Below are 136,359 nucleotides of genomic sequence, written 5' to 3'. Positions count from 1 at the left end.
CTTCTGTCTCTCTCGCTTTCTCTCTCAGCTAAAGCACCTTTTAAAATAGCACACTCCATCTACAGCACAGCATAGTGCCCGCCTGCCCAGAACATTAGCATTTACATAACGTTACATAAGCGGCACCTCTTGAACTTTTACTTGTCCATCCCTCCTACCATTCAATCTATCCATTATCCTCAGACCCTCTCCCTCACTCTCGAGTTCCATTCTTCCCATTGTCATCTAACCACAATAACACTTTCCTCTTGTGCTTTCTCGTTGCCATGACTTACACAGCTTATCGTCCCTCATTAATTTATGGCGGAATCTTCCTATTATTCAAACATCAATTGACATCAGCTGATAAGTAAGAGCGAGGATGTCTGATGTGGCATAATATCAGTGTTTTTTGCTTTTCTTCTCAGTCAATCTGACCAGCTAGCGATGGCAGATATTCTGCTGCATGATTCACCCACTCAGCTACACCCACGCATGCAGCGTCCTAGCTGGCTACATTTCACACATACATACAGTACAATCAAGAACACAGACAGCATGCACTCCCACACACTCCCCTGTCAAACAATGCAGGACCACATATTTTATTTTAGCAAAATCTACAGAAAAGATAAATATGTTTAGTCTGAAATATGTTCACATCTGTATTCTCCAATGATAATAACGATGATGATACATAGATGTAGTGAGTGTCAGTTTGTTTGTGCTAAAATGCCAACTCCCTGTCATGCCAAACATGTTTGGCTTTGACAGTAACAGCAAATCAAATTGTATTGGTCGTGTACACATATTTTACAGATGTAATCGCAGGTGCAGTGAAATGCTTATGTTTGTAGCTCCAACAGTGCAGTATACACTATACAGTTGAAGTCAGAAGTTTACATACACGTAGGTTGGAGTCATTAAAACTCATTTTTCAACCACTCCACAAATATCTTGTTAACGAACTATAGTTTTGGCAAGTAGGTTTCTTTGTGCATGACACAAGTAATTTTTACAACAATTGTTACAGATAGATTATTTCACTTATAACACTGTATTACAATTCCAGTGGGTCAGAAGTTTACATACACTAAGTTGACTGTGCCTTTAAACAGCTTAGAAAATTCCCCAAAATTATTGAATGGCTTTAGAAGCTTCTGATAGGTTAATTGACATCATTTGAGTCAATTGGAGGTGTACCTGTTGATGTATTTCAAGGCCTACCTTCAAACTCAGTGCCTCTTTGCTTGACATCATGGGAAAATCAAAAGAAATTAGCCAAGACGTCCACAAGTCAACTTAGTGTATTGTAGACCTCCACAAGTCTGGTTCATCCTTGGGAGCAATTTCCAAATCCCTGAAGGTACCACGTTCATCTGTACAAACAATAGTACGCAAGTATAAACACCATGGGACCACGCAGCCGTCATACCGCTCAGGAAGGAGATGAGTTCTGTCTCCTAGAGATGAAAGTACTTTGGTGCGACAAGTGCAAATCAATCCCAGAACAACAGCAAAGGACGTTGTGAGAATGCTGGAGGAAACAGTTACAAAAGTGTCTTTATCCACAGTAAAACAAGTCCTATATCGACATGACCTTAAAGAGCACTCAGCAAGGAAGAAGCCACTGCTCCAAAACCGCCATAAAAAAGCCAGACTACGGTTTGCAAATGCACACGGGGACAAAGTTTGCACTTTTTGGAGAAATGTCCTCTGGTCTGCTGAAACAAAAATAGAACTGTTTGGCCATAATGACCATTTGTTATGTTTGGAGAAAGCCAAAGAACACCATCCCAACCGTGAACCATGGAGCTGGCAGCATCATGTTGTGGGGGTGCTTTGCTGCAGGAAGGACTGGTGCACTTCACAAAATAGATGGCATCATGAGGTAGGAAAATTATGTGGATATATTGAAGCAACATCTCAAGACATCAGGTTAAAGCTTGGTTGAAAATGGGTCTTCCAAATGGACAATGACCCCAAGCATACTTCCAAAGTTGTGGCAAAATGGCTTAAGGACAACAAAGTCAAGGTATTGGAGTGGCCATCACAAAGCCCTGACCTCAATCCTATAGATAATTTGTGGGCAGAACTGAAAAAGCATGTGCGACCGAGGAGGCCTACAAACCTGACTCAGTTACACCAGCTCTGTCAGGAGGAATGGGCCAAAATAAACCCAATTTATTGTGGGAAGCTTGTGGAAGGCTACCCAAAACGTTTGACCCAAGTTAAACAATATAAAGGAAATGCTACCAAATACTAATTGAGTGTATGTAAACTTCTGACCCACTGGGAATGTGATGAAAGAAATAAAAGCTGAATTAAATCATTCTCTCTACTATTATTCTGACATTTCACATTCTTAAAATAAAGTGGTGATCCTAACTGACCTAAGACATACAATTTTTTACTTGGATGAAAAGTACAGAATTGTGAAAAACTGAGTTTAAATGTATTTGGCTAAGGTGTATGTAAACTTCAGACTTCAACTGTTTATGAAAGTATGTGGACGCCACTTCAAATTAGAAGATTCGGCTATTTCAGCCACACCCGTTGCTGACAGTTGCATACAATCAAGCACACAGCCATGAAATCTCCATAGACAAACATTGGCATCAGAATGGCCTTACTGAAGAGCTCAGTGACTTTCAACAAGACACAGTCATAGGATATCACCTATCCAACAAGTCCGTTTGTCAAATTTCTGCCCTGCTAGAGTTGCCCTGGTCAACTGTAAGTGCTGTTATTGTGGAAAAGGCTGTTTTTCTTGGTTCGGGCTTGGCCCTTTAGTTCCAGTGAAGGGAAATCTTAACACTACAGCATACAATTACATTCTAGATGATTCTCTGCTTCCAACTATGTGGCAACAGTTTGGGGAAGGCCCTTTCTTGTTTCAGCATGACAATGCCCCCGTGCACAAAGCAAGGTCCATACAGAAATGGCTTGTCAAGATCGGTGTGCAAGAACTTGACTGGCCTGCACAGAGCCCTAACCTCAACCCCATCGAACACCTTTGGGATGAATTGGAACGCCGACTGCGGGCCAGGGATAATCGCCCAACATCAGTGCCCAACCTCACTTATGCTCTTGTGGCTGAATGGAAGCAAGTCCCCACAGCAATGTTCCAACATCTAGTGGAAAGCCTTCCCATAAGAGTGGAGGCTGTTATAGCAGCAAAGGGGCGACCAACTCGATATTAATGCCCATGAATGTTGAATGAGATGTTCAACGAGCATATTTCTGGCCATCTAGTAGTGTACCTAACAATACAAAACAATACACACAAATCCCCCCAAAAATGTAAAGAAAGAAACTTTGAAATATCAGAACGAGCAATGTCAAAGTTCAGAATATAAATATACTGTATATGTATATAATTGTGTGTATAGACAGTATGGCTAGTATATGAATAGGAAAAGTGTGTACAGCAGAAGTTATATACAGTAGGATGAGCCTTGACTTGAATACAGCATACAGACCGCTTGACTTTTTCCACATATTCTTATTCTAAAATAACATGTATTTTTTCCCTCAGCAATCTACACACAATACCACACAATGACAAAGCAAAAACAGAACAGAAATACCTTATTTACATAAGTATTCAGACTCTTTGTTATGAGAAACAAAATTGAGCTCAGGTGCATCCTGTTTCTGTTGATCATCCTTGAGATGTTTCCACAACTTGATCGCAGTCCACCTGTGGAAAATTCCATTGATTGGACATTTGGAAAGACACACACCTGTCTATATAAGGTCCCACAGTTGACAGTGCTTATCAGAGCAAAAACCAAGCCATGAGGTCGAAGGAATTGTCCGTAGAGCTCCAAGACAGGATTGTGTCACGGCACAGATCTGGGGAAGGGTACCAAAAAATGTCTGCAGCATTGAAGGTCCCTAATAACACAGTAGCCTCCATCAATCTTAAATGAAAGAAGTTTGGAACCACCAAGACTCTTCCATGAGCTGGCCGTCTGGCCAAATTGAGCAATCGGGGGAGAAGGGCCTTGGTCAGGGAGGTGACCAAAAACCCGATGTTCATTCTGACAGAGCTATAGAGTTTTTCTTTGGAGACAGGAGAACATTCCAGAAGGACAACCATATCTGCAGCACTCCACCAATCAGGCATTTAAAGTAGCGTGACCAGACGAAAGCCACTCCTCAGTAAAAGGACAGCCCGATTGGAGTTTGCCAAAAGACACTTAAAGACTCTCAGACCATGAGAAACAAGATTATATGGTCTAATGAAACCAAAATTGAACTCTTTGGCCTGAATGCCAAGCGTCACGTCTGGAGGAAACCTGGCACCATCCCTACAGTGAAGCATGTTGGTGGCAGCATCATGCTGAGGGAATCTTTTTCAGCGGCAGGGACTGGGAGACTAATCAGGATCGAGGGAAAGATGAATGGAGAAAATACAGAGAGATCCTTGATAAAAACCTGCTCCAGAGTGCTCAGGACCTCAGACTGGGGCTTAGGTTCACCTTCCAACAAGATGACGCTAAGCACACAGCCAAGACAACACAGGAGTGGCTTCGGGACAAGTCTCCTGAATGTCCTCGAGTGGCCCAGCCGGAGCCCGGACTTGAACCCGATCTAACATCTCTGGAAAGACCTGAAAATAGCTGTGCAGAAACTCTCCCCATCCAACCTGACAGAGCGTGAGAAGATCTGCAGAGAAGAATGTGAGAAACTTCCCAAATACAGGTGTGCCAAATTTGTAGCGTCATACCCAAGAAGACTCGAGGCTGTAACCGCTGTCAAAGGTGCTTCAACAAAGTATTAATATTAAGTAAAGGGTCTGAATACTTTATTTTTAATTTTTAATACATTTGCAAAAAACATGTTTTTGCTTTGTCAACAATGTAATCTATTTTAGAATAAGGCTGTAACGTAACAACATGTGGAAAAAGTCAAGGGGTCTGAATACTTCCCGAATGCACTGTATACATATGAAGTGGGTAAAACAGAATGTAAACATATCAAAGTGTTTAATGACTATGTACAGTGCCTTGCGAAAGTATTCGGCCCCCTTGAACTTTGCGTCCTTTTGCCACATTTCAGGCTTCAAACAAAGATATAAAACTGTATTATTTTGTGAAGAATCAACAACAAGTGGGACACAATCATGAAGTGGAATGACATTTATTGGATATTTCAAACTTTTTTAACAAATCAAAAACTGAAAAATTGGGCGTGCAAAATTATTCAGCCCCCTTAAGTTAATACTTTGTAGCGCCACCTTTTGCTGCGATTACAGCTGTAAGTCGCTTGGGGTATGTCTCTATCAGTTTTGCACATCGAGAGACTGACATTTTTTGCCCATTCCTCCTTGCAAAACAGCTCGAGCTAAGTGAGGTTGGATGGAGAGCATTTGTGAACAGCAGTTTTCAGTTCTTTCCACAGATTCTCGATTGGATTCAGGTCTGGACTTTGACTTGGCCATTCTAACACCTGGATATGTTTATTTTTGAACCATTCCATTGTAGATTTTGCTTTGTGTCTTGTTGGAAGACAAATTTCCGTCCCAGTCTCAGTTCTTTTGCTGCCACCACCATGTTTGACAGTGGGGATGGTGTGTTCAGCTGTGTTGCTTTTACGCCAAACATAACGTTTTGCATTGTTGCCAAAAAGTTCAATTTTGGTTTCATCTGACCAGAGCACCTTCTTCCACATGTTTGGTGTGTCTCCCAGGTGGCTTGTGGCAAACTTTAAACGACACTTTTTATGGATATCTTTAAGAAATGGCTTTCTTCTTGCCACTCTTCCATAAAGGCCAGATTTGTGCAATATACGACTGATTGTTGTCCTATGGACAGAGTCTCCCACCTCAGCTGTAGATCTCTGCAGTTCATCCAGAGTGATCATGGGCCTCTTGGCTGCATCTCTGATCAGTCTTCTCCTTGTATGAGCTGAAAGTTTAGAGGGACGGCCAGGTCTTGGTAGATTTGCAGTGGTCTGATACTCCTTCCATTTCAATATTAGCGCTTGCACAGTGCTCCTTGGGATGTTTAAAGCTTGGGAAATCTTTTTGTATCCAAATCTGGCTTTAAACGTATTCACAACAGTATCTCAGACCTGCCTGGTGTGTTCCTTGTTCTTCATGATGCTCTCTGCGCTTTTAACGGACCTCTGAGACTATCACAGTGCAGGTGCATTTATACGGAGACTTGATTACACACAGGTGGATTGTATTTATCATCATTAGTCATTTAGGTCAACATTGGATCATTCAGAGATCCTCACTGAACTTCTGGAGAGAGTTTGCTGCACTGAAAGTAAAGGGTCTGAATAATTTTGCACGCCCAATTTTTCAGTTTTTGATTTGTTAAAAAAGTTTGAAATATCCAATAAATGTCGTTCCACTTCATGATTGTGTCCCACTTGTTGTTGATTCTTCACAAAAAAATACAGTTTTATATCTTTATGTTTGAAGCCTGAAATGTGGCAAAAGGTCGCAAAGTTCAAGGGGGCCGAATACTTTCGCAAGGCACTGTACATAGGGCAGCAGGGTAGAGTACCGGGTGGTAGTAACAGTGACTAAGTTCAGGGCAGGGTACTGGGTGAAAGCGAGCTAGTGGTGACTGTTTCACAGTCTGATGGCCTGGCGATAGAAGCTGTTTATCGGTCTCTCTATCCAGGCTTTGAAGCACCTGTACGGTTTCCGCCTTCTAGATGGTAGTGGGGTGAACAGACCGTGGCTCGGGTGGCTGAGGTCCTTGATGATCTTCTAGATGGTAGCGGGGTGAACAGGACGTGGCTGAGGTCCTTGATGATCTTCTAGATGGTAGCGGGTGAACAGACCATTGCTCGGGTGGCTGAGGTCCTTGATGATCGTCTTGGCCTTCCTGTGACACCGGGCTCTGTAGATGTCCTGGAGGGTGGGCAAACTTGATGATTGAGTTGGAGATGTGCGTGGCCATGTAGTCATGGGTGAACAGGGAGAACAAAATAGGGCTGAGTGCGCACCCTTGTGGGGGCAATGGAGTTGGCAAGAGCACAAACAGATCTGGGACCAGGCTAATATATAATTAATATTCACAATATTAATCTTCAGCGGAATCAATAAATTATGCAATAACCTCGTCTGGTGTGTCTGAAGTACTCCGAAGAAACAATCTGCATGCCTCTGAGAGATCGTCATAGCATGAACCAGCCGCTAAAACAAAAGGTAGATGTCACCTGTGTCATTCAATGCTCCAGAGCTCAATATCAACTGTGACACTTACTTGGGTTAGGGTAAGAAGCAAAAATGTTTCTTTCTGCAAAAAAAAAAAAAACTGTGGCGCATATAGTGAGTGACACAGTAATGGTTTTGGGAGATTAGTCACCCAGACACACTGTGGTGATTATGAAAGACCACTGATGTACTACTAACCTGGGTACTAGTCTGTTTGTGCTATCATGCTCAGACACAAACACAACAGTTCGTCTGTCAGCCTCCTCAGATAATGTGTGTATTGATTCTCATGTGAAATATAGCTGACAATTTAGCTATCAATTACGACAGCCCCCCACCACACACACACCTACTGCCACCTCTCTGGCCTTGTTCACAATGATCTAATTAATTTGGACAGAAATAGACTGAGCCCTACATTTCTGCAAAAACAGTTCGGCCTTGGATGTACCTACGATGTAATACACAGAAGTCACAGTTTCTATTTTATAGGAAAATAAAATATATGAGACAGATGAAGAGCACAAGTAAAAATTGAAACAGACAAAATGCTGAAAATCTACTGTAAGGGGATGATGGCCAACCGTTACAGTAGTAAAATAAAAATGTTAGAAAAAAAATATTGTGGGGCTTACTTTTCCCAATAGACAAAATGCAGGTGACACAGAATCACCAAGTTAAAATATTTATTTTCACATTTATGCATTTCAACAAGTCCTCATAATTGCACACAAAAGCTTTACAATAGATCCCTCCATACGCATCACTTAGTATTATTTACCATCAAAAACTAAGCAAGGTAGGCTACTGTAGATCAATAGTTAATTTCATCAAGACATCTTCAGGATTTCATAGCTTTACAATGCTAAATTAGGTTCAGAGCACGTTATTATATACTTGGCAATGATCAAATATACCACATTCACTCATCATTTTCATACAACAACCAATCAACACTTTTCATGAATTAAATATATAAACAAATGTGTCGCTTAAATTCAGAACCTTTCATTCTAACAATCAGAACAAACAAATACTGTAGATGAAAATCCAACATAATTTCCATGTCAATCAACTTGATAAAGCATATATATATGTAACTTATTTGATGCAACAAAAAATACATGAAATAAAAGCTGTAGAAGGAGAATTCTTACATTTTGCTCATATGGTAATATAAATCGATGAATTAAGCTGTTATTACGGTAGCATTTACTGGGACTATCTTTACTGAAATTAAGCATGGATTCCATAGTATATGACAGAAATGGGTAATTGTGTTAAGCTAAAAACTCATTTGTAATTTAATCAAAACAAAGGCTGTCATAATCAATGTGAGATCAACAACTATGAGGCAGACTCCCTCTGGTTGTATCCCAAAATGGGGAATAGGGCGCCATTTGAGATGCAGACAGTGTCTCTCCTCTCACACCTCTGTGTGGGTTGAGGAGTGTGAAGAGGATGAAGAGGAAGATGAAGAGGATAACGTGTCTTTTTTACTCGTCTGACGAGTTGAACCTTCAGCGGCCCTGAACTGCCAGGTAACCTTCCTCGGTTGCTCGGTTACAGGGACTGGAACTTCCTCTGTCACTGGCTCGGTCACTGGCTTCACTTCCTCACAGAATAGATAAGACAACACCTCCTGCTCTAGCTCCTTCCACAAATCCCATGTTGGTTGTTTGATTGGTTTAGATTTAGCCTTAGGACCAGACTCGGACTCATCAGAATCCCAGTCACTGTCTCCAACCATGGAGCCGAGTACAAAGTCCACTCCAGACCCGCTGTCATCAGAGGAGTCAGACTCCTTGGAACTACCAAGGAACGAAGAGTGGCCTTCTGTTGCGAGCCGGTGACACTCAGGACCTGCTAGGTAAACAAAGCTATCTGTTGAGAGGAAGTCACTTTCCTCAATGTTGGGGCAGAGGTGTTTGGAGAGGGAGGTTGGGGGTGTAGACTCAGTCAGAGAAGGGAGAGAGGGGTGCTCCTTCTGTGCTGGTGAGACAGCAGGGGGCACAGACACAGCCAGGTATACAAAACTATCTGTAGTAACGAACGGATCCAGGTCACTGCTGTCCAGGCCTGATTTATTCTGTGGTATCTCATGTCTGGAGGGGGATAAGGGGAGTGGGGAGTCAATGCCAGAAAGTATTTGAACACTCTTGTTCCTCGGTTTCAATTCTGCCTGGTCAGGCCCTTCATTGCTGGTGGACTGCAACTCACCCATTTCGGTTTCTTTCATCAAAGGTGATTCTTCCTCAAACCCATGCCCCTCACAGTGAGAGGAGCTCTTTAAGAGTGATGGGTAGCACCACTGGAGCTCTGTGCTCTCCTCCCTCCCCCAGTCTTTAAATGCCACCTCGTCTTTATCCTGGTCCAAAGATGTGTTGCTCCCCAAGTCTGACTCAGTCAAGGGTCTGTCACTACCATCTGAGGCGTTGTCCTCCTGGCTGGTCTGACTGGGGTTCGACATGAAGACTCCACTTGAGTCTGACTCCAAGGTCAGGTTGGAATCAGGCGAACCATCTTCCTTGAGATTTTTTGTCGTCCCTGTTGAACACCCCATGGCAAGGAGTTCCAGGCTGGGTTGGGTACTGATCTGCTTAGGTTCAGAGACCCTTACAGAAACAACAGATGGCTCCGCTGTGAGCTGTGAAGCTTTCTTTCTCAGAGAATCTGTCAGACATTGTTGTGCCACAAGTTCACTCTCTACTTCCTTGGCCCTTCTCTCCAGCTCCAGGAGGGAGAGTTCAGAAGCAGCACTAGAGGGTGGGTGAGATCCTCCAAACCCAGAAGGGGGTTTGAGCAGAGGCCAGTGCCTCAGAGAGCCAGTGTAAGACTCTGTGTCCCCCCAGCCTTCATCCCACAGTGTGTTCACCATACCGAGCACTATGTCCCACTCCTCCACCTCCTCCCCCTCTGCACCACCACATCCTGCTCCACCCTCCTCCTCCTTGCTTTCTGGATCTCCCTCCTTCACACTTGACTCAGCACCATCACTGCTTTTACATTCTGGCTCCGCTCCTTCTTCCCCTTCCTTCTCTTGTTTCTGGAGAGGTTTTTTTGCAGAGTAGACCCTCCAATTTTCCAGGTTTTGCTCCTTCAAGGAGTAACCCACCCTACCTACCAATTTACCCTGGTGCTCAGAAAAAGGGGTGAGGCGAGGAAGATTTTTTCTCTCTATGGCACTAAGAACCACCAGGGAGGGCAGAGGGGGAAGAATAGGGAGGTTATGGAGTGCACCGCCTTGTCTAACAGTTCTCTTCCTTACAATCAGCCTGCGAGGCCAGGTGGATTCCATAGGCTGGGGGCTCACAGCACGAGCAGGAGCAGGTCCTGGGGAAATCTGATCGAGCATGAGGGGGGTAGTGTCACGGGTTGGCTCTGGGGAGAAGGGAGAATCATTGTCAATGGCTGAGTCCAGTGCCTTGGTCCTGGGCGTAAACCCAAAAACCCCAACATTCTCCTCTTGAGACATTGAGCCCACTGAGTGGGATACCTCCCTTTTTTTCTCAATCTCTACGCCATTCTCTTTCTTTCTTTCTCTTTCTCGATCTCTTTCTCCTATCCTTCTGAGATCCTCTTGAACACATTGGAGGGCCGTCACAGAGAGCTGGGAGAGAGGGGGTTTGGGAGGCGGGTGACGAGGCTGAGAGGGGGGTGATTCTTCGAAGATGAAGCTATGCTGCTGAAACGGCAGGGGTTTGGCTGGGGATAAGAACACAGGGGTGTGACAGCCTGAGGAGAGGGGTGACCCAGAGAAAGGTGAGATGAGAGGGGAGGTCATGCTGTGTTGTAGGTAGAGAGGATTTAAGAAATTCTTCTCCATTACATCACCAGATGAGAGTTCTAGATGCTCAAGATTCTTGGGGGGTGTCAGGACTTTCCAGGACTGCCGGCAGTTGTCCCCTCTCTTGCCGCTATCATGCTGGTGTTGTCTCTTGCCACTGGAAGAGGAAGTTCCCTCAGGGGCTGACATCAAGGAGACACTGGGGGACACTGACCTGCCCCCAAACCCCCCTGGGGACCGGCTGCTCTGGCCAGCTTCAACCAGCTTCAGCTGGTCAAATATCACCCTTTCATCCAGCCTTCTACCTACGGAAGGTATGGGAGTCGTGGATCGTGATCGTGCCTCGAATGTGATCATGTCCACGCAGGCACCTGCTCCCACCCCTAGGTTGCCATTGCTGGAGAAGTTGTTGTCCTGGCCTCCCCTGGAGGTTATTGTGTTCTGAGCAGAGCCATGGTCAATATGTTCATTGATACACATTGTGTCGTAGATGGAGCGCTGGGGGATGTAACCGTCCTCATTATAGCCATCTCCGTCTACACTCTTCTCCAGGCAGCAGGAGCTCTGCCTGCAACAACCCGGTCGACTAAGAGGCTTCCCCATAGTGTTTTTATTTTTATTTTCTTAATAGTCCAAAAAGAGATCGTAATTAAAATATACTAGATACACGAGTTGCAGGGAGACAACTTAAAAATGTCTAAGATGCACGTCAGCTCATTCCTTTTGGTCATGTAATAGTCAACTGTAAATGAGAAATATTCAGATTGAGGAGTGCCATCTGTAAAATCTGTCAACATAGTCTCCTCTCAATAATAACAGTAGAGCTTGGGAATTTATTTTTAGTCATACATACAGGAATATTAAAGAACAATTTTGCTCACTTCCTCTGACTGCAGCCAACAACACAAAAACAGAGGAATTTAATAGTTGCAGCTTCAAAAAATAACACGACTTCAACATCATGATGCCGGGTAACTCACTGCTCTCTCTGTGCTGGTCCATTCAGAACCCCCAAAGCATTTCTTATCGTCTATCTCTGCATTGGTTTCTCCTCATACTTGTCTCTGCTGTCATCAACTTCCATTGTGCCCATCAATAATGAAGTCAGATGTCAAACACTTGTTATTGCCATAGCAGCTGATCAGTACATCCCCTTTCTTGCTTTCGCTCCAAAATAAAGCATTTCTGAAATGAAGATATTCAGGTTTAGGAAACCATGTAAATCATCCTCGTCTGCTCACAGGCACTGATTATTTGACAAATATTTCAACACCAACGCAAACCGCCCCCCTCCTCTCTCTCACGCTCTCCATCTCTCACACACACACCCAATTACAGATTCCCCTCCCCCATGTTTCTAAGGCTGCTTCAGGGCTTAAGAGGTTTGGAGCTGTTAAAGACTAACTTTGCTTCTTCTTTCTTTCTCTCCGTCCCCTATTCTTTCCATTTAGGTTTGACCGCCATGGGCTTTGATTTCCTCTCCAGACAGAAATCAGCAGGGGAAAAACAGACGTTTCTAAAGAGGTGAAAAGGACAGTCACAGCTTTGCGATCTCCATCTTATGTGACACTGACAGAATGATATCCTTGAAATTTCATCACTTGAAACAAATCAGAAAACAAAACGCGTTGTTATACAACCAGTTTCAATGTGCTTGGCTGAGAGATGCAGGAGGATAAAAATTCAGCCTGCAGTTTGATCTTTTATCCATCTGCCTCCTCTCTCCCACACAAACTCTTCTTCGCGCAACACACTCAATCCCTCAGTACCACTTCTCTCAGTACAGTCCCCTTTCCTCCCACTCATGCCCTTTCGCACATGCAACGAGAACGTGGTCTGACTATCTTTTCTGTTTGTCCATCAATATATCATGTACTGTACTACATGACTCTGCACTGCTAAAGCAGGAGCATCACAACACAGATACATAACCCCACCTTGAACCATCAGTCAGTAAATCATACACTGAGGCAGATGAAAGCGACTCTTCAGCTCCACTCAGATTTGCATACAGGACCAGGTGCAATTTAACATATCATTATTCAAATCTAAATGCTGATGACTTTCACAGTGAAGGAACATTTTCAATCGGTTTCTGAGTTTTATTCTCAGAGTCAGAGGTTCTTTTAATCCCTTCAGAGAACAAACAGCAGAGCAGACAGAAATGTCCTTTGCATAATCATGTTGCTTATTCAAGTCCATAACAGAGGGATTCATACAAAAAAACATCTATGTACAATATTACATGATCACCTTGGTTTAGTTAGTAGAGTGGATGATCGAGACTATGGAATTAGTTGTGTGGGCCCTTAGAATAAAAGACAGATTAGTAGAAAGTAACAATAAAATGTTCAGCTATAGTAACAACTTAGAAAAACAAACGGACACTAATGTAACATTAACAGTATTTTTATGTTTTGTCAACAATGATTCCATTCATCCTCTAAAACTAGAATCTAGAAACAAAGACATTATGAAAGACTAAATGAAGTGTCAAAAAAGTATCTTATCGTAGTGTCTTTACATGATTGTGGATGTTTTTGCAACATGTCCATGGTTGGTCTGAAATGGCACCCTATCCCCTATTAAATGCACTACTTTTGACCAGAGCCCTATGGGCCCTGTTCAAAAGTAGTGCACTGCACTATATAGGGAATAGGGTGCCATTCCATGAGTCTGTTATATCCACTACGAGCTATCATCGTTGTCATCTGTGGAGGCTGATGAAGCTTCAGTAGAGTGATGATGCAGTGGAGGCTCATCCAGATGGACCTCCCGTACAGCCAGGATGCGTGTTAGCATGCTCTCCAGTGCAGCGCCTTCTAGTTGCTGGCCAGAGTACCACAGCGAGCTGTTGGAGAGGCATGAAAGCTCTGGCTGCAAGTAGAACAAGCCTGGCCTATTCTTCACAGACTCTGAGCTGGAGGAAAAAGAGGATTATATAATGAATCGATAGGCAGCCAATACAGAAATGTTATCCGTTTCTCTTTTTCAGACTGCAAAACATTGAGGCATTAAAATGTTGTCAATATCTAAAACAAGTCATATGTACAGTAACAGAGTGAAATATAGCAGGAATAAACATGTTTATGTAATCTCACCATTTGGAGATGTAGAACTCGTAGAGTCTGACCGGGCAACGTAGTGGGTTCTCAGTGTTCTCTGACATCTCCATGTCACCATCCTGTTCATCCAGCTTCCTCTTGGCAGGCAAAGCTAGCAGCTCTGGATACACTACACAAAGTGACACAAATCAACCTGCAACCTAGCGCATTATGGAGCTTGTGGAGGATGTTATTGCTTGGGATATGGCAATGCATTTCTTAATTGCTACTAATGGGATAAATAAAGTAGAATAAAATGTGATAGCCTTCAACACCATTGAGGTCGGAACTCACCGGCGGTGTCCTGACAAGGCCTAAACCTCAGGAAGGCGCTCTTGCCGTTCTTCGTGACCCTGGTACAGTGGGTGAAGTTGGCGAAGGACAAACGTCTGTGTTGGCTCTGGGTCTTGAACTGGAAGAGCTTGGTTCCAAAGAAGAGCAAGGTGTTGAGCAGCACGAAGGGGGAGTGGGCCCCCAGCTGCTTACAGTCCCACAGGTATTCCTCCTCCACACGGGAATGCAGGTAGCCTAGAGACCGACAGTGGAGGAAGGGTCAGAGGTATGGGTCATCATTTTTTATGCATTTCAAAATGTCCCAGCGATATTAAAGGGATACAACAGGCATATAAGAAGAAACGTAGTGATGGACCCTTTTTTCTTTTCAATTTTCGCCTAAAATTACATACCCAAATCTAACTGCCTGTAGCTCAGGCCCCGAAGCAAGGATAAGCATATTCTTGGTACCATTTGAAAGGAAAAACTTTGACGTTTGTGGAAATGTGAATTGAATGTAGGAGAACATAACATAATAGATCTGGTGGAAGAAAATACAAAAAACCAAAACAAAAAAAACATCAAAAACCACCATCTTTGAAATGCAACAGAAAGGTCCCAAATCTAGCCATCACTCTGGTTGGTATCTTGGTGTCCACAAGATAACAGCAGTGTATGTGCAAAGTTTCAGACGGATAACTTGAAGTATGAGCAAACTACATGACATTTAGTGTGAAGTCACCCAGGTACATTTGGGCAAATCGTGACGAGACATTTACATTACATTTTTCTGCAAGAATATTGTCAAATCTTGGACTTTGATTTAGCTTTTCTAGTATTAGTAGCCATATTACAAGTTCAACATTTTCATAACACTCCAAATTCTTGTAATTTTTGTACAAAAGGAAAAGGCTTGCTGTTGCACAAGGTTAGCAGCAACATTTTGCGACATACAGGGTTTCCGTAAAGCATTGGCTATCTAGCTAGCTTTGTTTGACTCCGATTGGTGCTTATTTGACAAAGTTACAGTCAATCAAGTGAAGACCGCCCACGTCATCGGCGCGACATGAAGGCGTCGGTTTCTGACCAAATCTGGTGTCCTATAGGATATACTACACTCCTAATGATATAGTGAAGTCTGGTTACGTTCTAGGATCTCTGAGGAATAAATACCAACGTGATTTGACTGGTTGAAACAACGTTTAGGGTTAGATTTTCAGATTCCTTTCTTTGCAAATTGAACGAGTGGAAATACAAAATCGATCGCGCATGATGTATGGACCCTTTTAGGATAGGAAAAAGGATTTTATCTAACAAAACCTCATGTTATCTCTGGGACCCTTTGGATGATAAATCAGAGCAAGATTTCAGAATGTAAGTACACATTTCACCTTCAGAGGTGAATTTATCAAACCTATTGTGGTGAAAAAAGTGTTTAGTTGTTAGGAGCTCTCCTCAAACAATAGCATGGCATTTTTTCGCAGTAATAGCTACTGTAAATTGGACAATGCAGTTATATTAACAAGAGTTTAAGCTTTCAGTCGATATAAGACACTTATATGTACCGACATTTGTTGTTTCTCTAAAAATCTGCGATGGCGCTGCATGATTTACAACTGCCCCGTTGATGGGACGCTTATTCCTAAATTTTAAAGGGATACGACAGGCATAGAAGAAGAAACTTATAGAAGACTAGAAATATTCTTACCGCTGGGCAGCAGGGTAGGTCTCCAGAAATGTAGCATCATAGTAATCTCCATGGTGAACTTGTGGTAGAGCACGTCAGTGAAGATATTCTCTATCCTTCCATTCTCAAATAGATACTGGTGAGCCAAATGAGAGATGGTGAGGGAGAGAGGCATTAGGCACTGTATATCACATTTGGCAGAGGGGCAAGTACAATTGATGTTGTTGCCCCTGGGGAAGTTGCTATAGGAAAAGTCCAGATAATATTGATTGTAATAGTCTGCAAACAGTGTTAGCTGCCATCACATCAGTATAACTGGGGCTTTAGACTGAACCGTATTTTAAGTATGGCCACTGACAGACAGAAAAGGTGGTACCACAGTGAATAACATAGTACGGAATAAGATAAACATGGAGGTTCAATACCTGCTGTATGCCCAGACAGAGGTAGAAGATGCTGTCAGCAGGGTAGGCCTGACCGTTGGGGCGACGGACCTCACTGATGAAGCGACAGAGGCCATAACTAAGCTCAGAGGAGTTACACTGCAACACGTCCTCCTTCAAAACCATGGATTTAGCTGCCGTAGGAGAGACAAGGGCACAGAAAACCAGATTAGAGAACCATGGATTTAGCTGCCGTAGGAGAGACAAGGGCACAGAAAACCAGATTAGAGAACCCTGGATTTAGCTGCCGTAGGAGAGACAAGGGCACAGAAAACCAGATTAGAGAACCATGGATTTAGCTGCCATAGCGAGAAAGATGGCCACTGAACACCAAATCAAATTTGATTTGTCACATACACATGGTTAGCAGATGTTAATGCGAGTGTAGCGAAATGCTTGTGCTTCTAGTTCCGACAATGCAGTAATAACCAACAAGTAATCTAGCTAACAATTCCAAAACTACTACCTTATAGACACAAGTGTAAGGGGATAAAGAATATGTACATAAAGATATATGAATGAGTGATGGTACAGAGCGGCATAGGCAAGATACAGTAGATGGTATTGAGTGCAGTATATACATATGAGATGAGTATGTAAACAAAGTGGCATAGTTAAAGTGGCTGGTGATACATGTATTACATAAAGATGCAGTAGATGATAGAGTACAGTATATACATATACATATGAGATGAATAATGTAGGGTATGTAAACATTATATTAGGTAGCATTGTTTAAAGTGGCTAGTGATATATTTTACATCATTTCCCATCAATTCCCATTATTAAAGTGGCTGGAGTTGAGTCAGTGTGTTGGCAGCAGCCACTCAATGTTAGTGGTGGCTGTTTAACAGTCTGATGGCCTTGAGATAGAAGCTGTTTTTCAGTCTCTCGGTCCCAGCTTTGATGCACCTGTACTGACCTCGCCTTCTGGATGATAGCGGGGTGAACGGGCAGTGGCTCGGGTGGTTGTTGTCCTTGATGATCTTTATGGCCTTCCTGTGACATCGGGTGGTGTAGGTATCCTGGAGGGCAGGTAGTTTGCCCCCGGTGATGCGTTGTGCAGACCTCACTACCCTCTGGAGAGCCTTACGGTTGTGGGCGGAGCAGTTGTCGTACCAGGCGGTGATACAGCCCGCCAGGATGCTCTCGATTGTGCATCTGTAGAAGTTTGTGAGTGCTTTTGGTGACAAGCCGAATTTCTTCAGCCTCCTGAGGTTGAAGAGGCGCTGCTGCGCCTTCTTCATGATGCTGTCTGTGTGGGTGGACCAATTCAGTTAGTCTGATGTGTACGCTGAGGAACTTAAAACTTACTACCCTCTCCACTACTGTTCCATCGATGTGGATAGGCGGGTGTTCCCTCTGCTGTTTCCTGAAGTCCACAATCATCTCCTTAGTTTTGTTGACGTTGAGTGTGAGGTTATTTTCCTGACACCACACTCCGAGGGCCCTCACCTCCTCCCTGTAGGCCGTCTCGTCGTTGTTGGTAATCAAGCTTACCACTGTTGTGTCGTCCGCAAACTTGATGATTGAGTTGGAGGCGTGCGTGGCCACGCAGTCGTGGGTGAACAGGGAGTACAGGAGAGGGCTCAGAACGCACCCTTGTGGGGCCCCAGTGTTGAGGATCAGCGGGGTGGAAATGTTGTTGCCTACCCTTACCACCTGGGGGCGGCCCCTCAGGAAGTCCAGTACCCAGTTGCACAGGGCGGGGTCGAGACCCAGGGTCTCGAGCTTGATGACGAGCTTGGAGGGCACTATGGTGTTAAATGCCGAGCTGTAGTCGATGAACAGCATTCTCACATAGGTATTCCTCTTGTCCAGATGGGTTAGGGCAGTGTGGTTGAGATTGCATCGTCTGTGGACCTATTTGGGCGGTGAGCAAATTGGAGTGGGTCTAGGGTGTCAGGTAGGGTGGAGGTGATATGGTCCTTGACTAGTCTCTCAAAGCACTTCATGATGACGGAAGTGAGTGCTACGGGGCGGTAGTCGTTTAGCTCAGTTACCTTAGCTTTCTTGGGAACAGGAACAATGGTGGCCCTCTTGAAGCATGTGGGAACAACAGACTGGGATAGGGATTGATTGAATATATCCGTAAACACACCAGCCTGCTGGTCTGCGCATGCTCTGAGGGCGCGGCTGGGATGCCGTCTGGGCCTGCAGCCTTGCGAGGGTTGACACGTTTAAATGTTTTCCTCACGTCGGCTGCAGTGAAGGAGAGTCCGCATGTTTTAGTTGCGGGCCGTGTCAGTAGCACTGTATTGTCCTCAAAGCAGGCAAAAAAGTTATTTAGTGGGCGCAAGACATCCTGGTCCGTGACGGGGCTGGTTTTCTTTTTGTAATCCGTGATTGACTGTAGACCCTGCCACATACCTCGTGTCTGAGCCGTTGAATTGAGATTCTACTTTGTCTCTATACTGACGCTTAGCTTGTTTGATTGCCTTGCGGAGGGAATAGTTACACTGTTTGTATTCGGTCATGTTTCCGGTCACCTTGCCCTGATTAAAAGCAGTGGTTCGGGCTTTCAGTTTCACGCGAATGCTGCCATCAATCCACGGTTTCTGGTTTGGGAATGTTTTAATCGTTGCTATGGGAACGACATCTTCAACACACGTTCTAATGAACTCGCTCACCGAATCAGCGTATTCGTCAGTGTTGTTGTCTGACGCAATACGAAACATATCCCAGACAACGTGATGGAAGCAGTCTTGGAGTGTGGAATCAGATTGGTCGGACCAGCGTTGAACAGACCTCAGCGCGGGAGCTTGTTTTAGTTTCTGTCTGTAGGCAGGGATCAACAAAATGGAGTCGTGGTCAGCTTTTCCGAAAGGAGGGCGGGGCAGGGCCTTATATGCGTTGCGGAAGTTAGAATAGCAGTGATCCAAGGTTTTTCCAGCCCTGGTTGCGCAATCGATATGCTGATAAAATTTAGGGAGTCTTGTTTTCAGATTAGCCTTGTTAAAATCCCCAGCTACAATGAATGCAGCCTCCGGATAAATGGATTCCAGTTTGCAAAGAGTCAAATAAAGTTTGTTCAGAGCCATCGATGTGTCTGCTTGGGGGGGGAATATATACGGCTGTGATTATAATCGAAGATAATTCCCTTGGTAGATAATGCGGTCGACATTTGATTGTGAGGAATTCTAAATCAGGTGAACAGAAGGACTTGAGTACCTGTATGTTGTTATGATCACACCACGTCACGTTAACCATAAAGCATACGCCCCCGCCCCTCTTCTTACCAGAAAGATGTTTGTTTCTGTCTGCGCGATGCGTGGAGAAACCAGCTGGCTGCACCGACTCCGATAGCGTCTCTCCAGTGAGCCATGTTTCCGTGAAGCAAAGAACGTTACAGTCTCTGATGTCCCTCTGGAATGCTACCCTTGCTCGGATTTCATCAACCTTGTTGTCAAGAGACTGGACATTGGCGAGAAGAATGCTAGGGAGTGGTGCACAATGTGCCCGACTCCGGAGTCTGACCAGAAGACCGCTCCGTTTCCCCCTTTTACGAAGTCGTTTTTTTGGGTTGCCGGCTGGGATCCATTCCGTTGTCCTGGGTGAAATGCAGAACACAGGATCCGCTTCACGAAAGTCATATTCTTGGTCGTACTGATGGTGAGTTGACGCTGCTCTTATGTTCAGTAGTTCTTCTCGACTGTATGTAATGAAACCTAAGATGACCTGGGGTACCAATGTAAGAAATAACACGTAAAAAAACAAAAAACTGCATAGTTTCCTAGGAACGCGAAGCGAGGCGGCCATCTCTGTCGGCACCGGAAGTAAGTAGAGGTACTGTACATGAATACTGCTAGCATATTTTAAACTCATCTGGGCATGGCATCTGAGATGTTGCAAGGCACTTTAATTAACAAATAAATTAAAATCAATCAATCTGACTCACAGGGATCTTTGGCAAATTCACAGTCAAACCGCTTGTTCCTCTGCAGGACCCAATTCTTCCAGGCTTTCACCCCATACTCGTGGTGGAGTTTTGATCTGGCAGGAGGGAGTGAAACAGTTTGCTCCACCATGTCCATAGTCCCACTTTGCTTACGACTCTGCAATAGAGAAAGGGAAAGGGAAAAAGGTTTGGACCAACAACGTAGTGGAAGGAGAAACAACTTGCTTTTACTGTATAATATCTCTGAAACCCTATTGCAGTCAATAGTAATAATGGTGCTGATATGACCTAACTAGTTATGTTACCTATAGCATTAGACCAGTAACCCCGCTATAAAATAAATAGGGTAGCGTTTGGGACGCAGACTACAGTATAGACATACCCGTTTTCTGGGAGGGAAGCCATCTTTGGGTCTCTTCTGTCTTGTGGCCTGTACAGTCAGCCTCTGTCCCTTCACTGCAGCACGATCAAACGACTCTGAAACAGCATTGAATACACAGTTACACAGGGGATACAAATGTGATCTGTGGGAATTAGCAAGTTCATCATTAACCACGTTCCCATCTACAGTTTCTATGCGAGTATCGTATAAAAATAAATCACGACAGCTGTGACGGAAACAGGAAGTGCCGGTGTAATTTTACAAATGCCGACAGATCATTTGTTCGTTCGACATGGTGGGATCTTTTTGCGTCTGTTAAATTAATTGGCGGGGAATGTTGGTAGAAACTCCATTATGCACAAATATTGATATAATAACCATCATATCGAAGTAAACTTGGAGTCACGCCATAATATGGTGTGGGGTCCTCCCACTACGACTCGGGAAACCATGCAGTTAGGCTACAGATGAAATAAGTTATGATGAACTTCACAGGGTGGTGAACGTACACGGTGATGAGCTTGACGCCACTTTCCAATAAATATTGAGGGTTTTATTCTGGTGACATGACGATCGATGCTTGACTGCAGTTTATTCATAATAATCTCATGTAGACTAGACAACCCGCACTGTATCTGAGAGATGTTGGCTAGAGAGCAGGTGCCAAGACCAGAGTAGACACATTTGCTATTTAACTCAACAATGTGACAAAACTATCGGTAGAGTTGAAAATGGGATGAGAAAAACTTTGGATTTTTATTCAGTACATGAAAACCTAAGCGAAAAATACATTTTGTGTGCACTACGTCATCATGCACTAATTGTTTCCACAACAAGTCAACTTGGTAGAAACATACAACTGGTAGGAAAATGTACATATTTCCTATGCGCAGTTTCTAGAATATTTGCATGAAAATCTGTCGCAAATTGGATGGAAACCTAGCTAGTGCAAATATAATTGATTCTTAACTGGATAAATAAAGGTTGAATAAATATTTTTCATCTAATAAAAAAAACTTTGGAACATAAATGTAGCTATGTTGTTATTCTCAGAGCCTTTCTTACCAGGGGGGTAGTCAGCCTCCAGGTCCAACATGCTGGGGGAGGCTGTTGTGCTGGGGGGTTCGACAGGACCCTCTGCCCCTCTCTGGGGGTTGGATGTAGACTCATCCTCTCCACCCCAGCTGTGGGGGGTGGACACAGCCTCAGACTCCAGGTCTCCACTGTAGGCGCTGCCTTGGTCTGTGGATAAACACCACACAGACAGACACCATGTTATCTAACCCTTCAGTAAGATCCTCCACCAGAGTCATTTTAATTTAAAAGGTTGCTTTTCCAACAGTGTTTATCTATTAATACGGGTTAGTCTAAATATTGAGATAAATGCAAGAGAGACCCGTTCAAGAAAGCAGCAGTCGGCTGATGTGCCAAGCAACAAAGTTAGACAGTAACGTTCCCATAAACACACTGCCGCAGCTCAGAGTACAAACTTTTCTCTTCACCTCCATGGGAGACAGGTTTGTCTTTCTCCTCGTCCTCCTGCTCGGCCATGGTTTGAGATGCGACACCGTCTTTCTTGTCCTTGAGCTCTGAACGGCTTAATGAGGGGGGTATTACCATGGGCACTGGCACCTGGACAGAGGGCACAGAGAACAGAACATGGTTTAACCAGCCAAGTTAACCAATCATTAAAAGAACACACAATGAACCATGGTGGGGGTATTAGTAGGGTCCTCAGAAGAATAACAATCCAAGACACGGGGCATGTGAGTGTTTAGGCCACCAGGGATGGGTACTTCCCTTTGAAAAGTGGAAAATAAAGTATCTATTAAAAGGCATATAAAGAGAAAGTGGATGTAGGCATGAGAAGAGGACGCAGAGCAAACGTACAGGCACGGGGATACCCATGGGCACAGGAGTGTACTGGGTGTACAGGTTCATGGGCACTGGGATGAAGACTGGCACAGGGACGGGCATCACAACCACCCGCACTTTCTCCCCGTTCTCTGTGTACGTGAACCCAGTCTCTGTGAACCCTACAACAACAACAACGAGAGAGGCTATTATTTAACCTTTAAATAAAGTCAGTTAAAAACAAATTCTTATTTACAATGACGGCCTACAATCAGAGATCCTTACTAACCCTTTAAACCAAGTGGTCGTACTATGAACATGTAGTGGAAGGTCTGATTTACAAATTCAGTGGAAGGGTGGGGCCATAGAAATATAATGAAGATATTATTAATACCTTTATGGACGAGACATCTTAAGTAGCTAGTTTGTTCCAAAAATATTAAAATAATTTAAAGAATCAAGATATAAAAATCGCAGAATAGGCATCAGCGACTAGGTTAGCATTTCTGATGTTTTGGATGTCGGTCTGTTGTTTTACCCATGGGTGCCATTGGTTTCTCTGCGGTTTGCATCGGAATCGGGCAGCTGGTTTCCTGGTCCAGCATGAGGGGTTTACAGATGATGGCCTTGTTCTTCATGATCCGACGGCGGGCTGAGATCCTCATGGCGTCCGTCTGGGTGCTGGCATCGCCAAGGCTCTTGCCGTGAGAGTTCGACGTCGGAAGAGCTCCTACAAGCAAAACAAAAAACAGTCTGAACTACAAAAGCTTATATTAATCGACCACTTCTTCACAAATGTCTTAACCATGCTCGGTGTTAGCCAGTGTTCTCAATGGGTGTACTAGCTACCAGTCAGGGCAGTGGCAGCCGTAGCATGGGGCTGGCCAGCAGGAGAGGTGGCCAACGAGACAACATCAGCAATGACAGGAGCTGGCTTGGAGAGGGAGAACAGAGGTTGGGACGGACCTACAGGGGGAGAAAGAAGGGAAGGAAAGAGGGGAGACATGTTGAGTAGTAGGCCCAAGGCAGCCATTAAACTGAGATGCAGCGATAGGTCATCCAACCAGGTAGTTGTTTTCAAGAGAAACGTGTATATAATTAAGTAGTACCCTGTGTAGTAGTGGTGCCGTTGCTAGTCCGAGGGTGCAGCTGGAAGGTCTGATAGCAGTACTGAATAACACACTCCAGGTTACAGAAGTGCCTAATTGCCCCAAAACACTTCAGTTGCTCTCTCATCTTCCCTTGACGTCTGCAGCACTCACACTTAGCCATCTGGGTAGGGGAAGGACAACAAACAGTTCAGCAATTCAAAGAGCTTCAGCCATTTGTGGACTACATAGATATGTCCCGGGAAGTGGTTGTAAGGTAATCAAATCAAGAGAGTGAGAGATCAGGGCATGTATTCATAAAGCGACTCAGAGTACGAGTCCTAATCTGGAATCAGGTCCCTGCAGTCTTATTCATTGTCGTCTTAAGGCAAAACTGATCCCAAATCAGTACTCCTACTCTGAGATGCTTGCTACATACAGAGGTCAACATGCATAAAAATTATTCTGGCTCTGACCTCATAGAAGAGAACAGTGTAGTTGGACATGCACGCGTCCCTGCAGAACTCTTGCATCCTTCCACCAAAGTGGTTGTGGATCATCTTGGGGCTGATGTCGGCACAATAGGCACACGTCCGCCATGGCCCCTTCATGTCGTGCTTGAAGAGCAGCTTACAGCCTGTTACAACACCCACACAGACAGGTTAATGTACAATATTATACTCAAAACAAATTATTACATCATTGTTATATTTATGGCATAAATTGTCAAAAAAGGACTAGGAGAAAGAGAGAAAGGGTCTTTGGTACTCACTCTCACTGCAGAAGGGCCGGTCGATGAGGTCATATCTGATGACTTCTTTGACCACCTTCTCCAGTTTGCAGTATTCACACCTCACTTTGATATTACTCCGTTTCTTAAACTCAACACAGCACAGTTTGCAACAGAACTGCATGGTGCGACCCTGAAGAAACACAACAAGCCCAGGAGGACAAAGAGCATTAGAGATAAAACTACAACCCCAATCGCAAAAGCATTATTAGACAACACTACAATACCTATCACAAAACGACCATTCCCATAACACTTCAAATGTAATAAACAAGGTACAGGATCAAGAGAGAGGTACTTACATTGTACTCATAGAGCTCAGGTTTCCAGCGGAACTGCTGAGGACACTGATGGCAGGAGAGTTTCACAGGTCCACTGGGGGCGGAGGTAAAGGAGGGGGCCATGGGCGGACCTGGTTGATGCTGCCCCACCCCGTAGGCCCAAGCCAAGCCTGTGGCGGCTCGATAGGGTAGAGGTGGAGCAGAGGTCTGAGTTGGGGCGTACGGGCGGCCAGTGGTGGGGACCCAGGATGGGGGGTAAGGATGGGAGTAGCCCTGGGGTGGTGCTGGAGGGGTCTGGAGGTACGGAGACACCATGGGAGGAGCAGTGGATGAGGAGCCGTTCATCTGGCCCAGTTGGGGGGGAAGCTGGCTGCCTTCGGCCTCCTACCACATTACATCAAAGGAGACACATTCAAAAACATGATGTATTCCGTACAATCCATTATACAATGGGGCAAGAAAGTATTGTCAGCCACCAATTGTGCAAGTTCTCCCACTTAAAATGAGAGGCCTGTAAATTTCATCATAGGTACACTTCAACTATGACAGACAAAATGAGAAGAAAAAAAATCCAGAAAAATCACATTGTAGGATTTTTAATGAATTTATTTGCAAATTATGGTGGAAAATAAACTTTTGTTATTGACCAAATACTTCTCAATACTTTGTTATATACCCTTTGTTGGCAATGACAGAGGTCAAACGTTTTCTGTAAGTCTACACAAGGTTTTCACACACTGTTGCTGGTATTTTGGCCCATTCCTCCATGCAGATCTCCTCTAGAGCAGTGATGTTTTGGGGCTGTTGCTGGGCAACACGGACTTTCAACTCCCTCCAAAGATTTTCTATGGGGTTGAGATCTGGAGACTGGCTAGGCCACTCCAGGACCTTGAAATGCTTCTTACAAAGCCACTCCTTCGTTGCCCGGGCGGTGTGTTTGGGATCATTGTCATGCTGAAAGACCCAGCCACGTTTCATCTTCAATGCCCTTGCTGATGGAAGGAGGTTTTCACTCAAAATCTCACGATGCATGGCCCCATTCATTCTTTCCTTTACACGGATAAGTCGTCCTGGTCCCTTTGCAGAAAAACAGCCCCAAAGCATGATGTTTCCACCCCCATGCTTCACAGTAGGTATGGTGTTCTTTGGATGCAACTCAGCATTCTTTGTCCTCCAAACACAACGAGTTGAGTTTTTACCAAAAAGTTATATTTTGGTTTCATCTGACCATATGACATTCTCCCAATCTTCTTCTGGATCATCCAAATGTTCTCTAGCAAACTTCAGATGGGCCTGGACATGTACTGGCTTAAGCAGGGGGACACGTCTGGCACTGCAGGATTTGAGTCCCTGACGGCGTAGTGTGTTACTGATGGTAGACTATGTTACTTTGGTCCCAGCTCTCTGCAGGTCATTCAATAGGTCCCCCCGTGTGGTTCTGGGATTTTTACTCACCGTTCTTGTGATCATTTTGACCCCGCGGGGTGAGATCTTGCGTGGAGCCCCAGATCGAGGGAGATTATCAGTGGTCTTGTATGTCTTCCATTTACTAATAATTGTTCCCACAGTTGATTTCTTCAAACCAAGCTGCGTACCTATTTCAGATTCAGTCTTCCCAGCCTGGTGCAGGTCTACAATTTTGTTTCTGGTGTCCTTTGACAGCTCTTTGGTCTTGGCCATAGTGGAATTTGGAGTGTGACTGTTTGAGGTTGTGGAGAGGTGTCTTTTATACTGATAAGTTCAAACAGGTGCCATTAATACAGGTAACGAGTGGAGGACAGAGGAGCCTCTTAAAGAAGAAGTTACAGGTCTGTGAGAGCCAGAAATCTTGCTTGTTTGTAGGTGACCAAATACTTATTTTCCACCATAATTTGCAAATAAATTCATTAAAAATTCTACAATGTGATTTTCTGGATTTTTTTTCTAATTTTGTCTGTCATAGTTGAAGTGTACCTATGATGAAAATTACAGGCCTCTCATCTTTTTAAGTGGGAGAACTTGCACAATTGGTGGCTGACTAAATACTATTTTGCCCCACTGTATATAGGCTGATTGGTATCTTTTCAATTTGACCTGTATTGTATGCACTGTGTTTTTTATGTTTGGTACAATTGTCAAATAAACCTGAACCTAAATGCATGCTGAAAAACACATAAAATCCCTCTCAAATCTACCTGACTGAGACTGAACCGTCTCTAATATGCACACACAGAAAGCACAGATCATATGTAACATAGTCTGTTTGATCCATTTAGACAATTAATCAACGAATACCCGGAAAGTCTTGACGCAGGTGTAAGAGCAGAAGTTGCGGATGCTGCCGTCTACCATGGCCAGGTGGTACTGAGAGACAGCCTTCACTTTGCAGTAGGTACAAGGGAATGCCGTTCCTGTGTGTGACAACTTTTTTTAATACCACTGCAAATAAAATGTAAAAACAATTATGGCAAAATATTGGTTGAAACACGAAATTGTTTGCTGGCTAGTGGAAAATAAATCCTGACCGAATCCACTGCAGGGTTTTTTCCACTCTCTGAGTAATAATTATTGGACTAAATGCATCCCAGAAAAAAATTATACCAGTCAAAAACATATTTCAGACTATTTCAGACAACATATGGCCTACAATATTCATAAATGAAAACACATTTATAGACTTCCGCTTATACAATGGTAAAGTCAATGCTACCTGACAGGTCGTTCTGCGGCCGGCTGTTATTGACACAGACGGAATTGCAGAAGAGGTCCACCTTGCCATCCGTATCAGTGCTCTCCACCATGTCAGACATGAGTCTCAGATCACGACAGTGACCGCACGGCATTACCTTGGTGGTCGTCTGCCATACAGGAACAATGGGAAAGAGTTGATAAGAAGAAGAGATTTGATGATGGCGGAGGTGGGACAGGGGGACTCAGTGAGACAAATGTGTATAATATCAATAATGTATTCATAGAGACTCATTGAGAGAAACCAGACTCAGAGGGGAGGCCCAACCTCTACTGAATATACCTTATAGAAGTTAAGAGTACATATGACCATCAAGGCCAGACATTTTTTTTAAAGTGGACTCCGGTTTCTATGGAGGACTGTCTGTGTGTACTACCTGACTGTGCATACTTACTCGTTTAAAAGTGCTAATGCAGGTTCGACTGCAGAACTTCATGGTGACACCCTCTACTCGGAGCGACCGGCAGTTCCTGTCAGTACTGGCGCAGTACTCGCCACAGCTCTCACACACATTTATGACCAGGTTGTGGGAGGAGCGAAAGCGCATGAAACACTCATCGCTACACAGTTTGTGCAAGGAGCCCTGGTGAGTCACTTCGTGCTGAATCTGAGATGGGGGGGGTTATCAAATCAGGCAGGATGGTCAAATCAAACATTTCCTCATGTAACCTCACCTGAGGTTGACTTAGAAATGAGAGTGAACTAGTCAAACCAGTGGTTGTCTGTTTTGTCCCTTACCATGTCGCTCTTCTTGCACATACTGCACGTCGGGGCGGTGGGCTCTTGGAAAGAAGGCATGGAAATAGTCCCTGGTTTCCTCTTGCGGTTGAACACAGAGAGGCAGAACTGACTACAGAAATCCTTCAGGTTATTGTCTGTAATCACACTGATTACATCCTTGGGGTCCTCGATCTCCCTGAAGAAATTAAAAGTTATAAACGAGTTAGACAGATTAAAGAGTTATAAACATCAATACAGCTATGAGCAACGGGGGAAGTTATTTGGTGCACCCCCACAGTAACTACGGGAATCAGATGATAGCAGAACGATTGAAAGTTGAAGTGAGTCAGTAGCCGAGTGACTCACTTTAGGCACTGGTAGCAGGTTCTCAGTTTGATGGGAGGCAGGGTGAACCCAGTGAGGCAGACAGTGGAGCAGAAGAGCTGGGTGGATCCTTTCCGTTGGAAGGCAGTCTGACCGCGCAGCAGGATCTTAGAGCAGCCCGAGCAGGACACACGCACTGCGTTGGCTGGGTTGGAGCCACTAGGGGGCTGGGGCTGGGGAGGGGGTTGCTGGGGCACTGGAGCCAGGCTCCTGAGGGTCATCGTTGGCCCCTGTTGAACTAGACTTCTTCCTGGTGCAAATATGGAGGTGGGGGTCTGGGGAGCAGCAGTGGGCGAGCCATACGCATTTCCTCCACCAACAGAAAAGACAGAACTGATCCTCAGCACCTCCTGTAACATACAACAAATAAGAACAAATAAGAACAAAGAATTGATGATAATAATAATATAGCAGCAATAATATAGCATAACAGAATCATCATATCCATATGTTGTAAAAGGGGACATTAAGGCAGGGCATGGGATCCTTTGCTGACCTCAGGAGCTGTGTTGTCCAGCTCCTCCTTGATACCCCGTGTTGAGGGTAGAAGGGCGCAGTCATATCCTTCATCTATGGGCTCATCCTTGATGTTCATGGGGGGAGAGATGGGTGGCCGTTCTCTGTCCCCTACCACTGGGTTCTGGAGCACACTCTCTGACCTCTGGAGGTCAGGGCAAAGGGATGAAATAGATGAATAAAGGTGACACAAAAAAAAAAAAATGTTCATAACAGCATTCCGCAAAAGGGAATTATCCTGAAATCTCTCGCGCTCTCCGCCAGTTCTTTCTTGCTGCCCCTCTCCACTTACACTACCGGTATACTAAGGTCATACACTATACAGACCTCTTGACGGCTGGATCCCCCAGCAATAGACCGATTCTGTCTTACTCCATCTGACAGAAATGGAGAAAATGCCATTTATTATAATCATCACAGCTCTAATAATGTGCATACCATGTGCATGGAGTGTGGAAATGTCCTAAATCATGTTCTTTATTGAAACTATAGTTATAACTAGCAGGGCAAGTTTGCTTGCAGTCTTACCCAAGCTGTTATCTGGTGAAGGGGACTGAGATAGGTTAGTTGAAAGATGGCTTTCTCCTTGCATTTGACTAGCCACCTCAGAAGCTGCCAAAAGAATGACTGTTGTTAAGCAATGAAAAAGAAGTAGGCCTAAGTTCAAGGAAAATGCCACACAAAAAAAACTATTTTTGTTATTTGTTTCATTGGTCCACTGTTGATACAGTTTGCATAAAACATTTTGGGAATGTATCAACAGTGGACTAATGAAACAAATACCACGTTTTTGAGTGGAATTGTCCTTTAAGTAGTAAGAAATGTAAGTAAGAAAAGTTATATTGGTGATGAGAAGTTAAAAATGCATGAGGAGTAACGTCACAGGCCAAGTCAGACTAGGCATCATGCTTTCATTCTAACCTGTTCTAATATTGGAAAGTGAGACTGCATCAAGGAATCTGTCAGTGGAATTTTTATCATCCTGAGTCTCTGCACGTCGTGTGTCAGGCGATCCAGCCGGCCGTCCGCCTGACTCTCTGTCAGACTCCACATCACCCAGTGCCACCTTGGGCAGGGCTATGTCCCACTCCTCCTCCTCATCTGCCCCAAACACAGGGACCCCATCCAGCTCATCCTCTGGCTGGCCCACCCCCAGACCAGCTAGGGAGAAGGTGGTACTGGTAGGATGAGAGATGTGAGGGAATACATTCCCTTCATCGTCACTGCTAAAATCATGGTCGACGTCAGGCCGTCCGACTGGTTCTGGTGCTCCAAAGACTGGTCCGGTTGAGATGCTGCTCCAAAGAGATCTTGTTGACAGGGGAGTGTGTTGTCGCTGGGACTCACCAGCCGTTGGGGCTGAGAGCTTCACCGCCTCATCAAAAGCCTTGGACAGCCGGAGTTCATGCTGTGGGAGGAGACAACTGGTTAAAAAGTGTGGTCTTGGGGCCTCCCGAGAGGCGCAGTGGTCTAAGGCAGCGCTAGCTGTGCCACTAGAGATCCTGGTTCGAGTCCAGGCTCTGTCGTTGCCGGCCGCGACCAGGAGACCCATGGGGCGGCGCACAATTGGCCCAGCATCGCCCGGTGTTAGGAGAGGGTTTGGCCGGCAGGGATGTTCTTGTCCCATCGCACAATAGCGACTCCAGTGGCGGGCCAGGCGCAATGCACACTCGCCAGGTATACTGTGTTTCCTCCGACACATTGGTGCGGCCGGCTTCCGGGTTAATGGGCGTTGTGTCAAGAAGCAGTGCAGCTTGGCTGGGTTGTGTTTCGGGGGACGCACGGCTCCCAACCTTCGCCTCTCCTGAGTCCGTACGGGAGTTGCAGCGATGGGACAAGACTAACTACCAATTGGATACCATGAAATTGGGGAGAAAAATAGGGTATAAAAAATAATAATAGTAATAAAAAAATGGTGGTCTTCTCTAGCCCAGTTGGTAGAGCATGGCACTTGCAACGCCAGGATAGCATATTCAATTCCTGGGACCACCCATAAGGGAAAAAATGATGCATGCATGGCATTCACTTTGGATAAAAGCTTCTGCTAAATACCATATATTCATGCAATATGGCCCAAGGGGGTGTGGTATATGGCCAATATACTACAGCTAATGGCTGGTCTTTATGCACGACTGTACGCAGAGCGCCTGGATTCAGCCCTTAGCCGTGGTATATTGGCCATCTACCACAACCCCTCAAGGTTCCTTATTGCTATTATACATTGGTTACCAACGTAATTATAACACTAAACAGAAATGTTTTGTCATACCTGTGGTATACGGTCTGGTATAGAAAGCTATGACATTATTCGTACTAGGGCACCAATAGAGGGGGAATCGTCTGGTTGGGATTTGAACCAGAAACCATATTTCATACAGAGCAAGCACACTCCTGCCTGTGCCATGAGGGCCCAGACCTCTGGACAGTGCTGTAGTAGCTACACAAACAGCCGCAATGGGCCTTGGTTGAACCAGCGACCCTGGCCTGCCATACCGTTTCGGACCTCATGACATAAGCCGTTACACTCACACAGGGATGCAAACTCATAATACTTTTGACAGAACTGTGATATATTATCTTCACTGGAACCCCTTATTGATATGAGGGTTGATTATTCTACGAACACTACTATCTAGCTAGCTTAAAATAGCTAACCTAGCTACATGGCTAGCTAGCTCTAACTACTGTAACGTTAAGCTACATAGTCATGCACTTGAGGAAAATCTAGCAAGATAGCCAGGAAGCTAGCTGCAACAAGGCTGAGCAGATACAGATGGGTCGCTAGTTAATAAGATAATAATGCCTTCATTATTTGCAAACATATTTTCACCTGAGATTTTTGTTTAGCCTCCTCTGACTCCGCCATGTTTTGGTCGCGCGCTGTTCTTCTCGGAAGGGGGGGTGGGTTTCTTTTGCAACTAACGTTAGCTAGCTAGACAACTAGCTAGGATGCACTGCACACAATGCTATTGTTAAAGACAGTGCAAAAGCGACTTCACGATGTGCATGAAAATATATGATTTGCAGAATGTGTATGAAATAATTGTCATTGACGGGGCATTCTCATTTGTGTTTAAGTAGCTGCAAGCTTTTCAATGGGAAATTGCATGCACATCGAACTATCCCTTTCTGCTGGTATGGCTGTACCGTAAAGTTCCATAGATAGGCGCATTCTCTGTCTGTATTCGTGGGTAATTTGATTCAGTAACGCAACACATTAGATGTAACAAAGCAGTATATACACATTGTACATATCTGAATTCGTTCTCTTTTCTATAGGTAGATAGCCAATGTTGACACCTCATTACGTTTTCCCAGTTAAGATCAATTCTAATCTCTCGCCCATATTTCGATTAGTTCGGTACCCTTCTAGTTTGAACGTTGCATATAGAAATGTACAGTAGATTGGCAAACCCAGTGGGTCTGGGTAGTGATGAACATTCCGAGTGTTTTTGGTGAGCCGGCTCATTTGGCTCCGTTGACGTAATAGAGACGGCTCATTTGGCTCCCAAATGGCTCTTCGTTCAAAATGCTTAAAAATCGACATAAAACCATGAACATTTTTCTAATATCTAGTGTAAAACCCAAAATAGAGGCTGCCATTGTCAGATTATGGAATAATTGTTGACCAGATTGACGTGCTCTCCTCAATGTTTATACTTTCTGCAGTGAGGATTCGCCCTCTTTAGAGAATGATTTTGTAATTTATTTGCAGAAAAACGTTTCAGCTCAAAAAGCCGTAGAAGCACTATGCAAATCAGGAAGACAAATGAGCGGCTTTTTCGCCGATGCGGTTCCCGATGTTCACCAAAAATATCCGTTCAAAAAGAGCCGTTCGTTCGCACTAGGGCCGGGGTTTATGCGTGTCAGTTGTACTATGTCGTTTATTTCTAGCTACATCGTTCAACGTTTCATACAGGTCAAATGACAAGGATCAAATAGTCAAGAAGAATCCGGAAAGGAGACTCGACATTGTCAAAGATTGTCTATTATATTGACAATATATTTGAGTTACTGCTCTAACAATGGAAAAACATGTAATCAAATATGGAAAGCAGGAGGGAGGAGGAAAGATCAGGTCTTGACCATTCTAGCCAATGAGATGGCAGATAGGGGCGTGACCAACAGGCCATAGAGATATATAGAGGACTCAACTTTGTATCTGTGCATTATACCGTCTGTGGCAGCATAGGCAGCGTCATTGTGGCTATTTCCATTTTAAAGTTGTACATTTTCTCCTTCTTCATCAGCTGATTGCCCCACCCAGTGACTACTTTAAAATGGGGAAGCCCCCAATGACCACGTCTATAGGATGGATTGGGGGTGGATATATGTTGGATTGGGGGTGGATTGAATCCCGGAGCTGACAAGGTACACATCTGTTGTTCTGCCCCTGATCAAGGCAGTTAACCCACTGTTCTCCGGGCACTGAAGACATGGATGTCGATTAAGGCAGTCTCCGCACCTCTGAGTCAGAGGTGTTGGGTTATGGGTTAAATGCGGAAGACACATTTCAGTTGAATACATTCAGTTGGAAAACTGACTAGGTATTCCCTCCCTTTCCATGCTAAAACAGGGTATATCCATGATGAGGACTCTGTCTATCTCTATCACAACAGGCACAACTCCGATATAAAGTCGTTTTTTGTAAAGTTGACGAAATTGCACGTGTCCCCTTATATCAGTACATTTGTAACAACCTAACCGTTACGAAATATATATTAGATCAAATAAGCCTCACAATTAGCAATAATATAATTGCAAACCAAACATGAAATTAAGGCCACCAAAAGTATAGAAGACATGATGAGGAATAAAGTTCCACATAGAAGTGTGTCTTCTTAGCAATTGTTTAATCCAATTGATCTTAAAAGTATTATTTAAGGTAGTAAAGTCCAGAAAATTCAGCCCACCATACTCATAAGTGTTCATTACAACAGTTTTTCTAATGTAATGGGTACGGTTTCTCCACAGAAAGTTGAAAAGCACTTGGTTTATCTCTTTGCTTATTTTACCGTCAAGATATAAAGATAGAGTGGCATATGTTAGTCTAGAGATACCTTCAGCCTTGGTTATTAGGATTCTTCCTTATAAAGATAAGTCCCTCTGTAGCCATTGATTTAACTTCTTTTGGGTTTATTTTTATATGAAGGTTAACATTTAGTAAGCCTCTAGACTTCTGATCCTTTGTAATGGTTATGCATAAATATGTAAGTTCTTCTTTCACTGGAAAATCATAATATGAGGGTGTCACACAATCGTTGACAGCCATGAGTTCACATTTATTAATGTTAAGACATTGACCAGATGCTTTGGAAAAGGATTCTATTACATTGATCGATATGGGAATCTGACTAGCGTCTTTCAGAAAAGTGTAGTATCGTCAGCCAGCTGGCTTATAATACTTTCTTTACTAGCTATGAAAATACCTTGTACAGGACTATTATTTAAATAATTTGTAAGAAATTAGGTGATTAATAAAAATAGATACGGTGAGATAGGACAACCTTGCCTAATTCCTCTCTTCAACTCAAATCTAGGTGAGGTGCCATGTTTGAGTTTGATAGAGCTGTTACAATTCGAATAGTCTTAATAGCCTTACAGAAAAATCCCCAAAGCCAAATTTATCAAAGGAGTGGAAGAGGAACTGATGTTCCACCGTGTCAAATGTTTATAAAAATCTAAAAATAATATGAAGCTATCCATGGTTATTAGGTCTGAGTAGTCAAGTATGTCTAATACTAGTCGGATATTGTTAGAAATATGTCTGTTCCTCATAAAGCCAGACTGGGTTTCATCAATGATTGCGTCCAGGACTTCTTTAATTATTTTTGCAAGTAGTAACATACAATCAGTAGTAGTCATTATTAAGAAGACGCGTTGGACGTCAGTTTTTGATGAGCAGCACCTCTTCTTTAGGTTTAGGTATCAATGTTATTAACCCCGACTCATTGTAAGAGGAAGAACATTGTTTTTAAAACTCTCTAAAAATACTTCAAGTAGGAAGGGAGCTACTTTTTAAGAAAATAACTTCTGCCGTAATTCCAACAATTTAATTAAAATATTTTAAACCTTTATTTAACTAGACACCTGGTGATTTATTGTTCTTTAGATGTTTGATAGACTCGATAATCTCTTCAACTATGATGGGTTCATCACACTGTTTAGATTCTATATCACTGATAGAGTGAACATTATTCAGTGAGTCAAAAAACATATCTGTCAATTCCTGAGAGAAGGTAGATCTATACAATTTCCTGTAAAAATTGCTACAGTAGTTAGTGATTCATTTTTTGTCATCTGTAATAACACCATCAATGTTTAAATTATGGATAGTGTTATTTGTAGAGTGACATTTGTGTTTTAAAGTGGCTTGGAAATACAATAATATTCAAAAGGAGGCAAATAATTAGTAGGAAGATCTTTTGTCATCATTTTGATGTTGCCAGATTGACTTTAGATGCAGTATACGTTACCTAGCTAAAATTGAGGGGAGGACACCGGACTTTAGCTAGATAACGTTAGCATTTCTAGCTATTTTTGATGAACTTTCTAGCTAATGACAACATTGCCATCTGTCTAAAGTAACTTTGACGACATGATAACGCTGGCAAAGTTGTTTCGTACTAAATATTTGACTACTTTAGCAATGTCATCGTATTTCCAGGCAATATAGTGTTATTTAGACGAAAAAGTAGTTAGCTTCTGACCAGAATGACTGGGTTTATCACCACTAGTATGGCGCCTCCGGTAGATAAAGCAAAGCAGTTCGACACATACAACAACACATGGAATAAGCAAACATACAATCAATAGTACAGTAGAAAAATCTATATACAGCATGTGCAAATGAGGTAGGAGAAGAGAGGTAAGGCAATAAATTGGCCATGGTGGCGAAGTAATTACAATATTGGAATTAAACACTGGAATGGTAGAATGTGCAGAAGATGAATGTGCAAGTAGAGATACTGGGGTGCAAAGGAGCAAGATAAATAAACAAATACAGTATGGGGATGAGGTAGATTGGATGGGATTTTTACAGATGAGCTATGTACAGGTGCAGTAATCTGTGAGCTGCTCTGACAGCTGGTGTTTAAAGCTAGTGAGTGAGGTAAGAGTCTCCAGCTTTAGTGATTTTTGCAGTTCGTTCCAGTCAACGGCAGTAGAGAACTGGAAGGAGAGGCGGCCAAAGGGAGAATTGGCTTTGGGGGTGACCAGTGAGATATACCTGCTGGAGCGCGTGCTACGGGTGGGTGCTGCTATGGTGACCAGTGAGCTGAGATAAGGCGGGGCTTTACCTAGCAAAGACTTGTAGATGACCTGGAGCCAGTGGGTTTGGCAACGAGTATGAAGCGATGGCCAGCCAACGAGAGCGTATAGGTCTCAGGGGTGGGTAGTATGTGGGGCTTTGGTGACAAAACGGATGGCACTGTGATAGACTGCATCCAATAAGTCACCTTGTCCTAGAGATTTACAGGGTTATTGCAAAGTCCCGCCAGGGTAAGCCTACACAAAACACAGACCTTATTTTAAGTGTTTCTCAAATCCGCTATTGGGGAAATTGAATGATGGAAAAAACGAGGCATTTCACTGTATTCATACTATGGTACCAAAGATTTTTATAACTAAACCAAGGTAGACCACATCCCGTCGTTTCAAATGGGAACAAATGAAGTCATAGTGGCAGAACAAGCAAGAAGGAGGACAGAGCCAAGCATGAGTTAGCGAGATCCTGTTTGCGCACTATAGCATACATTTGAATATTTCCGTTAGGGAACGCCTACTCTGTGAAGTTCCTACTCTGTAAAGTGCGCATGTGCAATAACTCAATTCGCCTTTGCACTCCTGCACAATGCACTTTTTAAAAACGTTAGTCAAGGATAAAGTCTATGTTAGTGTTCAAATACTGGAGAGTTGAGACCAAATCACGGACGCTGGACAGAGTGGATTTCAGTTGTAACAAAAGACAGTTTTAATGAGTCAGAGATATCTTGTCCCGCAGTTTTACGTGCACGGACCTAGTTCACATAACTCGGCAAGGAGCCAGGTGAAAAAGAGGCCTATACAATGGTTACATACATTTTTATACATAGAATAAAGTAGGTGGAGTCTTGTCGTTTCGGTCTTCTTGACTGGTCGGAGGGTTGGAGGCGGGCCTTGCTCTAGCCAGAGCGGGCCCCATTGGTGCACAGCAAAAGTTCTTTGCTCTTGGGACAGGCCAGTTAGAGGGAGATGAGATGTGTGTTTATATAAGGAAGAGGGGGTCAGTCTTATGGCTGGGTGTATGTGTTCTTACTACGGAATGTCTTTGTTTATATGAGCTATGTGTATGAATATTTATATAACATCTACAAAACTTAGTTCACTGTTCGTAACATAGTTTTGGGAACAGAAAACTGTATTAATATTAAAGGTTTCATCGATGAGAAAATTAGCAAAATCCATCTCGTTCCATCTTCTCACACTGCTGGACACTTGGCTTATTTGATTTATACAACCGGTGAAATATCGGTCTCATTGTTCTATCTGTGGAAAGAGAAATAGTGATGGTGTCTTTTTGTAGGCACTAACTCCTCCATTGTTCATTGGACAAACCCTATGAGGAAAATGTATGTCATTTTTGTAGGGGTTTTGGATAAACGTCGACAATGAGGTCTGTGGTAAACACAGGCTTAGGAGAGCTTATACATTTTGTTTTATGAGATAATCTTCATCAGCAAACTTAACTATTTGTGAATTTTGAAAAATATATGTAATAACTAGAAACAAATCAAATAAAGGCTTCATATTTCATAAAGTCATGTTAACTGAAATGTATTATCTCACAGAAGAAACCGTATAAGATCTAAGCCTGTGAAATGATCAGATCTTATTTTCTGCGTTTATTCCAAAACTGTATTCTTTCCCCATTCATTTTTTCCCATAGGGACGGCTGAATGAACCAGAGATCATTTTTTTCCTGATTTTATGACTACAAGCTGGCGAGTTCTTAGCTACTGCACATGCAGCAGCTACTCCTCCTGGGGTCCACATAAAACATACAGATATACTGAACAAAAATATAAACACAACATGTAACCATTTCAACAATTTTACTGAGTTACAATTCATAGAAGGAAATCATTCAACTGAAATAAATTCATTAGGGCCTAATCTATGGATTTCACATGACTGGGCAGGGGTGAAGCCATGGGTGGGCCTGGGAGGGCATATATATCCACTCATAGGTGAGCCAGGCCCACCCACTGGGGAGCCAGGACCAGCCAATAAGAATGAGTTTTTACACACAAAAGAGCTTTATTTCAGAACGAAATACTCCTCCGTTTCATTAGCTATCCAGGTGGCTGGTCTCAGACAATCCCACAGGTGAAGAATCCGGAAGTGGAGGTCCTGGACTGGCGTGGTTACACACGGTCTGCGGCTGTGTGGCCGGTTGGACGTACTACCAAATTCTCTAAAACGACATTAGAGTCGGCTTATGGTAGAGAAACAAACATGAAATTATCTAGCAACAGCTCTGATGGACATTCCTGCAGTCAACATGCCAATTGCACACTCCCTCAGACATCTGTGGCATTGTGTTGTGTGACAAAACTGCACATTTTATTGGCCTTTTATTGTCCCCAGCACAAGGTGAGAGTAGAGTATTACTTTATTAATCCCAGTTTGGGAATTGTTTTATCACAGCATGCAACATCAATGTCTTACAATGACAGAACATGCAACAATGACCAACACATGATAAAAATAAGAAAAATGTATAAATAAAATAACACATTAAGACAAAGGCACACGCACTAACCATAGTATCCATAAAATAATAGTCTTATTCAAGTGCTGTTTTCTATCCTTCTCTGGGGAAAATAGGCAACAACATTTTCCAATAGAATGACCTTATAACACAGTTAATTAATTAGACTCATTAAAAAGCCTCATGGCTGTGGGTAAAAATGACTGTCTAAACCTCTCTGTGTAACATCTGGGCAGGATGAACCTGCTACTGAAGCTGCTCCTGTGTTGCATTAGAGAGCTGTGGAGTGTGTGTGTGTGTGTGTGTGTGTGTGTGTGTGTGTGTGTGTGTGTGTGTGTGTGTCACTGTCCATGATTGTGTATGTTTTTACTTGCAGCCTTTTTATGAACATGTCCTGTATTGATTCCAGGCTGCAGCCAATTGTAACACTGGCTTTGTTAATGATTTTGTCAAGCTTGTTTGTCTTCCTTGGCTAAATGTCCTTTTCAGCACACAATGGCATAGGTCACTACACTCGCCACTACACTGCTATAGAACATACGAAGCATTTTGTCACATACACTAAAATATCTAAGCTTCCTTAAAAAGTACAGTCTGGATTGAGCTTTTTTGTAGAGAAGTATCCTTTCAGTTCAGTTTGTTGTCCACTATTACACCCAAGTTGTCACATCCGCTCCCACTACGCCCTCTTGTGTTCATCCGGTGTCGTCTTAACCTGCAGTTCTCTCCCTGTACACTCTCTCTCTCGCTCTTGGTGTGATTGTGTGGTTGGAGACAGTTGTGCTGGAGTCAGAGCAGATCGCTACCAGCTACAACCTGTTCCATAATCAAGACCTCTACAAATACTCATTCCTGCCACTTCCACTCTGCCAGATTGTAATCTCTGCTCATTACCGCTCTGTTGCTGGCTCCTGTACCACATCTCACCACCCAACCACCTTGCTCTGGACTTCACTCACCACCACTGCCTTGGATTCCCCTCCGGACCTGTTTACCCTGTTCAACTCAGTCAACTCCAACCTCACTCTACACTTCTGGGTTTTCTGCAATTTATCTGAGCTACCCCGGTTCTGCACTCCACATCTCTCTGTGTACAATAAACATTTTGGTTCATTCATCCCTGCTTCCGCATCTGAGTCCGCTCTTGGGTTCCCCTGTGTTTGCGCTGTGAAACACAAGTACTTAGAAGAGTCAATAGGGCCAATCTCTTCACAATTAATAGAAATGGGATTAATAACATCTTTGTGAAATGGTGTGAGGCCAATTACTTGGACCTGAATGTACTGAAGATCAAGGAGCTAGTGGTAGGAAAAACAAAGGACTCCGTCATATCCCTGTGATGAGCATTGTCTCCTCTCATGACACAGCTTACTATATATAGCAGAGTCATCAGAGAATTACTGTAAGTGGCTCAGTTCATTCTTGTGTGTGAAGTCATTTGTGTAAGCAGAAAATATCTGATATTGCCTGGTTCAGTCTTACGAACTGTGGTCTATTGGTCAGGTAGTTCACAATCCATTTGATTGTGTGTGGATTTAAGTGAATGCCCTTGTAATGATGCACCTGTGTAATGATCATGCTGTTTAATCAGCTTATTGATATGCCACACCTGCCAGGTGAATGAATTATCTTGGCAAGGTAGAAATACTCACTAATAGGGATGTAAACAAATTTGTGCACAATATTTTAGATAAATAAGCTTTCTGTGCGTATAGAACATTTATGGGATCTTTTAAGCTCATGAAACATGGGACCAACACTAAACATGATGCATTTATATTTTTGTTCAGTATACATGACAAAGTACCGAACGGTAAAATAAAAATAAGAGTTATATATAGGAAAAACACCAAGAGACAACAAAAGTACTATTTACACACTATTCATGGTTGATTTTGCAAATGTGGGCATGGTTGTTAAATGTTTTGAAAAATGAAACCTCCTGAGACTGCGTTTTATCTATCTGAACATTTTCTTCACTCTGTCTGGAAACAAGATCCCCAAATACCAGAGGGGAAATGTCATTATCACCACATCATAAAATGTGCTATTTTAGTTAAAAAGGAAATTACAGAAATTGTGCCTATGGTATTTTATATAACATTTCACATTAATTGTATTTTTTCCATGTTTGTTTTTTTACTATTTTGAAGTTTGAATTATATGTATTCATCGTTGTTATGTTTAAATGTCCATATATGCCTTGATGATACTCAGAAACATGTATTTACCAAATCAAAATCTTAATATTTTACATTACTTTAGAAATTATCTTAAGAACCAGTATATAAAGTTCAGATATGGGAAAAAATCATCAATATCGATTGTAATTTAATACACCTCTGCCTTTATGCCTGGGGCAGGCATAAACTATCATACACGGGTGGATTAAATTACAGGACCACCAGCACTCCGAATAGAAGTGTGTCACAAAACAAACAATATCTCACAATGATGGGGTGCAAATAACTGAACTAAATAGTGTGTGATAATGGCATACAGGTGTGTGAACAGGTGATCAGAATTCAGGTGATTGGAATCTGGAGAGTGAGTTGCAGTCAGTCGATCTATGTGTTTGAGAGTGTGAGCTGGAAAGTGAGCTGCGTTCAGGGGATCTACGTGTTTGAGAGTGTAAGTTGGAAGCAGACGTTACAGTAGCAGTCCTCATGAGAGCCAGTTTCATTGTAGCGCTTGATGATTTTTGCGACTGCACTTGAAGAAACTTTTAAATTTCTTGAAATGTTCTATATTGACTGACCTTCATGTCTTACGGTAATGATGGACTGTCGTTTCTCTTTGCTCATTTGAGCTGTTCTTGACATAATATGGACTTGGTATTTTACCAAATAGGGCTATCTTCTGTATACCCCCCCGTACCTTGTCACAACACAACTGACTGGCTCAAATGCATTAAGAAGGCAAGAAATTACACAAATTAAGAAGGCACACCTTGTCATGTCTGCTCTCCAGCATTATGCACTCCTGCCACCATCAGTACGCACACCTGCCTTTCCCCGTCACGCTCATCAGCGTATTATTGGACTCACCTGGACTCAATCACCAGTTTACATCCCTTATATTTGTCAGTTCCCCATCTCTGTTCCCCGCTGCTGCATTAATTGTAATTTGTCTTTGTTTACCCACGTGCTGAAGCTGTTCCTGTCTTGTTACCTGTCTGTTCCGCGATAAATGTTCAACTCCCCGTATCTGCTTCTCATCTCCAGTGTCAGTCGTTACAGAATGCAGCAGCCATCATACAAAGCATCGGGGAGTACTGACGTTCCGGTTGGTGGTGACTCGGGTCCAGGGCCGACACCGATGGAACCAGGGTGCCTAAGCCAACTCGTCGGGCTGTCACGCCCTAGGTCTCAGCCTGATCGTCAGGGTTTTACGCCCAGTAGGCTCACCAGGCTGCTATGCCTCTGCCAGATCATCGGGCTCCCACGCCTCAGTGGGATCTACAGGCTGTCACACATCAACCGGGTTGTCAGGCTCCCACACCCCTGCCAGTTTGTCGGGATTTTGCGCCCAGCCGGTTTGTCCAGCGCACGTGCCTCAGCCGGCCATCAGGCTCTCCCAGGTGGGACACCATGTGGCGCCCCTACGGGGGTACTGTCACGCCTGTCTTTGTTTACCCGTGTTCTGACGCTGTTCCTGTCCTGTTACCTGCTTCTCATCTCCAGCGTTGGTCGTTACACACTTGTTAGTTGAAATACATTCCAGGTGACTTACCTTATGGAGCTGGTTGAGATAATTCCAAGAGTGTGTAAAGCTGTCATGAAGGCAAGGAGTGGCTATTGGAAGAATCTCAAACATAAAATATATTTAGATTTGTTTAACACTTTTTTTGGTTACTACATGATTCCATATGTGTTATTTAATAGTTTTGATGCCCTCACTATTATTCTACAATGTAGATAATAGTACAAATAAAGAAAAACCCTTGAATGAGTAGGTGTCTAAAACCTTTGACATGTAGTGTATACATATTAATATTGCGCTGTTAAATTAGATCTTAGAATGTTGAGGCACTAGCCGCTTTGAATAGAGGGGCGTTGTGTACTCGGTGTGGAAGGCTACTTGGCGATATTACGCTCCGCTGGTTGTCTGAAAAGCTCTGCACAACATGGCCGTCATGGAGGTGCGGTCAGTGGGAGCCAGCCTCTTTGTCCTGGTTCAGCGGTGAAACTGGTTGCTGCGGTGCTGGGAGACTGCGTTGGCGGATACTTTCAATGTGCCATGTGTCCATGCAAGTCATTTGTTTATTGAAAAAAAATGCTCATGTTAAATCTACGATCACCCCAAGCATCACTGTGTCCCAATCTTCATATTACTTTCGCTTCCAACAACAAGCACGAGGAAACAGCGCAATAACCTCTCTTCCTGCGACGTGAATAGGTTATATTCGGTAGCCTACATTATGTTTTATTGTTATACACCAGATATGTGCGGTAAAATGTGTTGTTTTACATTGTCAGGCATAGTAGTACAGTGCCCCTGTAGCAAATTAGGGTTAAGTGCCTTGCAAAGGGCCTATCGACCGATTTTTCACATTGTCGGGTAGCGTTTTCGAACCAGCAGCCTTTCGGTTATTGGCCCAGCGGGTTATTTTCCTGTGTCTGGTCCGGACTGCATTCTCACCTGCAGGGAAACGCACCATGGTACAAATTGAATCTGACCGAGACCCCCCTTTTTGAGCGAACCACTGTGCGCTCCCGAGTGCGGACAGTGATCACACCAGCCCAAACTCATCGAACAAAGGGAGAAAACGCACCAGAGTTTGGAAAACAAACGCTCCAAACCAATTCGGTGTGAAAGCCCCCTAATGTGTAGGTCTACAGTACAAATACTCACATTTATCACCATGCATCTACCTCCTCTAAACCCTATCAAATATGTGCATTGCTCAGAGCAACATTAAGCAATTTATTGAATAGAAAAAGGCTACACATTTATAGCTGTCTTCTGTGAATGTGCCCCTAAGCCCAATATCACACACCCATCACCACATATTCTCATGTCGTCATCATATCGTCGTTGTGGTTTCCCCTCAGGTATTTTACATTACGTGATGACACTGCCATGACACGCTGTTTGGTCCAGTCTCTGTTGACCAGGGCAGGGTTCGACTGGGCAGGGTTCGACGAGCAAGACATGGCAAGCAGGTAAAGTAGACAGAGGTCTGTCTGCATTACAGTTTCAGTACTGTTCATACTATTAATACTATTCATCTATTAAGCATCTATAAATTATATTTAAAAACAATATTGCTTTTCACTGCAGGTTTGCAAAGTAATACAGCCATTCTGCAGGGCAGGGGTATGGGGCAGGTGTAATCCAGGTGTTGAGGAAGCTTGAATCTCCATACTTGAATGATCTTCCAGCCAGGACTGGCTCAGTTCAGCGGTCGTGGCTCATTTGGGAATGGTGGTGCAATGAAGTTAGCGGCTCAATAAGTATAGCTGTACTTCTGTATATCCTCTCTCTCTTTCTCTCCCTCGCTTTCTGCTCCCAGTACTCCAGGCTTGATGCGACGCTGACCCACTCTTGTTCTCTGTGTTACAATGGAGCAGTACTCCAGGCCCTCACGGTCCACCTGCACTTACAGGGGCTTTGGAACTGCCACATAAGTTTATTAACAAACTCATTTTATAGATGGAGGAGGTGGAAGGAGAAGATTCTGCTCACAGTGACGCCAGAGTGTAATTACTTTCTGTCACACCCTGATCTGTATCACCTGTCTTTGTGCTTGTCTCCACTCTCCTCCAGAAGTCGGGTCATCTTCCTCATTATCCCCAGTGTATTTATACCTGTGTCCTCTGTTTGTCTGTTTTCAGTTCGTCTTGTCAGGTCTTACCAGCGTGTTTTCCCATCTCCCTGCTTTCAAGTTCTGTTTCCTAGTTCCCCCAGTTCTGACCATTCTATCTGCCCTGACCAGGAGCCCCGCCCATTGTCTGAAGTCAGCGCAGCCTGCCCCGGGACGTCTTCCTGTGGGCTCGGAAGTTGCCCCGGACCTCTCTGCCATTCCCGCAGAGTACCAGGACCTCCGGGAGGTTTTCAGTAAGGCCCAGGTCACTTCACTTCCTCCGCACCGACACTATGATTTCGTGATCAACCTTCTCCCAGGAACCACACCACCCCGGGGACGACTGTACTCTCTGTTGGGTCCGGAGACCAAGGCCATGGAGACCTACATCGAGGACTGCCGGGTGTATCCATCCTTCTGCCTCCCACACTGGGGCAGTGTTCTTCTTTGTGGAGAAGAAGGACAAAACCCTACGCCCATGCATTGACTACCGGGAGCTCAATGACTTCACGGTGAAGAACCGCTATCCACTACCACTCATTGCCTCGGCCTTCGAGCCTCTCCAGGGGGCCACCGTTTTTTCCAAGTTAGATCTGTAGAACGCCTACCATCTGGTGCGGATATGGGAAGGGGACGAGTGGAAGACTGCCTTCAATGTGGCCATTACGAATACCTGGTCATGCCATTTGGATTCACCAATGCCCCTGCTGTGTTCCAGGCCCTGGTTAGAAACATTCTTTGCGACATGTTGAACTGGTTCATTTTCGTCTACCTCGATGACATCCTCGTTTTCTCCCACTCAGCCCAAGAACACATGCTCCACATCCGACAGGTCCTCAATCGCCTACTGGAACACCAGCTTTTTGTGAAAGCGGAGAGAAATGCTAATTCCATCGCTCCACCATCCCCTTCCTTGGTTACATCATCGCTGCAGGAATATACAGATGGATCCCAGGAAGGTGAGAGCGGTGGTGGATTGACCCCAGCCTACATCCAGAGTGCAGCTGCAATGTTTCCTGGGATTTGCCAACTTCTATCACCGCTTTATGCGGGGTTACAGCACCCTGGCTTCCCCCCTGTCTGCACTCACCTCTCCCAAGATTCCATTCACATGGTCCCCAGCTGCTGATTGGGCGTTCCGGGACCTCAAGCACTGTTTCACCACTGCTCCCATATTGGTTCATCCTGACCCGTTCAGTCAGTTTGTAGTGGAGGCTAATGCTTCGGAATGTCAGAGTGGGGGATGTCCTGTCCCAGCGTTCTGCCCTGGACCTCAAGTTACATCCCTGTGCCTTCTTCTCCCATCACCTCAATGCCACGGAGAGGAACTACGATGTGGGGAATCGTGAGCTTCTCGCGGTGAAGATGGCATTGGAGGAGTGGAGACACTGGTTGGATGGGGTTGGAACATCCGTTTATTGTGTGGACAGACCACAAGAACCTGGAGTATCTCTGCACCGCCAAGCGTCTCAATTCCAGCCAAGCTAGGTGGGACCTGCTTTTCACCTGGTTTAACGTCTCCCTCTCCTACCAACAAGGATCCAAGAATATCAAGCCAGATGCGCTGTCATGCCGCTATAGCCCCGTGGCTACCCCCTCAGACCCCGAGACCATCCTTTCCACCTTGTGTCTGGCGGAGGCACTCAGCTGGGGAATAGGGAAGCAGGTCCGTGAGGCGCAGTGTTCCCAACCGAACCCCGGGGGGGCCCAGATAACCGTATGTTTGTGCCTGATGCGGTCTGCCCCTCAGTCCTGGAGTGGGCCCACTCCTCCAGGCTTGCTTGCCACCCGGGCTCCCATCGGACCCTGACCTGTGCGGCAACGCTTTTGTAGGCCTACCATGGTCCTGGACATCTGATGATCATTAGCCCCTCTGCTGTTTGTCTTCTGTTGCACTGTTTGTCTTACATCCCACCTTTCATGTGTCTAGGATTAAACCTGTGTCTTACAGCCCTTTTGTCTCCTGTTTCCAGGCCCACCCCTCTCCCCTGTCTCATCGAAGGGCCAACCGACATACACAGTGAGGAGCCTCCTGAAGGTTCGACCGCGGGGTTGACTGGGGTGCCGGCATTGGAACTCAGCGATGAGTTCTGGGCCCAGGATGTCCCTAGCGGGGACCCAGCACCTCTCCTCCGGGCCATAACCCTCCCAGTCAACCAGGTACTGGAATCCCCTGCCCTGAGGTCGAACCTTCAGGAGGCGCCTCACCGTGTACGACAGTTGGCCGTCAATGATACTTACACAGATTTGTTACACAGACTTGTTCTAACAAACATCTTTCTTTTCTGTTTTGCATCCAGCCTCAACGAGCCAGAGTTCCCATTCTGTTGAGTCAAGGATGTGATGAAAGGAATAGCGTCAGTATTGAGGAGGTCATATCTGATCTAGATCAGTATTGACTCATGGAGTAAATACATACTATACTACATACTATATTATCACATTTCAGGTAAGACCCAAATGTAGACTGTGTTGAAGTAACAATGTTTATTACAGCAACAGGGGCAGGGGAATGACAGGTCAAGGCAGGCAGGGGTCGATAATCCATAGTAGGGGGGCAAAGGGCAAGGGTCAAGACCAGGAGGGTGGGAAAGAGCGACTAGGGAAAAGCAGGAGCTGAGACAAACCACTGGTTGATTTGACAAACAAGACGAACTGGCAACAGACAAACAGAAAACACAGGTATAAGTGTAATGGGGAAGATGAACGACACGTGGAGGGGGGTGGAGACAAGCACAAGGACAGGTGAAACAGATCAGGGCGTGACAATATTCAGTGGTGCCATTATCCCTCTGTCACAGTCGTCGTAAATACACTCAGACCAAATCGCAGCGTGGAATCGGTTCGACATATTTTATTGATAGTCAAACGCACAAAAAACAATAAAGAATAAACTATACGTGAAGCTCAAACAGTGCTCACAGGCAACTACACAGAAACAAGATCCCACAAAACCCCGTGGGGAAATGGCTGCCTAAATATGATCCCCAATCAGAGACAACACTAAACAGCTGCGTCTGATTGGGAACCATACCAGGCCAACAAAGAAATACACACTAGATTACCCACCCTAGCCACACCCCGACCTAACCAAAATGGAGAATAAAAGGCTCTCTATGGTCAGGGTGTGACACCCTCTAAGATTTTTGTTAACTCTAAAGATAGGCTTCTTTCTGTGTTTGAATTGCATTGCAGCCCTACACTCTGTCCCCACTGCCATGTTCTGTGTGCTGCACTGCCTGGAGCCCCGGGATTGTCTGACCAATCGCTACGTTGGCCTGGAGAGGACAATCTGGCCTTGGGGGGGAGGCACAGACACTATCGCCTGCATGCCAGGGGCCATTGCAGGGTCACGTTATGGAATTTATACTATCCCCAAATCTAGCAGAGGTGCTGTGAAGGGGCAGAGGATGCTGATATGAATACTTAGTACCTACAAACTCTGTACCACTAGGCACCGACTGAAGGAGACTCTGGAACTGACAGTCTGCCAAACACAGCAGCACACAGCCCCCTACTTACACAAAGGGACTTTGACCGAGATAAACATACAGTCATGACTGAAAATATTAGCACCCTAGATAAATTATTAGCAAAAAAGCCCTCTTCAATTGAAACCACAGGTTTTTAATGTGGTTCAAGTCTGGAGACTGAGATGGCCATTGCAAAATGGTCAATTAACCATTTCTTTGTGGATTTTGATGTGTACTTGGGGTTATTGTATTTCTGGAAGATCCACTAGTGGCCGAGTTTCAGCTTCCTTGCAGAGGCAACCAGGCTTTTGGCTAAAATTTCCTGGTACCGGGTTGACCTTAACAAGGGGCCCAGGACCAGTGGAAGTTAAATATCCCTATAAGATCCACCAGCATATTTTAAAGTAGGTATGGGGGTTCTTTTCTGTATATGCATCCTTCGTTCCACACCGAACCTACCACTGGTGTGCCTGGCCAAAGAGCTTTATTTTCATGTCATCTAACAAATGTAAATGCTTGGACTTTTCTAAATGGCAATGTCACTTGGATTGAAACCAGTGCCATGGTCAGGTGACATGAAAATAGAGCTCTTTGGCCTCGCACCAGTGGTGGGTTTATAATCGAAGGAAGGATGCGTATGCAGAAAAAAAACATACCTAGGATTTCAAGGATCTGGAAAGATTCTATATGGAGGAATGGTCTACAGTCCCTCCCAATATGTTCTCCAATCTCATAAAAAATCTAGAAGGGCTGTGTCGTTGTCCTCGGAAGGGGAAAACAGGGGTGCTAAAAATTTCGAGCCCTATCTTTTCGAGGGATTAAAAAAAAACTTGTTAAACAAAATCTTTCTCTGAGTAATTGTATTAGTATAAAGACATATCATTTCATTTTTTTTGCATGCAATATAGCTCAGTATTTGTTTCAGGTTCATTTTATACTGTCTTTTTTGCTCATCTTTATCAAGGGTACATTGATAGTGTCACGTAATACTTCCGCTCCTCCCCTCCGGCATTCGACGTCGCAGGTTTACTAATCACCCATCCAGGGAACCATCATTACGGCACCTGGCTTTCATCATTACGCGCACCTGCGCTTCATCATTAAGCACACCTGGCCTCCATTACCTCCCCTTATCTGGCACTCCCTTAGGTTCCTTCCCCAGGCAGCATTGTTTCTGTTGTTCATGTCTAGATGCTACTCCTGTGTTGTATCGTTATTTGTTATATTAAATTTACCACCTGTTTCTCGACTCCCATCGTCGACGTTACAGATAGCTATTTCATACATCCTCTTATTCCGTGGTCATCCTTTTGCCATCTGTTGAACAATTAACGTAAACTCACTCACTTTAGTACATCGTGCTGGTCTGTACAACCTGACCTTATTTTAGTGCCCAAAAAACACGATACTTCCAGATCAACTGTAATATCAATACCAATGTAAAGCACAATTTCTCCCCTTTCCAACAAAATCAATGACGAGACCTTCATGATGCCCATCTCTGCATGATTCAAGAAGACAATGAGCTCCGTCGGGTCTTTTTTTAAATGACGGGTGGGGGAACAGCTTTTTTCACTCGATCTGTCCAATTTATCAGCTTATCGCCTCTAAAATGTAAATAAAACATTATAAAGAGTTTATATAATGTGTCATTACATACCTATTTGAAGGTTTGTGTCGAATTTGAACTGGGTTTTTAGGGCGGTGCTAAAGTGATCTTCAGAAGTAAACAGCAGCTTTTGAGAGTCATGAAATCTTGCAGTGATGATGCAAAAAATGACTAGGTATCCCCCTTACCCTGTACCTTTCTTGTTTTTAAACGGTGAGAGCAGTGCTACACCTGGTGGAGAGAGGCAGTAAGACAGAATTAGTTGATTTATGCGCACTGTACATTACGCCATGACAGGTCACGATGTAACGTACAGCTTCTCCAATACTATAGAGCCATTACTATGTCAATCAACGCTTAAATAGAACCGTAGTTCACACCCCAGATTTTGATGTCAACAGTGTCGCTACAATCCCATTTGTTTTCTTTGCAGCCTCGTTTGAATGTCGCGGTTGCGCACATTTGTACGGAATGGGGTTAGCGTACCTTAGTCTGTCACGAAAAACCTAATTTCTGAATTTAACATGAGTAGTTCACACCCCAGATTTTGATGTCAACAGTGTCGCTACAATCCCATTTGTTTTCTTTGCAGCCTCGTTTGAATGTCGCGGTTGCGCACATTTGTACGGAATGGGGTTAGCGTACCTTAGTCTGTCACGAAAAACCTAATTTCTGAATTTAACATGAGTTACTATATGTCTTCTTTTTGATAGAGAAAATAATTGAATAAAAAAAAAAGTAAAGTAAAAAATTGTTTGATGTATTTGTGTGTTTGTTACTGACAATGTAAACCAACATCTGCGAAATACAAGCCGAGTACTTTCTTTGAGTTAAAGTACAGGAGAGATAATTAGATGTTCCTCTTCTGACACTCCTCAGCAGTCGGACTTTCAGAAATTGAATGTGACAGAACAGGAAGAACCTGCGCGGACAGGTGAGGTGAAGGCTTCCGACTCTCGAACGCAATGATCACGAACATGCCAGGGATGATTCTGGCTCAGTGGGAGTAACATTTTGTCCAGTACCCTGTATATTTCCAAGTGTATTATTTATTCCTTGTGTTATTTTTCTATTATAAAATGTTTCTCTCTCTCTGCATTGTTGGGAAGGGCCCGTAAATCAGAATTGAACTCTTACAGGCTGACCACACCGCTTGTGTCGCGTGCGCGAGCGTTGCAAAATACATTTAGAAATCGTGTAACACGGAACCCAAACCGTCTGCGCGCGTGCGCCATCGTGCATAAATCTATTTTGTCCCCCACACCAAACGCGATCACGACAGGCAGGTTAAAATATCAAACCAACTCTGAACCAATTATATTAATTTGGGGACAGGTCGAAAAGCATTATACATTTATGGAAATTTAGCTAGTTAGCTTGCACTTGCTAGCTAATTTGTCCTATTTAGCTAGCTTGCTGTTGCTAGCTAATTTGTCCTGGGATATAAACATTGAGTTGTTATTTTACCTGAAATGCACAAGGTCCTCTACTCCACCAATAAATCCACATATAAAACGGTCAACCGAATTGTTTCTAGTCATCTCTCTTCCTTCCAGGCTTTTTCTTCTCTTGACTTTATATTGCGATTGGCAATTTTCATAAATTAGGTGCATTAAAGCCACTGACCTCTTTCGTCTTTCAGTCACCCACGTGGGTATAACTATTGAGGAGATGGCACGTAGGTACCTGCTTCTATAAACCAATAAGGAGATGAGAGAGGCAGGACATGCACCGCGATCTGCGCCAGAATAGAACTGATTTCTATTTTACACACGTGAGCAGTGTGGGTGCAATAATTGAATAACATAGATTTCTACATTTATTTTGACCTGAGCTGTGTTCGAATACCCATACTATATACTGTTAGTTCATTTTAGTAAACAAACGGTATCCTTTCAGTTGAGCGTACTAGCGCTTCGCCTGTCTGCCGGAAGTTGATGCTGTTGTAATGCAACCTCTTGCTAGCTTGTTAGCATAACAAATTAATATCAAGACTTTGGGTGTGTTGCTAAATTCAATCGCACACTGGATGCTCTGGCTGAGGAGTAGGGTTGATCCAAGCGTTCTGACCTCCCAACTGCAGTCAAGCACCTAAGCTAACTTGCTAGCTACTTCCAGTCACAAATGAGAGAACACCTCACTCTGACCATTTTACTCGCCCTAGCAGAGCTGGTTAGGCAGTTTTCATGTTATCCAGAGTTTTGGTGACTGTAACTGTGCTGCTGTCAACAATTTAATTACGCTTTTCTGCTGACGTTTACTGACACTGGCCACATTCAACGTAGTAAATTCATCCCTTATTCTGCGCTCTGCCTCTGGCACAGTCAGACTGCTCTGAAATCGGAGTAGATAGCCAGAGCGAATTTACAAACGATTGACAGGGTTAGCCATAGTAGTATGGCGCCCCTGGAGCAAATTAGAGTTAAGTGCCTTGCAGTCGGATGCCAAGCAGTTGCCATACCAAGTGGTGATGCAGCCAAACAAGATGCTCTGCAGCTGTAGAACCTTTTGAGGATCTGAGGGCCAATGCAAATATTTTCAGCCTCTTGAGGTGGAAGAGGCGTTGTCGTGCCTTCTTTACGACTGTGCTGATGTGTGTGGAGCATGTTAATTCCTTAGTGATGTGGACACCGAGAGCTCGACCCACTCTGCTACATCCACGTCAATGTGGATGGGGGCATGCTCGGCCCTTCGTTTCTTGTAGTCCAGGATCAGCTCCTTTGTATTGCTGACATTGAGGGAAAGGTTGTTGTCATGGCATCACACTGCCAGGTCACTGACCTCATACCTATAGGCTGTCTCACCGTCGTCGGTGATCAGGCCTCCCACATCGTGTCGTCAGCAAACCTAATGAGGGTGTTGGAGTCATGCGTGGCCACGCAGTTGTGGGCCAAGTTTCAGGTGGCAAATTTATGGTCATTTGCACCAGTATGTAGGAGGGGGATTCCAACATGTGAGAAGAGGGCATGGGACAAAGGAGTGTGTAGTTTCAGTTTCATTTGTGGGGTTGGCCATATAGCTGGGGATCAGAAATGTCCTGTACGAGTGAGACAGTTTGAAGTTTCCAGGGATTCATGGGCCCATGTCAGGGCTGGACCGGTCATCAGAGGTAGCAGCAGACAGGTCCGGTGCTGCTGGAGGGTCCCCTAGTGCAGGGACAGGCAGGGAGTCAGAGGCACGCAGGGTCACTGGCGACAGCTCGTCAAGTAGCTCTAGCTGGTGTTGATCTGGTGGCGGTGAGGAATAGGGTCTGATCAGCAACATGTGGCGATGCTGGGGAAACCCTCAGGCAGCCAATGCCGACTCCAGCAGCATCGCCACGCGATAGCGAGCACCAGAAATGCACCATAAACCGGTGCTTGTAGCAGTTTAATTCCTATATCTGGCGGCTGGTCATCTGTCGCTGGGGATGGCTCCCTGAATAGGCCTCGTCTCGCCAGACTCTCAGTGCTTTCCTGAACAGAAACTCTTTTGGCACATCTTTCCGTTCTAACTCTGGAATTTGCTCTTTCCCTCACAAAACATACAATTCTTTCCACGTCATTGGCACTTCTTTTATATTGAAAACCCACTCAGCGTGACAGGTCCCGTTATTTCTTCTAAAGCCCGTGTGCAGTCCAGTCGCAATGAAGACGATTTACCTTGTAGAAGGTTATGTTTTGTCCCTGTTAGTCGTGCGGTTTACCACAAACACGGCATACATCAACATATTTTGATGGGTTTTAATCAGCGGTTTCACGGCCATCCTCACGCACTGTGGCACCTACAACACTAATCTAGTGAGTCCGCCCAAGCAAGGCATTTGATTGGTTTGACGTGTTGCGAGTCGTCACTGATTTACACCGGGTTCTTACCCCTTTTTAGCAGATTTTGTGCCATGGACTTCCCGTTTAGGAAAACCTGGTTCTCAATGAGGCTACTGATGAGCTAGCAAACTAGCTACTAGCTCTGGTCCAGCTTCAAATGACATCATTGACCCAGAGGTAGCTAGCTACATCCAGAGCCATATATTTCTAAATATATGGCTCTGCCTATACATCAATAGAACCAAAATGATAGCTAGTAAAAAGCCTTCCTATGTCAGCTGGTGAATAATTTGCTATGTTTTGTTGTATCTTTTATCTATCTTAATATAAAATACTAATCTACTATCCATTACCTGGTTGTTAATAAACTACCACTTCCCATATATTTGGCCACATCAGATGCATACTAGTAGGCAGGCACACTCTTTGGCCAAACATAAAAATGTATTTTCCCCAGTACAAGGATCTGAGATGACCACTCTTGGCAGAAAGTCTCAGTCTACAGTGACTGGAAGTGCAAGAAAAGTTTAAGACAATGTAGCTGACTGGCACAATCTGATTCTGAAATGGGACCGACTGAATGATGAAGGATCCACCATTGCAAATAAAATTGTCAATCTAGGGTTGACAATGTTTTGCGATGTCTTGCTTGACAATAAATGGAATTGGGAGGAAAGTCATGCTAATGTTAATTGGCAATCTTCCTCATCACTTAAAAAAAATCTGTTTACATAAAGAGATGGAAGTCATGAAGGAGGATCAGGACACATCTAATTCAGAGAATGCATTTGGAAACAGTAGTGAACTACAAGAGTTGCTAAGTGTCATGGACAAAATGGTGAATCCATAATTTGTGCCATGATTGAACAGTATCAAAGACTGTGGAACAATCAGCCAAATCTTGATTAAGAATTGTTCCACCTTTCCCTCTGGCAACACTAACAATTGTAGCCTGATTCCAGATCTGTTCGTACTATTTTGCCAACTTTGACCATTTTCTCTTTCCATTAGACACGTAATTGAATAAAAAAATTGATAAATTAGTTTAATCTGAGAAGGGGATCATCGACCTGGAGAAATTCCAATATGGAACAGGAAGACAAACTCCTTTGTTTCAGACCTGGCCTACATCACAGTTCGATGAGACTTTCCATCAGTTTAAGATGCCTTGTGCTTTGAAAATACATGTAGGACCCAGAATACACATAATTCTGGACTAAAAAACATTATGAATTGCTTTTTAGTTCAGGTGTAGGCTTAAGTTTTTTCTGGGAAACCGATCCTTGAGGTGTTTTTATTACGAATCATCTAGTGCCTTCAGAAAGTATTCATACCCCTTGACTTTAATCTATTTTGAATTCAGGCTGTAACACAACAAAATGTGGAATAAATCAAGGGGTATGAATACATTCTGAAGGCACTGTATGTTCCATGACAAGTAGGTTTTGTGAAATGTCACCATTTTTATTTCAGCTGAGGTCCCCTCCAAGCTCTACGAAGCCTACAAGCGTGACCGGACTCTGAAGCGGGCCATTCTTCAGGAACTAGCTCACACAACAACCTCTCAATGGTGCACCTCTCCTGCAGGCTGTATCAGCCGTACATAGACAACAGTGCAAGGCTACGGTTAGAGGGTCTTCTTTTAGAGACAGCGCATTGACGAATCTAACAAACATAAATTGGAACATTTTTTTCATATTGGAATGGGATTATATTCTGTGTATGGACTTGTAAGTACAGTAGCCATACAACTACTGTACGGATGTTACAAAGGAACTCACATGCACCGAATGAAGCACAGCAATGCTGCTGGTTTCAACTTTCCGTTAAATAAAATAATGATTTGTTCTCACATTCTTTATTAAGAGGAAAATGAGCTAAACTGTACAGTATATGAAATGGTTGTACTGCAACAATGAATCACAAATGAAACATGGAAATGAATAAAACCACAACTTTTACGATTTCTTTTAAAGTTTCCCCTCCATTGAATAAATGTCCCATGGTATTACAAACCTATTTTATGTTTGGAAAATGTTACACCCAAATATATAAAAAGTAATAAAATAGTGCAACTTTTTTTAAACTGCTTTTGATATTTATCTACATATAAACATATCACAAACAACTAAACACTTTTAAGGAAGGGCTAATAATTTGTCTAAATATGAAAACACCACATCGAAAATAATGTTTACAAATTCATAAAGAACACTTGGAATACAATAAAATCCACCAGAAGTAAGAAATCAATATGGGTGAAGTTGAGGGGGTTGAACATGGAGAAACAACAAATCACTGCTGTGTTTTCCCCTCAGCCTCAATACCAAGCAGGGCATGGACTGCTTCCAGAGGGACTCCTTCAGGGGCGCGGATGTGCATGGTGGTGCCGTCAGGCCCGTTGACGATGACGATGCGCTCAGAGGCCATGTCGCCCTCCTGGCCCTCTGCTAGGTGCATGGTGAGCCCCTCGGTCTGGATGTAGATCTCCTGGCCTTCCTGGGTCTCCTGAACCACTACCTGGCCTCCGCTGGAGACAGCCTGGGTCAGGCCACTCTCCTGGACCAGGGTACAGTTGGGCTGATGCGGCTGAGTGCTACTACTCCTGGGCTGCTGATCTACTGGGACTGGGTCTGTGGCCAAGGCCTTCTCTAACTCTTTCATCTGATCTGCTATGTCAGTGGTGCTCAGGACCTCAGTTGGTTCTGTACCAGACACACCCTGACAAGTCTCCATGGCCTCTCCTCCCGCTGAGTCAACGGTCTCTGTCATGCTGTTGGATAAGTGATCCTGGATCAGTTCCATGGGTGTTACGTTAGTCTCTGGGTTAGATGAGACAACCTGTGGTTTGACGATAGCAGTCTGAGTGGCTTGAGGGCCCATGTCACTGGTGCTCAGGACCTTGGTTGGTTCCGTACCAGACGCACCCTGACCTGTCTCCATGGTCTCCTCTCCTCCCGCTGAGTCAATTGACTCTGTCATGCTGTTGGATAAGTGATCCTGGATCAGTTCCATGGGTATTACATTTGTCTCTGGGTTAGATGAGACAACCTGTGGTTTGACGACAGCAGTCTGAGTGGCTTGAGGGCCCGCGGGGCTCTTGGTGGGCGCCTGAGTTTGTGGTGAATTGTCCTTCATGCTTGTTGATGCGGTGTTCTCTACTTTGGCCTCACTGGATTCTGAGAGTATACAGGGAAATGAAAGCAGAAAGAAAATGTGTGATCTTCCATGATTTCTTCCATGTTTTGGTTAGGACATATATCAAATATCTATCCACAGGTTGTTAGTTGGTAAAATATACAACATACCTATTTTGGAAGTCTCAACGCCGTTCTGATGAATTTGAACACCAACCCGGTTTTCCATTTTAAATCTCTTCGTTGGAGGTAACATTTTAGAATTCTGGGTAAAAAAATGTAAAAAGACTTTCATCAACTTAAGAATTACCTTTACATTTTTGCATCTCATAACAATTAATTACCATGAAAAAAATATATAATTCCATAACAGCAAGAGTAGAGTTAGTGTGCAGCCTAAATGAAATGGTGCTTACCTCCATGTAGCGGACATTCTTGGTTGCCATGTTGGTGACATTCTGCTGCGTTGGAGGGTTGAGGACTTTCAACCTGTTCACCTCATCGACGATGCCAAGAGATTTGGCAACCTAAGCAACAGGATGTACATTAATGAACAATTTTACTCTGTACATTTTGTTTCCGAGACAGAATCAATTTGTTCAATGCATTTGAATACATTTCAACTCCCAGTGTAGTGGTACTAATAATGAGATGTCTGTATAGTATTTTATGCATGGAAGTTCTTTATTTGTAATCTGGCTATGACGTTATTAATTCCCCCCAAATGTATAGTTTCATTGAATTTAATAATATAGCTGTACTTCTTACATCTACATTGTGGACCTCCAAGGCCGTGTGGACACCCTGCTGAGGGTTACTGATATAGTCCCGGGCCATCTTCTTCACCTGGCTGTGGAGCTGCTCAAACTCCCGGTAGACATCCGAAAACTGGGCTTTGGGTTGCCGCCCCTTCTCCACCTGACGGTTCATGGAATACAATTATTCAGTAAACCACAAACTACAACTGTGTCTTATTCGATATTTGCCTGTTGCTAAAAATGTATGATAAAGTGCATTCAAACATTGTGTAGCAAAAACAATGTATTGTGTAAATTGCTTTATTGGCGTGCAACTGTTTGTTCAGGTGGTTAGCGTGGTGACCTTACCTTCATCAAGAGGAACTCCCAGACAGTCATGACCTTAGCCAGGCGAGGGAGCACAGTCTCCATCAGTTCTTCATTATCACACTCGTGTGTCACCTAGCAAGGGAACAAGTGACATAAACAGTCAAACAACTTATGGTGTTCAGAGATTCATGTTATACTCACAACATTACTAAATACTCATGTGTTTTGCATTATAACAACTACATTTTGTTTGTATATTTAACACTTGTTTTTAACTTCATGTAGAAACATTCCTAGCAGCAACCGTTTGTTTAAAGTGTTCTGATTCCTAATTTGATGTACCTCTTTCAGCCGTGCTTTCCTTCTCTGGGCCTGCTGCTCCACACTGGCTACTCCCCCTCCTAGCTTTGGGGGTCGGCCCCGTCGCCCCCGTCTCACTGCTGGGTGTACTGCCACCATCGGCAGGCCTTTGGTAGGTGGTCTGCCCCGTCCTCTGGGCCTCCCTGGTCCCCGAGCCTGGACCACTACCTGGCCCACTGCCTGTCTGGTAGAAGCTGCTACTCCTTGGGCTGCCGTGGTATCCACCTGTGAAGGTACAATCCGTAAAAACATTATGGACTGGTTTCCCAGACACAGATTAAGCCTAGTCACGGGCTAAAAGCTAGTTCAATGGAGATTCTCCACTGTGCTTGATTTTGTTGTTGTCTTGGACCAGGTTTAATCTGTGTCCGGAAAAACAACACTATAACAGACAGACATCACCATAATATTAGCTTTCGGGTAAATGAGCTGCAGGTTGTCAACATTCCAATGGTATTCGTTTGTCAACATTTGATTATACACAAGGTAACTTTCTAGCGACTTACTTTTTGTTGAGTGGTTGAAGTTGCAGCAGCCATTTTCTCTGTGGCATCACTTTTCTCAGGACCTGATGTATTTTTAACACTGTAGGCATTACTCTCTTCAGTTGGCTTCTTATGTTCAGCCCCAGCGCCTGCTCTCTTACCAGGGCTGTCCGTTTTTGGGGTCCCTTCAGGAGGGGACTTCAGTTCACCGTGAGAGGGATTCAGCCTGTAGTGTCTGGACAGACCTCCGTGGCCTATGTAAGCTTTATCGCACGTTTCACATTGAAAGGCCTTCCGCTTGTGACTGTAACTCATAGATGCTGCTCCCTTTTTACTATCCCCGCCATCCTCATCTTCCTCCACACTGATCTCAGAGTAATCATCAGAATCTGACTGATGGCCCTCGGCCAAATCCTCTGTCTTGATGAACTTATAGTCCTTCACCTTGTACTTGGGCGGTCTGGACACCCTCCCGGAACGGGTTTTGATATTTGGTGCCTTCTTCACTCTGGCTTTGACCCTTTTAACTTTTTCCACTGTGGAGGCTGGGACAGAGACAGACGTGGTGGCAGCAGCGGTGGCAGGTTTAACTGCTGTGCCGTTGACCGGGGCCTTAACAGAAGGCTGCTGGGCTGGGGTCTGAACAGGTATGGGCAGTTTGTGCACAATGGGAACCAGGCTGCCAACCACAGGGGTTGAACTCTGCAGAAGCAGCTGAATGGGAGGGTCTCCAGGGTTCTGCTGTAGGAAGTACTGTTGCTGTCCAACCATGGGTGTGATGTGGATGATCTGGGGGCTGCTGCTCACACTGCCATTTGTAGACACTTTGACCTGCTGGCCTTGACTCGTCAAAGCCAAGTTCTTCTGTTGGGGGATTGAAATGGTAGCCTGCGTAGGTCCTTTCACCTCCTGCTTTCCAGAGGGCATCTGGACTTGGATTCTGATTGTTTCCTGCTGGTAAAATATAAACAATAACATCTGGATAGATTTCATAGCATCGGATTAAAGTGCTATGATCAAAAGTTATCTTTTCAAACACAGAATTAGACAATTGAGCATATTAAATATCAGTGAAAATCACATGTGCAATAAGTTAATAGAAAAAACTAATCCAAAAAGTAGTTACCTTTTTCGGGACCAGGCGCGTACCATTGTGGGACTGAAGTGCCACTTGTTTTGCAACCTTCTTCAGCTGCTGTGATGCATTCTGCATAGTGACCAGTGGATGTGGGCTTCCTACTGTAATCTCTGAAGCTGCAACAGTCGTGAACAAGCCAGTTGTGGGGTCCAAAGTGGTCACAACTTGCTCCGATTCCTTGGGTGTCTGGGCCATGGATTGCTGAGATTTGATCACTTGCTCTAGCACTTGTTGCAGCTCATTGGGAGCCAGTGCTGTACTTGGAATCGTATACTGTGTCTGTGATGAAGTAGTAGGGAGTGTTTTGATTACTTGATTTTGTTCAAACAGACGAACAGCCTCACTCTCTGTCACTGTGACAAGCTGCTGTTTGGCCAACTGCTCCACTAGCTGTTGCTGCTCCTCTGCAGTCAGACCTGATCCCTCAACAAAACTACCGTCTGGTTGCACATAAATAATGGTGGTTCCAGGTGCGAGAGCGTTTACAAAGTCAGCACTGACTGTAGAATACTCTGCACCATTTGCAATACCTGAAGTCTCAACAATAGACGTTATGTTTTGTTCAGGTTGTTGTTCATTTCCATCAGTTTGGCCGACAACCACTTGGGAGTCCTTTGCAACGAATGTCTCCTCTTTAGTGCAGCTTTGCAGGAAATCTGTCAAGCCCTGCGCTTCAATACATTTATCGCCGACTTGGTTCTGGTTTTCCAATTCTGTAGAGGTTTCATTTTCTGGCAATCCAGAAACACATTGAACTTGATATATTGTACCATGATCTGCCCCTGTTGTTGTACTTGACACATCGCTCTCATCCTCGTTGTCCGCCATTTTGACTGTTGTAGCTAGCAGGCTAGCTAGCTAGCTAGATATTCATGTGCAATCCCCGAAACAATCGATAGATTAGGTAACTTGAATTTCGATATTTTTTTACAACCCAATGAGTTAGTAATAAAAACGACAGAGGTTACTGCAATTGTAAAATATATATATATATATTTAGGATACTGTGAAACGATGCAATCATTAAACGCTACAGAAGGTAGCTAACGGCAAAGACAGACGTGAGCAGAGTGGCTGCTGGCTAGATTTTTTTTCTCCAGCGTGTGTCATTTCCGTAGCCGGTCATTTTCTTCTTCGGTGGGGTTTATCGGCAGTTGGCATCCAACGTTGTGGTGCATTACCGCCACCTACTGTAGTTGAGTGTGGGCCAGAGACTGACAAACTAAAGCCAACCCCGTTTCTCTTTAAAAAAGATAACAAAATATTTGAGGCTGTATCTAATGACGTTCTACTCAGTATGCTTTGAAATTAATTTCCTGTATCCCCTTCTCCCTCATACTGGATCTCAGCCTCTCTCTTTCCCTCTCATACTGCCCACACAGTATCAGTACATGCTCCACTGTTTCTGTTTCCTGACAATAATCACACTTTCCTGTCTGATGATTTCCTATCACATTTAAAGTATTATTCAACCGTCTGTGACCCACTCTTAGTCGTGTAAAAATAGCCTCTCTTCTGTCTCTTCCTGCCGTCCTCCTCTCCCCGACTTTCCTATGTACTTGGAATAGATGCCTGCCTTTAGTGTCTCTATTCCACTGCTGCTGCCATATCAAATCAAATCAGGTGAAAAAAAACAGGTGTAGACCTTACAGTGAAATGCTTATTTACAAGCCCTTAACCAACAATGCAGTTAAGAAAAATACGTTAAAAAAAGAAAGTACGATAATTAATTAAAAAATAATAATAATTAAAGAGCAGCAGTAAATAACAATAGCGGGGCTATATACAGGTGGTACCGGTACAGAGTCAATGTACATGTTAGAGTTATTCAAGTGACTATGCATAGATAATAACAGAGAGCAGCAGCAGCATAGAAGAGGTGGGTCAATGCAAATAGTCTGGGTATCCATTTGATTAGATGTTCAGCAGTCTTATGGCTTGGGGGTAGAAGCTGTTTAGAAGCCTCTTGGACCTAAACTTGGTGCTCCGGTACCGCTCGCCGTGCGGTAGCAGAGAGAACAGTCAGACTAGGGTGGCTGGAGTCTTTGACAATTTTTTGGGTCTTCCTCTGACACCGCCTGGTATAGAGGTCCTGGATGGCAAGAAGCTTGGCCCTGGTGATGTACTGCGCCGTACTCACTACCCTCTGTAGTGTCTTGCGGTCGGAGGCCAAGCAGTTGCCATACCAGGCAGTGATGCAACCCGTTAAGATACTCTCGATGGTGCAGTTGTTAAACCTTTTGAGGATCTGAGGTCCCATGCCAAATATTTTCAGTCTCTTGAGGGGGAATAGTTTTTGTTGTGCCCTCTTCACTTCACTGTCTTGGTGAGCTTGGACCATGTTAGTTTGTTGGTGATGTAGACACCAAGGAACTTGAAGCTCTCAACCTGCTCCACTACAGCCCCGTCAATGAGAATGGGGGCGTGCTCGGTCCTCCTTTTCCTATAGTCCACAATCATCTCCTGTGTCTTGATAGCGTTGAGGGAGTGGTTGTTGTCCTTGCACCACACGGTCAGGTCTCTGACCTCCTCCCTATAAGCTGTCTCATCGTTGTGTCATCAGCAAACTTTTTATTTTAACATTTTTTATTGAACCTTTATTAATGATGGTGTTGGAGTCGTGCCTGGCCGTGCAGTCATGAGTGAACGGGGAGTACAGGGAGGGGACTGAGCACATACTCCTGAGGGGCCCCTGTGTTGAGGATCAGCGTGGCGGATGTGTTGTTACCTACCCGTTCCACCTGGGGGCAGCCCATCAGGAAGTCCAGGATCCAGTTGCAGAGCGAGGTGTTTAGTCCCAGAGTCCTTAGCTTAGTGATGAGCTTTGAGGGCACTATGGTGTTGAACGCTGAGCTGTAGTCAATTAATATCATTCTCACATAGGTGTTCATTTTGTCCAGGTGGGAAAGGGCAGTGTGGAGTGCAATAGAGATTGCATTATCTGTAGATCTGTTGGGGCAATATGCAAATTGGGTGGTCTGCACCATCACTGTCCATATCAGGCTTTTTGCATTTGCCTTGCTCATTGAAACTACAACATCCACATCCCCACTACTAAGTGCTTGTTTAGCCAGTACATCAGCTGCCTAGTTCCCCCTCTACCCCCACATGGACTAGGACCCAAGTAAATCTTGTCTGAATACCCATCTGTCTAACCCTGCCATGGGTTTGTAGTACATCATACAGCAGGTCTTGTCTGCTACGTGAGCTAAAGACTGCAGACTCATCAACACTGCACATGAGTCAGAGCAAATAACTACATCCGGTCACTTTATTAGACCATCTATGGTCGTTCCACAAAGTTTATAAACTCAGAGGCTTAACATCGCAAGATTTTCTGGGAACGCATGTGAAACAGACCAAGCAGATCCGGCTGGGGTTTGGGGTTTTCAAAAGTCAATGAGAGAAGTGAAAAATTCTTCCTTAGTTGTTCATTTTCTCTAAATCTAAATGCACAAACTAGAATCGAGGCAATGTTATTACTCTAACCTCATAAAAGTGACAAACGGACATGTTGGAATTTTTGTCAAGAACAACTTTATATCGAAGGAGTGTGTGAGACCAGATGAAGTGATTCCGCGCATGCATTTAGCTAGCCAATGTCGCCATGACATTGTCTACAAGCGTTATCTGGAGAAGCAGGTTTAGCCCATCTTCATACTGTACTGTCTTTGGTTTTTCTGTATGGAGCGCCGTTTGGGTCTTTGCGTGTCAAAAAAGATACACGTAAAATAATACTATTTGACATGTTATATAAGCTTTTAATTTGACACGTCAAATAACATAATTCTATTATAGAAAATAACATTTGAATTAAAAACAGGTTCAGCCCCTGGTTCGACCGCTATCTTTCAGAGTTACTCCATCTCAAGAATTGCATATTCATACTCAGGTTGACTGGCTCTCATTCAGGAAAATTAGAAATAAGTGCACTTAGGCTATCCGGAAGGCCAAAGTTTGTTACTTTAAGGAGCAGTTCTCTCTGTGGGTCTAACCCCAAGAAGTTCTGGAAAATGGTTAAAGACCTGGAGAATAAACCCTCCTCCTCACAGCTGCCCATGTCCCTTAAAGTTGATGATGTGGTTGTTACTGACAAGAAGCATATGGCTGACCTCTTTAATCACCACTTCATTAAGTCAGGATTCCTATTTGACTCAGCCATGCCTTCTTGCCCGTCCAACATATCCTAATTTCCCTCCCCTTCTAATTCTACTATCCCCGATGCTTCTTCCTCTTTTTCCCCTGCCCGAAACCAAATTTCTCCCTGCAGGCAGTCACTGAGTCCGAGGTGCTAAAGGAGTTCCTGAAACTAGACCTCAAAAAGCCATCTGGGTCAGAAAATTTAGACCATTTCATCTTTAAGGTTGCTGCCCCTATCATCGCCAAGCCTATCTCCGACCTTTTTAACCTGTCTCTCCTTTCTGGGTAGTTTCCCCATTGCTTGGAAGGCATCCACAGTTTGTCCTTTATTAAAAGGGGGCGATCAAGCTGATCCTAATTGTTATAGGCCTAGTACTATTTGGCCTGTTTATCAAAAGTGTTGGAAAAACTTGTCAATAATCAACTGACTGGCTTTCTTGATGTCGATAGTATTCTCTCTGGTATGCAATCTGGTTTCCGCTCTGGTTATGGATGTGTCACTGCAACCTTAAAAGGTCCTCAATGACGTCACCATTGCCCTTGATTCTAAGCAATGTTGTGCTGCTATTTATATTGACTTGGCCAAAGCTTTTGATACGGTAGACCATTCCATTCTTGTGGGCCGGCTAAGGAGTATTGGTGTCTCTGAGGGGTCTTTGGCCTGGTTTGCTAACTACCTCTCTAAAAAAGTGCAGTGTATAAAGTCAGAAAATCTGCTGTCTCAGCCACTGCCTGTCACCAAGGAAGTACCCCAAGGATCAATCCTAGGCCCCCACGCTCTTCTCAATTTACATCAACAACATAGCTCAGGCAGTAGGAAGCTCTCTCATCCATTTAAATGCAGATGATACAGTCTTATACAGCTGGCCTCTCCCCGGATTGTGTTAAATGCTCTACAACAAAGCTTTCTTAGTGTCCAACTAGCTTTCTCTACCCTTAACCTCGTTCTGAACACCTCCAAAACAAAGGTAATGTGATTTGATAAGAAGAATGCCTTTCTCCCCACAGGTGTGATTACTACCTCTGAGGCATTAGAGCTTGAGGTAGTCACCTCATACAAGTACTTGAGAATATGGTTAAATGGAACACTGTTCTTCTCTCAGCACATATCAAAGCTGCAGGCTTAAGTTAAATCTAGACTTGGTTTCCTCTATCGTATTAACTCCTCTTTCACCTGAGCTGCCAAACTAACCCTGATTCAGATTACCACCCTACCCATGCAAGATTACGGAGACATAATTTATAGAGCGTCAGGTAAGGGTGCTCTCAACCGGCTAGATGATCTTTACCATTCGGCAATCTTATTTGTCACCGATGCTCCTTATAGGACACATCATTGCACTCTATACTCCTCTGTAAACTGGTCATCTCTGTATACCCGTCGCAAGACCCACTGGTTGATGCTTATTTATAAAACCCTCTTAGGCCTCACTCCCCCCTATCTGAGATATCTACTGCAGCCCTCATCCTCCACATACAACACCTGTTCTGCCCGTCACATTCTGTTAAAGGGCCCCAAAGAACACACATCCCTGGGTTGCTCGTCTTTTCAGTTCGCTGCAGCTAACGACTGGAACGAGCTGTAACAAACACTCAAACTGAACAGTTTCATCTCAATCTCTTCATTCAAAGACTTAATCATGGACACTCTTACTGATAGTTGTGGCTGCTTTGCGTGATGTATTGCTGTCTCTACCTTCTTGCCCTTTGTGCTGTTGTCTGTGCCCAATAAAGTTTGTACCATGTTTTGTGTTGCTACCATGTTTTTGTCATGTTGTGTTGCTACAATGCTGTGTTGTCATGTGTTGCTGCCTTGCTATGTTGTTGTCTTAGGTCTCTATTTATGTAATGTTGTGTTGTCTCGTCATGATGTGTGTTTAGTCCTATATTATATTTCATTTTTAATCCTAGCCCCCAACCTCGTAGGAGGCCTTTTGCCTTTTGGTAGACCGTCATTGTAAGTAAGAATTTGTTCTTAGCTGACTTGCCTTGTTAAATAAAGGTTTAAAAAAATCAACAACAAAAAATATAGAATGTTGTGTGTGCTGAATTTGCACGTGCAAGCCATTACGATCATTGTCAAAGCTGTAACATTAATAACAGTTGGTAATAAGGCATTATTTGTTCGACCAAATAGTAAAATGTCTGTGTGATCATTTGCAATTTGATCAGGATCAAAAATGTTTGCAAATATCTTTGATACAGATGTAATTAGCAACTTCTGGGGTAGCTAGCTATCTCTCCAGCTTGGTAACGTTACCTAGCTAGCACCAACGCAATCTGTCTGAAAACAATGACCAGAAGATACTGTCATTTTCAATATTCTTAACAATGATTTAGGTAGTATCTGCTAGGTATCCACTTGTTGTTCCCCTATTGAAATAACTATCTAGCCAAGCACTTCTCCGTGTTGCCCAAAACTACCGTTATAAGCAGCCAGCTAGTGTCATCTGGATAGTATGGCTTCACCGGACCGTTATGTGTTGTGAAGCTAACCACAATAAGGATTAGCCACAATAGTGGAATTTGCGTTTCGCCTTCAAAAGAAAAGTTAATCTTTGAAAGTGATGCAGAAAGTTAATTGGTGGAATCATGCCATATTTAGACTAGAATAATGTTAAACAAGGTTGGAGTGTTGGAATTTGGAGCTATGAACTGGGGTATCATTCTACTCGGTGACACCCACAGAACACAATTGTGAAGAGTTTATGCAAATATTAGCATCATATCTCTTATTGTGGGACTCTGACTGTGGGAAATCACCACCTCAGTCATTCTATTGTGTGTATTGACATTCATATTGCACTGTACAGCCTGACCTAAGGATTGGCTATCAATGCAATCAGTCTACTCAGTACCCAAGTGATTTTCCCCCAAAGTCCTCCTCAAGAGTTATCAGGCTCCAAAACATCCACATTATATTGTTTTTCCTCTGGAACAGTGTTCAATATACATAGTAGGTTGACTGGTACAATAAATGTGTCTCAATTCACAGTGGTTTCAGAGTCCTGCAATAAGAGCTACGAAGCTAATCTTCTCTGGGTGTCACTGAGTAGACTGATACCCAATGTCATTAATCCACATTCCATAAGGCTGTACAGTGAAATAAGTATGCCCCCAATGCAATTCTAAAGTCTAATACATCCAGTGGGATTTCAACAGATTTAACTAATTATTGTCTTTTGTTGGATTTATATAAGAACATTCCGACCTCGTTTAGCATGATCTATTCGATTATGGCATGATTCAACTTTTTGTATTAATTTGCATCACTTTCTGTTAGACTTTTATTTTAAAGGCGAACCGCAAATTCCACTAATGTAGCTAATCCTTATTGTGGCTAGCTTCGCATAGGTGGGTCCGACCACCATTTATAAAATAAGAACTGTTTTATAAATTAGGGATATTTTAGATGATGTCACCCAGCTAGATCGTTAGCTAGCTAACTATAGCTACTGAAACGGATTATATCGTTTTGCTGTGCTTTTGGGGAAGAACATTGTTTGCATCCATCAGCTAGCTAGCTTGTTCATGACCAGCTGTCCAGAGCTCGGGAAGTGTTCCTGCGGTCGTCTGGCAGCGGCAGGTGCGGGAAACAAAACTTGACCAGCATCATAGCATAAGTATCGGTGAATCGTGGTGACATGTGAAATACGAGTGACAGTGTAATCAATCTGTAATAACTACGTAAAAATGTATGAACATGTTAAATTATTATGCGACGTGTAGTCATATTCAGGTCCCGATTGGTCAACAAGCTTATTTGACGCGTCAAATAGTGTTATTTGATATGTATCTTTTTGACACGAAAAGACCCAAACGGCGTTCGATATTTCTGTGTATTTGTTTGCAAAATTCTACTCATAAGTGCATTTCATACATTGAAATATGCTCAGCAATGCTAGAGGTGTACTGTAGGCGTAGATTTCAATACCAACTTATTATGAGTTGACAGCTAAAAACCTGGGCAACCAGAGGAATTGACTCCAACCATAGAGCTAGATAGAAGGGTTGTTCTCAAAAGCCAGTTTTAGCATGGGCAGCGTCATTGAGGATTTTCACCATTTTGAAGTAGTCAACTGGGTGGGACATGGTTTAAGGAAGTGTCACATAATTTCATCCAGGTCACAAGGACGGATCACCAAATTAATTATACTCGTGAGGATACATTCCACAACTGCAAGTGGCAGTAAATCGCAAACACCGGCTTTATACCTGTACAAACAGGCAGTGTGCACCCTTAAAGTTATTTTGCCAACTCATAGAAGTAGTAGAAGAAGAAAATTGACTACTTCAAAATGGGAATCCCTAAAAACACGTCACTTCAATACAAGTGCCTTTTCGTTGCATGATAGGAGACAATGTTCATTAACCGTAACCGAATTCTCATAACCTGTTACAAAAAAGTCATAACTGTATAGAAGTGGTGTGTTTTTATGGAATCTCACGTAAAAATGGATATGGGCCACAATGGCGCTGCACATGATCTCACGGACGCCATAATGGGAAAGCTACAAATAATATGATCATTGTGAATAGTCAGATTAATATAATAGTTAGATTTAAACGTTGACATGCTTTGCAAGAAAAATTATTTCCTTAATAACCCTGTTTACATGGACACATCTGAAATCAGGCTACATGATGGGACTTTGATAAATGCTGAAAATCGTAAACCAAAATAAAGTTTCCAACATTCTGAGTTCGGACATATAACGCTGGTATGTGTTTTTTTTTCCTTCAAACGCTTACGTTCAGTTTTTCCGAACTCACTTCACTCGCGCAAAAGAAAGAAGCTCGCGCCGCTTGTGCTATAACATGCGAAGATACACCGCTATAACTGTGCAAATCCTAATAATTCGAAAAATTCGAAAGCAAGCATTTTCTTACTTCGATTTTTACCTTACGCCGATTAAAATAACGGAGTAAGGTGTTTCCATGACTACTGCCATAATCAGTTTAATATCGAATTATTAGCGTGCATGTAAATGTACAAGGCGATGTGTGTCTAACGTTAAGTCTATGGACCCAACATATCTTTGCTTCACGTATTCTATTGAAATTCAACAATTTCCCCTTGCACATACACATATGGATGCTGTTCACAGGCTGTGTCCATAAATACACAAATATTGGTAATAATAAAGATGCCTTTGACACAACAACAGAGAAAATAAACAATATTGATAAACCTGTCAATAAACGTCTCATCTGGCACAGCAGGCAGCAGTCATGCATGATTGTGTTTTCCCGCGAGACAAGGAAGTGGTGTGGTGGGGTTTGTTGACGTTCATACTCCATAGCTCGAGACGGAAACATCTGCATGATAAGAGATGTTCTCGAATAATAATTCATAGAAGTGTGCGACAGCAATGTCGTCAGCTCTCTCTTTTATACATGCTTTTAGCGTAACGTATTTGTCATCTATATGATAATAGGATATAAGGACACAATCAAATGTAAGTCTGTGTAAACAAGTCTTGTATTTTGTTTTTGTAGCTAGCTAACGTTAGCTAGGCTAGCTAACGTTAGCTAGCTAGCTTGTCATGTCTGAAACGTCAACATTACTGAAACTGCTGTTGGCCTGGTTGTGCCTTAGTCCAAAATCGTTAGCTACCCAGTATTTTCGGTTTCATACGATTTCATCTTGGACCTCCAAGTGATGTCACTATCTATTTACTATAGTTAGCTAGCTAGTTAGGGACACTATGGAGAGATATTTGGTAAGGTTAGTTTCAGTTGATGTGGAGTTAGCGCTAACTGTGTTTGTGCTAGTTAGAAGTAGAAGCAAGGTGTGAAAATTGGAGGATAACCATTGAGGATAACCCCACAGTAGCAACTAGCTAGGTACCTACCTTGCCTGGTCTCACACTGTATTTACCGTAGCCAAATATTCTATAATCATTGTATGCCATACATGTCGGCAGGTAGCCTAGTTTTTTCACATTTTATTTATTTCACCTTTATTTAACCAGGTAGGCCAGTTGAGAACAGGTTCTCATTTTACAACTGGGACCTGGCCAAGATGAAGCAAAGCAGTGCTCCAAAAAACAACAACACATTAGTTACACATGAGATAAACAAAAGTACAGTCAATAACACAATAGAAAAATCTATGTACGGTGTGTGCAAATGGAGTAAGAAGGTAAGGCAATAAATAGGCCATAGTAGTGAAGTAATTACAATTTAGCAAATTAACACTGAGCTGATAGATGTGCAGATGATGATGTGCAAGTAGAATACTGGTGTGCAAAAAAGTAAATCAAAACAATATGTGGATGAGGTAGGTTGTTGGATAGGCTATTTACAGATGGGCTATGTACAGCTGCAGGGATTGGTAAGATGCTCAGATAGTGGTTAGAGCGTTGGACTTGTAACCAAAAGGTTGCAAGATCGAATACCCGAGCTGACAAGGTAAAAATCTGTTGTTCTGCCCCTGAACACGGCAGTTAACCCACTGTTCCTAGGCCATCATTGAAAATTTGAATTTGTTCTTCACTGACTTGCTTAGTTAAATAAAGGTGAAAAAAAGTAATGTCTATCATTCATGTGTTCCCATGTTTATGATTGCCATGCCTTCTTTTCCTATTCCACAGAGAGCAGAACATTGCCTGTCCACCATGGCAGCCCAAACCCCTCCACAGAGCGCCTTAAGGGAGTTCTGTCCCCTGTACTACCTGCTCAATGCAATACCTGCCAAGGTTCAGAAAGGCTTCCGCTCTGTAGTGGTCTACCTGACTGCTCTGGACACCAACAGTGATTACATTGCTGTGGGGAGCAGTATTGGGATGCTCTATCTGTACTGCAGGCGGGTCTGCCAGATGAACAAGTACAACATAGAGGTGAGTATGCCACTGTTTCATGCATTGCTTATTTTATTAAATTATTTTGCACTTTTACCCTAAACCAAATTTGATAACAAACATCCAATTATTAGTGATTCTATGAACCACCTTTACCCCCCCTCCCCCCCAATAAGTAAGTTTGTCATTATGTTTAACTGTTAACATGTTACTGTATCTTCCCAGGGGAAATCCGAAGCTATCACAACAGTGAAGCTGCTCAGTTGTTTTGATGACTTGGTGGCAGTGGGCACAGCGTCTGGTCGGGTTGCTCTCTTTCAACTGGTGTCTCAACTTCCAGGCAGGAATAAACAGGTATGCCAACCAACCAATCAACTGATCTGTTGATACGAGTAAAGATAGTGTCATGTTTTGAGCTTTTTTGTTGTTGTTGTATTTTATTCCCTTTTAAAATGGAAAGGTGCAAGCTTAGCACATGCACTGCTCAAGCCTTTAGTGTGTGTGTCTGTGTGTATATCGGAGGGGTTCGAGAGGGGAAAAAAAGCACAAGACATATGTCCATCTCATATGGATTAAAGTATATCTTATCATATTATGTGCTAAGTAAATGTATCCCTTTGTGTAGCGAAACACTGAGGCCTCTCTCTTTTCTGTAGCTAAGGCGATTCGATGTGGTCGGTTTGCATAAAAGCACAGTCACTGCTTTGGCCTGGAGTGCCAATGGAATGAAGCTTTTCTCTGGTGATGACAAAGGAAAGGTTGTGTACTCCGCTGTGGACCTGGATCAGGTATAGCAGCTTTCATTCTTTCAGTTATGTGCTGTTTGTTTTCTAACCATCTTCTCTCACATATTTGTTGTACCCTTATACACTCAGGGTGTATGTAACCCAGTATTGTGGTTGGAGCTTTGACCTGTGTTGTATGCTCATATCCTTAGGGTGTGTGTAACCCAGTGCTGCTGTTTGAGGAGCCCTCAGCCATAGTCCAGCTGGAGTACAGTCAGAAAGTCCTGCTCATCTCCTCTCATCAGAGATCCTTGCTCTTCTACACTCAGGAGCAGGCCCTGCAGCAGCTGGGCACCAAGCCCAGGAAGAGGTAACCTACATGTTGTACTTATTCATTAAAAAGTACCACAACTTCTACATCAGTGACTTTTCAGCAACAAATCAAGTATGTCCCCTTCAGACAATTTATTGAGACATTTACATTTTCTCAGCTGAGCTTCTTCATATTTTTCTGATGTATTAAACCAGAGAGGAATAGACGGTGCAACAATCTAAGCTCTGAAGCTATGTGTATATCTTATATATGTCTCTTGCGTTATTCTTTTCCCCGAAGCAATGGGAAGTTTGGTGCGTGCTTCCAGCCAGGCCTGTGTAAGCAGAGTGGCCTGCTGGTCTATGCAGCGAGGCCTGGTCTTCGGTTGTGGCGGACGGACGTGCGAGGACTGGTGGAGGACACGCGGGTCCTGAAGCCTCTGTTCAACCAGCAGGTGCCCCAGTTTGAGCTGTTCCCCAGGCCAGCCCCCACAGGGGGTTATCGGCCCCAGGAGAGGCAGCTGGGCCTGGTGAGCTGCTTCCTCAGAGAGGGCTGGGTCCTCAGCTGGAACGAATACAGTGTCTACGTGTTGGACTGCCTCAACCAGGTAAAGATGTCCTCAGGCTGGAATGGATACTAAACTAATAATACATGTATTTTATTTAGCGCTTGTTACAATGTTTTGTTAGAGAGTAATGGCGAGAGGTGGTTAGAAGTGGATCAGTTGAGACTGCAAAGAATGTAGTAATTTAAGCCATCTTAAATTGGATTGCCTCAACCACAAGGTAATCCAGTGTGAATTGCATGTGTTACAAATCATATATTGATGGAGAATAATGAAAGATAGTCGGGTAAGTGAATCAGCTTAGAGAATACAGGTACCTGTAATTGAAGCCATCTTTGTGTCCTGTCAGAGTGTTTCTTCTTTCTAAAGGTCGGACACATCGCATTGAATGTGGATCTCCCGTTGACGTCTGACTGCTGACATTTTCGTGCGATTCTACATTTAAAATCGTTTTTCACTCGGTTCGCAAGTACTCTCGGCAGGCAAACGCTATTGGTGTGTTCGAGCCCTTACGGGAAGTCGATCTGTCAATGTTATTTTGTCTTTGACTTTCAAGGTGATCATCGGTGCACTGGAAAGCTGCGGGGACATTGTCTCTGTGTCATGCACTGAAAATGAGATCTTCATCTTGAAAGGAGATCGAGACATCGTTCGCATCTCCAATACTCCCGAGGGCCTAGCTTCCAACAGTAAGATGTCATATTGTATTTTGTTTGCTTGAATACATTGAAACCACTTTGGACTACAGTTCAAACCAACCAGACGGTGGAAAGAGAGACAATCACGATCTACAGATAACTTTCTTTAGTCCTTTAATTTCTTTAGTCCTTTAATTTCTTCTATCTCTATAGTCATTCCCTGAAAAGTCATTCCCTCTTAACCTTCTTCCCGTCCAGTTTCTGAGTTGTCCCTCCGTTTGACCTCTCCCCTGACCACTCCCACCATCCTGCTCCCGCCCACCGGCTCCGTGGAGACAGCCCAGCCTATCAGGACCATGGCCATCATCACAGAGCACGGGGAGAGGCTGGTGGATGAGGAGGTGGAAGAGGTAGAGGAAGTTCTAGAGCAGGACCAGCTGAGTGACAACCCCGAGGCGGGGGAGGCCGTAGCCCTGGTGGAGAGGCCTGAGGTGGGGGAGCGACTGAGCCACCAGAGAGGGGCCAGTGTAGGGGGCACCAGTGAGTCTCGTAGCCGCAGCAGCTCCATAACGTCCTGGGATAGCGTTCAGGGCATGATGCTCTCCACCCCAACCACCACGGAGCAGTCGGACCTCTCCTCCAGCCGCTACAGTGCCATCAACCAGGAGGACTTCCAGCAGGAGCTGGTGGTCAAGGCCATTAAAGTCAAGAAAAAGGCAAAGAGGAGGAGACAAGGTGAGTGGCAGTAGTAACCAATTTGGTAAGGCTCTGATTTTCAAAAGGGCCAAGAAAACTTTGAGGTCTAGTGTTCTCTGCTCTGGTTGATCACAAAATGTTCCAAAATGGCTCTAAGTAGCATTTTGATAGCTTTAAAAAAGTTAATTGCTTGTCTTATAATTGACCTTTTCCATATGAGTCTGGATTCAATACATTAATGTTGAAACTTAATTTCGGCTATGTTCTCTCTCTCTTTTTCTCTCTACAGAAAGTGGAAACCGCATCTGTGAGCAGCACAACAGCTGGTCCGAGAGCATTTGCAGTCAGGATGGAGGAGGGGGCAGCGACGGGGGGGCCAGCACCCCTATGAGTGAGCCCCCATCCGCCTCCGACCACACCAGTCTCATGTGCAGCAGTCTGGACCTACAGAGCAGGAGCAGCGGATCCCCAGACCAGGAGGGATCCGTCAGTGGAGGTTCCCCAGAACTAAATAACTCTGGAGCTCAGAGCCAGGGTGGTGGCCAGGGACAGGACCCTCAGACTCAACCCCCTGGGACTCGGCCTCCTTCCTGCCCCGCGTCCCTGCCTTTCCAGGACATGGAGTGTCAGTCCTACCCAGAGAACGGCCACGGCCCCTCGGCCACGAACAAACAGGGAGAGGCCCCTACCCCAGATGTAGACCTTCTACTGGAGTGCACCTTTGCCTACATGCAGACCTCAGAGGACCAGGACCCCACTGAGGAGCAGGAGGATGACTTCCTGAGCCCCCTCATTGGACCGGATGACTCTGAGGACCAGGACGACCCGCACCATCTGGAGCCTCCTAGCTGTGTTGATCAGATGTGTTATTCACGGGAGCCTGAGCAGTGCCACTCCAGTGACGAGGAGGACATCTATGCTGCCCAGGGAGTCCCGTACTCAGCCTCCAGTGTCAGCCTTGGAGACGGCCTCAACGCCCTCAACCTCCAGGGCTCCAACATCGGACAGCAGGACCAAGACAAGACAGTAATATAACACACAACATGTTGTGTGATGTTTCTGCTTCCTTCCTCAGTGTGTGTGCTGCTACAGTACATTGCATTCAGTTTCGTTCTGACACTATATGACTAGTAGTGTCACATCAAAATAGAAGCATTGACTCATTTGATTGTTGTTACACGGTTGGATAGTTTTCACCATAGAATGTTGTTCATCACCAATACCAACAGTTCTGTCCCTGGTTGAACCCTCTCTCCTCTCGTCTCCTCTGTAGTTAGCAGAGAGCTGGATGGGCTACACAGGGCCAGGCTGTGGCATTCTGAACCTGGTGGTGACTGACCGATACATCTGGTGCCTGGACTTTAAAGGAGGCCTGTACTGCAGTGCTCTCCCAGATGGGGGGCTGAGCTGGCAGAAGTTTGAGGAGAACGTGCAGCAGGTGGCACTATCACCTTCAGGTGAGGATGTCTAAAATATGATAATTTAGCGGCAGACACTTTTATTCACAGTATCTCTGTATTATGCGTTATAGGTAGAAGGTACTGTGGTACCTGGTCTACATCGTTGTTGCCTCTATTTAAGATGAGCATTCAATGTGTTGGTACTTTTGGGAGTTGGTAAGTTCATTACCCAAGATTTCTCCTTTGGATGTATATACTAGTGGTTTGTCATGGCTGTTACATTGAAGTCTGATTTCATTTCAGGGTCCCTGCTATGGAAGGTGGAACAGAAGACCATGACAGCGTATGCATGTGGTAAAGTCACCATCAAAGGCAAGAGGCACTGGTACAAAGCCCTGGAGGATTCTGCCTTTGTGGCACTTAGTGAAGACACAGCCTGGATCATCCATACCAGCGGAGACCTCTACCTGCAGACAGGTGAGATAGTTAACCACAGGGAAGGAGTTTGTGATTATACTCATGAGTCTTGTTCTTCTTTACTATCTGCTTTAAGAATAAGATCACTTTATTGGTCAAACCACATTACAGGGTTCATCTGAAATTTGACCTCCTCTTTTAACCCAACCCCCCCCGAAAGACACACATACATGTTTTTGGAGAGGTGCGGGGAGCTACCACGCTGGGCGCCCGGGGGGTTACAACGACAGGCAATGGCATCTAGGGTTTAAAACCAGAAATCCTTCAGTTGCCAGCTCAACTCTCGACAGACTTTTCCAATCGAAACCGGGATTCGACCCTCCGCTTGCTGTCTTGCCTCTCTAACCGCTGGGCTACCTGACACCCCCTTGCTCATTCCGCTATGGAGTAAAGATGAAGAAATCTGCCACTACATTTAGCAAATTCATTGCTGCATAGAAAATGTGCTCACAGGAAGTTTCTATAATATGGTTTTTGTTACAAACCATTTTACTTTATTTTAAATGTAAGATTTGTTCATGTAAGCTATTTGGACTATTCAATTCACTCCTCCATTTGAAACAAGACTTCAGGGTTTCAGCAGCAGGTGGCCTCAGGGCATAAAGAATATTACATCATGACCCTGTTCATTGGCAGTCTCAAGCCGGCAAATAAGTTCCTGCAATTAACCAATTGGCCATTAGATGGAGCTGTTTAGGCTCCATAATAAATAGTATCATCAGTCACTGGCTAAATTAGTTTAGAGGTAATCATAGTGCTGTATAGATGCCATATTTGGGATGAGAATAATGAAGACGAATAAATCCCAAACATTACAAAATAATATCTGTCCCTTGTATTATGATGGCTTGTGAACAACACCGCTAACGCTGCAGGTTAAGACGAGTAATATTATTTCCCTGGTTGTGTAAGGATGTCAGTTGTACATGAAGCATGACTCTAGCAGCTGTCCTGACACATCCAGAGCCAACAGACACAGAGGCCTGTTCATTAAAGTACATGCTGTGTACGTCTGCCTCTGTCTAACCTCAGAGAAACCCTCTGAAATGGTCAGAATTTGTCACAGAAATTGGGTGGTGGCAACGAGATAAATATACACTTTGGAGACCGACATCAAAGAAATTGAAGATTAGTGATTGGTGGGCATAGTGTTGCTGCAGGCTTGTAATTTCTAGTGGCACATTTAATTTCAATTAGATATGATAAACTAAGAAACTAATGGGAGACTGCTATACTGGTAATATGGCTAGATGTTCTTTACTATTCGGTCATCAGATTTGCCACCAATGCTCCTTATAGGACACATCACTGCACTCTATACTCCTCTGTAAACTGGTCATCTCTGTATACCTGTTGCAAGACCAACTGGTTGATGCTTATTTATAAAACCCTCTTAGGCCTCACTCCCCACCATCTGAGATCTACTGCAGCCCTCATCCTCTACATACAACACCCGTTTTGCCAGTCACATTCTGTTAAAGGGCCCCAAAGAACACACATCCCTGGGTCGCTCGTCTTTTCAGTTTGCTGCATCTAGCGATTGGAATGAGCTGCAACAACCACTCAAACTGGACAGTTTTATCTCAATCTCTTCATTCAAAGACTCAATCATGGACACTCTTACTGACAGTTGTGGCTGCTTTGCGTGATGTATTGTTGTCTCAACCTTCTTGCCCTTTGTGCTGTTGTCTGTGCCCAATATTGTTTGTACCATGTTTTGTGCTGCTACCATGTTGTGTTGCTACTATCCTGTGTTGTCATGTGTTGCTGCCTTGATATGTTGTTGTCTTAGGTCTCTCTTTATGTAGTGTTGTGTTGTCTTGTCGTTATGTGTGTTTTGTCCTATATTTATATATATTTATTTTTAATCCCAGCACCCGTTCCCGCATGAGGCCTTTCGCCTGTTGGTAGGCTGTCATTGTAAATAAGAATTTGTTCTTAACTGACTTGCCTAGTTAAATATAGGTTAAATAAAATAGAAAAATAGTAGTCTAGACTTGGCATGATTACCATTCTGTTTACATACAGACACTCACTCACTTACTCACAAAAAACACAACAAATGCACTAACTCACAGACTAATCCCTGATTGTGGTCGTGGTCCCATCCTGCAGGGTTGAGTGTGGACCGTCCATGTGCACGGGCTGTGAAGGTGGACTGCCCGTGCCCAATGACCCAGATCGCAGCACGGGGCGGGGTGGTATGGGCCCTCAGTGAACACAGGGCCGTCTTCTACAGAGAAGGCCTCAGCAGCTACTGCTCTGAGGGGGAAATGTGGAAGTACGACAAAATCAGGTAGAACCTTTTCTGTGTGTCATAGACCCCAGTAACAGTGATAGTTGAGTTAGCTATGCTTGCTTCTCGTGAAACTCATACGGGTTGTCATGTGTTTGTTCTATTAAATTGTAATCCAACAATGACTCTTTCACCTCATTTGAAAAGAGGAAGGAAGATGTCTGTCATACAGGCCTAGTAACAGTGAAAGTTGAGTTAGTATGACCAACCTGGGTTAAAATCCAGCTCTCCTGCATACCAGAAGACTGCGTTAGCCTGCTGAGCTAAAGGAAGCTACTGCACGTCTTCAGGACTCAGGCAATGTTGGCTATGCTTTCTTTGCTAATCATCATGTATTTGTGTGTGTGTTTTTCCTCCTTTCAAAGTGAGAGTCAAGGTCTGGAGCCCATCTGTATAGCCCTGGGAGAGAACAACACGGCCTGGGCTCTGGACACCGGTGGAAGTCTGTGGTTCAGGACTGGAGTCACTGCCAAAAAGCCCCAGGGGGACGATGACCACTGGTGGCAGGTTGGTATCCAATGTTACCCACACAGTGGTGGTCACAAAACTTTGTCAGCCGGTGATTGTCAAGCAAATAAATAACTGTCGGTCTCACGGTAATTGACTGTTAATTAACATAAACACATTTAGCATCTCCTGGCTTCCACACATAGCCTACAAGGCATTTGAAAAAAGTATAATAAATTAATGTAGTATAGCCTACACCTTCACAATAAATCCATTATTTATTGTAGACAGGTCTATAGAAACATGATATGAAGAACATGTAGTCTATTTCAGAAGAACAGAATAGCATACTCTGAGTTGTCCTTATGTTAAGTACTGATGTGGCTATGTCAAATGGCTGTAGCAGACAAGATCTACTTATAATTCCGTGGCATTATTTTATAGTATGAAGAATCCAATTGAACAAATATAAATATTTTCCCCAAACGATTTGAGGGATATTCTGTGTTGAGCGGTTAACAAAGAAATATGCTTACTTTAGAGTTATTCATGTAACTTTAGTTGATCTACAAATGTTGGGCTATATGTTTTGATTTTTAATACATTGTATGGCTGCGTGACAAGACTCTAATGATGAATTGAGTTGCTTGAAAGGCATGAGCTCTGCTTTGTTTTTTGCACAGGCTGTACACATCCAAGTTCTATTTTAGCGCTTGGCTACGCAGACACTCGCGAGCAGTGTGTGTGCGCAATAATTGAATAGCATGTATTTGTACATTTATTTTGCAACGCATGTTAGGCTATTTCTTCACATTATAAACGCAGCAATGCCCACATGGTAGTAGGCTATAATGCTTTTATTATAAAGCTGCAATTTTATGGTGAAAATGATCTTCCCCAATCTTGAAACTCACACGCTGCTTAGGTTAGGTTCTACACCCCATGTGAAGCAGATGAATGTGCTTAATTGGCCACTTTAGTTGTGATACAAACCTTTTAAAACATCTAGGCCTATGGGCTAGGCTACATGAGGTGTGCTACTATGTTTCAAACAAGTCGCAAAAAAAGCTTTGTTTCTATGGGCATGATGCTGGGCGTCATTCACAAGTGATAATATATCATTCACAAGTGGTAGGCTAATATTGTCACCCATCAGACTATTATTGGTTTAATCTTGTCTTTACATATACTAAATAATATACAGTTGAAGTCGGAAGTTTACATACACTTAGGTTGGAGTCATCAAAACACGTTTTTCAACCACTCCACAAATTTCTTGTTAACAAACTATAGTTTTGGCAAGTCGGTTAGGACATCTACTTTGTGCATGACACAAGACATTTTTCCAACAATTGTTTACAGACAGATTATTTTACTTATAATTCACTGTATCACAATTCCAGTGTGTCAGAAGTTTATATACACTAAGTTGACTGTGCCTGAAGGTACCACTTTAATCTGTACAAACAATAGTAAGCAAGTATAATCACCATGGGACCAGACAGCCATCATACTGCACAGGAAGGAGACGCGTCCTGTCTCCTAGAGATGAACGTACTTTGGTGAGAAAAGTGCAAATCAATCCCAGAACAACAGCAAAGGACCTTGTGAAGATGCTGGAGGAAATGGGTACAAAAGTGTCTATATCCAGTAAAACGAGTCCTATATCGACATAACCTGACAGGCCACTCAGCAAGGAAGAAGCCACTGCTCCAAAACTGCCATTAAAAAGCCAGACTACGGTTTGCAACTGCACATGGGGACAAAGATCATACTTTTTGGAGAAATGTCCTCTGGTCTGATGAAACAAAAATAGAACTGTTTGGCCTTAATTACCGTCGTTATGTTTGGAGGGAAAAGCGGGAGGCTTCCAAGCTGAAGAACACCATCCCAACCGTGAAGCACGGGGGTGGCAGCATCATGTTGTGGGGGTGCTTTGCTGCAGGAGGGACTGGTGCACTTCACAAAATATATGTCATCATGGGGAAAGAAAATGATGTGGATATATTGAGGCAACATCTGAAGACATCAGTCAGGAAGTTAAAGCTTGGTTGCAAATGGACAATGACCCCAAGCATACTTCCAAAGTTGCGTCAAAATGGCTTAAGGACAACAAAGTCAAGGTATTGGAGAGGCCATCACAAAGCCCTGACCTCAATCCTATAGAAAATCTGTGGGCCGAACTGAAAAAGTGTGTGCTAGCAAGGAAGCCAACAAACCTGACTCAGTTACACCAGCTCTGTCAGGAGGAATGGGACAAAATTCACCCAACTTATTGTGGGAAGGTTGTGGAAAGCTACCCAAAACGTTTTACCCAAGTTAAACTATTTAAAGGCAATACTACCAAATACTAATTGAGTTGTATGTAAACTTCTGACCCACTGGGAATGTGATGAAAGAAATAAAAGCTGAAATAATTAATTCTCTCTACTAATTATTCTGACATTTCACATTCTTAAAATAAAGTGGTGATCGTAACTGACCTAAGACAGGGAATGTTTACTAGGATTAAATGTCAGGAATTGTGAAAAAATGAGTGTAAATGTATTTGTCCAAGGTGTATATAAACATCCGACTTCAAATGTATGTGTGACATTTGTTTTGATTTGGAATGGACCATTATCATGTACATGTCTCGAAACAGGGGCATCGGGAAAAAATGTATGTACTTAAATAGCGAATGGAGGATGCTTTTCCCCGTGGTTTATTTTCATGCCAGCCAGGTAGGCTATACACCTGTTGTAAATATAAGCAATGTGCTTTATAGAGTTGAGAAATAAATATAGGAGGCCTAGCCTATAGAAAGCTGATTCTGTTATTTTTAGTAGAGGCCATCACCCTTTTTTCTTGCACTGTTGCATAACCTATTGAAATGAGCTCATGGGCTCTCATGAAGTGTGTTTGGTTAGATTATCAAAAGCATTTGCTTTGATGTCAGAGTGATTAGAGGAACAATAAAGTGCTGAGTACCAGGCAGTTAGCAAGTTTGGTAGGCTACTAATGACCAGCAGCAGCATCAGAGCTTGGAGAAGCCTAATTACCGCGACTAAATGGTCATATGGAATTTGACTGCCTTCATGACTCGTGACCGCCGGTGTGGCGGTAATACGGTCACCGCAACAGCCCTACTCACACCCATAATTTCCATCGGTCCTCTATTTTGCACTTTGATCGTTTTTTAAGAATGTCTTTTTTTTTAAGTCAAAGGGGTTGTATTACAGACTTCACCCCGAGATGACTGGCACACCTTCTAATGCTTATCTATTTCTGGCCTTTTGTTCCCTCCCTCAGGTGAGCATCACAGACTATGTGGTGTTTGACCAGGGCAGTCTGTTCCAGACGCTGATCCAGGCCACTCAAAACGTGGCCACGGCCACCAAGGCCCCGGTGGAGCGGGTGGCAGAATGCCTCCGCGTGGCCTTCCTCTCCCAGCAGTCCCAGTGCCAGCCCAGCCTGGTCTCTTCCAACACCACTGGCGTCTGGATTGCATCTGGCAGGAACGACTTCCATGTCGCCAAAGGCAGCCTCAGCGGTTTGTAATTAGACCTCAATACTTTTTTGTTAACTCACCAAGCTAATGCCTAGGCTTAAGCTTGGTGGGTTAACACAGATGTTCAGTCAGGAGCCATTTTAATTGTTGTTTTCTGCATTAAAATGCCTTTTATGGAGAGCCCTTGATGACATAACCACATTCCATAGAAACACAGAACTTCATCAGCTAAGCCTTCAGCCCAGTTCAGGTACAACAGCCAGTCAAGATGAGACTAGATGGTTTTAAGCAGTTTTAGAACTCTGAGTGGTGTAGTTTTTGAATGTGTCATGTCAGCTGCTGGAGTTTTCAATATTCAACATGTCAAATCTTAGCAAAATACTTGAAATGAGACGGGTCCGTTTAAATAAGAAATCAAATCAAATTTTATTGGTCACATACACATGGTTAGCAGATGTTAATGCGAGTGTAGTGAAATGCTTGTGCTTCTAGTTCTGACCTTGCAGTAATATCTAACAAGTAATCGAACAATTTCACAACAACTACCTTATACACACAAGTGTAAAGGAATGAATAAGAATATTAACATAAATATATGTACAGCGAGCTGATGTTCTGTGTTTAGCCAAGCAGGCTAACTAGCTATTTTGCTGCAGTTAGATACCCTAGCTTGCTGATATTTCTCTGACAAGTTGCAAAGTGAGCCTGGTTTCTGGTGCATATATTTCATAATACTCGTTTCCTACAGCACTATTTTCTTCAACACTTTTTTTTAAATATCATTTCTATTGAACCTTTATTTAACTAGGCAAGTCAGTTAAGAACAAATTAATTTGCTACAACAAGCGGCAACTTTTTCTCAAAGTTTCTTCAGATCCTTGTAAAGAGGCACCTTGACCGTAGAAACGGTCTCAACCGTGCGTCCTATATTTTTGATCTGAATTCCCCGTCTCTCTCCTTATGTCGGCTGTTCTATCTGAACGGGCTTTAAGGCAAAAACTATTTACATTTCTTTACTGACACCTTCTCAAAGGTCAAAGTGTGTTAAGGCAGTGAGATGGACAGTGACTTTTGTGATAATACTGCAGAGTGTTTAGTGTGACAGTGATGTTTTGTGACACCACAGGCACTTTCTGGCAGGGTGTCGTACCCAGAGGAACCGTCTCTGCCACAAAGTGGGCCTTCGTCTACTCCTCGGCTTTACTCAGTAAAGAAGGTAGATTGATGACCACTCTTTGTGAACACATAACATTATTACTATCATCCCTCCACCTTATGGCAACAACCCATTTCAAATAAATGTACAGAAATAAAGAAGACCACTCCTTTGACATTACATTTACATTACATGTTATCTGTGTCTCTCTGTGTATTACATCACCAACATGTGACTGTGTTTGTATCTCTCTGTCTCTGCAGGGAGCTTCCTGTGGCTGGGCCAGAGCAGGAAAGACCTGTTCTGTGTTTGGGACCAGGATGGTCAGATGCACCCCACCACGGTCCAGCTGCCCCAGGACATAGAGATGGTGCAGCTCACTGCCTGCCGCGATGCCCTGTGGGGACTGGACCACCACGGCCGTGTCCACATCCGCACCCTCTCCACCAGCTGCCCCACTGGCATGCACTGGAATCTGCTGGACCTCAGCCAGCTCGGTGAGACCATACTGTTCACACATAGAAATAACATTGGTTGCCTCATCAGACAGATCACAAGCTAGGTAGCATCTAGCCTAAACTTAGCTAAATGCAAAAAATAACTGTGATTTTGTTTGCTAAATTGGTGATTTAGTGGCCTCACTGGGAGATTGATTGCAGTAGTTTTGTGGTATTTCCTTTCTGTTTTGTAGGAAAACTATACTGAACAAAAATATAAACGCAACATGTAAAGTGTTGGTCCCATGTTTCATGAGCTGAAATAAAAGATCCCTGAAATTTTCCAAATGCACAAAAAGCATATTTCTCTCAAATGTTGTGCACACATTTGTTTACAGTGCCTTGAGAAAGTATTCGGCCCCCTTGAACTTTGCGACCTTTTGCCACATTTCAGGCTTCAAACATAAAGATATAAAACTGTATTTTTTTGTGAAGAATCAACAACAAGTGGGACACAATCATGAAGTGGAACAACATTTATTGGATATTTCAAACTTTTTTAACAAATCAAAAACTGAAAAATTGGGCGTGCAAAATTATTCAGCCCCCTTAAGTTAATACTTTGTAGCGCCACCTTTTGCTGTGATTACAGCTGTAAGTCGCTTGGGGTATGTCTCTATCAGTTTTGCACATCGAGAGACTGACATTTTTTCCCATTCCTCCTTGCAAAACAGCTCGAGCTCAGTGAGGTTGGATGGAGAGCATTTGTGAACAGCAGTTTTCAGTTCTTTCCACAGATTCTCGATTGGATTCAGGTCTGGACTTTGACTTGGCCATTCTAACACCTGGATATGTTTATTTTTGAACCATTCCATTGTAGATTTTGCTTTATGTTTTGGATAATTGTCTTGTTGGAAGACAAATCTCCGTCCCAGTCGCAGGTCTTTTGCAGACTCCATCAGGTTTTCTTCCAGAATGGTCCTGTATTTGGCTCCATCCATCTTCCCATCAATTTTAACCATCTTCCCTGTCCCTGCTGAAGAAAAGCAGGCCCAAACCATGATGCTGCCACCACCATGTTTGACAGTGGGGATGGTGTGTTCAGCTGTGTTGCTTTTACGCCAAACATAACGTTTTGCATTGTTGCCAAAAAGTTCGATTTTGGTTTCATCTGACCAGAGCACCTTCTTCCACATGTTTGGTGTGTCTCCCAGGTGGCTTGTGGCAAACTTTAAACGACACTTTTTATGGATATCTTTAAGAAATGGCTTTCTTCTTGCCACTCTTCCATAAAGGCCAGATTTGTGCAATATACGACTGATTGTTGTCCTGTGGACAGAGTCTCCCACCTCAGCTGTAGATCTCTGCAGTTCATCCATAGTGATCATTGGCCTCTTGGCTGCATCTCTGATCAGTCTTCTCCTTGTATGAGCTGAAAGTTTAGAGGGACGGCCAGGTCTTGGTAGATTTGCAGTGGTCTGATACTCCTTCCATTTCAATATTATCGCTTGCACAGTGCTCCTTGGGATGTTTAAAGCTTGGGAAATCTTTTTGTATCCAGATCCGGATGTAAACTTCTTCACAACAGTATCTCGGACCTGCCTGGTGTGTTCCTTGTTCTTCATGATGCTCTCTGCGCTTTTAACGGACCTCTGAGACTATCACAGTGCAGGTGCATTTATACGGAGACTTGATTACACACAGGTGGATTGTATTTATCATCATTAGTCATTTAGGTCAACATTGGATCATTCAGAGATCCTCACTGAACTTCTGGAGAGAGTTTGCTGCACTGAAAGTAAAGGGGCTGAATAATTTTGCACGCCCAATTTTTCAGTTTTTGATTTGTTCAAAAAGTTTGAAATATCCAATAAATGTCGTTCCACTTCATGATTGTGTCCCACTTGTTGTTGATTCTTCACAAAAAAATACAGTTTTATATCTTTATGTTTGAAGCCTGAAATGTGGCAAAAGGTCGCAAAGTTCAAAGGGGCCGAATACTTTTGCAAGGCACTGTACATCCCTGTTCGTGAGCATTTCTCCTTTGCCAAGACAATCCATCCACCTGACAGGTGTGGCATATCAAGAAGCTGATTAAACGGCATGATCATTACACAGGTGCACCTTGTGCTGTGGACAATAAAAGGCCACTCTAAAATTAGCAATTTTGTCACACAACACAAGGCCACAGATGTCTCAAGTTTTGAGGGAGCATGCAATTGGCATGCTGACTGCAGGGCTGTCCACCAGAGCTCTTGCCAGAGATTTGAATGTTCATACAGAGGCGGCGCTCCTAGTGAACGGGGTCTTTAATGCAGGGAAACTTAAATCAGTTTTAACTAATTTCTATCAGCATGTTAAATGTGTGCAACCAGAGGGGGAAAAATTTGAGACCACCTTTACTCCACACACCAAGACGCGTACAAAGCTCTCCCTCGCCCTCCATTTGGCAAATCTGACCATAATTCTATCCTCCTGATTCCTGCTTACAAGCTAAAATTTAAGCAGGAAGCACCAGTGACCTGGGTCTATAAAAAAAGTGGTCAGATTAAGCAGATGCTAACCTACAGGACTGTTTTGCTAACACAGACTGGACTATGTTCAGGGATTCTTCCGATGGCATTGAGGAGTACACCACATCAGTCACTATCAATAAGTGCATCGAGGACGTCGTCCCCACAGTGACTGTACATACATACCCCAACCAGAAGCCATGAATTACAGGCAATATTTGCACTGAGCTATAGGCTAGAGCTGTCACTTTCAAGGAGCGGGACTCTAACCCAGAAGCTTATAAGAAATCCCACTATTCCCTCCGACACACCATCAAACAAGCAAAGCGTCAATACAGGACTAAGATCGAATCATACTACACCGGCTCTGGCGCTCGTCGGATGTGGCATGTCCTGCAAACTATTACAGACTACAAAGGGAAGCGCAGCCGAGAGCTGCCCAGTGACACAAGCCTACCAGATGTGCTAAATAACGTCTATGCTCGCTTCGAGGCAAGTAACACTGAAACATGCATGAGAGCATCTGCTGTTCCGGAAGACTGTGTGATCACACTCTCCGCAGCCGATGTAAGACCTTTAAACAGGTCAATATTCACAAGGCCAGGGGCCTCCCGGGTGGCGCAGTGGTTAAGGGCGCAGTACTGCAGCGCCAGCTGTGCCATCAGAGTTCCTGGGTTCGCGCCCAGGCTCTGTCGTAACCGGCCGCGAACGGGAGGTCCGTGAGGCGACGCACAATTGGCCTAGCGTCGCCCGGGTTAGGGAGGGCTTGGTCGGTAGGGGAGGTCCAAGAGGCTTCTACCCCCAAGCCATAAGACTCCTGAACTGCTAATCAAATGGCTACCCAGACTACACATTGCACATTGACTCTGTACCGGTATATAGCCCCACTATTGTTATTCACTGCTGCTCTTTAATCATTTGTTATTCTTATCTCTTACTTTTTGGGGGGGTATTTTCTTAACTGCATTTTGTTAGGGCTTGTAAGTAAGCATTTCACTGTAAGGTTTCAACATGTAATTCATTATACTGTAGTAATAACTAAGCCATTTTGTTTGCAGATGTTAAAGGAACATTTTATATATAGGCAATAAGCATTCTTAAAAATTAAATGGCCATTTCATAACTGATCAGAGCTGAACATTTATTCCCAGTGTGACATACTTATCTAGCACATGCTGTATGTCTAGTCTGTCAAATGTCAGCCTGTCTTTTGGTGTCAGTTCCATGTAGCTGCATACTTTCGCACGCCCATCGTAGTGTCCCCACCAGCTTACGTTTCATGTCCCAGTGGTCGGCAATGGTACTCGCACCTCCAAACTGCAGTCTGACTTTGACCTAGTTCATGTGAGGTTGTCTTTCTAGTCCTAGTTACGCCCCTCAGGAATACAGGGAGAGCAATAAACTAGCACTCCTGAAACAGAGGATCTGGATCTAGAGGCATTGTCTTGAGTTGGCTGCTGACACAGATTCAGCAGGCAGACGTCACTCGCTTCCTCAGTTTTACTAGGGAGTTTTTTTACTTATGTATAGGCAGGTGGTACTTACATAATACTTTTTTTGTAATAAGGTCCTCCTTGAGCAAGGTGTCAAAGTTCATGCCAGGCAGGGAAATTATCAGAGCAATTCCTCCTACTACAAGTCAAGACCTTTCAATACTCCATGAAGGAGTGTCTGATAAGTTCTCCAAAGAAATCCATATATTTTTTGGAGTGAACCGTTTACATTGCCTTTTAGACTTTTTTGGGCTGTACCACGTCTCAAGCAGTAAGCTGACATGCCTGTAGAAAACACATGATTCTAAAGAGATATTAGGCCTATGTATTACCGTCATTTGGCAATGAGTCCCTACCCTCCATTCCAAGAGGTTGGTGTCATTTAAAATTCATGGAAAGTAAGTTATCTAACAGCAGATAGATTTCAACCCTTCGATAGATGCACCAGGGTCTTGGTAGAAGCTTCAGTGTTTGTTTATTGAAGAGGTTCAGGTTGTATATGTTCTGCTGCTGGAAAGTGTCTGGATGCAAATAGACAGCCATGTGACGACAGCAGACAGCTGTAGCCAGGCCGTATTGGGCTATGTGTGCATCACAATGTAACATGAGAGGGGAGGGAGCTGAGAGTACACACATTTTTAGCCGTGTTCTGTTAGATCATGTGGTCATTGACACTAAGTCTCCGTGCTAGAACACTGCACAGGAATCAGGACAGGGACAAGAGTGTTTGACACCTTTCACAGTTCATTATAGTTCATGAAGGAAGTTTTGAAAGTTATCGCATAATGAAAAGACATTTTTCAGTGAAACTTATTTCATTGTAAGACGTTCATTGGGTGTCGAACATTTAGGTAATTTGTTATAAAAGATTGATTTACTATATAATAAAATTATTTTTGGAAGGGAAATAAATCACAAAGCATTGGTCTATCTTGTGTGGGTTCTCCATGTTTGACATAAATAAACATTTAACAATGTTTTATCATTTGTTTCTCAATTGGCATCTTGTCCCTGATAAAACTACTAGTAAGCTTAGGGCTGTGGCGGTCATGAAATGTTGTCAGCCAGTTGTTGTCATGCACAAGACTTCCAGGCTCACAGTAATTGAACGCTAATTAACATAAATATGTTTAGCATCTCCAGGTACACATACAGTGCCTTGCGAAAGTATTCGGCCCCCTTGAACTTTGCGACCTTTTGCCACATTTCAGGCTTCAAACATAAAGATATAAAACTGTATTTTTTTGTGAAGAATCAACAACAAGTGGGACACAATCATGAAGTGGAACAACATTTATTGGATATTTTAAACTTTTTTAACAAATCAAAAACGGAAAAATTGGGCGTGCAAAATTATTCAGCCCCTTTACTTTCAGTGCAGCAAACTCTCTCCAGAAGTTCAGTGAGGATCTCTGAATGATCCAATGTTGACCTAAATGACTAATGATGATAAATACAATCCACCTGTGTGTAATCAAGTCTCCGTATAAATGCACCTGCACTGTGATAGTCTCAGAGGTCCGTTAAAAGCGCAGAGAGCATCATGAAGAACAAGGAACACACCAGGCATGTCCGAGATACTGTTGTGAAGAAGTTTAAAGCCGGATTTGGATACAAAAAGATTTCCCAAGCTTTAAACATCCCAAGGAGCACTGTGCAAGCGATAATATTGAAATGGAAGGAGTATCAGACCACTGCAAATCTACCAAGACCTGGCCGTCCCTCTAAACTTTCAGCTCATACAAGGAGAAGACTGATCAGAGATGCAGCCAAGAGGCCCATGATCACTCTGGATGAACTGCAGAGATCTACAGCTGAGGTGGGAGACTCTGTCCATAGGACAACAATCAAAAGTATATTGCACAAATCTGGCCTTTATGGAAGAGTGGCAAGAAGAAAGCCATTTCTTAAAAGATATCCATAAAAAGTGTTGTTTAAAGTTTGCCACAAACCACCTGGGAGACACACCAAACATGTGGAAGAAGGTGCTCTGGTCAGATGAAACCAAAATTGAACTTTTTGGCAACAATGCAAAACGTTTTGTTTGGCGTAAAAGCAACACAGCTCATCACCCTGAACACACCATACCCACTGTCAAACATGGTGGTGGCAGCATCATGGTTTGGGCCTGCTTTTCTTCAGCAGGGACAGGGAAGATGGTTAAAATTGATGGGAAGATGGATGGAGCCAAATACAGGACCATTCTGGAAGAAAACCTGATGGAGTCTGCAAAAGACCTGAGACTGGGACGGAGATTTGTCTTCCAACAAGACAATTATCCAAAACATAAAGCAAAATCTACAATGGAATGGTTCAAAAATAAACATATCCAGGTGTTAGAATGGCCAAGTCAAAGTCCAGACCTGAATCCAATCGAGAATCTGTGGAAAGAACTGAAAACTGCTGTTCACAAATGCTCTCCATCCAACCTCACTGAGCTCGAGCTGTTTTGCAAGGAGGAATGGGAAAAAATTTCAGTCTCTCGATGTGCAAAACTGATAGAGACATACCCCAAGCGACTTACAGCTGTAATCGCAGCAAAAGGTGGCGCTACAAAGTATTAACTTAAGGGGGCTGAATAATTTTGCACGCCCAATTTTTCCGTTTTTGATTTGTTAAAAAAGTTTGAAATATCCAATAAATGTCGTTCCACTTCATGATTGTGTCCCACTTGTTGTTGATTCTTCACAAAAAAATACAGTTTTATATCTTTATGTTTGAAGCCTGAAATGTGGCAAAAGGTCGCAAAGTTCAAGGGGGCCGAATACTTTCGCAAGGCACTGTACAAGTCACTGATGCGCCACTTTGGAACATCGACATTTAAAAAAGTATAATAAATCAATTTAATGTACACCTTCAGAATAAACCCATTATTTATTTTTAGTCAGGTCTAAAGAAACATTATGAAGAAAATTTATTTCAGAAGAACAGAATATGAATTGGCCTACTGTAGGCAAATGTTATCTGGCTATGCACCATGCTATAGGCTGTAGGCTTGTTTATTTAGCTGACAAAATAATACCATATAGTCCTGTGGTATTATTTTATATGATCTTATAGTAAAAATAATATAATTGGACTTAGCCACTTCATATCCTTTCCATTTTATTCAGCTATGTTGAGTGTAAAAGTGAACATTTTGAAACAGGTCCTATACACTAGATTTTGAGTTATTTGGGAACTTTAGTTGTGAATTATACAAACCTTAGAATGTCTTAGAAATCAAGACATACAGTATATGGGTTGCATTGTGCGACTATAGGCTATTGATGATTTGAGAAAGTAGCAACAAAAAAAGCTTGCGCTCTGTTCCTTGCCTCAGGCTGCTCAGCTGTTATCTCATCAAGTGATCATATTTTCACCCATCACACTATATTCAATGTAATCTTGTCTTAACTAATATGAAAATAGGCAGGAACAGGGGGGGAAAAAGACATGTCATCTGTATACACTCAAATAGCGAATGGAGGCCTCGCGCTTTTCCACGTGTCCGTTTTGTAGGCTACTTCGGGTTTATATCGGAGCATGTGCTTAATATGAGCAGCTGAGAAATAAATCTAAGAACACTTATTTCACTCCAAGCATCAAACACTGCTTGATTAGCATGCTCTTGCTGCCCTGTAGGTAATATTCCGCCCAAACTCTGTATGCCATGGCCTGTCCCAGCTACCCAGTGCTTAATTTGGGAAACTTTTTTTGAAATCTGTTCCGGACCATCGATAGTGACATGTTTTCGCAAAACAAATCATATTTCACTAAACTGTTGAGAGCAGGAGATGGAAACGCATGGTGGTGAGATATTCTGTATAGCTAAATGTAATGTGTAAGCCAATTAATTGTGAAAATATAAAACAATCCCTATTACTAGGCTATTAAAATACAAATTCATTGATTGTAAGCCACCCTGCACAATCAATGAACCAACAGCATCAGCTAGGGCTATACGTTCTCTCCCAGACTCATGGATAGACATTTTGGAGCGTAGCATATCAGTCCATTCTGTATGCATTATAATACTGTCCACACTCAAAGGCCATTACTCACATTTGTTTAATTTTGGAGTATAGGCTAGACCAATTATGTACCAAAGACATATCAGTTTTATTTTGTGTTTTTCTACCATGCGTGATATGCCTTAGGCTATGTATTGTATTACGGCACAATCATCATTTTAATTCCGTTTTTTTTTACGGGCTTGGGCTCATAAGCTTATGCATATGCATAAGCTTTAATATGCTTATGGGAGTTTTGAATTAATCATCACCTTAGAAAGCAATGTCCATTTCGTTGTGTTAGTCTTTGAAACAAAGACTAACTACACTGTTTCAACCTGCTGTTGAAGTTCTTTCTTCAAATTGATCATCACAGTGAGGTGAGTTTTAAAAGTAAGGTAGGCCTTCTGTTTTGATGATAAGTATTTGATGTGATTATGTAAGCCAATGTAAATTGTCTGTATGAACACATATTTTCTCCACTTTCATGTGAGCATCAGTTGCTGCTTGAAGGCATAGTACACTAGTAATGTGTGCTTGCCCTGTGACCATCTTTGGTCCTAGAGTAGGCATAAATAGGGCTTTTAGTGTATTCGTCCTGACCTGGTGACCTTGCCAGGAAAATTGTTTGGCTCATAGATCACCTGATATACAGTACCAGTCAAAAGTTTGGACACACCTACTCATTCAAGGGTTTTTCTTTATTTTTACTATTTTCTACATCATAAAATAATAGTGAAGACATCAAAACTATGAAATAACACATATGGAATAATGTAGTAACCAAATATGTGTTAAATAAATCTAAATATTTTACATTTGAGATTCTTCAAAGTAGCCACCCTTTGACTTGATGACAGCTTTGCACACTCTTGGTATTCTCTCAACCATATTCATGAGCTAGTCACCTGGAATGCATTTCAATTAACAGGTGTGTCTTGTTGAAAGTTGTGGAATTTCTTTCCTTCTTAATATGTTTGAGCCAATCAGTTGTGTTGTGACAAGGTCGGGGTGGTATACAGAAGATTGGCCTATTTGGTGAAAGACCAAGTCCATATTATGGCAAGAACAGCTCAAATAAGCAAAGAGAAACGACAGTCCATCATTACTTTAAAACATGAAGGTCAGACAATCCAGAACATTTCAAAAACTTTGAGCGTTTCTTCAAGTGCAGTCACAAAAACCATCAAGCGTTATGATGAAACTGGCTCTCATGAGGACCACCACAAGAAAGGAAGACCCAGAGTTACCTCTGCTGCAGAGGATAAGTTCATTAGAGTTACCAGCCTCAGAAATTGCAGCTCGAATAAATGCAGACACATATCAACATCAATTGTTCAGAGGAGACTGTGTGAATCAGGCCTTCATGGTCAAATTGCTGCAAAGAAACCACCACTAAAGGATTCCAATAAGAAGAATCGACTTGCTTGAAACACAAGCAATGGACATTAGACCGGTGTAAATCTGTCCTTTGGTCTGAGTCCAATTATTATTATTTTTTTCCAACCGCTGTGTCTTTGTGAGATGCAGAGTAGGCCGAACGGATGATCTCTGCATGTGTGATTACCACCATAAAGGAGGAGGTGTGATGGTGTGGGGGGTGCTTTGCTGGTGACACTGTCTGTGATTTATTTAGAATTCAAGGCACAATTAACCAGCATGGCTACCACAGCATTCTGTTTGCGCTTAGTGGGACTATTATTTGTTTTTCAACAGGACAATGATCCAACACACCTCCAGGCTGTGTAAGGACTTTTTGACCAAGAAGGTGCTGCATCAGATGACCTGGCCTTGGCAATCACCCGACCTCAACCCAATTGAGATGGTTTGGGATGAGTTGGACCGCAGAGTGAAGGAAAAGCAGCCAACAAGAGCTCAGCATATGTGGGAAGTCCTTCAAGACTGTTGGGAAAGCATTCCTCATGATGCTGGTTGAGCGAATGCCAAGAGTGTGGAAAGCTGTCATCAAGGCAAAGGGTGGCTACTTTTACCACCAGAGGATTTCCCAGTGAGGTCAGAGGTGAAAGGGTGATGTCAAAGGGTTAAAACAGTATATCCAATGTCTCTGAACACCAATGCATGTTGGATCTAGTACCATATACACTATTCAGAAAAAGAAATACAAATACTTGTTTAGGCTAGACATGGCTGTAGACCCCTATGGCATCTATGGGCTCCACACCCAAGTCTCAGGCAACATTTAGGACTAGGCTAATCTTTTCTAAGAATGTATCTTGCCCAGAAACTCCAGGAGTAATCTTGAATTGCAACCGATCCCTTTAGCGATCCCTATAGATTATAGGTTATTTCTATAGAGGTCCAGGTTTTCATTTTTTAGGGATAGGTGGAATTCATCAAGTCGATATGTTCCAGATTTTTACCTTGTCAGCTTGGGAATTCAATCCAGCAACCTTTTGGTGACTGGCCCAGTGCTCCTACCCGCCAGGCTACAATGACAGCCACCTTATCAACAGTAGGGTGGTTTCACTGTCCCTGACCCTGTCTCTCCCCACACAAAGTTTGTTACAGAATGTCAATAGCTTAATCTAATAGTGATAATGTGATGAATGCAGAGAACAATGATTTTGGAAGGGTTGACCATTAAAGGGATGCTCCCAAGCATTTCAGCCAGTAGTTTTAAAAGTAGTGCTCACGAGCAAAAAACAGTTCCTTGAAAATGTTGCGCAATTGTGTACTACGCCATCCATTTCGTATAATATGTTACACCCTGCAACAAAAAAACATCCAATTTGTACAATCTGTTACGAAATTGTAAGTACTTAAGATCCCAGAATGCATCTTTAACCCTTTGACAAGAAAATACTAAGTAATACGCTATGTTTTGGTGTGTCGGTCCTCATATTTCATAAAAGTATTCACATCATTCAGTCGGAAACCTCTTCTAAAGACTGAAATAAGTATTTGTTTTTAAGTGATGAAGCCTTTGAAAACACAGTAAGTGTTGTAATGTTTCACATGAAATAATAACTTGTCTTTTTTGCCTTATTGGCTTACAACCCCTCGGCCTTCATTCATTTGTTAAACAGAAGCTCAGAGAACTCTTTGCATCATCAACATTTTTATTTTATTTTATTTTCATTTAACCTTTTATTTAAACATGCCATCTCCTGTTCTGGGCGATGTGCTTTTCCTTATCTGGCTTAGATTAAAGGGACTGTCATCACATCAATGCAATCATGGGATAGAGGAGCGTCAAGGTTAGCAGGACAAACCAGTTCACTTTATCAACACCTTGCCCTGATGTGTCTGTGAGGACATCCAGGCATTTAAACTTATCCTCTCCCGGTGGTCGTTGTCCATCCGTATTCTCTGTCCTGATATCACATGCCCTATGGTTTAGTTTGGGAAAGGTATAACATACCAAGCTTCTACAGTGTCAGTTTTTTACGCACGCACGAAACCATGCATACGTCACTGAACATTTTGAAGTGGACGTATATGTATGCAGTCTTTATTAGAATAGAATAGATTGACTTCATTTTTCCCTGAGCGAACTTGCCATTGTGTCATTTGGATTAGATAATAAACACAACAGCACAAGAAACCGATGACAGATATACAAATAATACAAAGTCATTAACATAAAGTCAAGAATATTGCAGGCGAATGGGATTGCTTTATTTGGAGGTCATTGTTTGTTTAGAGGTCAGCCAGCCCAATAGTCAGATTATATAATGTGTGAGATTACTGTGACGTAATAGTGTTTTGTCACATGGGCCTCTAGTGTGCTGTGTTATATTGTGCCGCACAAAGCAATATCAATGGCTGTGGTTTCTGTTTTTCTTACTGAACAATAGTAAGAGAAAGTCGGACATACATATACTCCCAGTTAAAATGAGCCTATTATCAAAGTCTGTTACAATATTATGTAAAAGATCTCTGTTATTATTAGGCCTATATGTCTGAACCAATGTTCCTGTACAATCGTTTCTTCAGTGTCATGAAGAAAGACTTCACAGAAGCTGAAGAACTGACATTGGTTTGGTTTGCTTTGTCTTGCAGGTCAGGTAAGGCTGATCAGCATATCATGTGGCAGTCAGAATGTGTGGGCGTGTGATGGCTATGGGATGGTCTATTTCCGCGTGGGCACGCAACCCCTCAACCCCAGCATGATGCTTCCTGCCTGGATCTGCATTGAACCACCAGAGCAGGTAAATCCACACAGTGCATCTGCTTAGATTATGAATACCATTTGATTGATACAGTGATAGTTGCTTATACGGTGGAGTCCAAAATTATTGACACCCTTGATAAAGATGAGCAAAATGGCTGTATAAAATAAGTAATTAAAATACTGAGCTATATTGTATGCTCCAAAAAATTGGGAAATTATATTATTTTATACAATTGCTAAGAGAAAGATATATATACACTGCTCAAAAAAATAAAGGGAACACTTAAACAACACAATGTAACTCCAAGTCAATCACACTTCTGTGAAATCAAACTGTCCACTTAGGAAGCAACACTGATTGACAATAAATTTCACATGCTGTTGTGCAAATGGAATAGACAACAGGTGGAAATTATAGGCAATTAGCAAGACACCCTCAATAAAGGAGTGGTTCTGCAGGTGGGGACCACAGACCACTTCTCAGTTCCTATGCTTCCTGGCTGAGGTTTTGGTCACTTTTGAATGCTGGCGGTGCTTTCACTCAAGTGGTAGCATGAGACGGAGTCTACAACCCACACAAGTGGCTCAGGTAGTGCAGCTCATCCAGGATGGCACATCAATGCGAGCTGTGGCAAGAAGGTTTGCTGTGTCTGTCAGCGTAGTGTACAGAGCATGGAGGCGCTACCAGGAGACAGGCCAGTACATCAGGAGACGTGGAGGAGGCCGTAGGAGGGCAACAACCCAGCAGCAGGACCGCTACCTCCGCCTTTGTGCCAGAGCCCTGCAAAATGACCTCCAGCAGGCCACAAATGTGCATGTGTCTGCTCAAACGGTCAGAAACAGACTCCATGAGGGTGGTATGAGGGCCCGACGTCCACAGGTGGGGGTTGTGCTTACAGCCCAACACCGTGCAGGACGTTTTTCATTTGCCAGAGAACACCAAGATTGGCAAATTCGCCACTGGCGCCCTGTGCTCTTCACAGATGAAAGCAGGTTCACACTGAGCACATGTGACAGACGTGACAGTCTGGAGACGCCGTGGAGAACGTTCTGCTGCCTGCAACATCCTCCAGCATGACCGGTTTGGCGGAGGGTCAGTTATGGTGTGGGGTGCCATTTCTTTGGGGGGCCGCACAGCCCTCCATGTGCTCGCCAGAGGTAGCCTGACTGCCATTAGGTACCGAGATGAGATCCTCAGACCCCTTGTGAGACCATATGCTGGTGCGGTTGGCCCTGGGTTCCTCCTAATGCAAGACAATGCTAGACCTCATGTTGCTGGAGTGTGTCAGCAGTTCCTGCAAGAGGAAGGTATTGATGCTATGGACTGGCCCGCCCGTTCCCCAGACCTGAATCCAATTGAGCACATCTGGGACATCATGTCTCGCTCCATCCACCAATGCCACATTGCACCACAGACTGTCCGGGAGTTGGCAGATGCTTTAGTCCAGGTCTGGGAGGAGATCCCTCAGGAGACCATCCGCCACCTCATCAGGAGCATGCCCAGGCGTTGTAGGGAGGTCATACAGGCACGTGGAGGCCACACACACTACTGAGCCTCATTTTGACTTGTTTTAAAGACATTACATCAAAGTTGGATCAGCCTGTAGTGTTGTTTTCCACTTTAATTTTGAGTGTGACTCCAAATCCAGACCTCCATGGGTTGATAAATTTGATTTCCATTGATCATTTTTGTGTGATTTTGTTGTCAGCACATTCAACTATGTAAAAAAAAAAGTATTTAATAAGAATATTTCATTCATTCAGATCTAGGATGTGTTATTTTAGTGTTCCCTTTATTTTTTTGAGCAGTGTATATATTTTTGACAAGTAATACTTTTTTTTCTCAACGGTAGGGGTTATAATTATTGGACACCCCTGTTTTCAATAACTCACCTTGCGAGGATAACGGCACTGAACCTTTTCTAAAAGGTTTTATGAGTTTGAGAACACTTTGGGAGGGATCTTAGACCATTCCTCCATACAGAATATTTTCAGATCCTTGATATCCTTCGTCTGCACTTATGGACTGCCCTCTTCAATTCAATCCACAGGTTTTCAATGGGTTTCATTTCCGGAGACTGAGATGGACATTGCAAAATGTTGGTTTTGTGGCCATTTAACCATTTCATTGTGGATTTTGATGTGTGCTTGGGGTTATTGTCTTGCTGGAAGATCCACTTGCAGCCAAGTTGTTGCCTCCTCGCAGAGGCAAACAGGTTTTTGTCCTGGTACTGGGTAAAGTTCATGATGCCGTTGACCATAACTAGGGCCCCAGGACCAGTGGAAGCAATATATCCGCATAACATCAAAGATCCACCCCCATATTTTACAGTAGGCATGGGGCTCTTTTCTGCTTATGTATTCTCATTCCGACGCCAAACACACAACTGGTGTGTGTGACTAAACAGCTCTATTAACATGTCATCTGACCATAGCACTGGTTCGAATCCAAGTGCCAATGCCGTTTAGCAAACTCCAGACATTCACATTTGTTGGATGACATAAAATAAAGCTCTTTGGCCACGCACACCAGTGGTACGTTTGGCATCAAAATGAGAATGTATGAGGGGGAAAAAAACATACCTACTGTAAAATATGGTGGTAGATCTCAGTTATGGGGCTATTTTGCCTCTGCTGGTCCTGGGGCCCTTGTTCAGCCCATTATATTTCGAGTTGTGCTGTGTTGTTCACATCGTCATGGATTCCTCCTCCATCAGCCAGTAGGAGTGCACTTGATAAGGATCCACACCAGTCCCAACGACCGCATGCTGTGGGCCATGGACAACAGAGGGAACGTACATGTCCGCACAGGAATCACAGACGAGATGCCTGTCGGCACAGACTGGGAACACATTCCAGGTAGATGACCTGACGATTGACCGTCAATCAGACACCCAATGATATAACACCTTTTGTTCCCTATCCCTACACCTGTCATCCATTTTCGATTTTTACCCAGTGCGTTATTGTCTCTTTGTTTAAGTTAGACAACCACGTTTCCATAAGCGGAAGATCAGACACCCATTCATAAAACCTTTGTCCAAAGATGAGACAATCAACTTCAGTGTTCTATATCCAATGTGTTCCCAGGCCTTCAGGCCAGTCAGCTGGTGCTGAGTGTGAAGACAGTTTGGGTGCGTTGCCCCAACGGGGAGGTGGCGAGGCGCTACGGTATCACTGACAAGAACCCAGCAGGGGACTACTGGAAGAAGATACCAGGCCTGCTCAACTGGCTAACAGGTGAGTGATGAGATGGAGAGAGAGAGAGAGAGTGTTCCAGTTGTGGAACAACACGTTTCAAGTTTTAATGTCAAATGAACAAGTACAGTGAAATGCCTTTCTTGCTAGCTCTAACCCCAACAATACAATAATCAATAACAAGGTAGAACGAGATATACAAATAAAAAATAAGAAGAACATGATACAGTAAGAACACAACTGTGTTCTAGTACAGTAGCAACAACAAAGTGTTGGCTTCCGCTCATTCCCACATATCTTGGTCCACAATTCAAGCATGTTTTGTACACAGGTCAGGGGCTTACTGTAGCTTAGAGTTAATACACTCTCAGCCATTGTTAATGTTTGGCTTGGTGTTCCTTTGTGCATGTTTGAGATCGACTCCACAGCCAGAATCACTGATCTACAAATCACCTTGCATCCCAAATAAGTCCTCATTAAGTGATCAAGATTAGCGATTCTGCTCCTTGCTTTGCTCAATCTGATCCCTCCAACCCGCTGATTGTCCCACAGTGACACCCATGGACGAACTGTGGGCTGTGAGTTTGTCTGGAGGTCTGAGTCACCGGCTCACCAAGACCATGGTGCACACCGTTGTCAAGTGCCACGTCAACACAGGCTCCCTGAGCGGAGAGGACCTGGAGGAGGAGTGGGAGGTCATCTAAAGAAGACAGAATTTGCATTCTATTCCCTATACAGTGTACTACTTTTGACTAGGAACCACAGGGTGCATAGGGCTCTTGTCAAAAGTAGTGCACAATGTAGGGAATAGGGTGCCATTTGCCATGTCTCTTCCCAACCGAAACAACCACTATTATTATTCTCTTTCACTACTGAAATGGGCTGCATTTCATTTATTAGTCTGTACTTTACTTACTGTGTATTTTTTATGTTAACCTCCTATGTACATAATATCTAAGATTTTATGGCAACTGCTATATGGTTATGAATCAGAACTGAGTGCACAATGGCTCTGTAGACAGACAGGACGGGATGATTTTGTGTTACCAAGGGAATGGGGTGTGTCGCCCAGACCTCCTTATGCTGTTTTCAAGCATTATTAAGTGTCCGACCAGTGTTTACGTTTAACCTAACCCAACCAATCCCTATTGAATTTTAATTAATTAATTTATTGATATATTAGTTATTTTATTTGTTATTTTTATCTGATGACATTGTAGGAAGGCGATTTTGTTATATTTATTCATTTTAGTTAGTCTGCACTTTAGTTGTAAGTGAGAAGGTAACCCCACTCAAGTACACAGCACTAGTCTAGACTTGCTGCCCTGAGACAGTTTATTTTTGTTTTCTTAGGAAACACCCTCTCCCAAAGGAACTTACTGTAGCTCTGGTGTTATTTTTTACACATTGATCAATTCCGTTGAATACAGTATTTACCACAGCACACTCAAGAGCCTTCCAATAGGGTACCTTCGATTAAAGACTAAGACCTTTAGTCCAGTTTAACCATTGTCACCCAACTCAATGCCACAGGAGTTAGACAGGGCCATGGTCTGAAATGATGTTTGTATATTGTTTTAAAGGGAACTATGACTGTAGTAGGAAGGAGATCCATTATTTATTGTTATTTTTACTGTATATAATAACACAGTTGTAACATGTGAATGTAAGTACTTGAATGGAGAAATTGATTACGTTAGTCACCTTGCAAGGGTACCTTAAGTTCATCTCTGTAGGTGCTTACTGTGCACAGATTGATTGATTGCTTCCTTTTTTACTGTGGAATGATGTGTGCTCACTAAGGAAGGGATATTACTTTGCAGGATTTTGAGCTGGGAGATTTCTAACGTGTATTTTGTATAACTACCAGAAAGGGAAACTAACCAATTAATTTATCCAGTCTTAATACAGCTACTGTATAAATATGGGAATCATGCATTTAATGGTTGACAGATACTTTAATCAAGCATATTAACAACAGCTAAACAGCTTTGGAAATATAACTCACTCACTGACTAGTACATCTCATAGCTTTGTGAATAAGTTGGTTGTGTTTGTGAAAAGCTATAAGTGTGGCTTAACTAGTACTGTATTACAATGCTGAATTATCTAGCTATAATATTAACATATAGAAACCAGGGTTACACATTGACATTAGGCATACTACATGTGATCATAATGCTGCTTCTGAATACTGTACTCTACATCAGTACTACTTAGTCATTAGGGGCTTGCCAGTTCAATTCACTTTGACAAAGAGTGCATCCCAAATGGCAACCTATTATTCCCTATGTAGTGCACTACTCTATTGTTTCAACAGTGGGGGATCCTTAATAAAAAAGTAGTAAATACTTTTGACCAGAGCCCGCACCCTGGTCAGAAGTAGTGCACTCTGTAGGGGAATAGGGTGCCATTTGAGATGTAAAGAAAATCTGGTGGGTCATCAAATGACCAATGTTTTGGAATATACTGGACAAGTTGAAGTACTGTTGCCCCTCTGTGCGTCTTTCATGGGATGCACAGTACTGTAAGTCCACTGTATGAATCCATGCCTCTCCTCAGTATGACTTCCTTAATAAAGATGTTTACAGTTATTGACTCTACGTGATGATACTGTATGACGACCATAAAGCAGCGTTTCTCAACTCTATAGGACTGCACATTTTTTTGCTCTAGCCCAGCACTAACACAGTGCTGAGCTGGAACAAAAATGTGGGAGCTGGAGTTGAGAATGTTCTCCTTCTGACCATGAGCCAAGCATTTGTCACAGAAAACAAAACCATGAATGTGTGTAAAGAGCTTATTCAAACCATTGTGCCATTTTATGGGTGGGTGATACGATGATGTAAAACACATGTTCATGCTGCCATGTAGTTTTGGACCTATTCTATAGTTTATTCTGTAGTTCTGTAACTACATTGTTGTTCCATTGCCTGTGTAGTAACTGTAATTACTGTAGTAGTAACATTGTATTAACATGTTCTCTGCACCCCTTCAGCCCACAACCTCCAGATAATGGCCCTATAGGTGAAGCACATTATAGATAAAAGAAAACAACAGATTCATATATTTTATAGACAATAATAGTATTTTATTTACACATTGCAACATTAACACCATTACATTCACTCTTTAGTGTCAAATATGAGAACTCAACATTTATTCTAAAGTGCATTGTTTTTAAACATCAAAATGTAAAGAACATTTTGAGTTGCTATTTACAAAGCCACATGCTGCATTTAATTAACTTTTATTGACACTGTTGTCAAAGTGTTCACACCATAGCCAAAAATAACTATTTGATTCCAGAAGTCAGTACAGTAGTTTTATCTGAGAGGTCTTGAGAGAATGTTTAACTGGCATACTGGTGTAGTCTGAAGTCCAGTGGTTTCAGAAAGTCTGGCAGAGGGTCCAGCTGTTCAACAGGTATGGACTGGGTCAACTTCTGCATAGCCTGAACAAAGAGAGAGGGGGGAGATAGTCCTGATAGCCACTGGAACGCTTGCTCTCCAATAAGACCCTGCCACAGCCCTGGATTCTTCTCCAACTTTCCCTTCATTTGAAAATGGAATTTTGGCATGAAGAGAATGAGATAACCAAGGCAGACGTGCTTCCGGCGCATGTCAGGCTCACCCCGGCGTATCTGATTTAAGAGGCAGTCCAAGGGGGTGTTCCCATCTCGATCTGTGACATAAGGACATGCACCGTGTCCTAGTAACAGAATCAAACACTCTGGGCGAACCAGTTCGCACGCCAGATGCAATGCGCCTTTGCCTCCCTCCACGTGAAAACATCCACGACTGTTAATGTAGCTCACGCGCTCGCTATTGGAGAAGTCTTTCAGAGAGTCCAGAATCATTTTCAGGATAGTAATACGGTTATAGCGGACAGCTACTGTGAGATGTGGTGTTGCAGATGCTTGGCAGCAGCAGAAGCTTCGACTGGGCATCTCCAGTGCGCGGACAGAGTATCTGTTGAGCAGGTATCTGGCGTATTGTTGATGATCGTGCACAAGTGCATACAGAAAAGCCTCGGATGGAGTAAAAGTGCACGCCCGCCCGTCATCTTCCCAGTGAAACACCTCCATTGTCCGCATGTCCTCGAGTACCCATACTGGTAGCAGGTCTCGCACTGCTTGGTAGAAGGCAAAGGAGGTTCTTTGGCACTGTTTCTCGGATTTATAATCCGCCCGGTTGTCAAACACACCCGCTAGATCGTAAGGCATGGTCACTTTGTTCTGCAGATACGTTTAATTTCGAAATATACCTTTTTTTTGCAAGGTATAAGCACCTCTGTGCCAGGTTTGTTTACATCAAGACAGGATGTCAACCGAAGTGATTTTTTTAGAAGACAAAAATAATCAATAGCTGAATTTAGAAAAGTTGCATGACACACTGGAAAATGTGTTTCAAAATAAGAAATAAAAGCCGATAGCAATCGTTTAGAGCTCTTCGGTCTCGCTGCTCTCTGAGTCTGTGTTCAGTAGCAAGGACCCTGCCTGAGTCTGTTCAGCACCACTATTCTTGACTTGCTTCAAACCCCTTTTCGAACTCCATCGGCAGTTTATATATCCTTGCTGGTGGCGAACCGTAGTGGAACTCCCTTCACGACTGCCCTCGTTGGCCGCTGACTGCGTCAACAAATATCCCCATTGGTTGATGACGACTTCATAGTGAGATTAAATGTGACGTCAGTTCAAGTGTCCCTAACTTTTCCATATTTGTTGTGTGCCATGTGAGCGATTTGTTTGGGAGACGCGCTATCGCCCCCCTATCGAGTGTCCCCACTGCATACAGTACATTCAGAACAGTCCGGTGTAGAGGATGTATGTTGGGTTGTGGGTCACCAGTGCAAGTTATATAATTGCGCGTCTGGTGCAACGTGCAGCTACCAACACCCCTCACTGCTAAATTCTGACAGACATGTCTGTTTTACGCGTTATAACTGCTTCTCGTTTGGGTCGTAATGTCTCATCAGGATTAGGCTAAACCTATCAAGTGTAAAATCTATTTTAAGGATAGAATAAAAACGTATATTTACACCACATTACAATGTCAAGCAACTATAGGCATTTGAAAAGCGGTGACATATGCATTGCAAAAACACTAACTTTAACATTAAAATGTAACCTCAAATTATGAAACAGTTTGTGAGTTCATGCAAAGTCAAATCTAGGCTATTGGTTTTAGTAGCTTCAGTATAGGGCAGACCATAATCGGCTTTTAGATAGTCGACCACGCCATCTGTTTGGTGAATACGTGTCATTACATGTCATGCATAACCTTGAATTGACAAAGTAGCCTGTCTTCACCACTCATTTTCAAATTTACAGCAAACAGTATGTCCCCACATCATGATCAAATCTGATGTATTGAAATTATTTCTTATGAGCCATGAAATGGAAATGCAATGTGAAATGGGTATAGAAGTGGGAATTCAATGTAAAATGGTTAGGAATCTGCTAATTAAAAATGTCTAGTTAGGAAGACAGACTGGTATCAATAAAACATTTTGGGGAAAGTGACATCCTGGTATGGAGTTGCATGGACTTATTCATATCCTCATTGAGCATGGTTGTGAGTAATAGCAATTGAGAGAAGCATGATCCAGCTGCAGGTGGCACTCTCATGTCCCAGTGACTATGATGCAAACAGACACAGTGATGTTTCACAGTCATAAACCCCAACCCTAACCCTGCGTTATGGCCTGGGTAATCTGTGTAGCCTATGTCATGAGAAATAGATGATCACAAAAGATAATATTTAGATTTAGTGTATATCAACATGACGTGAGCATGCCTGCTGCAGCTAAATAGGTAGGATGGGACTATACTGTATAAAATAGGCAACTTTACAGTTCAAAAGAAGCATAATGGATGAGTCTTTTTGATTAAATGAATGTTAAGTGAAGAATGAAATCCATCACAATCTGTAACAACCACATCTCTGTGGGAACAACATTGGAAAAAGGAATAATAATCTTGTATCTTATTCATGTATCTGCACAGATACGGTGCCTTCCAGATGTATTTTACCAGTGTAGTAAAAAGACCAGGTACATTAACATCAGGCAATAGTAGCCTATAGAAAGCATTCCCAATGCCTATGGGAGGACCCCCCGATTTAGCAAGAAATGAGTCTAGCTCAAGTGCAATTTTTTGGAGGTATGATCTTTGAGCCTCTGTAAGCTTCTCACTCATCGTTATTCATTAATTCATGATTATCCCTAATCATGGTAGCATCCACATTTAATGTAGAGGTGTTCAGAAACATCTTCTATTCCTATTTACAATAAAAGTACATCAAATGACACAATACATTGTTCACCATTCAGTTCCTATTGGTCAAAACAAACCGAAACACAACCAAAACAAACTGCAAATGCATCCAGAAAGTTTGTAGAGTCACAAGCTTGATTTAATCTTTGTGTGCTTGGCATATGGAACCAAATAATACACTTTTGACTACTTTAATACAACCTCAGGAGGCTGAATAAATGTGGCTTGTCACCTAAAACCCTCATAAACTTTTACAGATGCACAATTGAGAGCTTCTTGTCAGGCTGTATCACCACCTGGTATGGCAACTGCACCGCCGACAACTGCAGGGTAGTCTACCGGGGGCAAACTAACTGCCCCCCAGGACACCTACAGAACCAGATGTCACAGGAAGGCCAAAAAGATCATCAAGGACAACAACCAGGAGCTGCTGCCTGTTCACCCCGCTACCATCCAGAAGGCGAGGTCAGTACAGGTGGATCGAAGCTGGGACCGAGAGACTGAAAAACAGCTCCTATCTCAAGGCCATCAGACAGTTTGCCATCACTAACACAGAGAGGCTGCTGCATACATACAGACATGAAATCTTTGGCCACTTTAACAAATGGATCACTAGTCACTTTATTAATGCCACTTTAATGATGATGTTTACATATCTTGCATTACTCATCCCATATGTAAATACTGCTTTTATACCATCTGTTGCATCTTGCCTATGCCACTCAGTCATTACTCTTCCATATATATATATATATATATATATGTACATATTCTTAATCCATCCCTTTACTTAGATTTGTCTGTATTAGGTAGTTGTTGTGGAATTGTTAGATTACTTGTTGATATTACTGCACTGTCAGAACTAGTAGCACAAGCATTTCGCTACACTCACAATAACATCTGCTAACCATGTGTATTTGACCGATAGAATTTGTTTTAATTTATAAGTGAATTTGTCCAAATAGGGGGGACTAGCAGTGGTGGAAAAAGTATTCAATTGTCATACTTGAGTAAAAGTAAAGATACCTTAATAGAAAATGACTTAAGTAAAAGTGAAAGTCACCCAGTAAAATACTACTTGAGTAAAAATCTAAAAGTATTTGGTTTTAAATATACTTAAGTATCAAAAGTAAATGGAATTGCTAAAATGTACTTAAGTATTAAAAAGTAGAAGTATAAATCATTTCAAGTTCCTTATATAAGCAAACCAGATGGCACAATTTTCTTGTTTTTTTTATTGACAAATAGCCAGGGGCACACTCCAACACAGACACAATTTACAAACAAAGCATTTGTGTTTAGTGAGTCTGTCAGATGTTCTCTTGATGAAGGATGTTCTCTTGATAAGTGTGTGAATTGAACCATTTCCCTGTCAACATATAATGAGTACTTTTGGGTGTCAGGGAAAATGTATGGAGTAAAAAGTACATTATTTTCTTTAGAAATGTAGTAAAGTAAAAGTTGCCAAATATATAAATAGTAAAGTAAAGTACAGATACCCCAAAAAACTACTTAAGTAGAACTTTAAAGTAGTTTTACTTAAGTACTTTACGCCACTGGGGACTAGATACATAAAGTTCCTTTAGTTCTAAAACAGATATGTATGAAAATACCTTCAAATAAAAGGTGACATTCTGTACTGTCGTCTCATATGAAACATTTCAAAATCCAAACAGCTGCAGTATAGAGACAAATTCAAATGTTTTAGCTTCACTCCAAATAAATACAGGGAGGAGTTTATATAGCCTCCAGCCTCTTCATTTTCAAGGAGTCCAGAAGTAGCTTGAATGTGACAGTGCGAATGCAAGACACTGCTCCCTTATACGGCTTCTAAGGTTGGAGAACACGGCCCTGAGGTTAGGCCATGGGGGCACATATTTGGGATATTCTGATAGGCATATGTATAATTTGTACATGGTCCCTGACACATAAAGAAAATATAAATTAAATGCAGTCCATATGATTTGAGGAATGTGTCCATTGTTGAATTAGATTATTTTAATTCGCCTTTTTGAATGTAAATTAATTCCATGAATTGGCTGTGGAACGTAGGAAAACTTTTTTTTTTAAATTGCATAAGTTCCCATCTACCCAATTAATTAATTAATTGTAGCCTCTAGTTTCCAGGCAAGAAGAGAGTTGGTCCACTCATCATTATTAGCTTGAGGGAGGCCTCTTCAGGGCAAGCCTTGAAAAATTCAGTTCCATCTGATGCAGCCAGGCACTTTATCAAGACCCCGTGGAGTGTCAACTAGCAACCGACCCACCTGGCAAGATTCTCGACACCTAGCTAGTAACGATTGTAATGGACAAAAGTAGCCAGCTAACTAGTCAAAATCTGTAGAATATCGTCGACAAATGCGTGTGTTAAAGCCACGTAGCTCTAGCTATGCTAATTGATTTCATAAATCAAGCTAGCTAGCTAGTTGCTACCGCAACTTTTATCCAAGTAGCAGCGAGCTAGCAGTCAAGCATCCTCGCGAACTTGGGGTATTTTTGCTCGCTAACTGGGGTGGCTGGTTAATATTGAAAGACCCATACAACACAGTTATTTGGCCACCCGTTATATTTTTGGAGCCAGCTATCTTAACTTTTATAACATAGCCGTCTTAATTGAGATTGCTGGCTAGTTGAACAGTTTAATCAGTTAGTCATCGCTTCGTCTAGCTAGCCACAATAGCTTTGCTAGCCAACCTGCTAACGTTACTTTGTTCGCTAGCTAGCGAACTAGCGCCAGGCATCTAGCAAGGTGCTGCTGACTACAGACAGACAGTAACGTTACAGTAGCTAGCTAGCCAAAATCCGAGTAGTTTTGTTGCTCTTTCTCCGTTAAAAAATCCCCGCAATGATGGAAAAGAGTGGTTCGGAAATGTCAGGGAAAAGAAGGGGTAGGAATACAGTTAATAATCCTAACAAAAGTTTAGCTACGAATGGAAATAGCAACAATTCATGGGAGGAAGGAAGTTCGGGCTCCTCCAGTGATGATGAGCATGGTAGGTCAACACGACGGTGGTAGCCTCGGTCACTCTAAACTAGTTCATACACTTGTACAGTGATTTAAAAATGTTAATCCTGTGTTTTGTTATATGTTTAGGTAGTGGTGGTATGAGAGTTGGGACTCAGTATCAAGCACTCGTGCCAGACTATGATCCAGGTGAGTCATTTTACTGTTCAGACAGTCAAGAAGATGGAACAGGTTACCAGACATGATAGCCTCGAACAATTCCTGGTCGTCTATTCCACGAGCCTTGACTAAGCGGGCTACTGCTAACTACATCTTTATTATTTTGACATTCCGACTCCTGTCCACGGCTACATTGTTTCATGTTTGAACCGATTTAACTGCTGAACTATTGTCAATGTATCCAATATATTTCAGCATATTTAGCATATAACAAATCTGAGATGAGCTAATTAAAAAGTTTGTAACAGATCTGTTATAGCTAGGCCCTAATTGTTGGTCGAACGACCATGGTTATAAACGTTTAATTAACTATCTGGAGTGAGAATGGTGTTGATTGCTTCCCTTTAAGCAATTAATCATTATGAAATGTATTATTTGTAACATGAACTGAATAAATTGTAGTTGCTTTCACTAGCCTATTTGATTAAGCCCTGACTTCTAATGGTCCATATCTTTTTCCTTTTCAATTTGGTCTCCATGCGAGAATTGATAGGCTTGTGCTGCTAATAATACATATTGTATTTTCCAATGGGACATAACATTTCATTCTCGCTAAACTTGTATTGTTGGAAATTGGTTTCACTTTCACCAGAGTTTCACTTTCAACATAAAAGCATTTAGGATGAAGGCAATGAGTAGTTTTGAGTAATTAAGTCACTGGTCCTCATTCGATCCTTTATCCCCCGTGACAGAGATTGCCAAGGCGGCGGAGGAGAGGGACAACCTGGGCATGCTGGTGTGGCTCCCCAGCCCGAACCTGGCTGAAGCTAAATGTGAGAGCCATTCATGCCATTTTCCTCATTATGTACCAAATGTAAACTACTTGCCCATTTTACTTTACAAATCGTACGTTTATCTGAAGCAAAATATTTAGTTATTGTAATAGCTATGCAATAACAGAAATGGGTAGCTGAGTGTTGTGCAAGTGAGTGTTATGCCACAGTCTTTCGGATCTATATATTTACACACACACAGAGAACCAGTCAAAAGTTTGGACACACCTACTCATTCAAGGGTTTTTCTTTATTTTTACTATTTTCTACATTGTAAAATAATAGTGAAGACATCAAAACTATGAAATGGCTCGTATGGAATCATGTAGTAGCCAAAAAAGTGTTAAACAAATCTAAATATATTTTACATTTGAGATTCATCAAAGTAGCCACCCTTTGCTTTGATTACAGATTGGCCCACTCTTGGCATTATCTCAACCATCTTCATGAGGTAGTCATCTGGAATGCATTTCAATTAACAGGTGTGTCTTGTTAAAAGTTCATTTGTGGAATTTCTTTCCTTCCTAATGAGTTTGAACCAATCAGTTGTGTTGTGACATGGTAGGGTTGGTATACAGAAAAGAACAAGTCCATATTATGGCAAGAACAGCTCAAATAAACAAAGAGAAACGACAGTCAATCATTACTTTAATTAAGACATGAAGGTCAGTCAATCCGGAAAATTTCAGGAGGACCGCCATAGGAAAGGAAGACACTGATATACCTCGGTAGAAGGTAAGTTCATTAGTTACCAGCCTCATAAATTGCAGCCCAAATAAATGCTTCAGTTCAAGTAACAGACACATTTCAACATCAAGTTTTCAGAGGAGACTTCAGCAATTTGACCATGAATTCGACCTGATTCGCACAAAGAACCCCCTACTAAAGGACACAATAAGAAAATACTTGCTTGGGCCAAGAAACATGAGTAATGGCATTAGACTGGTGGAAATCTGTCCTTTGGTTGGATGAGTCCAAATTTGAGATTTTTGGTTCCAACCGCAGTGTCTATGAGACGCAGATAAGGTGAACGGATGATCTCTGCATGTGTGGTTCCCACCGTGGAGGTGTGGTGGTGCTTTGCTGGTGACACTGTCAGTGATTTATTTAGAGTTCAAGGCACACTTAACCAGCATGGCTACCACAGCATTCTGCAACAATATGCCATCCGATGTGGTTTGCGCTTAGTGGGACTATTATTTGTTTTAGAACAGGACCATGACCCAACACACCTCCAGGCTGTGTAAGGGCTATTTGACCAAGAAGGAGAGTGATGGAGTGCTGCATCAGATGACCTGGCCTCCACAATCCCCCGACCTCAACCCAATTGAGATGAGTTGGACCGCAGAGTGACGGAAAAGCAGCCAACAAGTGCTCAGCATATGTGGGAACTCCTTCAAGACTGTTGGAAAAGCATTCCAGGTGAAGCTGGTTGAGAGAATGCCTTGACAGCTTTGCACACGCTTGGCAAAGGGTGGATATTTTGAAGAATCTCAAATATAAAATATATTTTGATTTAACACTTTTGGTTACTACTTCATTTCATGTGTTTCATATTTGAGGTCTTAACTATTATTCTACAATGTAAAAATAAAGAAACCCTTGTCCAAACTTGAGACTGGTAGTGTATACTTCGATACAATGCATTCAGAAAGTATTCAGACCCCTTGACTTTTTCCACATTGTTACGTTAACGCATTATTCTAAAATAGATTGACAGCCTTGCATTCTCTCGACCAGCTACATGAGGAATGCTTTTCCAACAGTCTGGAAGGACTCACCACATATGTTGAGCTGTTGGCTGCTTTTCCTTCACTCTGCGGTCCATCTCATCCCAAACCATGTCAATTGCGTTGAGATCGGCTGCTTGTCGAGGCCAGGTCATCTGATGCAGCACTCCATCCCTCCTTGGTCAAATGGCCCTTACACAGCCTGGAAGTGTATGTTGTCCTGTTGAAAAGCATATGATTGTCCCACTAAGCGCAAACCAGATGGGATGGCGTATTGCTGCAGAATGCTGTGGTAGCCATGCTGGTTAAGTGTACCTTGAATTCTAAATAAATCAGACGGTGTCACCAGCAAAGCACCATTACACCACCATCTCCATGCTTCACCATGGGAACCACACATGCAGAGATCATCCGTTCACATACTCTGTGACTCACAAAGACACGGCGGTTGGAACAAAAAATCTCAAATTTGGACTCATCCGACCAAAGGACAGATTTCCACCAGTCTAATATACATTGCTCGTGTTTCTTGGCCCAAGCAAGTGGCTTCTTCTTATTGGTGTCCTTTAGTGGTTGGTTCTTTGCAGCAATTCGACCATGAAGGCCTGATTCACGCAGTCTCCTCTGAACAGTTCATGTGTCTGTTACTTGAACTCTGTGAAGCATTTATTTGTGCTGCAATTTCTGGGGATGGTAACTCTAGTGAACTTATCCTCTGCAGCAGAGGTAACTCTGGATCTTTCCTGTGGCGGTCCTCATGAGAGCCAGTTTCATCATAGCGCTTGATGGTTTTGTGATTGCACTTGGAAAAAACTTTTGAAGTTCTTAATGTTCCCGGATTGACTGACCTTCATGTTTTAAAGTAATGATGGACTGTCGTTTCTCTTTGCTTACTTGAGCTGCCATAATATGGACTTGGTCTTTTACCAAATAGGGCTATCTTCTGTATACCATCCCTACCTTGTCACAACACAACTGATTGACTCAAACACGTTAAGAAGGAAAGAAATTCCACAAATTCACTTTTAACAAGGCACACCTGTTCATTGAAATGCATTTTTGTTACTACATGATTCCATATGTGTTATTTCATAGTGTTGATGTCTTCCCTATTATTCTACAATGTAGAAATAAAGAAAAACCCTTGAATGAGTAGGTGTGTCCACACATTTGACTGGTACTGTATGTAAATATTTATTTATTTTTTTTCATATATTTGCCAAATTTCTTCACCAAATTTGTCTTTTGTCATTATGGGGTATTGTGTGTAGATTGATGAAAAACATTTTATTTAATACATTTTAGAATAAGGCTGTAACAAAATGTGGAAAAAGTCAACTGGTCTGAATACTTTTCGAATGCACTGTGTGTGTGTAAATATTTTTTTGTACAGTGGATGAATACATTGCAATTGCCAAAGAGAAGCATGGGTACAACATGGAACAGGCACTGGGGATGCTCTTCTGGCACAAGCACAACATTGAGAAGTCCCTGGCAGATTTGCCCAACTTCACACCTTTCCCAGATGAGTGGACAGTGGAGGACAAGGTCCTGTTTGAACAGGGCTTCAGCTTCCACGGAAAAACGTTCCACCGTATACAGCAGATGGTGAGACTAACGCCTCCGAATTGTATCATTTTTTGTTGGTTAACAGCAGACTACTCCATTGGCTAACATGGAACACACGATGACATGAGACATTGAATTCTAATTTGGGGTGTTCATTGTGTGAAGTCTCTAAAACACAAATAATGCACAAAACTGTGCTTTCGTTTGTTATTTACAAGTTCTTCTTGTTCATGTGCTAGCTACCAGACAAGTCCATTGCTAGCTTGGTTAGATTCTACTATTCATGGAAGAAGACAAGGAGCAAAACCAGTGTCATGGATCGCCACGCACGCAAGCAGAAGAGGGAACGAGAGCAGAGGTATGAAGTTTGTTCTTTTGTTTAAAAAGCATGAACCGCATTCTCTCAACTTCCACTCCTTTTTGGAAAAACTAGTCCTGGGTGGTTTCAACCATTCCAAATTAGACACAAAAAAATGTATTGGAAAGTTAGGCCAAGAATACCATAATTTGTTTTCTATGTGTTAAGTTTTTGCTTTATGTTTCAGTGAGGATGAGGCTGAGGAGACCAATGGAAATGCTCCAAGCGATGTAGAGTACGACCCAAATAAGGAGGAGAAGAAAGAGGTGGATCTGTTCAGAGGCTCTTATCAGTTTTAATAAATGTTGTTTATTGAAGCCAACTAACATGGTAATTTTGTGTTTTAGCTGGGCGCAGCACCTGAGAAACAGGAGCCAAAACCACTAGCAGTGGTACAGAAGGTAGCTTTCGAATTGCAAATATTTTCATTACCATTTCAATAGAAACCTACAACATTCATATTAAATTGACACTACTTTTGATGGTTTGGCTTTTTAACCTAAATCTATTCCTTCACGTCTAGCCGACTACTGGCGTGGCAGAGAAACTGACCCACGTCAAAAAAGAACCACAGGGTCCTCCAGGGAAGAACCTGCACCGTGCTAAGAAGAAGCCTCCTAAAGGAATGCATCTGAGCCAGGGAGACGTAGCTGCAATGTCCACCAGCACCCCCGCTGCAGTCGGTGTGCTGCGGCAAATGGACATGGAGCTGGTTGGCATCAAACGCCAGGTTAGTGCACTGTCTTAACATTAATACATTCATCTTCTGTGACCGCATTTCCTGTCCATTTTGTGTCGATCATGTATTCATGTCAATGGGAGATTTGTGTGGAAATGGAAGAGCTAAGCCTGTGTACCTAGAGTGTCTTTAGGCTGACGAGTTAACCTGGCCATTTTTCCTTAATGAGTTTTATCCCCTTCTAGATCCAGAGCATCAAACAGAATAACAGTGCCCTGAAAGAGAAGCTTGATGTGGGAGTAGACAACTTCAGAGTACCTGAGGTAATGCTATTGCTGACCTAAAGTTCTGACCATCTCATTTTACTATCTCCATAGAATTAAAGGTGCATTATGCAGAAATGGCTCGTAACAGTTAGCCTAATTTCAGTTTGTGACAGAACAAGCAAGTATACTGTGGAGAACCATTGTACCATCTAAACTGCTGTGAAATATATTTTTTAGAACCAAAAATATTGTATTTTTTAGCTGTTTGAAGCTGGTGTGCAAAAAAAAAAAGTAAAAGATGCAATAACGAAACATAAGAACGGGAAGCATAGGAATAGTGCATGCGCATAGAATTGACCTACTACTGCTTAGACTTGCTTTCAATGCGTGACAGATCTATAACATACATTTAGTCAGATCGCCCAAAAAGTGACATATTGCAGCTTAAATGTTACTATTGTTTTGCAAAGTGATGGGAAAACAAAGCTTTCTGAAGCATGGACGCTTTCCAGCCAAATGTGGAAAAATAGGTTGATCACCCTAGTGGTGGTGTCTGCTGGTCAAAAGAATTTAGAGCTGCCAAATGATTATAGATTACGTCACACATGCCGTAGCGCAGAGACAGCGTTCAGATGTCTAGCAGTTGTAATGTTTTCAAATACTATGTATTTTAAATCTACACTCTTCATTATGTTTGAAATTAAAAAAAGTCCCATTTCCCAGCTCAATAGACGCTAGCGGCTCTCAAAATCCACCTACACACAACTTTCGGCAACCAACCCTCGAAATGAAAGGCATTTCGCTTCCTTTTTGTCTTCGACCAATGCCAAACCAATCAGGTGGTTTGCGACAAAACAACGTTTCGGATGTCGTTGATGACATGCTTCGGATAAAGGGATAAGGGTGTCGGCACACTGCTTTGAAGTAAACTGCTTTGCGGTTTCAATGCATGCTCCGGTATGCATTGTTACGGTAAATGTAACATCACTAGTCTTGTAATACATTTTGACCTGTCTTGTTGCTTGTATGTTTGACCATTTTATGTCTCAGGTGAACCAGAAGTTTAACACTCGCTGGACAACAGAGGAGCAACTGCTTGCTGTACAAGGTAATAGATTGCAAGCGCAACAGATGGGTTGGGATTCGAGAAAGGGTAGAAAGTGGAACCAACTGAAGTGGGACCCATGTGAAAAGTCAGATGATAAAAAAATATCTTGAATTCTGTTTCACTGGGGGGGCCTGGCACATAACAATCTCAATTTGTTCAAAATGTATTTTCACTCCATTGTAACCTCTTCCAGCCATCAGAAAATATGGGCGGGACTTCCAGGCTATCTCAGATGTGATTGGCAACAAGTCTGTGGTGCAGGTGAAGAACTTCTTTGTAAACTACCGCCGACGCTTCAACTTGGATGAGGTGCTGCAGGAGTGGGAGGCCGAGCACGGGATGGAGGGAGCAGCCAAGGGAGGAGAGGAGAAAATGGACACATCACCATCTCCCACTGAGGATGGAGCCACCAACCCTGTGCCGCCAGAGGACCAAAAAGAGGTATGTGACTCCACTCTTTGTATTGCAAATCGTCCTCCAACGACCCATATTAAGAAGAGTGTGTAATTACAGATGTATTCTAATAACTCGAGACCCACCTCTCACATGCCCAGGTTCGGACCCATAGTTTTTAAGAAACCTTGCTTTAAAGAGCCTTAATTGAAACTATGGCAAGGCAGTCACCCTGCCTGTGTTTTGGTAAAAAGCTGAGGGATGGGCCTTGACAAATGTAACCACTCTCAAAATCATAGACCGAGCTATGGATACAAGGACTGACCATCCATGATATAAAAATTATAGTTTTAACTGTGTTTTGAGGCTATACAATGTTTGTTTACATTTACATTGTTTACAAACGTTGGAGTAAAACAAGCTTCTATTGTGGGCCCTGATGGGGTATGACAGTTGAACTTAGCTCATGAGGCATTTAAAAGTTATATTTAAGCAATTAGGCCTGAGGGGGTGTGGTATATTGCCAATATACCACGGCTAAGGGCTGTTCTTAGCAAAACAACGCGGAGTGCCTGGTACAGCCCTTAGCTGTGGTACAGTATATTGGCCATTTACAACAAACCCCCAAGGTGCCTTATTGCTATTATAAACTGGTTACCAATGTAATTAGAGTAGTAAAAATGTTTTAGGTTTTGTCATACCTGTGGTTTACGGCCTGATATGCCACGGCTGTCAGCCAATCAGCTTTCAGGGCTCGAACCACCAATTTATGATCTTTATGAATCAATGGTTCTATATCATTATGTCTATAAGCAATTAAGGATTCCAGTATTTTATTTGAGTTTTTGCAGATGTATTAAGTGCAAATACTCCCCAATGTTGTCTCGTTACAGGAATCCTCACTAGTGGAAGCACAACAACCTCTAGCATCCTGAGTGGCCAGCCATTTTGGATAATTCTGTTGGCAGAACTCCTCCCTCTGAGATTTTACGTCTGTTCTGAAGAGGCGATGATGAATCTGCACAGGTTACTCCCTGTCTTTGCGGGCCTGTTCAAGAAGGTCATTCCTGTTACCTCATCCCCGATTCAAGGATGTTTTGCAGCTGCCCACCAATTAACTTACAGCACCAGTCTTCAGCCGGACTGACAGTCAAAGTAACCAGAATTATCTGACTGCACTTTATCTCATCCCTGAAAAATCTTCTGTATCAAATGTAACTTGTTTATGCATCTGGCGCCTTTTACCCTGCCTCGGTCACTCAACATTACAGATGATCCCTGTTATCCAGCCCACAATATCCCTTTGTCATCTTATCCTTCTGCAACCCTCTTTACTTTGTAAAGACTGGTTTTTGTTGTGTAGTATTTAATCGCAGTAGGTCTCGGTATGAACTGAACCTGTCGACTACAATTATTTTGTATTGTGCCCAACGTGAGGAAGCTGTCTTTGTACACCAGACAGCCATAAAGAAAAACAACCCAAGGATATACCATTGCCATGTTGGAGTTGGAGAAAAGGTGAGTCAGGTGATTTGCCCCCTGATACACACAGTGCAGAACAAGATTTTTCCACAGGGCCATTTTATACTGAGACCCAATGCAAGTTAATAACACACAACCAAATCTATTTATATTCTTCCTTCCAAAACTCTTGTCTGCAGCTGTTTCCTTTACCCCCTAATGGGTACTTGTCCCCCCATGGATTTACAAAGAACAGACTGGTGTATGAAGGCTTTAAATCCAGGAGGGGGAGTTAGCGAGACGGGTGCACAGTGTGGGAGTGAGATAGGAAATCGGAATGCAGAAATTGCCTTGCAGTATTCTACAAACTCCAATCACCATTTGGTACAAAGTAAACACTACAATCTCCCTTCCCTCTGCTTCTATGCGTTACTTACGGCTGAACCTCAGCCCTCCCCTACTGAAATACACGCAATGTTTGTCATAAAAGGTTGCTCTTACGGAATGGATGTGCCTCCAGCATAATGCAAGTAGGATTCTGGGATCTTGAAATTGCCATATCCATGGCATGATGAATGTTGCCCCCCCCCCCCCCCCCCCACCGTACTGAAAAGACTGTACAGATTTATTGAAAACTGACATTACATATAGTAAGTGTAGAACTTAGAATCCCAACAGGCGCTTCCATTGAAGAAATAAAGTAGGTGTTGAATTTTAAACGGTAGTGCACTTTTGGTGTTCAGTGTTCAATATTACTCAATTTAAACTAAAGTTAACATGTTCTGGTGCATATTTATAAATAATGCATTAATTGTTTGGATGACAGGTTAAAGAGACATACAAATAATGTAAAACTTTAAATAGGAGCTGTTCATCATTGAGGGATGTCCATTTTCAGTTTACTAGTAACCTCAGGACACACAATCATGTTAAAGAATGCTTTTCAGTTGGAAGGAGAGTTGAGTGAGAAATTCCTTAAGTTGATGATTAGGGAGCAAGGCTACAGTAAACATGTCTCCCCGGGCCAAATGAGATTGCTGTGACTAACACATTTCAGTTAATTACTATAGCACCCGCCTTGGGCCGATCAGTGTAATTTTGTAAATGCCGGGTATCAATGGCAAGACTCATCGTTCGCCCAAGTTTCGTCAAAATCGGACCAGTGCTGTCTGAGATATTGCGTGTGACTAACGGACAGACTGAGAGAGATCCACAGTCCCCTCTCCGATTTTCATCTTGGGGAACAATTTTTACATTTTAATTTAAACCTTTTTTGAGTTCTGAAGTGTTTTTATTTGTCATTTCAAACCCTGTCCCTTTCACAACAACTGGCCTATGCTATTCTACCGTTTTTACTGTACTGGTACCATGATTTAGCATACTGTTTTGAAATCTTTTTATATATTTATGAAGAAATTGTGAATGCCTGAGGTGGGGTTTTAATGAGGTTGTGTGTATTGCTGTCATTTAACATTGTGTATTCAATTTGCGCATCAATTAACTAGACAATAAATTTGAAGGATTTATAGGGACATTCACTGGATGCTCATTTGTCTTTTCCTGCTATTTGTATTTAGCCTGTTCCCAGAACTGTTTTGTGCTTTTGCCAAATCTATTGCTCATTGTCAAGTCCAACATTCAGTTTGGCATAATAGCACAAGCAGACAGGCACTCTTGTTCTGTCTTTCAGCACACATTTTGTCATAAATATTTCAATTGTGTGTTTTAAACTGTTTCAATATTGTGCCTGATGACCAACAGTGAAAACCTTGTTGATTTTGTGATGAACAGTTCTAGGAATGGGGCTCCCCAGTGGTGCAGCGGTGTAAGGCACTGCAACTGTGTTAGAGGTGTAACTACAGACCCTGGTTTGATTCCAGGCTGTATCACAACAGGCTGTGATTGGGAGTCCCATAGGGCGGCACACAATTGGCCGAGCATCGTTAGGGTTTGGCCGGTGTAGGGCGTCATCGTAAATAAGAATTTGTGCTTAACTGACTTGGTTAAATAAAAGTTATTTTTAAATAAATGCCTTTGCTGAAGAAGGATCAAGTATTGTTTCAGGACAGGAGGAGAAAATAAACGTTTTACTGAATAGGAGGAAATGACTCATGTGCTGTAAGTGATGGGTACAGACCATTACAAACAGTAAAATGTCCCACGTTTGTATATCTGACAGCAATTCCCGTAGTACACTTGATGGTGATGACGACACTGCCACCTAGCGGAAATGCCATACAACACATCATGGCCTCTACCACTGGCTGACTACCATTTTTTTCTTCTTGACGGGGATTTCCTGAGGAAGTAAGACCAAAGCAAAGGGGGCTTTCCAACCACTAGACATCAAGACAAGAGCAAGTCAGCAGCGGCTGCTTTTTCTGCTATATTCCCGTATGGATTTTAGTACATTTCCTTTTAACATTCTGTTTTTAAAATGTCAGCTACGGATCAAAAGCCTCTAGCTGCCTGTTTTAAAACCGGCAGTGTTTGGTCGTTTTCATTGTAAGCGGTTACATTGTGGCGCTCATGAAAGTGCCATTCATCGAAGCTCCATTTGTAACATTGTAGCTCCTGGAAAACTGCGTTGCGTTGGCCCACGTTATATCTGATTCATGTAAGTATTGTTTGTTGCTAGACGGGAAAGCTAATTATATTATAGTGATTTTGACTTTTATGTAGCTATGTCTGTCTGTAGATTGCAACATGTTGAGTAGCCATGCAGCTGTGAGCCAAAACATGTGTGTGGAGCTAGGGAGGCTTCAAATTGGGGTATGATGTAATTTAAAACATCCATTGTGGTGCACTGACTTGCCTACACTCAGCCATCTAAACCATGGTGACAATTTACCAATAATGGCATATTCTAAATATGTATTATTCCACATGATCACCTTATCATGTCATTTTACGTTGACATGACATATATTATAAGATCTTCAGTTTTACACCAATGCATTTGCAAGACATTAATTGCAGTTATGACAAATTGGTTGTCCAAAAATGTACCTCAAGTCATTTGCATGATTTTCTATTTTGGAGGGTGGTTTCTATTATCAGACACGGTGAACAGTCTGGTAATCGTAAATATTGGGTGCAAAAATATATTTGTATTGAAATATATGCTTATATATATCATATGTCAATAATGCCTTTGGGACATGCCAAGCGGTATGCCTGTATGCATATGAAACATTATTTAACAAAATCACATTTCTGATTGGCCAGGTCTAAGATCACTGATCAGAAAAACATGCATCTGTTCTGGGTAGATTCACCTGTTTCCAAGTTATCTTGCTTTCAGGTTATAGTGTTCCATGTAGCTAGAAACACGAGCATTTCGCTGCACCTGCGATAACATCTGCAAATCTGTGTATGTGACCAACACACTCTGATCTGATTTAGAGCAATTAGGGCTGTGACGGTCATGGAATTTTGGATGACGGTAATTGGTCAGCCAAATGATCGCGGTTACTGTTATAACAGACGCACATTTTCTCTCCTGACTGCATGTGTTTCTGCTGGGAGGGGGGTATTGCTGAGACAACTGAAGACTCATTTGCTACAACATTTTGCTTGTTTCAGCAAAGAGCAACAATGTTTAATCATGTTGCATAGTCCATGTTACAGCAGAAACCGACTCAACTGCTTGAATGCCCAGCCATCCCGTCTTCAGTTAGCTGTTCATTCCACACAATTAAAAAAAGAAATATATATATGGTCATGATGGCTGTTATTTTATTTTCATGATGATCTTTATCCATACCAGTAGTTACATGGTTATGGTAATTGTGCCAAACCTAAGTGCAATGAAAGGTCACTCAGAGAATTCCCCTACTTGTTTCGTTTTTGTTTTGTGATGTCATGTTACTCAACCAGCATAACAAGACTTGGCTACATCTGTATAATGGGAGTGGAGAGACTGCCCTCTGTACCGATATTGTCTGAGTAGAATAGATAGCTCGTGCATTTCATGGCCGTATGAGAGGATCTCGCCTGAGAAACTATGACATGTAACTGATTTCCCTCGTCTTTTTTCTTCCTCCACTCACTGTTAGACACAATGTGTCCTTTCAGCATCAAGCATTATGACCATGTTTAAATACGGTAGAATAATGAGCCTGTTTCTCAAAAGATGTCGGACATTCTCCATGTAAACCTATCAGTGAGTGTATTTAACAGGGGAAATACCCAATTTTACATAATGCTCAGCGTTTCATCAGAAACAGATTTCCTGTCAAGGAACCTGACTAATCTCGTCCCTGGCCCAAATGTACCCGAAACAATCTCAAATGTACTATATGCGTTACTGCAGGTAGGAGATAACGAAGATATCTATCTAGCCTAACCAATCTAAATTTCTATCTTTTGCTGACAGCTTTTATCTAGCTGTGTCTGGAGTTTGTGTAGGCTTACGTGTGTGTTTGTGTGTGTGAGAGTACTAAGTTGTGTGTGTGTGTGTGTGTGTGTGTGTGTGTGTGTGTAGTCAGTCAGTCAGTGGTGATGGACAGGGACAGGCATGTGGAAAAGCCCCTTGAATATCCCAGGAAGTCCCTTGCGAACCACATGAACTGGTCAGCGAATAGTCTAGGCCTAGTCCATTTGCTCATCCGGTGATGATGGTTGGATGGACTTTCAACGTTGAGGGCAGAGTTGTAGAAGTGGCTAGTCTTGATATCCTAACCAGTGTCAGTCTGAATGGGTTCAGTTGTACTATATGAATGAGTCATTTGAACAACATGTAACAGGATGTAGACCTGCTGGTTCAGTCATTAGTTCAGAGTTGATTTCTAGCTTCTCGGGAACCTTTCTCAGTTCTCCATTTGAACTAGAACCTACTACTAGAAGTTTTTTGGGGGGGGTGATGGTATTTACATGGGATTTGAGTCAATTGAAGGATGTTCTAGCCTAGACTGCTTGCACTCCTAAAGTGAATAATGTTTTGGCAAGTCAATGATAAAGGCTTGGTTCAGTCTAGATTAAGTTCTGTCCTCTCTATCTAATTTTGGGTATGTTTTATTCCAGTCCCAGGCCTTCCTGCTTGTGCACTCCACTCTGCTCCGAGTCAGAGCGGGGATAAATTTAGACCCAGTTAGCTATGCCTGTTATAAAGGGGTTTCCCAAGGCTTGGCCTGACAGTCGTGAGCTGTTGATGTGGCAATGAATGCTTAGCATTAACACACACAGCCTCAGCTGAAACACCATGTTGTGTTTGTCCTGTATGTTGCAACTGTACATTTTATGAAACATCTCTCACCTCATGTCTGTCTGTGTGTGTGTGCCCTCCCCAGGTCATGTCAGCAGGGCGGAATGCGGACGGGCGGGAGCTGCAGATCCCCCTCCAGCAATGCGCTCTCTCCCTGGCCGCTCTCTCCCTGGCCCAGCGCCCCTGGCCCAGCGACCACGTGGCAGGCTTCCTACCCCAGCACGGGGGCTTCAGGGACCACTTCGTAGCCACCCCGGAACCCAAGTACTGCTGTGAGTCCTGCAAGCTGGTGCTCTGCAACCCCAGGCAGACAGAATGCGGACACAGGTTCTGTGAAACCTGTATCTCTGATCAGCTAAGGTGAGGAGAAGAGATTTGATATTCATGCTGAGTGTGAGAATGAATGGGTATGTTTATTTTTTAGGAAATTACAGTTGAGAAATTACAGAAATGTCTTCTTGTCAGTGTGTTTGATATGTCAGCTGTCTTTCTGGTAAGATTGGTTTGTCATTCAATGATCATGTGATGATGATGGAGGAATAATGAAGTCATTGGCCACTAGTTGTTAATAGGATGCTTGATTGGACATAAATAATTAGTTAAATCTACTTTACAGCAAACCGAATCCAGTATGTCCAGAAGATAAGGAACCTCTGTTCAAAGACAAGGTAAGACTGAAAATGATTTTCATCACTTTCATCACCCCTATATACCAGCCCCAAGGGGGGAAAAAATGAAAGTTTATTTTTATATTTTATTTTTATATTTTATTTTTAACTCCGTCAGGGTCTCAACTAACTGTTGAGAGTTAAAATAGTAGAATACACAAGGTACATTTTGAAATTTGGTTGTGCACTCAATTAGCCCATATCAGCTAAAGTTTTTTAAATTGATAAGTTAGTTTAGCGAGCGATCTAAACCCATTCAGTTTATTAGTTACTCATTCAGATATCAATTCAAATCTGCAAACATTTCTCTCCACCCTATGGCAAAATGAGTAGAATTGCAGGAAATGAGTTATAAAAGTGGCAAGATCTTCTCTACACCCATGGTAAAGTTGCTTTAAAAACAGCAACATTTTCTCTACACCCCATGGCAGAATGTGTAGAATTGCACTAAATAACATTTAAAACGTCATCTGACTGCGTGTGTGGGTATGGATGTGGGTACGCAGACCCACGAGCCACTGAGGCCCCTCATGATGAGTTCAGATTTTTGGTGGCCCCCATTCCCATCAAAGTTGCCCATCCCTGCTATATACCCGTTCTAAATGGCCTTGAACATAATCAGTGACAATCGTGTGTGTGTGTGTGTGTGTGTTTTTGTCAGGTCTTCCGTGACGTATGCTGCCATAGAGAGATCATGGCTCTGAGAGTGTACTGCAGGAGTGAAAAGAACGGCTGTAAGGAGCAGATCAGTTTACAGCAGGTCATGGTAAGTGTCTGACTGAGGGAAATAAAACGTCCCATTGTTGCACAGTGCTTTCCGTCGGTATTCAAACTCTGAACTGCAAAAGATCCACCCATTTTTTGAATGACCGTTTTTAGAAAAATGTTTATCTACAATTCTCCTTGATGCTCGTCACATTGGTTGGACATTTCCCATCAAATGTTATGAATTAATATAATAATACGTAACATTTTCTTTACACTCATGATTCCTTTTCCTTAAATGTTTATTTTTTTTATTTTTTACCAGGATCATTTAAATGTGTGTCCGTATTTTGAGGTGCCATGCCCTTTGGGAAAGTGCAAAGAGAAGATGATGCGCAAAGACATTCCTGAACATTTGAGTTGGAAATGTAAACACAGGGAGACCACCTGTGAATTCTGCATGCAGAAGATGGCCATGACTGAGTTACAGGTAACTAGAACCACTACTGGAGTTGGGCCGGTGCTCACCAAACCTGCACCTCCTATAGAATATTTTGTCTTTAAGGGGGCAGTTTAAGTTTCCTGCTTAATTTGTATTTATTTTTTTACACACTACGAGGTCGTAGACCTGTGAAAAACAATGCAAAAGTAGTCCAATGGACGGCCATATCGACAACGATAAAGTACTTGCAGCTCTGACGTGTGCTGAAAGATATCTACTTTTTTCTTTCTTTTCTGACAGGCAAAGACAAAATAATTGTGTTTTAATATAAAAGTGGCAAGTATACACAACCTTTCTGTGTAAAAAAAAATTAAAAAATACCTGGAATTTAAGCCTGTTCAGGTGGTATGGAACTTTTGACCCACATCATGACGTCATAATGTGATCTGATTATAATAGAGCTCATCAGATTGTAGTCCTAAAACCCGGAAATTAGTTACCTCTGGTTTGTTCAGCCATCCCTATGGGAAATATGAATGGCGAAAGAATAGGGTTTTTGAATAATCTCCGAAAATGAGGTCAACACAGGCTTTGGAGATCCTATACGTTTTGTTATGTGAGATAATAGCAGTCCGTTAACATGACCTTTATCAATTATGAAGCCTTTATGTGATTACATAAATTATTCAAAATTCACAAAAAGTGTTGTTTGCTGAAGTTTATCTCATAGAAGAAAACATATAAGATCTCCTAAGCCTGTGTTTACCACAGACTAGAGGTTGACACCGGAGTGAAAATTAATTCCTGTCACTTGTCCTGTCATTTTTTTCCCTGAATTGTCCTGATCTCGCAACAGTTATATCACCCCGGGAACTTTCTTGTCCCTTCCCAATTAAAATCACTCCTGTCCAGTCTGTGCACATTTTTGTGCACAGAAATATAGGCTATTGTATTTGTTTAGGAAGTATTGAAAATAATTTCAGCAATATGTGACTGATATGTGGTTGTCTTACCTATTGTTGGCCTAAGTCGCTCTGGATAAGCGTATTCTATATTACATATCGACTAAGGCTGAAGGATGAGGACAGAGACCCCAGCAGGATGGGATGCACATAACAGCACCAGCATAAATTTGTAGCCAACAGCTGAGCACTGCGCACATATGAACATTTCCAACGCATTGTCATTTACAATATGAACATGATTCTTTTTTATTTATTTTTTACCTGAGTGGCAGTACTGCATAAATCAATATTTTTCTTTCACTCTTTAAATAGAATTAGTACTGGCACCAAGTTAGTTAAGAACAAATTCTTATTTACAATGACGGCCTACCAAAAGGCAAAAGACCTCCTGGCGGGACGGGGGCTGGGATTAAAAGATAAATAACATATAAATATAGGACAAAACACACATCACGCCAAGAGAGACAACACTACATAAAGAGAGACCTAAAGACAACAACATACTGTATAAAAGGATATAAAGAGGACCGGCACCCAAAATAAGTACTGCAGCGTTTCCCGTACATTCATTTAGCAGAGGCAGCCCAAAAATATGACTGCAGTTTGAAAGAAGTTGCTGACTAGCGTTTGCACAATTACTAACTAGCATTAGCGCAATGACTGGAAGTCTATGGGAACAGCTAGCATGCTAGTGAAACTAGCTCCGTTCAAACTGCACGCAGAGACATACACATGGTATCCATGAGTTCATCTGACTCTGGGTAAGTAGAAAAGGGGCTTAATTGCCAAATGTTGCACTATCCCTTTAAGATCAGTGACACGTTACAAGGTATATTTGAAGGAAACAGTGGTGTGAAAGAGAGCCATGAGCGCACAGCCACTACTTGCTCCTCATCATCTCCCTACAGTGCAGTGGCGCACATCAGTTATATTTCAGATGTTAACATCATTACATTTTCATGAATTTTGGAGTAGAATGTATTTTTAAATAGTCACCAGAATTGACCTTCTCACTGTCGTTCTGGTACTGGCATGTATTTAAGTCCACCTTAATCACTATAACAACACTGTTACTTCCCTAAACAATATCATTGATTGATGTTGTAGAGCCAGTTCAGTATTTGTGTTCAATGTTTTTTGTGTGAATATTTACTAGGTGTATTTTCTTTCCATAGTGCCAATTTCTCTTTACTTGATAACTTTTTCAGAAACACAAAGACACCGTTTGTCCTTCATTTCCGGTGGCCTGCCCCAATCATTGTACTTTCCCCTCCATCTTACGGAGCAAAGTAAGGGAGTTTTATTTAAATTTTCGTAATATAAATTGTATTCATGCAAAACAAGAATAGTCATCTTTCCACTTATCATCAGATGGATAAACATCGTTTTAGTTTTTGTGATACAATGGTTGCTCATTTCATTGAGACCACGTTGCACTGAGAAATGCTTGACACAGAAGGAAATGATTGAACCTGAATGTGTGTTTCTACTCTCAGCTGACGAGTCATCAACATGAGTGTCCCAAGGCTCATGTCACCTGCTCCTTTATCCGCTTTGGATGCAATTTCAAGGTCAGCCTTCATGTTACTATGACTGTTAAAAATGTTATAAATAATAACATGCTTAATATAAGTTCTAATAACATGGCCACTATGAACTCCCTGTGATGGCTCTCCTACTCCTTTGTCTTGCTATTGTGATCATAAGAAAGTGGTGCTACTGTCGCACTGAATACCAACCCGGCCACATTTAGGAGATCGTACAGTAGTTTTAAGCTGGTATGTTACTGATCTGATGTTCCCTGTTGCTCCGCTGTAGGGTCTCAACCAAGACATGAGGGACCATGAATCTAGCTTTGCCTCTGAACATCTGCGGTTGATGGCAACCAGAAACACTACACTGGAGGCCAAGGTACTGCAATTACCTTGAATTTTTTACAACAATTTGCCCTGTGTACAATTAGAGGAAACATTTTATAGAATCAGCATAATGAAATTGTTAATTCGCACGTTTTTGTACGTGCATTTATATGTAACACACTTAACAACAAAATATATTTTGGGAAGTACCCGAAAGAAATCAATTGGGAGAATTGAAACTAAATGAACCACACAGCTAACTTCCTAACAACAACTAACCCTAGGGCTGAATGGTTACTGTAGTTCAGGGCGACGAAGCAGTAATAACAACAACAGATATTGTTTATCGTCTAGGTGGAGGATGTTAAAGGAGAGCTTCTAGAGCGGTACAAGGTTCTGCCGGGCCTGAGCAGCCGTCTGTCTGAAACATTGTCTCACTACGAGGAGATGAGGGAGAAGAATAGACAGCTGGACCAGAAGCTCAATACCATGCAGGTACAGGTCCACTTCTGTGTCATTATCTAACCTTGTAATAAAGACGTAATACTCGCCTTTGGCATACATAATAATACTTGTCTTTGACATGCATCATGACATAATGCACTGTCCCTCAGTCCCATTTACTTATTTCTCAGTTGCAGGTAAAGTCCTGTCATGTATGGAAGTGGGGCTGCACGATATATGCAAAACATTAATTGAGATTTTTGTACCAATTATTGCAATTGCGATTTTACTTGCGATTATAGATCAAAACACTTGGGTGAACTGTTAGAAACGTAAAATTAGAATGATCATTCTATTGCTATGGTTGGAATACAGTGGGAACATGGAATGCAGTTTTGTTTGGTATGACAACGGAAGTAAGGGAGGAGATAGTTGTGACAGAGTAGGAACCAAAGTGTTGGTCAGTGTTTCCCGGGGGACCCTAATTCGATTGAAATAGATGGGTACATTCAGACAAAGATTTTAGAATATTCTTTGCATTTTCTTCTCTGATTTTAAGAACAAGCTATTGCACAAACAATGCTGAAATACTCCACCACTGGTACCGGCCTGTATATTAGCCAAAGTTTGCTAGCAATATTTGCCCTATCAGTGGATTTAGCCAGAGATTTTAGAGAAAGGAGGAGATAAGAATCCCAGCGGAAAATGAAGAGAAACTTATAACGCTCCGCCCAGCAGGCTCACGACCAGTCATCAGCGCTATATTCGCGCAATCGCAAAGATTTGTTTTCCGGTTGAGTGGTGACCGACATCTGATCAACAGAAACATAGCAATCAAATTGTAGAAATATGTTGTTAAATTGAACAATGATGAGTTTCTGAGTCATAATTTGATAAAAAAGGAGTTGTTGAAGTTTGTCATCTGCTATTTTGCAAAAGCAGTCAATTGTGTTAGTTGTGTGTTAGTATCGAAATGAGTTAGCTAGCTGGAAATGTAAATAAAACAGACCTGAGGAAGATCATATAACATTATTTTTTAGTTATTCAGGTGTCATTGTTCTTGGTCTGGCAAAGCCAACATGGTTGGGTAATATTAGAAGGATGAGGTAGTGGAAGGATTAAGGAACCGCACCTGCTTAGCAGTAGCCAGCAAAATCATCACATACTTTCTCAGTGGACACAACGATCTAAACATAGTAAGTACCAATGTGGTACTGCAATTTTAAAGAGAACTGCAAAACTCTGATACTATGATAGGAGACCGGGTGATAGGTGGGAGTGGGTGAGGAGACATTACGTTGTTCCTATAATATGTAACCTGTAATATGTTGAGACTATAGCAATAGTGCTGCTGCAGATACAAAGTACCGTGCGTGACGAGGAACCCGTGATTCTAGCTACAACAGACAAGGCAGGAGAATGAGAAATACAACATCACCAAAATATAAAGGATAGTCTATGTAATAACAATGTTTATCAAGAGAACATAGAATATAAGTGTAATACTATATGAGCGATGCAGCTGATATGGTACGATGTCCCTGTCTAAATCCAGATCCGTACTAGGCAGCAAGGTTCGGAGGTTCATCAATGTTTCTAGTTTTTAAGCTACACTGTTCAACATTTTCGTTTTTGAGTTTTTCTTGGCTGCCTCTTGTCCTATGAATTGTTTCGCGCTGTCTGCGCAGCTCTGCACTGATTCGACACATGGCGTACTACTGCTCTGAAAGCAGGGTGGCATGCTTTGGCTGGTCTGTGTGTTGTGCAGTGAATGTGTCTTTGTGATTTTGTAAGTGTGCTTTTTATTATTTAATGTTTTTCTCTGCCAAATATGTGTGATTGGATTTTCTATTTTTCTCTAGTGCCCAATAACACATCTGAAGGCCTGATTTTAGATTTGCTGTGTCTGTGAATCTTTTGTGCTGTATGAATGTGCTCCTTGCTGGGCTGCATAGGAGTGGTCCTCTCCTCTGGTCGACTAGGTCACCACGCCTGTCCCAATTCCCTAGGTCTCCATCCAGGGACAGCTTCCGGGCCACCCAACCAGCCACATACGCTTGCACCTCTGCCTCGACGCTGTCACTGATCTCTTCCTTTTTAGAGGAGTGACATCAACCATATTAGTAACATTCATTTTTCTCCATTGCTTTGGTATATTGTTGGGATAAAGGATCATATTCTCAATTAATCACTTTTTTACAATTTGACTTAGATTTATGTAGTTATTCCTATAGAATTATTCGTAGTCATATGAGTACAACGCTACACAACATGATTTGGTCAATCATTGTGTTTCTCGTTATCAATTATGTCACTAAATTTCACAGAGTGAAATTAATTGTGTATCTCCTGCACTATAAACTACTCTTACACACCTGTTCAAGTGGTGTCGATGGGAGACCGTATGGGATGTAGGTCACAGATGTCTCAGGTTTTGAGGGAGTGTGGAATTGGCATGTTGACTGCAAGAATGTCCACCAGAGCTGTTGCCAGAGAATATCACTTTAATTTCACTACCATAAGCCGCCTCCTGTCGATTTAAGGCAGCCCCCCGCTCCTCTCTGATTCAGAGGGGTTAGTGGTTAAACGCGGAAGACACATTACAGTTGAATGCATTCAGTTGTACAACTGAGTAGGTATCCCCCTTTCCAATGTTGTTTTAGAGAATTTGACAGTACGTCCAACCGGCCTCACAACCACAGACCGTGTGTAACCACGCCAACCCAGGACCTCCACGACCGGCTTCTTCACTTGCGAGGTTATCTGAGACCCGCCACCCGGACAGCTGATGAATCTGTGGATTTGCACAACCGAAGAATTTCTGCACAAACTGTCTGTGAAGCTCATCTGCATGCTCGTCCTCACCAGGGTCTTGACCTGACTGCTGATCGGCATCGTAACCGACTTCATTGGGCAAATGCTCACCTTCAATGGCAACTAGCACGCTGGAGAAGTGTGCTCTTCACGGATTAATCCCGGTTTCAACTGATCCGGGCAGATGGCAGACAACGTGTATGTCATCGTGTGGGAGAGTGTTTTGCTGATGTGAACGGAGTGCCCCATGGTCGCGGTGGGGTTATGATATGGGCAAGCATAAGCTATAGACAACAAACACAATTGCATTTTATCAATGGCCATTTGAATGCACATAGATGACGTGATCCTGATGCCCGTTGTCATGTCATTCATTCGCCGTCATCACCTCATGTTTCAGAATGATAATGCACAGCTCCATGTCACAAGGGCCTGTACATAATTCATGGAAGCTGAAAATGTCCCAGTTCTTACATGGCCTGCATACTTACCAGACATGTCACCCATTGAGCACATTTGGGATGCTCTGGATCGACGTGTACAACAGCATGTTCCAGTTCCCCCCCCAAAAAATCCAGCAACTTCACACAGCCATTGAAGAGGAGTGGGACAACATTCCAGAGGCCACAATCAAACCGCCTGATCAACTCTATGTGAAGGAGATGTGTCGCGCTGCATGATGCAAATGGTGGTCACACCAGATACTGACTGGTTTTCTGATCCACGCCCCCTTTTTTAAAAGTTATGAGACCAACAGATCCATATCCGTATTCCCAGTCATATGAAATCCATAGATTAAGGCTTAATGATATATGTGACTGAAACTCAGTAAAATGTTTGAAATTGTTGCATTTCTATTTTAGTTCAGTGTAGATTGGTAGGTATTGCAGTTGATCCAGTCAGCAACATTATGCATTACATTGGCAGTGTGCATTGGCATTGTTTGATAAGTGAGATATGTGAAGGCCTACCTGCAGTAACAGAATGGCTGAAGATTTGAGTTGCCAGCCCGAACCCTCATGTTGGCAGGTGGATGTGTCGGTCTGTTAGCTCAGGAGAAAGCTTCCAGCTGTTTGTTTTATCAATGTTGTAAAACATTTTGATGTGCTGCCACAAAAAACTGATGACCAGACTCCTATCGGGACAGAAATATAGGGACAGAAGCATAGTGATTAACCTATTGAACCTCAATAAGCGATAGTATAATTAGTAATTTGTAATCATCTATTACATGAACTAAGCAGTAATTACTTCTAGTCCATGCTTTTTAAAGTTTTTCTGGCATATTTTAAAGAGACGAGGTAGATGATGGGGACGAGTCGACCAATGTTTATGCAGTGGGCTGTGTGACCGCTGTCCTTGTGTTCTAGGGAAGCACCAAGTTCCTTCATGGCCTTCACATTGTTGGACCCCCTGATCACAAGTTACTGCTTTCACTCAAATGATTCCTGAATATGCGTTAAGGTGTGATTAGCAGGTGTCAAACAGTGGGTCAAGCAAGAGCTCTAGGCTATAGAGGGAGTGTTCCTTCCACTCAGTCCAACATCATCAAGGAGATGAACTGCACCCTCCTATAGGGAGACTATACATACGGTCATTGGGCATGGTAGATTTGGAAACTAAATAACCTATTGGCTGTAAAAGTAGGAGTGCATTAGTATAAGTGGTTGTCCCTTTGGTTAGTTTAGGTGGTTGTCCTCTTTTCTGTTGTCTTGATGATAGGTAAGTAAAGAAGACATGATATAGGCCTACCTGTTTCCATTTTTCTGTTAGGCTAGTGTTCATAGATCCTGTCTGGCAGGCTCTTTTTGTTGTCTTAACAGACACCATCAACTCTTGTTGTAATCAAGATGATCTTTAACTGTTATCTCATCAAGGACAAGTATGCACCTTCTTTCTTCAGTGGTCACGCGCTGTGCTCCTCTTCATTTGGCTGAGGACACACACACAAAATAATACAATTCCTAATAGCCAGCCTAGACTATGCATGTAAGCACTGAAAAGTCTGTCTGAAACATTTGCCACTTGACACACTTTAAACAAATATCTGGATAAGTTATTTTGGTCTTTGGTGTTGCTAGGGAGAATGTCTTCCTCAGCTCTTTGTAGCACTTTGGGCTGTGGTGTAGTAATTGTAGGGAAAACTCCTTTAATCTCTTTTGTGAATCTTCTCCCTCTTGTTTTTGAGCAACGCATGTTTCACTTGAGTCCTGCAGAACGCCTTTGCCTCAGGGCTCAACTGTTCGAAGGAGTCCTGCATTCCTGCCTCTTTAATAGACTCCTTCAACTTCTGCATCCTTGAAAGAAGTAATATATCAAATAATATATCACTCAGTTCAGTTTCTGAAAGTAGGGCTATAGGCTACGCCTAATAGTACTGAGTGTAGAAAACATTAAGGACACCTGCTCTTTCCATGACCGACTGACCAGGTGAAAGCTATGATCCCTTATTGACGTCACTTGTTAAATCCACTTCAGTCAGTGTAGATGAAGGGGAGGGGATTTTTGAAGCCTTGAGACAATTGACACATGGGTTGTGTATGTGTGCCGCTCAGAGGGTGAACGGGCTAGACAAAATATTTGAAGTGTGTTTTGAACAGAGTATGGTAGTAGGTGCCAGGCGTAACGGTTTGTGTCAAGAACTGCAACGCTGCTGGGTTTTTCACGCTCAACAGTTTCCCGTGTATATCAAGAATAGTCCACCACCCAAAGGGACATCCAGCCAGTTTGACACAACCTTGGGAAGCATTGGAGTCAACATGGGCCAGAATCCCTGTGGAACGCTTTTGACACCTTGTAGAGTCCATGCTGTTCAGAGGGCGTAACTTAATATTAGGAAGGTGTTCCTAATGTTTTGTACACAGTGTATATTAAGCGACATATTTGTTTTCCATCGTGTTTATCCTCTTCCTCATTAGAAACGTAATTAGCCTCCTCTTCCCTCTCTCTTGTTCTAGCAAGAGTTCAAGCTCCTTTATTCTCTGAAATATTGTATTGCTGTATACATTTTTAGTATTTGTTGGAGGGTCACGACGTTGTGGACCTAGGTTGAAATATATCCTTAAGTTGATCTAATTGGTTATTACAGGGTCATAATTGCCCAATCAGAGCCACGTCTACATCTCCGTAATCCCTCCCACTTGCACTTGAAAGTCAAGTTATCCTTACTCTGTAGATTTATGGCAGTGTTAGAACAGGTCTTGAAATCGTGACATTACGTAATTTACCCTGACTTTTAAGGGATTGTGTGAAGATTAGTTTAGCAACTGCGAGACACAGCATGGCAACGTGAACGTTATTGGTCAACAGTCTGCTGGGTGGCGCGTTATACGTTTCTCCATTCATTTCCCGCTGTGATTCTTATCTCCTTTTCTAATATCTCTAGAAGAGTGCATCTCGAGTGTGAGGAACTCTGACTGCTTGAGTGACAGGGGGTGGGGCTTGGCGTGTGTGTGTGTGTGATTGGGAAGCGGACAAAAGAAGAGAGGCTGCGAGAGAAATCTGTTTAAAAAATTGTCTTTACGGACGGCTATGTGGCGCTTTCTAAATATCGAAGCCTCATGCGATATTGCACATGTCAACATCGCAATTTTGATTAAAATTCGATTGATCGAGCAGCCCTATATGGAAGTGTGTGTAACTGCGTGTGTGTGTGTGTGTGTGATTGTTCCTCCATGTAGGAGTTGATGAGTTCCCACTCTGAGAAGCTTCTGGAGATGGAGCTGGAGCTGAGGTCTCTGAGGTCTGTCCGAGAGGAGGTGGAGACCCTCCGAGGAACCGTGGAGAGCATCCGCTCCAGAGTCGCCACTCTAGAAGGAGGGCGGGGCGGGGCCAACCCAGCCACACACACACTAGGTGAGTTGCCTTGAATTCTCTCGTTCTCAACACTTGTCTTGTGAATGCTCTTTAGCACTTCACTGCCACTAAAACCTGTAATCATGTGTAACTCGCTTTTAGGAGTTTCTCAAAGTGTAATGTGACATTGGACCAATCTGTTATGCTCAAAGTCTGAAACGACATTTATGAGCAAAGAAATTATTGAACAAAAAAAAAAATGAAATAGCTTTTTAGTCAAGAGTAGAGAGCAGTCCAGAGTGGTGCAGACAATACAGGGCTCTTATTCCATTGGCTTGCTTTTGTTTCTCTGCATGTTCTTTAGAGACACAGCTCTCCCGTCACGACGACATGCTGAGCGTCCATGAGATCCGACTAGCAGACATGGACCTGCGCTTCCAGGTTCTCGAGACGGCCTCCTTCAATGGGATGCTCATCTGGAAGATCCGTGACTACAAGCGGCGGAAACAAGAAGCCGTGGCGTCAAAGACCCTGTCGCTCTACAGCCAGCCTTTCTACACTGGCTACTTTGGCTACAAGATGTGTGCCCGGGTCTACCTGAACGGAGACGGCATGGGGAAAGGAACCCACTTGTCGCTGTTCTTCGTGGTGATGCGTGGCGAGTACGATGCCCTTCTGCTCTGGCCCTTTAAGCAGAAGGTGACCTTGATGCTGATGGATCAGGGCCCAGCCAGAAAGCACTTAGGGGATGCCTTTAAACCAGACCCCAATAGCAGCAGCTTCAGACGGCCCACGGCAGAGATGAACATAGCCTCAGGCTGCCCGCTGTTCGTGGCCCAGACTGTGCTGGAGAACGGTACTTACATCAAGGACGATACCATCTTCATTAAGGTCACAGTAGATACGTCTGACCTCCCTGACCCTTGACCTATGGTCTGTAGAGAACAGAAGATGTATCCGGATCAGTTTTATCTGTCAGAGGGAGAGGTGCCCTTATGTGAGAGAGATTGCAAGATGAAATGGAGTAAAAAAAAGAAGGAAGCAGAACGAGAAAAGAACAAAAAAGTTAGCAGAATAAGGTTTCTTTGCAGATCTCAGTGTGTAGCCTAAGCCTGTAGAAAGAGCAGAGTGGACCTCCGAGCAGTAGCCTGTGGTCCCTTTGTTGCTCACTAGAGGTGAGAGGATTATTTTTCAACAAGGGAGATATGTCACAAGCAGGGTTGGGTAGGTTACTTTCTAAATATCATCCGTTACAGTTACTAGTTGCCTTTCCAAAATTGTAATCAATAACGTAACTTTTGGATTACCCAGAGGCTTTGTTACTTTTAGATTATTTTCCCCTTAAGAGGCATTAGAAGAAGACAGAAATGTATGTTACCAATTGAACGATATCTATTGCAGAATAAATCAATGTTAAAGTTTACTTAGCTGGCCTTAAATGGATGTTACATTTTACATTATGGGTTGGTTATGTAGGCTTCTTCCAACCCATCGCTTTCTACTACATACAATAATACGATTTAAATGATATCTTTACATTAAAAACCTAACTCTGTCAGATTTCCAGTCATTCCAATAAATGTTATACGCCTTGATCTTCAAGAATAGGATGTGGAAATATGGAAGTATAGATTAGCCAAATTGTTTTACCTGAGCACAACCCCAAAACTAAGGACTTATTAGCCAGCCCTACTCTGTTGTTTGATTTTTGTTATTGGGCTCATTGATTCGAGTTGAAAAATAAATGCTGCGCTCATGGAATGGCATGCTTTGAGCACTACTGAAAAGTGCTGTTTACATGTGAAAAATGAATGCCATTTGCTGTAGGCCAATTGTTTTCACCTTTTTGTTGGTGACACTTTAATATCTCGATAATATGCAGCTGTTTAAAGGGCAAATCCACAGATGAAACGATAACAAAATGGCCAACCCGCCTCTGTTTTGGTAAAAAGCTGAGGGATGGGCCTGGTGAAATGTAACCACTCTCAGATTAAGACACCGCTATAGATGCAAGGACTGACCATCCATGATATGAAAATTGTTTTAACCACGTTATGAGGATATACAGTGTATGTTTACATTTGAGGCATTTATAAGTTCAATTCCTCAAGAAGCAATGGATATTTATTTATCATCATGAATTAGATTGAGCAATAAAAGCCCCACTTTTATTCCATAGGCTGGGATCCACACTAAGCAGCTGTTTTCACTGTCTGTCCACTGGTTTCAAAAGCAATGATTGATATGCAGCTTAAACTTTTTGAATTCAACCATTATTGGGGTCAAATACCCGTTTATATTTGTGAACAGCCATCCACGATCCGTAAGTCGCAAATAGCGAAATGAGAGAGAAGCAGTGTGATTTACATCAATGAGCATCACTGCTGTCATCCTTACTTCCAAGCTTTTATTCAAGTTGTATAATCGTTGGATGCCGACAGCAGTCGCACCATTGGAAGACAGCTTGGACTGTAGCCTACAAAAGCCTATTCCTGCTCTTTTCCTGCGATCCATCAAACACATTTGGTGTGTCATCATAGTGGTCTCTGACTTGTGGTCAGACTCGCTCAGGTGGAACAAACTTAATCTTGCACCTGTTTCCTCAATGACGTTCAAATCAAACATCCTTTCTGAATTTATAAGTAATCCTCTAAATAATCATAGCGTTTTTCAAAAGTATCTGTAATCTGATTACAATATTTTTGCTGGTAATGGATTACAGTTACCGTTTTTTTTGTAATCCATTACTTCCCAGCCCTGGTCACCAGTGGCAACCAGGCTGAATATTAAATAGAGCAGTGAGCATGGTGGTTTAATAAGTGATAATGCCCTCGAAGCTGGTTTTTGGAGGATATATTTGCAGGGGTGGTGTTAGGCAAACCGTGCCAATATGTCCTCCAAACACCGTCTTCGAGGGCCTTATCCCTTTTATACAACGGGTTTCCAACGTTTTCAAATAATGATTGACATATTTTCATAAACGTTATTTTGATTAATTTATTCATATTGTTTCATTCTTC

General features: G+C 42.8%; 6 protein-coding genes and 2 pseudogenes across 13 annotated transcripts; 5 read left to right on the top strand and 3 right to left on the bottom strand.

Annotated features, from left to right (window-relative positions):
• Nucleotides 1–13,116: 13,116 nt before the first annotated feature.
• Nucleotides 13,117–32,397, bottom strand: LOC110497712 (zinc finger MYM-type protein 4). 4 transcript variants are annotated; one of them, XM_021574007.2, is made up of 26 exons: nucleotides 31,928–32,360; nucleotides 30,019–30,505; nucleotides 29,626–29,709; nucleotides 29,425–29,474; nucleotides 29,078–29,242; nucleotides 28,564–28,931; nucleotides 28,216–28,393; nucleotides 27,872–28,084; nucleotides 27,439–27,586; nucleotides 27,024–27,139; nucleotides 24,771–25,133; nucleotides 24,451–24,601; nucleotides 24,155–24,315; nucleotides 23,700–23,862; nucleotides 23,440–23,556; nucleotides 23,129–23,320; nucleotides 22,627–22,772; nucleotides 22,239–22,368; nucleotides 21,802–21,978; nucleotides 20,737–20,831; nucleotides 20,355–20,511; nucleotides 16,439–16,590; nucleotides 16,035–16,149; nucleotides 14,348–14,581; nucleotides 14,051–14,183; nucleotides 13,117–13,869 (listed from the first exon to the last, which is right to left on the bottom strand). In XM_021574007.2, exons 1-26 carry the CDS (start codon nucleotides 31,961–31,963, stop codon nucleotides 13,638–13,640), a joined length of 4,563 nt encoding a protein of 1,520 aa, XP_021429682.2. In that variant the 5' UTR covers nucleotides 31,964–32,360; the 3' UTR covers nucleotides 13,117–13,637. The 4 variants fall into 4 exon arrangements, with proteins under 4 accessions (XP_021429682.2, XP_021429683.2, XP_036810584.1 ...); XM_021574008.2 differs by lacking the exon at nucleotides 29,626–29,709 and having other exon boundaries at nucleotides 31,928–32,361; XM_036954689.1 differs by lacking the exon at nucleotides 30,019–30,505 and having other exon boundaries at nucleotides 31,928–32,355.
• A 10,577-nt stretch (nucleotides 32,398–42,974) lies between these two features.
• On the top strand, nucleotides 42,975–50,448 carry LOC110498334 (annotated as a pseudogene).
• A 2,370-nt stretch (nucleotides 50,449–52,818) lies between these two features.
• LOC110498333 lies at nucleotides 52,819–55,253 on the top strand (annotated as a pseudogene).
• A 131-nt stretch (nucleotides 55,254–55,384) lies between these two features.
• LOC110497711 lies at nucleotides 55,385–60,835 on the bottom strand. 2 transcript variants are annotated; one of them, XM_021574006.2, is made up of 8 exons: nucleotides 59,718–60,835; nucleotides 58,613–59,542; nucleotides 58,089–58,331; nucleotides 57,786–57,878; nucleotides 57,448–57,597; nucleotides 57,096–57,206; nucleotides 56,851–56,944; nucleotides 55,385–56,721 (listed from the first exon to the last, which is right to left on the bottom strand). In XM_021574006.2, exons 1-8 carry the CDS (start codon nucleotides 60,555–60,557, stop codon nucleotides 55,838–55,840), a joined length of 3,345 nt encoding a protein of 1,114 aa, XP_021429681.2. In that variant the 5' UTR covers nucleotides 60,558–60,835; the 3' UTR covers nucleotides 55,385–55,837. The 2 variants fall into 2 exon arrangements, with proteins under 2 accessions (XP_021429681.2, XP_021429680.2); XM_021574005.2 differs by having other exon boundaries at nucleotides 58,613–59,545; nucleotides 59,718–60,834.
• A 6,386-nt stretch (nucleotides 60,836–67,221) lies between these two features.
• On the top strand, nucleotides 67,222–101,237 carry tecpr2 (tectonin beta-propeller repeat containing 2). 4 transcript variants are annotated; one of them, XM_021574003.2, is made up of 20 exons: nucleotides 67,222–67,455; nucleotides 70,466–70,711; nucleotides 70,898–71,026; nucleotides 71,329–71,460; nucleotides 71,610–71,767; nucleotides 72,011–72,317; nucleotides 72,832–72,964; nucleotides 73,172–73,648; nucleotides 73,899–74,635; nucleotides 74,883–75,066; nucleotides 75,313–75,486; nucleotides 77,602–77,782; nucleotides 78,148–78,289; nucleotides 81,521–81,761; nucleotides 82,846–82,935; nucleotides 83,139–83,372; nucleotides 95,334–95,482; nucleotides 98,163–98,304; nucleotides 98,536–98,685; nucleotides 99,196–101,237. In XM_021574003.2, the coding sequence occupies exons 2-20, from the start codon at nucleotides 70,490–70,492 to the stop codon at nucleotides 99,345–99,347; spliced, it is 4,134 nt and encodes a 1,377-aa protein (XP_021429678.1). In that variant the 5' UTR covers nucleotides 67,222–67,455; nucleotides 70,466–70,489; the 3' UTR covers nucleotides 99,348–101,237. The 4 variants fall into 4 exon arrangements, with proteins under 4 accessions (XP_021429678.1, XP_036810581.1, XP_021429676.1 ...); XM_036954686.1 differs by lacking the exon at nucleotides 67,222–67,455 and adding an exon at nucleotides 68,568–68,590; XM_021574001.2 differs by lacking the exon at nucleotides 67,222–67,455 and adding an exon at nucleotides 69,113–69,328.
• Nucleotides 101,238–101,721: 484 nt separating this feature from the next.
• Nucleotides 101,722–103,231, bottom strand: ankrd9 (ankyrin repeat domain 9). The gene has a single exon (XM_021574004.2). The coding sequence runs from the start codon at nucleotides 102,866–102,868 to the stop codon at nucleotides 101,996–101,998; it is 873 nt and encodes a 290-aa protein (XP_021429679.1). The 5' UTR covers nucleotides 102,869–103,231; the 3' UTR covers nucleotides 101,722–101,995.
• A 3,810-nt stretch (nucleotides 103,232–107,041) lies between these two features.
• On the top strand, nucleotides 107,042–117,979 carry rcor1 (REST corepressor 1). Its single transcript, XM_021574000.2, has 12 exons — nucleotides 107,042–107,913; nucleotides 108,015–108,074; nucleotides 108,797–108,877; nucleotides 112,001–112,215; nucleotides 112,416–112,534; nucleotides 112,722–112,800; nucleotides 112,882–112,935; nucleotides 113,058–113,264; nucleotides 113,459–113,536; nucleotides 114,530–114,587; nucleotides 114,781–115,028; nucleotides 115,874–117,979. Exons 1-12 carry the CDS (start codon nucleotides 107,766–107,768, stop codon nucleotides 115,913–115,915), a joined length of 1,389 nt encoding a protein of 462 aa, XP_021429675.1. The 5' UTR covers nucleotides 107,042–107,765; the 3' UTR covers nucleotides 115,916–117,979.
• Nucleotides 117,980–118,656: 677 nt separating this feature from the next.
• LOC110497707 (TNF receptor-associated factor 3-like) lies at nucleotides 118,657–134,703 on the top strand. Its single transcript, XM_021573999.2, has 11 exons — nucleotides 118,657–119,058; nucleotides 121,733–122,007; nucleotides 122,264–122,315; nucleotides 122,977–123,081; nucleotides 123,346–123,510; nucleotides 125,636–125,716; nucleotides 125,924–125,998; nucleotides 126,246–126,338; nucleotides 126,641–126,781; nucleotides 133,225–133,399; nucleotides 133,704–134,703. Exons 2-11 carry the CDS (start codon nucleotides 121,736–121,738, stop codon nucleotides 134,264–134,266), a joined length of 1,722 nt encoding a protein of 573 aa, XP_021429674.1. The 5' UTR covers nucleotides 118,657–119,058; nucleotides 121,733–121,735; the 3' UTR covers nucleotides 134,267–134,703.
• Nucleotides 134,704–136,359: the final 1,656 nt, after the last annotated feature.

This window comes from Oncorhynchus mykiss, chromosome 19 (assembly GCF_013265735.2).
Source record: "Oncorhynchus mykiss isolate Arlee chromosome 19, USDA_OmykA_1.1, whole genome shotgun sequence".
Taxonomy (NCBI): Eukaryota; Metazoa; Chordata; class Actinopteri; order Salmoniformes; family Salmonidae; genus Oncorhynchus; species Oncorhynchus mykiss.
Note: the sequence above shows the minus strand (reverse complement) of the source record. Positions and strands in the feature narration are given on the sequence as shown.

What these genes read in the sequence shown, in the direction of transcription:
- LOC110497707 (XM_021573999.2), top strand. Translation starts at nt 121,736, where the DNA reads ATGTCAGCAGGGCGGAATGCGGACGGGCGGGAGCTGCAGATCCCCCTC. An exon ending in AACCTCTGTTCAAAGACAAG is followed by an intron (nt 122,316 to 122,976) that starts GTAAGACTGAAA and finishes TGTTTTTGTCAG; the next exon opens with GTCTTCCGTGACGTATGCTG. An exon ending in ACACTACACTGGAGGCCAAG is followed by an intron (nt 126,339 to 126,640) that starts GTACTGCAATTA and finishes TTTATCGTCTAG; the next exon opens with GTGGAGGATGTTAAAGGAGA.
- tecpr2 (XM_021574003.2), top strand. Translation starts at nt 70,490, where the DNA reads ATGGCAGCCCAAACCCCTCCACAGAGCGCCTTAAGGGAGTTCTGTCCC. An exon ending in GGCAAAGAGGAGGAGACAAG is followed by an intron (nt 73,649 to 73,898) that starts GTGAGTGGCAGT and finishes TTCTCTCTACAG; the next exon opens with AAAGTGGAAACCGCATCTGT. An exon ending in GGCTTTACTCAGTAAAGAAG is followed by an intron (nt 82,936 to 83,138) that starts GTAGATTGATGA and finishes CTGTCTCTGCAG; the next exon opens with GGAGCTTCCTGTGGCTGGGC.
- LOC110497712 (XM_021574007.2), bottom strand. Translation starts at nt 31,963, where the DNA reads ATGGCGGAGTCAGAGGAGGCTAAACAAAAATCTCAG. An exon ending in GCTTCCCTCCCAGAAAACGG is followed by an intron (nt 20,512 to 20,736) that starts GTATGTCTATAC and finishes TCTCTATTGCAG; the next exon opens with AGTCGTAAGCAAAGTGGGAC. An exon ending in ACCTACCCTGCTGCCCAGCG is followed by an intron (nt 14,582 to 16,034) that starts GTAAGAATATTT and finishes GTCGGTCTCTAG; the next exon opens with GCTACCTGCATTCCCGTGTG.
- ankrd9 (XM_021574004.2), bottom strand. Translation starts at nt 102,868, where the DNA reads ATGCCTTACGATCTAGCGGGTGTGTTTGACAACCGGGCGGATTATAAA.
- rcor1 (XM_021574000.2), top strand. Translation starts at nt 107,766, where the DNA reads ATGATGGAAAAGAGTGGTTCGGAAATGTCAGGGAAAAGAAGGGGTAGG. An exon ending in CTCCAGTGATGATGAGCATG is followed by an intron (nt 107,914 to 108,014) that starts GTAGGTCAACAC and finishes TTATATGTTTAG; the next exon opens with GTAGTGGTGGTATGAGAGTT. An exon ending in GCAACTGCTTGCTGTACAAG is followed by an intron (nt 114,588 to 114,780) that starts GTAATAGATTGC and finishes AACCTCTTCCAG; the next exon opens with CCATCAGAAAATATGGGCGG.
- LOC110497711 (XM_021574005.2), bottom strand. Translation starts at nt 60,557, where the DNA reads ATGGCGGACAACGAGGATGAGAGCGATGTGTCAAGTACAACAACAGGG. An exon ending in CGCGCCTGGTCCCGAAAAAG is followed by an intron (nt 59,546 to 59,717) that starts GTAACTACTTTT and finishes ATATTTTACCAG; the next exon opens with CAGGAAACAATCAGAATCCA. An exon ending in CTTCAACCACTCAACAAAAA is followed by an intron (nt 58,332 to 58,612) that starts GTAAGTCGCTAG and finishes GTACCTTCACAG; the next exon opens with GTGGATACCACGGCAGCCCA.